The sequence below is a fragment of the Liolophura sinensis genome, chromosome 2 (genome assembly GCF_032854445.1).
Source record: "Liolophura sinensis isolate JHLJ2023 chromosome 2, CUHK_Ljap_v2, whole genome shotgun sequence".
Classification (NCBI taxonomy): domain Eukaryota; kingdom Metazoa; phylum Mollusca; class Polyplacophora; order Chitonida; family Chitonidae; genus Liolophura; species Liolophura sinensis.
This window is the reverse complement of record NC_088296.1, coordinates 8,577,432-8,698,462: the sequence shown is the minus strand read 5'-3', so window position 1 is coordinate 8,698,462 and position 121,031 is coordinate 8,577,432. Positions and strand designations below refer to the sequence as shown.

The 121,031-nt window shown below is 39.5% G+C and overlaps 8 protein-coding genes and 1 long non-coding RNA gene across 9 annotated transcripts; 6 read left to right on the top strand and 3 right to left on the bottom strand.

Annotated features, from left to right (window-relative positions):
* Window positions 1-4,285: 4,285 nt before the first annotated feature.
* LOC135462449 (procathepsin L-like) lies at window positions 4,286-11,593 on the top strand. The gene is made up of 7 exons (XM_064739677.1): window positions 4,286-4,431; window positions 5,502-5,607; window positions 7,182-7,374; window positions 8,152-8,252; window positions 8,793-8,958; window positions 10,748-10,853; window positions 11,482-11,593. Exons 1-7 carry the CDS (start codon window positions 4,286-4,288, stop codon window positions 11,591-11,593), a joined length of 930 nt encoding a protein of 309 aa, XP_064595747.1.
* A 14,243-nt stretch (window positions 11,594-25,836) lies between these two features.
* On the top strand, window positions 25,837-35,460 carry LOC135462872 (procathepsin L-like). Its single transcript, XM_064740165.1, has 7 exons — window positions 25,837-25,973; window positions 26,515-26,620; window positions 29,077-29,229; window positions 29,662-29,782; window positions 31,110-31,210; window positions 32,176-32,459; window positions 35,146-35,460. The coding sequence occupies exons 1-7, from the start codon at window positions 25,837-25,839 to the stop codon at window positions 35,243-35,245; spliced, it is 1,002 nt and encodes a 333-aa protein (XP_064596235.1). The 3' UTR covers window positions 35,246-35,460.
* A 3,849-nt stretch (window positions 35,461-39,309) lies between these two features.
* Window positions 39,310-47,143, top strand: LOC135463206 (procathepsin L-like). Its single transcript, XM_064740517.1, has 8 exons — window positions 39,310-39,414; window positions 41,738-41,880; window positions 42,445-42,550; window positions 43,123-43,275; window positions 44,149-44,272; window positions 44,741-44,841; window positions 45,324-45,595; window positions 46,692-47,143. Exons 2-8 carry the CDS (start codon window positions 41,738-41,740, stop codon window positions 46,789-46,791), a joined length of 999 nt encoding a protein of 332 aa, XP_064596587.1. The 5' UTR covers window positions 39,310-39,414; the 3' UTR covers window positions 46,792-47,143.
* Window positions 47,144-49,041: 1,898 nt separating this feature from the next.
* LOC135463194 (procathepsin L-like) lies at window positions 49,042-55,570 on the bottom strand. Its single transcript, XM_064740508.1, has 8 exons — window positions 55,468-55,570; window positions 54,031-54,167; window positions 53,186-53,291; window positions 52,076-52,225; window positions 51,350-51,473; window positions 50,687-50,787; window positions 50,002-50,273; window positions 49,042-49,382 (listed from the first exon to the last, which is right to left on the bottom strand). The coding sequence occupies exons 2-8, from the start codon at window positions 54,165-54,167 to the stop codon at window positions 49,283-49,285; spliced, it is 990 nt and encodes a 329-aa protein (XP_064596578.1). The 5' UTR covers window positions 55,468-55,570; the 3' UTR covers window positions 49,042-49,282.
* Window positions 55,571-60,958: 5,388 nt separating this feature from the next.
* On the bottom strand, window positions 60,959-65,553 carry LOC135462926 (procathepsin L-like). The gene is made up of 7 exons (XM_064740239.1): window positions 65,417-65,553; window positions 64,830-64,935; window positions 63,564-63,713; window positions 63,033-63,156; window positions 62,726-62,826; window positions 61,952-62,223; window positions 60,959-61,184 (listed from the first exon to the last, which is right to left on the bottom strand). Exons 1-7 carry the CDS (start codon window positions 65,551-65,553, stop codon window positions 61,085-61,087), a joined length of 990 nt encoding a protein of 329 aa, XP_064596309.1. The 3' UTR covers window positions 60,959-61,084.
* Window positions 65,554-70,948: 5,395 nt separating this feature from the next.
* Window positions 70,949-74,708, bottom strand: LOC135463165 (procathepsin L-like). Its single transcript, XM_064740482.1, has 5 exons — window positions 74,572-74,708; window positions 73,903-74,026; window positions 72,909-73,009; window positions 71,817-72,088; window positions 70,949-71,085 (listed from the first exon to the last, which is right to left on the bottom strand). The coding sequence occupies exons 1-5, from the start codon at window positions 74,692-74,694 to the stop codon at window positions 70,986-70,988; spliced, it is 720 nt and encodes a 239-aa protein (XP_064596552.1). The 5' UTR covers window positions 74,695-74,708; the 3' UTR covers window positions 70,949-70,985.
* A 9,784-nt stretch (window positions 74,709-84,492) lies between these two features.
* On the top strand, window positions 84,493-91,890 carry LOC135462448 (adhesion G protein-coupled receptor E1-like). Its single transcript, XM_064739676.1, has 5 exons — window positions 84,493-84,701; window positions 86,381-86,515; window positions 86,959-87,081; window positions 91,210-91,344; window positions 91,880-91,890. Exons 1-5 carry the CDS (start codon window positions 84,560-84,562, stop codon window positions 91,888-91,890), a joined length of 546 nt encoding a protein of 181 aa, XP_064595746.1. The 5' UTR covers window positions 84,493-84,559.
* A 737-nt stretch (window positions 91,891-92,627) lies between these two features.
* On the top strand, window positions 92,628-96,567 carry LOC135462815 (uncharacterized). Its single transcript, XR_010443496.1, has 3 exons — window positions 92,628-92,849; window positions 94,915-95,008; window positions 95,706-96,567. It is a non-coding gene; the product is annotated as an uncharacterized LOC135462815 (long non-coding RNA).
* Window positions 96,568-104,455: 7,888 nt separating this feature from the next.
* Window positions 104,456-112,501, top strand: LOC135463092 (uncharacterized). The gene is made up of 4 exons (XM_064740411.1): window positions 104,456-104,588; window positions 105,107-105,229; window positions 110,500-110,611; window positions 111,869-112,501. Exons 3-4 carry the CDS (start codon window positions 110,556-110,558, stop codon window positions 112,416-112,418), a joined length of 606 nt encoding a protein of 201 aa, XP_064596481.1. The 5' UTR covers window positions 104,456-104,588; window positions 105,107-105,229; window positions 110,500-110,555; the 3' UTR covers window positions 112,419-112,501.
* Window positions 112,502-121,031: the final 8,530 nt, after the last annotated feature.

The window sequence follows — 121,031 nt, the reverse complement described above, 5'->3', positions numbered from 1 at the left end:
CAGCACACCAGCTTTCTTCACGCATAAACGTGACTATCGTCCTCTAATTGAAATATTTTTGAGTACGGCGTTGAACACAAGCCAGCGAAAAAAATAAAACAAGAGAACTAAATGACACGCTTAAGAAAATATCTACAGGTTGTACAGGCAGAATAACTGACTGAATTTCAAAGTTATCCGGGAAGCAACTTATTAAAATATCACAAATTTTTGCTTTCTCTTTCAGCTGGGGAAAAGAATGGGGCATGAATGGCTACATTCTCGTGGCGCGTGACCATGGCAACCAGTGCGGGATTGCAAGTCTCGCGAGTTATCCCGAGATGTTGTGCGACTTTTAAACTAATAATGATCATGGACAATTTTGTATTCGCCTTTTTTCAAAAAAAAAATAGCATGCATATGCTTTTGTAGACCATTAAAGGTTGAATTTGTCTTATAACTGGTAATGAATGCTAGAGGTTTTTTTTTTTTTACAAAAATGAGCAACTATTAAATCTGAGCAATGATACAAACAACGTGGTTAAACACAAATAATATGTCTACATATGCCTTTATGATGTCGAATATACATTTTCAAGATATACATATGGGCAGGGTAAGACCGATATATTGTCAAACACAATGACTACCAAAAACTTTATCGGTCAGTTGACTCGAGATAGGAAACTTTTAATATCATGTATATTAGTCAAGCTATAGCAAGGCCTGGCACTTTTATTTATTTATTTATTTGATTTTACTTTAATGCCATCCTGATGAATTTTTCTCTTACACCACAGTGTTAGAATTTTTGTGTGGTAAGATAAACTGTAGTGATCGGCGTAAACCAGCAGGCCTTGGCAATTTACTGGCGAACTTCCCCACAAGTTTCTTCCCACCATAATGCTAGCCGCCGTCGCATACATGTAGGTGAAATATTCTTCAGTACGACGTAAAACAGCAAGCAAATAACTAACTAAATAAAAAATACACTTCTACTCTACAAATGCACAAGCCTCTTTTGTACAAGAAATTCAAATCTTGAGCACTTGGCCTTGAACGTATTAATAACAGTAAGATTTTAATTATCGGCCATTTATCTGAGTTCAGTACGTAAGATGAGATGTGGCCCAGGTATAGTAAGGTACGAACCTATTATCAGCTGGTGAAGACATTCTCATCTGAGGTAAGAGACCAGTCCTGACCCAGCAACACACTAGTGTTAATCTAAAATTTTCAAGTGGCTGTTAAAATTTTTTTATCTTTGGTCCATAGTAAAAAAGATAACCTAATTTTGAAACGGTCAAAGGACTGTAATTGAGCTCTTTCGCTGCATATTTTGTTACAAGTAACAGCTTAGAGGCAATCTGTGGTTTCAAGAACATCACCGATTTTACTAAACAAGATAGTAGACCATCCATTTGAACCAGATTTGAAGGTATTTACTGTAGCTGAGAAAACCAATAGCATAATAACATACAGTTTGACTAAAAACAAAACAAACACAAATCTGTTTTAGTCACTGTCGGTAAATACGCGTTACAGATATACCGTTAGGTATGTGCGGCACGCTGGCGTTACTGTTACGTGTTAATGTTTGCAATGATAATCACTGATTACAGTTACTATGTGCCGCAGTTGTGATGTCATCTTTGGCAGGGAAACCCCATTACTCCACTGTTAGCTGTTGTTCTGATTCTTGTTTTGCGCCGTAGTCAAGAATATTTCACTTATGCGACGGCGGCCAGCATTATGGTGGGAGGAAACCGTGCAGATCCCGAGGGGAACCCAAGACCATCTGCAGGTTGCTGACAGACCAGCTCAACAATCATTTCCGACAGGCACAGCTATCAGCTGCTTAAAAGCCTCACATGTGATGGCAGGATATATCATTGCAAAACATGCAGGTTGTAAATGCATTAAAACACCGCTATTGTAGACTATTACGTAGCTTTTACAATAATCCAGAAGTAGACCACATTTCACTTCATATCCGACATCAAATCACGCCCATACACATACCAGGAAGAAGAACAATGGAGTTTATACGCTATAGTACATAAAAGCATTAATTACAGTTCACGAGGGTTTTGGTCTTCACGTGTGTATTTCTATGGCATTATCAGTGGTTTGAGCTTAAAGTACACAGTTTCACAAATTTCTTGTTGAAGGCTGGATTTGAACCCGCGCCTGTATGTTCTAGCGGTTAAAAAGTAACCATCTTAAGACGACTTACCGAGACGACTTACCGAAGGCAGGTAAGCTGCACCGCCCGAGACATTATACTGATACGGGTCAACCAGTCGTTGCACTATCCCCTTCATGCTGAACGCCAAGCGAGGAAGTTACAACTTCCTCTTTTAAAGTTTTAGGTGTGACTCGATCAAGGATTGATCCTGGGTCTACCGGTCCCGAAGCGGACGCTCTACCAACTGTGCTATCCGGGCCGGTGGATGTACAAGAGACCTGGCCCCCGGATCACGAAGCAATCTTAGACTTAAGTTAAAATATTAAATCGCTTTAAAAAATTCTATATTCTGGGTAAGATTTTGTAGAACAAACTTCACCTAAAATAAGGTAAATGAATATACCAAAGTTAATGATTAAAATTTTGACTCAAGTCTAAGATCGCTTCGTGATCCCGCAACCAGAAGTGTTTACCTCGGAACATCTGTGTCTGGCATTAAAGTGCGAGTTTCACATCAAGTGCTTGCCAGATACAGAAATATTATAATGTCAAAAGGCTCTGATAGAAACGTAAAAGTATAATTTGTATGCCGTGTACATTTACATGGAACAGTGTAACGGAGCTATTTCACGGCAACATATGAACAATTTTTTTGTTTTTGTTTGTTTCTAAGGTTTTATGAGCGGATGGAGCTTGAATTATAGGGATAAAGAACGGTGCGACGAAAAATCGTTATAGTTACAAAATTACTTTTCTTTGTGAATAACTTTTTTAAACTACTAAATCGGTGTGTTGTGACGTAATCGAGAATATTTAACTTCATTCCCAGGGTAATGTAGAATTCCTGCCTCTGTACTTCATTAGGTAATTTCAGTTAAAAGCTTTTCCTCTAAAATAAACAATGGAGGACCATTTTAGAATCTGATGCAATGGCGTTATCATTCATTCGCGCATACGCTCTCTCTGACGTGATAATAAAAAGCACCTGCCTGCAGTCGCGTGCTTGACGTCTCGTGACAGAGGGTGTGTCCAGTGTGTCTCTATCTGTGTAACCATGTACGCAAAGGTGCGTAGAGATTGAACTAATCAGGGTTCACCTGCCCAGTATCATCGGACAGGTAAGGGGATCAGTTATGGTCAAAGTTTATAACTTCCTTGCATGATTTTATGTAGTGAAATTTAAAGTGAAAGACAACAAAATACAGAGTTTTGACATCAGCTGATATTGTGGGGAATTACTAATGGTCAGACTGTATAACTTTCTTGTATGATATAGCCTGGTGAAAGTTTATAGAAAATGCTGTTAAAAGACAAAATTGACAAGCTTACCTTTTTATTCTGTTTCGATAAATGCATAAACTCATTATTAAAAGTTTAATTTTGACAGAACGGCTGTGAAAAAATTAATTAAGACCCACTAAGTAATATTTTACTTTTCTGTATCGATGACGTTGTATCACTAAGTATGCTCTAAAGATTGACAATGCTCGTTATCGTCAGATAAATAGAGCACCAACTTGCTTACGAAATTGTACAATACATATATAAAGCCATTGTTTGCAAAATGTGTGGCCCCAAAGTGTTCCGAAGGCCAAAATTATTATTTATTTATCTGATTGATGTTTGATGACGAACTCAAGAATGTATTCTCTTGTACGACGGCCGCCAGCATTATGGTGAGAGTAAACCAGGCAGACCCCGGACAATTGTTGAACACAACAATTAAAGGAATGATAATAAATATCCGAACAAAATGTAACAGTCTTTCTCATGGTGTCAACTTTGTATATCTTTTAACTTTCGTAAAACAAAAGTAAAAGCGTATCCTTACTGGTATCAACTTTGATTTCAAAACCGTTTTATAGCATCTTTCTATTCAAATGAGAATTTAATACGGAATACAGAGTAGATATTCATGCAGAGCTTTTCTTTAAGTGAAGATGACAATTTTCTTTAACTGAAGATGAAAATTTTCTTTAACTGAAGATGGAATTTCCAATCTAGATCGTACTGAGTGGGTTGTGCATTGTAAAATGCTATGAAAGGTCGCAAAATTATTTGTTAATGTCACTTGTGTGTTTATCGACCTATCTTTTTTTTTTCGCCTGTTAAACGAAGATGAAGACGATAATCGACTTTACGTGTAGTGCCCTGCTGTTGGCCGAATACTTCGGTCACGTGACTGGACTACCCCCAACTGACGAATGGGAAAAATTTAAAGTCGACTACGGAAAAGTGTATGAAGGAACCGAGGACGTCAAGAGGTGATGTGTGATTGGCTGGAAAAAAATCGCTATATATTTTCTGGTCTGATCCGTTTACACAAAAATATGTATAGGTGTTAAGAAGAGTCCATGTGTAACTGAATTGTTGGTTTTACGCGTTAAAAAAAGAAATAAAATAATGTATATAAAAGATAAAATAATGAAAAATAGTGAAATACATCGTTTATTTTGTTTTTGACTGAGACCCGAATTAAATACTATTTTTGAGAGTATGTTTGATTTTTATTTAAAGCTGTATCCAAGAATTCAAACTGCGTAAAAAGGCGCATAGCACAGATAAAGTAATACCATAACTGGCCTCCTTTATGGATGACAATAAACTGAAAGGAATTACATTAAGCTAACAAGGCTTTTTGGTAATGAAAATTGGGTACATGTAGAGCCCAAAATTATGTACTTGTAGAGCCCAAAATTGGATGAATCTTAGCAGGATACCTCATTGGCCAGGGATTGGTTACATGGGTACTAATGTATTATTGGATTAATGCAAATAACGAACGAAGATTAAGCTTTATTAAAAGGGTGAAAATGAAGAAATGATATAAGCATCACTAGAAAGATCATTTTAGAATATAATATCACTGAAACAGATGCTGTGAAATATTTTGATGGAAATGACTTTACAGACCACTTTGATTTTGTATGTGGCCAGTGACGTCACACCCATTTTCCTCCTAAACTATAAATAAATCTCACTGAAATTGTATTTAGACGTGAATGTGAATAGAAATATATAGAACATATGTAGAAATTGATGACTTCACTGGCTGCATACAATATCAATATACATGTATGTCCTCTAACAATCAAAATGTTACTCTATCTAACTGACTGGAGACAAATATGTAAAATAAGCACAGGTTTGCAGTTACAGCTTTCAATGGCCTTTCTTCTGATGTTTTCTTCATTTGGACGTATAGTTTTGCCTTAAAGAGCAAATACCAAGGTTACACAGCAAAAAAAGCGTAGTCTCTAAGCCGAATCATCTTCTAGATGGTCTTGGGAGGTATAAATGCATTATTTTCAGATTTACTGTTTTATCAATATAGGCACCAGATCTGGAAAGCAAATGTGAAGTTCATTAATCAGCATAACAGAGAAGCAAACAAGGGACGTCACTCGTACCGCCTCGGTGTGAACGCGTTCGCAGATATGGTGAGACACAACGAGAATCATGCAAAGAGTACACCTCGGTACTGTTTTAAATTACCAATAAAAGAATCCTCATGTTCATAAACATCCTATAGTGCATATTAACATGCCATTTTCTGCTGGCTCTATCCAGTGGCCATATGCACAAATAGGCGGTGATGCAATGATCAAATGCAATGCGCGTGTATAATGCCACATCGGTAGTATATCAGCTATTTTGTGGCAACTACTCAAATTAACTGCTGCTAGCTTTAATTATTGGGATTTTTCCTACTGCGAAAATCATGCTGCGTTTAAAACCTGGAAGAAGGTAATGATTACTCTATAATGACACAATAATATGGAAATGTGTGTAAAACACAGCTGTTTCTATTAGATTGAAGATTATATCTATATTTATTCTGATTGTTTTTTTACGCCGTACTCAAGAATATTACGACGGCGGCCAGCATTATGGTGGGAGGAAACCGAGGAAAGCCCGGGGGAAACCCACCACAATCCGCAGGTTGTTGGCAAACCTTCCCACTTACAGCCGGAGAGGAAGCCAGCATGGGCTGGGCTTGAACTCACGGCGACCGAATTGGTGAGCGGCTTCTGGGTCATAACGCTGCGATAGGGCACTAACCAACTGAGCCACAATAACACGGAAATTTGTGTAAAACGGAAGGAGCCCCCCTCCCCTCATAACTACAGAAGTCTATAAATAAGTATACTGTGTACATTCTATGTATAGCACAGACCATACTCTTTACAGCCCATGTGTCGCTCTCTACGCTTAATTTACATCACTGACACCACTAGACAAACATGACCTTTGGAGCCCGCGCGACGCACGTTGTCTGGTCTAGACTTAGCCTAATCACAGATGTCCTTGCACGGGCCTGTACTCAGCGGTCATCAATAAAACTGTGCGAGATCGTCATTAGAATCAGGCTGAACATATTTTAGATAAAGCGAATGTATGTAAGCGGATATATTTTTTTATTTTCTTACTCCCTGCCTTATCATGGTGACATCAGTGACATCAGCGTTGTTCAAGATTTTTGTACAAAGTTTGAAATTTGTGGCGGTGATGTGAAGCGACCATAGGGAGCCACACATGCGTTGTAAGCGGTATGAGCTAAGATGTGAAGATAGTTGCTTCCCTTTGTCGTCATATCATGATTATCAAAAATCCAAAACTGAGACCCTTACAGAATCGAATAATGAACTCTTTGATAAATATATTGTTTTGGTTTCTAACTCATTCTTAGACGAAGAAAGAGCTGGACTCCCGATTTCAACGGGGAAGGCTATCAGATGACAAGGTTTACTGTAAAGGAAAGCCGGATTTCCGTCACGGACCACTTCCAGAGAGCATAGACTGGCGCAATTTGGGATTTATCACGTCTGTAAAAAAACAGGTATATATAGAAATATCTCTACATACTGAACAAAATATCTGCTCACCAAAATGCATAGGCTACAAAAGCATCTCTCTTTAGACACCTCTGAAAGTGGGAGTACTGGAAGCTGCCCATCACTTTGGCCTGCATGATTTATATTATGAAAAATACGGTGTGAGTTTGATCATGTAGGAAGTGACCAACTGGACAGTGACCGACGCAGATAACGGTAGCAGTCATTATGTTCTACTTCAGGGTATGTGTGCTTCTCCATGGGCTTTTGCAGTGACCGGTGCTACGGAAGCCCGGAATGCCATCTATTGTCCACCACATAAACTCGTATCGCTGTCAGAACAAAACCTGGTGGACTGTTCTAACAAATACGGTAGGAGATTGGTTCATCATCTATTTTAGAGACGTTATTTTGGACTAATGACTATGGTGGTGTTTTGCACCTTATCTAGACATATTTCTCGTGACGTATGTATTCAGGTATCACTGCACTAACATTTCTCAAAATTTATTTATTCATTTGATTGGATTTTAAACTCAAGAACATTTCACTTATACAAAAGCGATCAGCATTATGGTGGGAGGGAACCAGGTAGAGCCTGGGGGAAACCCACGACCATCTGCAAGTATCTTCGAGACTTTCCCACGTACGACCGGAGAGAAAGCCACCATGAGCTGGACTTGAACTCACAGCAACCACATTGGTGAGAGGCTCTTGAGTCACTCTGTAGTTTACAACTCACTCTATGCACATTGCATTCTTTTTTATTATTCGCTATTGTCTATCACCCAATGTTCATGGCACTCTTCGTTGTCTATCCCAAATTGTCTGCAATCCATTGCGATTGCATTGTTTGTAGTCTATTCTCTATTGTCTGTCACACAAGGGCCATCGTATCAACCCAGGCCAATTTCATTTTTGCCGTTCATTACCCACTCTTTGTCCCCAAATGCCCATTATATTATATATTGGTTGTTTACCCTTGTCAAACGCCCCATGTCCAATGGCTTCTTTGTTGTTTCTTTTCTTTCTTCTCTCAATCGTTGTCTATTGCATTCTTTCTTTATTCTTTGTTGGCTTTCGCATTCTGCCTTTTGCCTAGCTGACGCTGTAGTGTTTTGTTTGTAAATCGGTTTGTTTTGTGCGTAGGTAATTTCGGCTGTGAAGGAGGACTGGTGGACCAAGCATACGGGTACATCATTAATAATGGGGGCATAGACACAGAGGCATCTTATCCATATGAAGCAAGGGTAGGCAACTCTTTATACTGGAACAATTTTCAATTAAGATTTTCTTGTCAAGGAAATAGTTTTATTATGTAACCAAAAAGCAGTCAAAGAGTGCAAACCAAAGCGTCATAGTTAAATATACACATCTTTCACTACAGTCCAAGGCACAATACTTTGCATTTGTGTCCTGTCCCGATGACAATGAATTATTTTTAGAATTCCGTTATCCAGGGCCACTTTGGGATTTCCACCAGACATTAGTGGATTGATATTTGGTGCAGAACCATGCTCTACACAACATACATCCACAGCCCATTCCGTAAGCATTCGTAGACACGTAATGCCAGTAGGTTAACTACCCGAAGATTGCAGATAGGGAGATCTTAGTTCAGTTCCCTGCCTGACGCCTTTCTGGTCAGAGAGGGGGAAACCCACTGCCATTCGCAGGTTACCACCACACCTGATTCTTGGTCTCACAGGGAAGGGCCCGTGAGACAGTAATCTACGCTAGGCTCGGATGCGCCACGAGAAAATATATAAAATTGTTTTCCATCATTACAGAATGACAAATGTCGCTTTAACCCTGGCACAGTTGGTGCAGATATCCGTGGCTGTGTGGATTTGCCAAAAGGCAATGAGACTGCCATGCAGATTGTTGTCTTCACGAACGGCCCAGTGGCGGTGGGACTTCATGCTGATCTGAACTCTTTCACATTCTACAAATCGGGTAATTGTGGGCTATGTAATCTTTATCTGTTGTATGTAACCTGTTACTAAAAGCATGTAATCGTAACTGCTGAAGGCTTCGTTACGCCGTCAAATGATCCCCGTTACCTCTCTATCAAAGTTAGTATAGTTTCATAAAAGGGCATGCGTACCAAACCTCGTTTATTGACGATTGGTAAGCACGAGATTCAGATTCAGTGTAGGTTCATCGATGGTATAGGTTCAAATTGATGACTATAACACTTGTGCAACCGTTTATATACATTTCCAGCTTAACGTTCCCTGAAGAACACTTTTCTTCCACCGTTATGACATGTACAAATGTACGAAACACGTCAGAAAATTCACCATTATCTGGCTAACATCCTTAACGGTCGGATTAGAGCAATCTATTTCATTGGTTTATTGCTATGATATCAACCATGGCATTGTGTAAGAGTTACTTATTTATTTATTTGATTAGTGTTTTACGCCGGAATATTTCACTTATATGACGGCGGTCAGCATGGGAGGAAAGCGGGCGAAGCCGGGGGGGGGGGGGGGGGAATCCACGACCATCCACAGGTTGCTGCCCAGTGTTTAAGACAAGGTTTTTATGTTATTTTTCTTCCCTACAGTTATTAATTTCAAATTTATGAGCAATGCATATTTATAAGGAAGCATTAATACATCAGTATTTCCAGAACTGTTTGACAAATCGTAGATGCAGTAGATAACTGACCTCCTTTAATTCGTCCTTGACACTTATTTGCTCACCTCTGTAAAGTACAGGCGTAGCTTATGTCGTACCTTGAGCCTTGGCGTCGGCGTCCAATAATAAACTTAGTTCATTGGTGTTTTATTTATTTATTTGATTGGTGTTTTACGCAGTACTCAAGAATATTTCACTTATACGACGGCAGCCAGCATTGTGGTGGGCGGAAACCGGGCAGAGCCCGGGAGAAACCCACGACCATCCGCAGGCTGCGGCTAGACCTTCCCCTGTACAACCGGAGAGCAAGCCAGCATGAGCTGGACTTGAACTCACAGCGACTGCATTGGTGAGAGGCTTCTGGGTCATTACACCCCTTCCAATATCAGAGAAAACATTGTTAAACAAAATTTTACGAATGGTATATTCCATCGTGGATTGGATGTGTGCACATTAAGTGCCGTAAATATGCCGAATACCTGACTTAGTGTATTGACTTGGTTTACACACTCGTAGGACAGAATAGCACGAGGGGAATATTCCCTCGCTGATTTGGTGTGCACATATTCAGTAACATAAATTACTGAATTCCTGAATTAGTGTATTGTGTATTAGAATCACTGTTAAACAAAATATTAGACTTGGTATCTTATAAAGTATTGTATGTATTGACGTGAAGTTTTACATGCATATACACCGCCATGCCGCAAGATGGGTGTTCCATCCCTGATGGTCTGTGAGCGTATCAATTACCGTAAATAACCCAATTTACGATTTTAGTTCTTTGTGCATGGGGCTTTTTGCACGAAGTTTTGCATTCATGTGTCTCATACAGGCGAGCTGTTTGGTAGCCTTGCTACCAATTCTAATTTAGCGAAATATTTTCCAGATCGTTCCACATTCTCTTTCAGGTATCAGTCGCTCCACTATGATCCCAAGAATTTTTCTTATTTGTCTCACGGGATTTACAGTTATATATTTGGTTGGCAGAATATGAGCACGTCGTCTGTCGAAGCAAGTGTCAATTTTCCCGTCGTAATGTTCATTTTCGTCGTCATAGATATTTTCGTGACGTCATCAATAAATAAATAAATTCCAGGTGTGTACGACGATCCATTGTGTACCCCAGACGAACTGGATCACGCTGCCCTAGTTGTTGGATATGGTATGATAGACGGAAAGAAATACTGGATCGTTAAAAACAGGTTACTATTGACTGCTTATTACTTCAGAACATAGTTTTTGATCTTGGTATTGAGGGGGTCATCTATGTTATTTGCACATATTCGTGCTCAATAATTGCTTACTAATTAATGGAACTGTGAGTTTTTGATATGACTACACTTTCTTGATTGCAAAAATGTGTAGCGGCGAGTAAGCAGTAAGAACAGAGATGGATTATCGCTTTCTCTCCCCCCCCCCCCATAAATGTGGTTTTGGTGTTATGACAGCGTTAAGATCCACCACAGTCTCTAAATAATTGTGAACTATATCGATCAGTTTAAAAACAATTACAGACAATTGCTTTTTTTAAGCGCAAAACTGCTAAATACACACATAATTTGTTTTATATCAAACAACATGGCGACTTTAGTTGATCTGGCTGCTGCATTCAATAAGGGAATCTGTCAAGTTCCTGAAGAAAGGTCGATCGATATGTAGATTTATTTATTTGGTTGATGGTTTACGCTCAAGTCAAGAATATTTTACTTATACGACGGTGGTTCAGAGTCTGTCAAGTAAGTGAATTTTAAAATGAAGAAAAATTAAAAAATAACTTAACTACTGTGAAACGGTCATAGATATGATTTTCATATTTTTATTTTGTTTCAGTTATGGCGAATCATGGGGAGAACGAGGCTACATTCTCATCGCGCGTGACCATGGCAACCGTTGTGGGATTTCAAATTACGCCAGCTATCCTGAGATGTTATGTCAATCCTAGACACCTTACAGATAGTGTTGTTTGAAGTTGATCAATGTCACATCTCAAGGACTACTCAGAACACTTCGGAGACGGGTTTTTTTTTTTAGCCGCCCGCTGGCTTAGGAAATGGTACATGGAGGTTGAAAACACCACGTATAACGGAATTTTGGGCCGAATAATAGTGCGTCTATAGTTGGTTATATTTTTCAGTCTTGCTGAAGCACAAGCAAATATTTTAAAGACTTATGGGAGTATTATCAAACTTATTTCGTACCGAGCATTAACAACCACTCGTGTGGTCATTTTGAAGGTAGGATACCGTGACATGTGATTCAGAACTCTCTCATCGCTAGTTTCAGGAGCAAAAAAAAAAAAAAAAACGTACTGAGAACGGACTGTTACTGTGTGTTTTATGTTGATTCCTGAATCCTGAATAAACTTCAATAAACAGAAACATAGAAACAACGCACAATATCTGTTGTTTATCACAGCTGTGACTTTGGTCTGCAGTGTTAAAGTCTACTGGTCTATTTTGTACGATGTATTGAATGCTCTATCATACAGCTAAAAAAAAGGGTGGCCATATTTATTTATTTCTGTACAAAAAAGCTGTTTAAATCTTTGACAGGTAAATTTTAAATGTAAAATTGCGAGGGACTTGGTGTAGTAGTAAAACATGCTTGTATTTCAATGACTGGGACATACCAGATTGAGGTTCAAAACCAGCCTCGGGCAGTGAGCTTGTATGACTATGACTCCAACAACAAGTGGTATAGACGACGCTCATGAGGCCGTTTGTTCAGTCTTACATTTGTTGAAGATCACTTGTCTTCCACTAATGCAGCGTAAATATCTGTACGTCACATATGTGGGGAAGTTCTCAGTAATTTGCCAAAGGTCGATGGTTTTGCTCGGGCAGCATGGTTTCCTCAATCTGCAATAGAAGTGATCGGTATCATATAAGTGTAAAATAAATGAGCCTGGCGTTAAAACAATAAATAAGAAAATAAATAAATAAATTACTTAAGAACTAAATCAAACGTTTTTCGATTAAACATTTTTGTTATGTGTAACCAATGTAGTGACGAGGGAAATGTAGCCGGTTTTCACATGGGACGTCCGTGATCGAGGAAGTTAGCGCACCGCAATAACTCAGGAGCATCTCACCAATGTGGGCTCTGTGAGTTAATTATAATCATATAATTAATTATAATTATCAACAGATAATTAAAATAAATAATAAGTACTAGTAAATCACAACGTAAAAATTATTGCAGCTGCAGGTTGGTATTAATTTCACATAAGGCCATCTGGCCGGGCCTCGATTTATTGTTGGGCTTTCTCGCTTGTCAAACATGATTAAACAGCTGGGTTTGAGAGTACGGGAAATCAACACCTAAAAATTTGCTCACATATAAAGTTCCACGACAAAATTAATTTCACACACGCACATTTTTTGTGCAGCTTGGTTATGAAATGACTGAATGCTTGATTATGGCTTGACCAGTGGCTTTCTTATTATTTAAAATGAAAGCTAAGCTGTGGGCTGTTAGAAATTCCAACGGTTTTGATCACAAAAAATTGTGAGTTGTATATGAATGTGTATCGTACATTTATATCTTCGAAAACACACGTTAAACATCGAAATTGAAGTTTAACTCTTATTTTTGTTAATATTTTGAACATGTGACGAGTATCTTAATGGAGACAAAAGTATTCCAAATTAAATTCAAGACACCAGACCCCCAATTCAGTCACAGTATACTGACACGGCGCTAAACTGTCCTGTTTCTTTCCTCTAAACTCGCCGATGAAATACGGCCTCATGTCAATTCACCTCGATTTTATTCTGACTGATAATGTAAATGCATAAATAGTGGCAACTTCCACGCCCATATCAGCATGGAAGGCATGGATTATGTGTAAAAAAAATGCAGTGATGTTAACTGCAATTTATTACACGTCACTGGACTAGAATTACTCAAAATCACATTCTACATACAATCACACAATATATTACACGTCACTGGACTAGAGTTACTCAAAATCACATTCTACATACAATTTATTACACGTCACTGGACTAGAATTACTCAAAATCACATTCTACATACAATTTATTACACGTCCCTGGACTAGAATTACTCAAAATCACATTCTACATACAATTTATTACACGTCACTGGACTAGAATTACTCAAAATCACATTCTACATACAATTTATTACACGTCACTGGACTAGAATTACTCAAAATCACATTCTACATACAATTTATTACACGTCACTGGACTAGAATTACTCAAAATCACATTCTACATACAATTTATTACACGTCCCTGGACTAGAATTACTCAAAATCACATTCTACATACAATTTATTACACGTCACTGGACTAGAATTACTCAAAATCACATTCTACATACAATTTATTACACGTCACTGGACTAGAATTACTCAAAATCATACTCAACATACAATAACATTTAAATTGAAATACTGCTTTAATACTTGTCAAGAGATCCAAATCTTCAGTTTTCTACTTAGCCTCAAAATAATTGTGTGACAGTATGTTAAATATGAACTAAATCTCCAGTGGTACCATTTGGTCTCTGTACAACTGTAATTGTTGCTGGGTTCTGTTTAAATTTAAAGTTGTAATATGACTTAATACCGTTATTAACTAATACACTGTTGAACAACGGGGTCCTGACGCCTACCGCCAAGGGATGTAATTCATAGAAAAGGGAAGTAACCTATGTAAAACCAAAACACGTAATAGACTACATCGCAATATAAATGGATATTATTTACCTTATTTCACTTATTGAATATGGTAACAAAAGTATAACTGGCATGTATAATAGTTCTGATAACAATGTTTATCCACTTTTATACAAGTCTATGATATTAGCGAATATTTTTAATAAGGCAAAATACAAACAGCCCAAAAACCCACACTAGCAATGCATCATTGTTTACAGATTGCTAGAAGTTCAGCATGGAGTCTCTTCATAAATCCTACCTCAAAAGCCATAATACTCTGGGGTTTCACTGGTATTTAAGGCACCAATTTGGAACATTTTATAAATGTTGATGACTCACTTGGGGGTACTGTCACAGTTTTCTCCCGCTTTAAGGCAGGGTTGTACTTGAATCCCAGGATGCTGTCCACAACATGAACCGCTCCCCCCCCCCCCCCATTGAGCACTGCTATGTTCCCAAACGTGCTCTCAGTCATCTGACATGACATAAACATTGGGACGCAACAGCATAGACCACAGAGACAGAATTAAAAGCAAGGGCTATAACAAGGACTGTAAAGATACTGGGACATAACATCAAGGTCTGTAAAGTCATTCGGACGTAATTACAAGGACTGTCACGTCACTGGGTCCTGATAACAAGGACTGTAACGTCATTCGGACGTAATAACAGGGATTGTAATGTACTTTGGACATAATAACAAGGACTGTAATTACACTGGGATGTAAAAAGAAGGACTGTAAGAACTTTGGGGCGTACTACCAAGGAATAAAAGGTTATTGGGACGTAATATCAAGGACTGTAAGGACATTGGGATGTGCATGTATGTATAGCATATCAATTTTGTTTGACCAATTATCATGCCCAGCAGTAATAATAAAAGATGGAAAGAGAGACAGTAGACAAGATCAGCGTATGAAGTCAATCAGACAGTGCGTCTCTCGCCTGTTACAACATGTATATGCATCTCCAGACACCGAAGAGCGGTACACTGGTCATCAAGTTCACCAATGTTACATATAAATTAACTTCCATATGTTTAAAGGCAAACGAACAACGCTCAAAAATTAATCTGCTAATTTTATCGGATTATCTGTTGCCTGAGTGATGCTAGAATATAGTATGCTATTACAACAGATTATTCTGTTAAATATCACACGCATATTCTATAAATTCATCATAAAGATTCCACTAGACTAGTAGGACATTATATTGAATATGATAGTATTATGTTATAATAACGGAATACATTATTGCATCAGCCAGACAACAGGCTTTCTATTAAAATTACCAGACTTTTGGAGTGAAGGTAAAAAAATAATCCATAATTATCTACAGTGGAGTAAAACCGTTTTTTTCCCCTTACCTGATTCAATAATTTTGGTTTCTCCCTCAGCTCTGTAAGTTTACTAGATAGAAGCTTTACTATGGCTTCGACCGATGTGACAAAGAGCTTTATTTTGTTGGGCTTCCTTGAACACTGAAAATGTGTCGTATTCAGTCTCGGGGAGGTGACACGGGGAGGTAACAGGTCACTGATAAACCACCTGAAAACATAGGTGTCAATGATTTATGAACACATCTTTTCTCTTTTTTTGTACCTAAATGCATTTGTGGCGGGTCAAAGACGTTAGTTTTAGCCTTCGATCTCCCTGTCATCTGCTGTTTATCAAGGGAGATACATCCTTTTTCATGTGTGAGTGTTTCGTCGCCCGCCGTTCATCATCGTCGTTTTGTGCTGTGGTGTACTTTCATCCCAATCCTATTGGATGTAGGTTTGCTCTGAAGCCCACTTCGTACCTCCCAAGAGTAGAGAGTTACTCACAGAGAGGATGGCTATAATCATTTGTCAGTCTAGGATTAACTGTCACATGGGTTTCAGTGTTATGTTTTACTTGATGAATTAACGAGGAACTGTGTATTTACCCATTTCTGTGAGGCTTTACTTTGAGTCTCCGTGTGTCTGGGTAGGATTTATGTCTGCAGTATTCTATATAGGAAGATCTGTTTTATTGTTGATATTGTTATACTATTTAGATTTGATTATTTAGTCATACATGCATGTATTTAAATTTATATAAGCGTGTTCGTGTTTCATTGTTTGATATTGTGCGAGGGTTATCACTGTCAGGGAGTTGAACAAGTCATTTCTTTCAGCTTTTCCTCCCCAGTTGTGACACTTGTGATGTTTACACATACATGTATTAGAAGCTGTGACTGAAAGACAGAAACCTTAACTGACCGGCTGTGAACAAATCAACATAAAATGGTTGCTGACTGGTTCTGCTATGTAATGAATTATATGTAACATCCTGATGAAGCCTACGACTGATCGACCCCAGGCTGACACTGAATATATATATATATATATATATATATATATATATATATATATATATATATATATATATATATATATATATATATATATATATATATATATATATATATATATATATATATATATATATATATATATATATATATATATATATATATGTATATTAACAGTTTACAACTGACACATTTTGTCGGATTCACTCAGGAGTCTCTCACCAATGCGCTGTGAGTCCGGCTCATGCTGACTTCCTCTCGGGCCGTAAGTGGAAAGGTCTTCCTGCAACTTGCAGATTGCCGTGGGTTTCCCCCGGGCTCTGTCCGGTTTCCACCCACCATAATGCTGGTCTCTGTCGTATAAGACTAACTAAGATTTTGTTAGAAGTCTAATTAATTTCTTACGAGTTGACATCAAGTATCTTTCCAAGAACTATGTATGTCCCTCTTAAACTGAATTTTACGAACCAAATTTTAGGTGAAATTCGGTAGCACAAAACATTCTATACTTTCTTGGAGTATTTTGTAGTTGATTTAATCCAAGCTCCACAAATTTTGATAGAAATATAAGCTGGATACATATAGAGTACACAGAAGTCATGGTACCAACCAGGAGAAGACAAACAGTGTGCCGGGTGACTCAGTACACAGAAGTCATGCTACCAACCAGGAGAAGACAAACAGTATGCTGGGTGACTCAGTACACAGAAGTCATGCTACCAACCAGGAGAAGACAAACAGTATGCTGGGTGACTCAGTACACAGAAGTAATGGTACCAACCAGGAGAAGACAAACAGTGTGCTGGGTAACTCAGTACACAGAAGTCATGGTACCAACCAGGAGAAGACAACAGTATGCTGGGTGACTCAGTACAGAGAAGTCATGGTACAAACCAGGAGAAGACAAACAGTATGCTGGGTGACTCAGAACAAAGAAGTCATGGTACCAACCAGAGGTCAAACAGTTTCCAGTGTGACTCAGTACAGAGAAGTCATGGTACCAACCAGGAGAAGACAAACAGTTTCCAGTGTGACTCAGTACAGAGAAGTCATGGTACCAACCAGGAGAAGACAAACAGTATGCTGGGTAACTCAGTACAGAGAAGTCATGGTAACAACCAGGAGAAGACAAACAGTATGCTGGGTTACTCAGTACAGAGAAGTCATGGTACCAACCAGGAGAAGACAAACAGTATGCTGTGTGACTCAGTACAGAGAAATTATGGTACCAACCAGGAGAAGACAAACAGTGTGCTGGATGACTCAGTACACAGAAGTCATGCTACCAACCAGGAGAACACAAACAGTATGCTGGGTTACTCAGTACACAGACGTCATGGTTCCAACCAGGAGAAGACAAACAGTATGCTGTGTGACTCAGTACAAAGAAGTTATGGTACCAACCAGGAGAAGACAAACAGTATGCTGGATGACTCAGTACAGAGAAGTCATGGTACCAACCAGGAGAAGACAAACAGTATGCTGGGTTACTCAGTACACAGAAGTCATGGTACCAACCAGGAGAAGACAAACAGTATGCTGTGTGACTCAGTACAGAGAAGTTATGGTACCAACCAGGAGAAGACAAACAGTATGCTGGATGACTCAGTACAGAGAAGTCATGGTACCAACCAGGAGAGGACAAACAGTATGCTGGGTTACTCAGTACACAGAAGTCATGGTACCAACCAGGAGAAGACAAACAGTATGCTGTGTGACTCAGTACAGAGAAGTTATGGTACCAACCAGGAGAAGACAAACAGTATGCTGGATGACTCAGTACAGAGAAGTCATGGTACTAACCAGGAGAAGACAAACAGTATGCTGTGTGACTCAGTACAGGGAAATTATGGTACCAACCAGGAGAAGACAAACAGTATGCTGGATGACTCAGTACAGAGAAGTCATGGTACCAACCAGGAGAAAACAAACAGTATGCTGCGTGACTCAGTACACAGAAGTCATGGTACCAACCAGGAGAAGACAAACATTATGCTGGATGTTTATGTTCCTGCTATACATGAAGGTAGCAGACCTCTTACAAGTCGATGAGATAGGTAATATCGAAGGTGTAGCCTGAGGCCATTCTTTTTAAATCTTGTCCTTAGTTGCTAAATACCACACACAGTTGGCAATTTGTGTTTGGTTCATACGCTCAAATTGCAGTCTTTTCTCAGCACTTATCTGCTGAAACGCCGTCTTGTTGGGCGGAAAGACAATGTAACGATTGTTTGCTTGGAAGCTGGGCTCCATCTGGGCTCGTTCCAGCCGTGATCTGTACTGCGAATGGAAATTGGAAACAAAAACTCACAAACTGTTCTGTCATGCACCTGTACTGTAAAGAGAAAATGAAAAACAAACATGCAGAAATTATTCTGACATGCGTTTTAAATAGAAATCTAAGAACAAAATTGCAAAAATTGTTCTCACATGTGCTGTGAATAGGAATTAAAAATAAAAAATTCACAAATTATTTTTGTCTAAAAATTCAAATTCGTACTGTACACAGAAAATGGAAAAGTAAAATTCAGATGTTACTCTGACATGAACTGTAAACAGAAATTAAAAAAAAAATAGTCACAAATTATTCTTACATGTTCTGTGAACAGAAATTGAAAATTAAAAACAATAGTTCACAACCTATTCTCACATGTACTGTGAACAGAAAATGAAAAGTAAAAACAGTGTAGGAATTGTTTGTGAAGAAACTAGGCTTCAGCTGGGCTCGTGTCAGTCACGATCTGCACTGTGAACCGAAATTCAAAAACAAATACTCACAAATGATTCCGACATTTACCTTGAACAGATTGAAAGATGATTGAAATCATTCTAACATGCACTGTGAACAGCAAATGAAAAAGAAGTCATAAAAAAGGACATTTTCAGAACAGAGTAAAACACCAATAAAAACAATCAACACTAAAACAATTGCTGTGTTGATATTGTTGATCACTTTGAAAAGTTCAAATTCATAATCATAATCACTGATCATACATTTGTGGTACATGTAGGTACATATCATTGTACAGGAACCTGAATCATACATTTGTGGTACATGTAGGTATATACCATTGTACAGGAACCTAAATCATACATCTGTGGTACATGTGGGTACATATCATTGTACAGGAACCTGAATTATACATCTGTGGTACATGTGGGTATATACCATTGTACAGGAACCTGAATCATACATCTGTGGTACTTGTAAGTATATACCATTGTACAGGAACCTAAATCATACATCTGTGTTACTTGTAAGTATATACCATTGTACAGGAACCTAAATCATACATCTGTGGTACATGTAGGTACATATCATTGTACAGGAACCTGAATCATACATCTGTGGTACATGTAGGTACATATCATTGTACAGGAACCTGAATCATACATTTGTGGTACATGTAGGTACATATCATTGTACAGGAACCTGAATCATACATCTGTGGTACATGTAGGTATATACCATTGTACAGGAACCTAAATCATACATCTGTGGTACATGTGGGTACATATCATTGTACAGGAACCTGAATTATACATCTGTGGTACATGTGGGTATATACCATTGTACAGGAACCTGAATCATACATCTGTGGTACTTGTAAGTATATACCATTGTACAGGAACCTAAATCATACATCTGTGTTACTTGTAAGTATATACCATTGTACAGGAACCTAAATCATACATCTGTGGTACATGTAGGTACATATCATTGTACAGGAACCTGAATCATACATCTGTGGTACTTGTAAGTATATACCATTGTACAGGAACCTGAATCATACATCTGTGGTACATGTGGGTATATACCATTGTACAGGAACCTGAATCATACATCTGTGGGACATGTAGGTACATATCATTGTACAGGAACCTGAATCATACATCGGTGGTACATGTAGGTACATACCATTGTACAGGAACCTGAATCATACATCGGTGGTACATGTAGGTACATACCATTGTACAGTAACCTGAATCATACATCTGTGGTACATGTAGGTATACACCATTGTACAGGAACCTGAATCATACATCTGTGGTACATGTGGGTATACACCATTGTACAGGAACCTGAATCATACATCTGTGGTACATGTGGGTATATACCATTGTACAGGAACCTGAATCATACATCTGTGGTACATGTAGGTACATATCATTGTACAGGAACCTGAATCATACATCTGTGGTACATGTAGGTACATATCATTGTACAGGAACCTGAATCATACATCTGTGGTACATGTGGGTACATATCATTGTACAGGAACCTGAATCATACATCTGTGGTACATGTATGTACATACCATTGTACAGGAACCTGAATCATACATCTGTGGTACATGTAGGTACATATCATTGTACAGGAACCTGAATCATACATCTGTGGTACATGTAGGTACATATCATTGCACAGGAACCTGAATCATACATCTGTGGTACATGTAGGTATATACCATTGTACAGGAACCTGAATCATACATCTGTGGTACATGTAGGTACATATCATTGCACAGGAACCTGAATCATACATCCGTGGTACATGTAGGTACATATCATTGTACAGGAACCTGAATTATACATCTGTGGTACATGTGGGTATATACCATTGTACAGGAACCTGAATCATACATCTGTGGTACATGTAGGTACATATCATTGTACAGGAACCTGAATCATACATCTGTGGTACATGTAGGTACATATCATTGTACAGGAACCTGAATTATACATCTGAGGTACATGTGGGTACATATCATTGTACAGGAACCTGAATCATACATCTGTGGTACATGTAGGCATATACCATTGTACAGGAACCTGATCTGAAAAAAAAACAAAAAAAATACCCAGCAGCCTTTTGTAAGGTGAACTGCTGAAGTTTACCAAATGACACACAGAGTTTACTGAATTTGCTATGCTGACAAGACGTATTCGATGGGAGGCAAGAAAGGAAACATGAACAGGTACTATAAAACGAAGAAAATGAGAAAATAAAATGTGTCTTATTTTATATTTTTAATAACATCTCTTTTTGGCCCATATTTTCCATAAGTAGTCGTGAACATACCCAAATGACGTCATCGATGAACGTTGGATCAAGTTGCCCCCCTCCCCTCATCCATCGAAGCTGACAGCTGTCACAAATGATAAAAGTACATCAGGGTATGTCATTTTTTACATTTATATTTAGTATTGATCTTTTCCTGTAAATGTTGCATTTATGTATCGCTCTTAGTATTTGTATAGACAGGGGTTCGGTGCGGTCTCCTTCAGCTTAAACATAAGTGTAACCACAGATGATCGACCCCTGGCCAATAAGGTCACAGGTTCAAATCTAACTGTAGGAAATCAAACAAAGCCTTTTCAAGTATCAGAGCTGTGACTTTGCTTATCTTCATACCACAATGTTTGGAATATTTGGCCTATATATACATCTAACCAGTGTGTTGAACACCTATATGTTAATATTATTTCTCTATTTCTCTTATTCTTATCAAGCAACTTAGAGCCAAACTGAGAACAGAATAGAGCTCAAACTATTATTAGTATATTGCCCTACAGTAAAGAATCAGTACACAAATTTTAAACTTTCCAGAACAAGGCATTTTATTTGTAGCTGTGTTTGAATACTATTATTTTACTCACGACCTTTGATATATACGGATCCGGGTAAAGTTACAATGGCTGTAGAATTTCTCTCCTGAACTTCTCCGCAATCTAGGCTACATATACTATAGGTTTATAATAGAATCGTCCGTTCTAATTACGTCATCGGACGAGCGTTTTGCACGCGCACTTAAGGAAGTAAAACATTATATTTATAGTCTCTGATATTAAAAGAGGAAGTTGTAACTTCCTTGCTTGGCGTTCAGCATGAAATGGATACTACAACGACTGTGTATATGGCTCGGGCTGGGTAGCTTACTTGCCTTCGGTAAGGCGTCTCAGTGAAGCAGTACAAGATAGTACTAGATAGCGTTGGAAATTCGTCCTGCAACAAGGAGGCACATTACATGCACTCTAAAGATTCCGTGGTCGTCATACGACAGTAAAATAAAAATTGTTAAGTATGATGTCAAACCCAAGCACTCACTCACTCACTCGAACTCTGGGGGCCCTGTGGTGAAACCCTGGTCGGGTTATATCAGCGACTTTAAAACAGGGATTGGTTGGCCCTGTGTCAGTATAATGTGACTAGGTGGAGTGAGCTGTCATGACTGGTGTGTTCGGAATAATACTTCGGCGGAGGCAGCACTCAACTTGCAACAAGAAGACACAGCATACGTATATATGTACACAAACGCAGTGACTCGATGTCGTCATATCAGTCGCCACGATATGGCTGAAATATTGCCGATGTGGCGTTAAGCCATAATCATTTATTCGTCATGTGAGTAAAAAATTGTCAAGTGCGCCTTTAAACCATCAGCATACATACAAACTCGTGCAACGGTAGCTGTCGTCAATTAGGCATCGCTGTGAGTTCATGTCCAGCTCATGCTGGCTTCCTCTCCGGCCGTACGTGGGAAGGTCTTGCAGCAACCACCGGATGGTCGTGGGTTTCCCTCGGGCTATGCCTGGTTTCCACCCACCATAATGCTGGCCGCCGTCGTATAAGTGAAACATTCTTGAGTACGACGTAAAACACCAATCAGATAAATAAATAAATAAATAAATAAATAAAGTTAGGCATCGAGAACAATGCGGTGGAGTTTCGAAATGTTTAAGCGACGTCTTCTGTGGCACAACAGCTGAAAGCCACACAGCTTAAGTTCTTGCCACGGATGGCCACCTATCCCGCTGGTGTATATGTACTTTGTTCACCTTTACAAATGAATATAGGCCACCTGTAAATTTCGTACTCATGCAGTGCCTACATGTTTTTGTGTATCTCCAAGTATCACAGTATTGGGTTTCACTGTGTGTTGTTCCAATCCGGCTATCTGGAATACCATGTGACGTGATTAAAATTGTAATTGCCTGTTCTGCTTGTAAAGCCGCTTGTTTCCTGTTTTTGAGCCCAGTTGGTCTCTACCTTGTGTGAGGTAAACGGCCATTATTACAGTGAAGTTTGAATAGATATCAAAGGTAAGTGTGAATAGTACTTGTAAGTGTACGTAATTACCATATATTCTGGTCGGAGTAGATGTAGGCATACATCATTTTTGACTGATTGATTGGTGTTTTACATCGTGCAAGAATATTTCACGTATACAACGGCGGCCAGCATTATGGTGAAAGCAAACCGAGCAGAGCCCAGGGGAAGCTCACAACCATTCGCAGGTTACTGACAGGTTTCCCACTTACGGCAAAGAATACTGGATACCGAAAAAAGCCCTCGGTGGCCGCCTGGGGACACTGTTTTTAAGCATATATACGGGTATACACACCCTTCTGTGTATGTCACCGCAGTGTTTAAGACTGCAACTGAAGACGAGTTACATGTATGTTCTTTTTCTTAAAATTTGATACTTGATTAACGCCATACTAAAGACCTTTTTTATTTAAACCATGGGGATACCGTTATGCTCGTTAGAAATCACACCTCTGTGACTAGCTGATGGCGAATTTTTCCCACCTGTGGTGCATGGCTATACACGCCATACTGGTAGGAGGCAAGTTGATATCAATACACATTGTCTTGTGTGTAATGGTAAAACGAGCGTCGTGGACGGCTTTTTTTTAACACCGAGTGAGCGAGTGAGTGAGTGAGTGATTGGGGTTAAACGATTAACAATTTTTCAGTCATATGACGACGAAGGAATTTTTAGAGTGCATGTAATGTGCCTCCCTGTTTCAGTACGGATTTCCACCGCTCTTTTATCTATCGCTTCTTCGCTGTGACGCCTTACCGAAGGCAAGTAAGCCGCCCCACCCGAGCTATAATACTGATAAGGGGCAACCAGTCGTTGCACTACCACCTTCATGCTGATCGGCAAACGAGGAAGTTACAACTTCCTCTTTTAAGGTCTGAGGTGTGACTCATCCCAGGATTAACTCAGAATCTACCGCTCCCGCAGCGGGTGCTCTACCAACTGTGCTATCTGGACGGGTCTTTTTTACTCCGAAGTGTCAAGAACTGGGAGCAGGGGTATTCATAAATTGCCTGTATATTTCCGAAAATTCCATTATGCAAAGGCATTGATTGTTTACGGGAGAAGGAGAAATGCCTAAAAAAAACGATTTTTTTTCTTTATGCATATCGAAACAGATAAGCAGAATCTATGGATAATCATGCCTGCACCTCTATAGCCCAAATGGTATGGAGACCAGATTGCTGGATGGAAATATCGCCATAATATGACACAACTGCAATCCTAATTTTAAAAAAAATATCAAAACCCAAGGAAAAACAGAAGATGATACGACACGAATTTCTACTTAACGACTAGATAAATTTCTACATAATCTGTGAGAATCGCCCTTATGTCTGAATTCTCTAAACGCAAAAGAAAACAAAAAAAAACAAACTACACATTTGTATAGCTTTTAAAAAAAGGTTTAAAAACACATTTATTCTGGAATGATTACTGGCGAGGCCATCAGGTGGTAGGCGTTCCAGGGAGACGCAATGACCAAGGAGCCTCTCATCAAGGAGGTGGCTGTGAGTCCAGCTCATGCTGGCTTCCTCTCGTGGGTTTCACCCGAGCTCTGCTGTGTTTTGCTTGTCGTATAAGTGAAACATTCGGAGAAAAACACCATTGAAATAAATAAACTGAAGTATTAGCGAATTTTTTGGCTGCCATGTATTGTGACCCAAAATTGTGCGTGTAAATCGGGTTATTTAGTGTTTTGTCACACGTTTTACCTTTAATGCCACCCGAGAGAGATAAAAGTGTTTTTCGGGAACCCTCTCTATGCTAAGGACCACAGCAAAGAGATAAAAACCAAAAAACACGACGATAATGTGACAGTTGCCAGTGGTCACGTTTTAGGGGTGAACTGCAGCCTCTTTTCTCCTTAAATATACTTAAGTTCGCACTCACGCCTGCTAGCACCACATAGCTCTCGTCCTATACAGTTTTTTTTTTTTATTCTCAGAAGGTAAATGAACAAAGTAAAGACCTAATACACTGAAAGATAAAAAAGCGATGTTTTAATGTCCTTCAGTAACATTGAAATTTACATCTCATGGTATATTCCAGATGGAACGTCTTGTTCTTGTTGTGCTGGTCACCATGGCCACCATAGCTCATGTACAGTCATTTGACATCAACACAGAGTGGCTGTTTTTTAAAAGAAACTACAGCAAGAAATATGTCGGAGATGAAGACATGAAAAGGTAAAAGAAAAGAAAGGAACCCGCGAAAATGAACTAATTTAATATTTTCTTTTGATCAAAATTTATTTATTTGTTGATTTATTTGATTAGTGTTTTACGCCGTACTCAGGAATATTTCACCTATACGACGGCGGCCAGCATTATGGTGGGTGGAAACCGGGCAGAGCCCGGGAAAACCCACGACCATCCGCAGGTTGCTGGGAGACCTTCCCACGTACTGGTCAACATTTTTTGTCAGGCTTACAGGTGTGTGTACTTATATGTAATTATCAGTTTGACATGTTGCTGTATAGTAATTGGCGATAACCATGTTAACATCTTACCACACAAAAGCAATATAGTTTGTTTCATTCAGTTGGTATATGACACAATGGTTAGGAGAAACGTGTATTTCTTTCTATATATTTTGTACTGTGTTTTGTTTGCGAAATTTTAAAATTGTGCCCACCCATATACAAATTGCATGAACAAGAGGTTATCTCGAAAAAATAGTTTACGCAAAGACAACTCTTTTTCAATTGTGGTTTAATTCTTTCGGTAGGCGGTTGATTTGGGAGAGCAACATGAAGGTGATTGAGAGACACAACTTGGAGGCAGATAGGGGAGAGCACTCGTACTGGCTAGGGATGAACGAGTACGGCGATATGGTTTGTATTACACACTATAAATGTATAGCTCAGTTGGTTAGCGCCCTAGCGCAGCCTAGTGACCTAGGAGTCTCTCAACAGCACATGCTGGCTTCCTCTCTGGCCGTAGGCCTACGTGGGAAGGCCTGACAGCACCCTGCGGATGGTCGTGGATTTCCCGCGGGCTCTGCCCGGTTCCCACCCACCATAATGCTGGCCGCCGTCGTATAATGGAAATATTCTTGAGTACGACGTAAAACACCAATTAAATAAATACAAGTGGATATATCCTCACATCGGTACCCGAGAAATGTACACACAGCACTGTCTTATCATCCTTAAAAGATGTCTATACCAAGACGACGAAGTTAGGCATAGCGCCTTTCAGTGGAACCGTCAGTTGAAAAGGACCGTCCAATCAAATATCACGATGCATGTGTTGCAAAACGGCATCTGTTTCTGTTCAAAAATTTCACTCATTTTTAACACAGCAGTTTACACAATGTGAATGCACTGATTTGTTGCCACCAAAGAGTTGGCGATTGATATTTTCGGAACGTCACGTTTTATCCAGTGACTCAATGGCATTTAGAAAGAAAAGCCACACACTGACGATGGTACTTCTAGGTAGGAAAAAATATGCACAACATATCAAAACAAAACGTCAAAATAATGCTAAAACAAGATAAAAGAATGTGGAAAGTTTTTTGCAAATGTGGACTTATATATATATATTTTTTCGATTTATTTCTCTCAGGAGAGAGGGCATTCGAAAACATTTTGGGTAATTGGGAACAGCTCTCGGTATATTTCATCTTTGCATTATAATATCCGTAATAAGGACGATATGCATGTGTAATAAATTTATCCCAATTTAAATTTGTTGTTTATATTCAAAGACGTGCACTTGATCTTAAATTTATGAAAATATTTATGAATATATTACAAATAAAAATATGACTATAATTTAGGTGAAAAGATCAAATTCTTACTAAACATGCATTACATGCTCATTTAGAACATCGTTATGCAGAGACAGTATAAACCAAGTGTTGGTCCCAAAGATCAACCATACAAAAATTATTTTCGATTGTGTTTTCGTGTTAAACAAAAACTGAAAAATACCCATTTAAGACCATATTTTAACAAACTCATCATCTGAACTTTATGTTAGTTTTACGTTTTCTCCACCTTCACAAACCGAGAATAAACTTGGGCTGCTGGCTTTGAGGGGAACGCTTTTACCTCTCGGCCACCGTAATGATTTCCGCCGAAAAATTCACCGCCATAGGAAATTGAGAGGTGACCCGTGATCACAGAAAGCTCTCGTTATAAAGCCACATGACAAACTTCCTGATAGAGAACAGATCACATTGATATCAGCTGATCAACGTTACATCACGTGGCAAATGATGTGATAACACATTTGTTAATCTTACTTGATAATTGAACCTACTAATATTAACTTATCCGTAGTATCACATGTCATATGTCATACATTTATTTCATGTACAATAAATGATATTCCTGATTACGGCGTAAAGTCGAAATCAATTAAAAAAATAATGAATAAAATATTTACACATGCATGTGGTTAGAGAGACTTTTGGTAATATTATTTTTAATTCGAATAAAGCGACGTTCTCATTTCACCTATAATGCGACCCGCTTTATAAATTCGATTTTAAACGGTAAAACGTGTCGAGACGAGGCTGATATTTTGTCCAGAGGTAATACATATTTGGAACTGGCGCTGATATTTTTTTTGGCCACAAATGTCTGGTATAGCCTTTTTAATGCTAGAAAGTTTGTACATGTAATATACTCGGCTAATGACGTGCCTTTAGCCCAATCACTCCAGTTCCCTCCACACAACAAGGCGAACTTTTTTCGCGTCAGTTAAGCGTATTGAGAACAGCGTATTAATCTTCTGCAATAATAAAAATTCTTATACATGAAGCAGAGTTTTGATTTTGATGATATAAGTGCTAAATATTTAAAAGTTGTGTGATCAAATTATCCATCACTTCTCTATCATAACAAAACCAGGTCAAGTGTTTTAATATTCACGTTCATTTTACAAAGGGAAGATAATGTAATATTGAAGCATCACATAAACGTTAAGATTTGTTTAAATCTGATTTGACCCAAGGATGATCTGTGTTTTAATTGTTAATGTCGGGTTCATATGATGTGGTATGTAATGTCGACCTATCGAACGTGACTAACTGAACAAAAAATAATACAAACTCTATTTCATGTACCTTTTCCATCACAATAGCGTGACAGTTCAGATATTTCCAGGTCGATGCGACAAAGCGCGTGGTAAAAATGGACTTAAATAGTACATAATATATTTTTATATGTATATAGGACTATAACCCACGGGCTTAGTGAATCTTTGCAGGACAATGAACATGTTTTCGAATTTGGTTCTTATATCTGGATTATAACAATGTAAAGAATTTATTTTGTAGACTTCTGAAGAGTTTGTGAGCCAGATGAATGGTTTTCGAATAACCAACGAAACCAAGGTAACACCGTCTGAAGTGTTCACGCCCCCTGGTGGCCCACTGCCAGAACATGTCGATTGGAGAGAAAAGGGTTATGTAACTCGGGTCAAAAGCCAGGTTGGTTTTAAATGTTTAAAATGCATGATATGTATATGTATTCACAACGTTTTTCAGTAAACACAATTCAATATAGATCTTCCAGCAACCGACAGATGATCTAGGGTTTCCCAAGGGCTTTGTCCGGTTTCCTCTCAGAATATGTTGGGAAGAAAAATTTTCTTGAGTACGACGTGGAGCTCCAATCAGATAAATAAATAAACAAATAAATTATATGAATCAAATGGAAAAAAGAAAACAAACAACAACAAAAAAGCAAATAACTTGAGCGCATTGTTTGAGGTAGTTGCATGGTATTAATAATAATTATAACCATGCTTCAAATCCAGTAATTTGGTATCACAAAGGATTAGTGTCATAAGTACATTAACTACATGCCTCTTGCGTTGCACTGATGTCATTCGTTTATTTTCTTTTTTTTTTTACTTGCAGGGACAATGCGGGTCGTGTTGGGCTTTCTCCGCAACTGGTTCTCTGGAAGGCCAACATTTTAAGAAAACCGGGAACCTGGTGTCCCTTTCCGAACAAAACTTGGTTGATTGTTCCACGGAAGGTTTGTAACCCAAAATATGCTTGTAAGGAAAATGTTTTGGAGAAATTTTGCAGTTTCAATATTTTGAGGTTTAATTGGATAGAACTATTATTTACTCTTGACTTGTAGGCAAACGGTATTGTAGTACTCACAATAAGCTGGATAGCTATTTCCAGTGCGCATGATCGACATTTCATCGCCACTGGATAAACAAATAAATCCAGGCGACCATGTTTAAGCATTATGACCAATCGGCAGTTACATTCAGCTCAGCGCTATCCGCGTATTTCATTTGTCTCCTTGTGACATCTGTGAATTTTCATGGGTTCGAGAACACATTCAAATCGAAAATTTAGAAAAATACATTTTACGAAATTGGACTGGAGCTGAATTATGGGCTGTCAACTGTAATATTGTACCATAAGCATAAATGATCATGCTTTTTGGTTTATCCCACCTAGGACAGGTTACGCACATGTTCATTTAGGCAGCACTCGAAAAAAGTTATCTGCTTTTTAGAACAATATTCCATTCGGCTTGGAACGGAATGGCCATTAAGCGAGAAAGTTTACCCCATTTGCCTGCATGTGATGTAATAAAACTCGCAATTAACCTTGCATGACCTCAGGCCGTAATGGTCTAAGCGTTCATTTCCTATTTGCACCAAGATATGTCACAACAGTTGAAAGAATTCTGCACAAAAATAAATGAGCCTAAGTATAGAACGGACCATTTCGGTCTTAAATTTTGTGGTCAGATAATACTCTTAAAACTTAAGCTTGTCTTGTACAATGTGAGCTATGATGGCAACAAGATCTAGTCTGCGCATGTCGAGTCGTGTGCAAATTTAACTTTCCACCACTGTAGCGAGCAATTCTAAACACCAAACGCTGGAAACTGCGTCAATAACTTCCTAAAAGCATCTGGTTTAATATGATCATTCCGTATTCCTACACAAAATAAAGAGGGGGCCTCCGTGGCTCAGTCGGTTAGCGCGCTAGCGCAGCGTAATGACCCAGGAGCCTCTCACCAATGCGGTCGCTGTGAGTTCAAGTCCAGCTCATGCTGGCTTCCTCTCCGGCCGTTAATGGGAAGATCTGACAGCAACCTGCGGATGGTCGTGGTTTTCCCCCGGGCTGTGCCCGGGTTCCACCCACCATAATGCTGGCCGCCGTCGTATAAGAGAAATATTCTTGAGTACGGCGTAAAACACCAATCAAATAAATAAATAAATAAATACACAAAATAAAACTGATCGGCATCAAAAGATTCTCGAATAGGACTATGATATAGAGAGAATTATCAGACAATCTTGTAGGCCTGCCCTAATGACGTCTCTTCATTACAGGCAATGAGGGTTGCGAAGGTGGTGCATTTATTCTAGCATTTGAATACATTGCGAAAAACAATGGAATTGACAAGGAGGCATCATACCCATATGAGGCTAAAGTGAGTATATTTCGGCTTTATTCGCATATCCACATTCACACTTTTACTGCCCGTTGGTAGAAAAAATGTTTTAAGAGAACGAGAACACTAAAAAGAAGTATTTTCAGAGGAATGTCTATTAAACAGTGTCCAGGAATACAGTTTGATTTGCTTTTTTTTATAAAACATTCTACGGTGGTCTTTTGTGACCAAGGGTGTATCAGTGACAGCTATTCCATATTTTTGGTTTGAAATAGTTCGTTTCAATGTCCACTGCGTTCATAGATCTATCTACATGTGTATGTATTTTGAATGATGTAACTTAACAGGCCAAGCGTCTCAAGTGACAAAAACCTCACGTGATGTCAGGGTCAGGGTCATGTCTCAATATGGCCAGAAAAGGCTAGTGTAGAATTCAAAGTTTCAAATGCATTTTACTGCGTTAAAAAAATAATCAAGCAATTTTTAAGTAATATAAATTAATAACTCAAAGAAATGACCCATTTTTTTCTTTGATTTATTTCTTCATACTTGTGCAATAACTGTTAGATTTATAGATCGATGGCGCCGAAGTGCCCGGGGAAAACATCATACTTTTGGCAAATGACTGTCACGCATTCCCACTTGTGACATAATCCTACAGATACGCACATCATAATGGCGTAAGTCACGTCATATGTATTGACTGATTGGGCAAGTGGGGGCATTTTTCAGATGTATGAGAATTTCAGGCTGACGATTGGAGAAAATCACGATCGACCTTCGCCAGGTAGCCTTTTACCAGGCATATTTCTTGCATTATAGTAGTGGTCGACACAGCGAATGTCGGTTTCGAACACGCGACCTTATTGGTCGGCGTGACCCAGATTAAACCATCTAAATGAGCGATCCTTCCCCGCCACACACACGCAAACGTCGGCGGCCTTCACTGGTGGCAATCTAGGACAACAGCTGACAAAAAATAAAGGGGATGCCTTCTTTTTCAGCAGGCAAAGTGTCGCTTCAGCCGTGCCAATGTTGGCGCCACCACCAAAGGACCTGTCCTCCTTAAATCATACGAATATGCGCTTCAAGGGGCTGTCGCCACTGTGGGTCCAGTTTCCGTGGGCATCGACTCAAGTCACCTTTCCTTCCGGCTGTACAAGAGAGGGGTGTATGACGAGAAGCAATGTAGTGAGACAATGATAAACCACGCAGTGCTGGCTGTGGGATATGGAATTGAAAAGGGGTTGTTGGGTAAAGGAAAAGAGTACTGGCTGGTGAAAAACAGGTAGCCTATTCATCGACAGAACAAAGTGTTGGTTTAAACAATATTCATTTTCCCTACGTGTATTGAACAGGTGCAATGCCTATTTTAACACCTCTCTGTGGAGAACAAAGTGTTTTACTTGTATTCTCTTTTCCTACTCTTTCTTATCTGAGAAACAATTTTCTAGCTACAGAACATCAGGTGTGAAATTATTTTTAACCATTAATGTCATGTGCTTTGTCATAAAACTGGGTTTCTCCTAAACACAAATGTAAAATATTACATAGTTTTAACCCTAGGTAAATTAACAAATTCTTACATGTCTACCATCGATTATGACTTTGGAAATGTTTTCTTTTTTGTTTATTATGAGATCTTGATCTACACTAGCCTGGCCTTCTACGTAATCTTATTTTCGGTAAAGGACACTTCTTTTCCAAGCAGTAGGGTTTGGCAGTCTGTAAGTCACATGTGGAAAAGTTCGTCAAACCTTGCCCTGGTTCTGAGTTCATCCCGTATACGGATTTGTTTCTTCCAACTAGATAACCCAACGCCATTACATAGATTATTAACAAAGATTATTTAGGTAAAGGTCAATATATAATAAGTCAATAGACATTGCCCTCATGTGTTACAACCCATTGCCCGTATGTTGTGGAAGGCGTTCCCTTCCAGAAAAGAGGATATGACTCAAAAATACTTAGGCAGATTTGGACCATACAAAAGGACATGTATTATAATACCCTTCTGGAAGCCGTTAAGAAAACAGGACAACAATGATAAAACAATTGGAAAAACGACAGGATTTAAAGTAACATATACCCAGAAAATCTTGAACTCTAGATAGCTGGAATCAAGTATAGCCTGAGGCAGAATGGGAAATACACGTAAACACACTGTTTGAAACACTTCTATATTTTTTTAAATTCAGAATTTACACGTTGGGCCTCGTGTAGTTTGTGGATTTAGTTTCGTGATACAAAGTAATGATTAATGTCTTTGTTGAAATGAAAGAAAGCTGTAAAAATTAATGTAGAGTGTATTAGGTGAGAAACTGGAAAATATGCGTTTAATACTATCTTTGGTGATTTCATTTTTTTCAGATGCATTGAAAAGTTTAATCTGTAAGATGGTATTTATTTGTCGTACTGCACGTGGCACTTTTTGTCTGCATAGTCACCTACAGGCGAACCATGTGTGATCTCTATTTAAGTAATGCTCTACACGTGGGGAGTAAGAGCCATTCCCAACATTAAAATGGAGCTATTTTTGCATAGTTTGTTCATGTTCGTCTAACTGTCATCGCTTCATTTTGAACTTTTCTTTAAATGTGAATCTTAAGACTTACTTACCGCGAGTTTAGATTGACACATTTTTCTCAATACCTGTACACTCTTGTAAGGGAAGTATAATCCGTGCCAACTTTTACAAAGCCGTTAAGAAAACAGTAAGAGAAAGATGATACCCCGTGGTGTTCAGTAGGATGAAGCAAATAATGAGTTGTAATTTTATGTGAACTCTACCGTTTTAAGCTAGGATGAGAATATTTACCTGGAATTTAGCCTTAAGAGAAAGTTTACCAGTTGACACAAGTCTTATCTTTCAGGGATTATCTACCTGATAAAATCCTTCGTGCTATCGGTATCCTTGTAGGCTTGTGTCACTCCGCACTCACTGAACTGTATAACTTCAGATCATTTCTGTCAACTTTCGTGCAGTACAAAGTTTTACCAATGTATGGAGGTGTACATATGTATACTTTTATGGTATATGTACCTCCATGATAAATGTAAAGCCGTCACTATTGAAGTTTTGATTCAAAATATTTAACAGAAATATAAAATTCTGATACAGATAATTAGGCCAATTGACCGACGAGCACACTGTCATCTCCAATGTTTCCCTATCAAAGAAAATTTGTAAACACCACTTCACCTGGTTTCTTGTGAAATTATATAACAAGTTATTTACCATTTTAACTGGTTTCATGAGAAATTATTTACCACTTTATTTACCATTTTATCTGTTTTTATGTGAAATTATGTAACAACTTAGTTACCATTTTACCCGGTTTCTTGTGAAATTATTGAACACCTTATTTCCCACTTCACCTGGTTTCTTGGGCCAAACAAAAAAAAAACAGGAGACAGTCTGAATTAACAATGGATATGTATTAAGTTACAGAGTTCTAGCCATTAAAGCAAGTACCATAACAATTTTTCCCAGGGACACTGCAAACTTCCTTGTAAACGCTGTCCCACCCTACTGCTGACCACTGTCGTATAAGTGAAATAGTCTTGAGTACGACGAATACAATAACTGAATACATAAGAAAGATAATACAGCCATAAGTCACAATCATTCATTATGTCATTAAAGGAAACTAAAAATTTTTAACGATTAACTTAAATAATGGTCAGGATACCTGGAAAGATATTTATGTTAAAGGGTAGTAAGAAAACATAGGCAAAATGTTATATATGCTAACCATCCCAAAGACAGCTTCAATTGTGCCACGATTCTCGGGTTAACTGCTACAGGAAATCTAAGTATATATATACCGCCGCCCTTTTACAACGTCTCCGACAAACTTCGTGACGTAAAGCCAAGGTCATGTCAGTGAGAGCTGTGTTTGAATATGGGACATCAATAGCCGGTTGTCGATGAGCCCTTGTAAAATTTGAAAAAATGGTGTGTTTTGTTTCAGTTGGGGAGAAAGATGGGGTATGAAGGGATACATCAAGATGTCACGTAATCGGAACAACCAGTGTGGAATCGCCACACAAGCCAGCTTTCCAAAGGTTTGAAATGACAGGACGCCAGGACTCAAACAGGATGACAGCCAATGGAAAACTGGAACGTCATAACGAAAGGGATCATGGGCTGAAAAGTGCTCAAAATTGTTAAGGTTGACTATTCCTTGTTAGAAACATAAGTATCCTTCATATGAATATGTAAATTGAACTGATTTAATGTAATGCTTACTCTAGATCAACTGTCTGTAAAATTTTACTGACGTAGACTAATAAAGTACAATCTTTGCCAATATTTAAATTCTGCGAGATTTTGGATTTGTTCGGCGTAATTACAGTAAAACTTAGATATCACCTCCTGTTTTTTTTTTCAAATATTTAAAAGAATAGGAACTTACATTCCCCACAGCATATAGTTCTGTTATGGATTATTTATGTATTTGTTTGATTGGTGTTTTACGCCGTACTCAAGAGTATTTCACTTATACGACGGCGGCCAGCATTATGGTGGGTGAAAACTTGGCACAGCCCGGAGGAAACCCACGACCATCCGCAGGTTGCTGCAAGACCTTCCCACGTACGGCCGGAGAGGAAGCCAACACGAGCTTCCCGCATTGGGGAGAGACTGCTGGGTCATCACGCTGCGCTAGCGCGCTAACCAACTGATCCACGGATGCCCCTGTTATGGATTAAGATTGTCTCTATAGGCAACGGTCTTTATCCTTAGTTTTATTATACTTTGGATCATCCTACCATACGCAACTTTGAATGTCCACGAGTCAAAAATCAGAGACGCAAGTTTTGGAAACATACTCACGTCACAACACCCGACGTTGGACGACACGATTTCAAAGTGTGTGTGTGTCTAAGAGGGGTGGGGGGGTATCACAAGTGTTCATCCCACTTGTCAAATAAATCAATGGACGCATACAACCATACAACAACAAACTGGCGCTAGTTAATAAACAAAACTTAACGCCGCACACTGTTTTAAGACAGGGAAATTTAAAAATATTTATTGTTTACGGATCGCTGAGCACATGCAACTGCTGTAGAGTAGGAAATCCATTTGGCAGACGGGAAAGTGCTTCTTGGATATAAAATGTCTTCTGTAGCTGATATCCAAAATTGAATGGGTAATGTCTCCGTGGTTAGAAATATTCTCAACTCTGTCTGTCGAATTCTATAACACACAAATATAAAATCTGGAAGGAAATTTTCGTCCACATCCACCCAGAACTGTGCCCGTAAATTTGCTGATAGACAGAAAGGCAAACAGATTCACAGACAGACACCGGCCGAAACATAACCTCTTTCGCTCAGAACATTAATTTCCTATTTTTGACAGAAAGTGTGATGTCTGATTGATGTTAGAATGTATTCTGTTATTATAACATATTTTTTTTGTCATATTTAACATAACATCCTGTTATTCTAATAGAATCTTCATGTTGAATTAACAGAACTTGTGCGTTATATTTAACAGAATAAATTGTCGCAATAGCAGAATACATTCTAGCATCACACACACAAGAGACTTTCTGTTAAAATTAACACAATGAATTTTTGGAGTGTTGGCAGAGGTAACAATGGTTCGTATTTATTGTATCCCGAGTGATTAGGCTTAGGCAATGCACATGTGTGTGCGACGTGGTTGTTCAAATGCAGGCCTGTATGGCAGATATAGTTTGGGTGGGATTGAACCCGCTATACTGAGTGCGAGTATGTGCTTGTCTGTAGATAGTGCGTGTATTACGACATATCTTAACCCACTCCCACAAGGGTGTACTTTAGACTACATAACTTATCAGTCTGTACTTTCGTCTCTAGTACACTTACAGATCTGCAATTTTTACTTCAACAAGCAATTTTGTTTTGAGCCGCTACTTGGCACAGTCCTATTACCTGTTGTTTGGTTGGTCGGGCGGTAGTTCAAAATTTAGACATCCTGTCATTTAACACAAATCACTTATCCGGAGGTTTGAGAACATGACGACAGCTATATTTAGCGGGATATCGCAGCTGTCGATAATCTGCGCTTCTTCTTCTCAGATATTTTAGGTCGACGTCTTAAGTGAAGAGGTGCGTGCCGAAGGTCGGTGGTTTACTCCGAACACATAAGTATTGCTCCTTCCATAGAAATTGCCAGAGCAAATGCATAAATCACCAGTGTGACAATCGGTCTGTGAATTACTCACCATGGGGCGAATAAAAGTTTCTCTTTTATATTGTTACAGGAGTTCACAAGTGGTTAATATATGTATGAACGCATAGCATGTAAAGCAATTAAAAGGCACACATTTTATATCTTCACTGAACAAAATTGCCACGGAAGCGTTTCTGATATATCTGTCTGGGGATTGAGACTGCGCCTGCGCTGAGATTTAGCTTAATATGACTGCGTATGGCGTCATTTATTTTACTGTAAATGCGTCTAGTTGTCGAAAACTGTGTCACACATCTCGTGAAATCCGGCCTCTTGACAATTTTACTCAGCTGAGTAATTCTAGACTAGTGAGAAAAGTCCATCTGTGGCTAGCTAGAGGGCAATAATCATTGAATCATTTCATCAGTCAACCATATATCATATTTCACAACTGGTTCAAGTGTCTCTGGTAATGTAGGGTTGATGCATACATAGCCTTGGCTTTAAACAACATACTGTCAAAAAAAATCTGACTTACATGTTACCTTGACAACAGACTGATACTCCATCTCACATTTGTCGAACACTTTTTCTTCCAGCAACATAGTTTGCATATCCGTAAGTCACACGTGGGAGAGTTCATTAATTTGCCAAAAATTATTGTTTTACCCCACAGATGCTCCCTTTTCATCATCGCATAAAACTCACCACCATCGTGTAGATGAACAAACAGATAACAGGCTTGGGCTACCAGTTTGATGATGAGCTCTTTATTTAAAGTTAATTTTTCTGGTTTGGTGGCTTCTGAACAGGGAATTTGTAGATTTTGTCGACCATTGGTAAGAATAAGCGGTCATCGACTCTGGTGGGAGTCCCTTTACACCATGTAACATCTTTGAAATCTGTCCCAAGTGTTCTTTCAACACTTATTAACCAGCTTATAATACATGTAGGAATATTAGCCCCCTTGAAGAGTGTTGGAACATTAACACTTAATAAAACTGGCCAGATACATGTAACCCTTGTAAAACCAATAAGACTGGGAATATTTTGGTATGTAGCCAAACAACATTCAAATAAATAAATAAATAAATGAATAAATAAATAAATAAATAAATAAATAAATAAATAAATAAATAAATAAATAAATAAATAAATAAATAAATAAATAAATAAATAAATAAATAAATCAGTTGCCAATGTTAATATCTTTAAAGGCATCACTGGCTCGCTGGTATAAGACGTCCCTCACCTTTCGTGTTACAGCCTCAAACATGAGTGTCAAGGATAAATCTTTAGGCACCGATATGATCCAACTCTAACCTGAGCTCAGGTGCTTTGTTCCAGGTCATTGACCTCCATATCAACTGTTCTTGTTAGGAAGCATTTAAAAGTTGGGAATGTTACATGGCAAAATAGCCACGTTTCGGCGAAGATACTTATACACAAGACTGCGACATAGCGATTCAACTTCAGTGTGTACAACACAGAAATCAGCCTTTCGATTTCAGCGGTTATAGGTTTCAATTAGTCAACATTATTAAGCAAAAAATAATAAGAAGTCTTAAAGTAACCATTTTTTTTCATCATTAACATTATGCACTTACCGTACATAAGACCGTGGGTCAAAAAGGACCCACAAGTGTTAGACCAGGTGACATTTGCGTGCACTCAAGACGGGCCAAGGTCCCCGTCATAAATATAGCACATGATTCAATTCCTTCTTCTGGTCATCAAAAAGTTTATTTTAATAAAAGGAAAATATTCCCCATATTCTATTGTAATGTCTCTAAATTAAATCACAGCAAAATGTTGCTTTTTAAAACAGTACTCCGTGTTTTTTTCCGCTTTGATTCTTAGTGTTAAAGGTTCGAGTCCCCCACATGAGACCCTCGTCTTAAGATATCTAGACCAGTTTTACTATCTATCTTGTGGTTTTCTCGTGTGCTGTCTTGGATGTCACGCGGAGAAACTCTAAATGTATATATAACGCCTAATCAGTTTGTGTTCAGCCTCTTCGATTTTCACCGAGCCAAAGAGTTAACACGACTTGAAAAAGAGCTGAAGTGAACTCAAGGTAAGGCAAACGGCCTTAGACTGTTAATAATTTTACATTATACGTTATTTTTCTGATATTTTGGCAGAACAAAAAATATTTCATATTGCACATGGGATTTTCTGTTGTCCATGCAGAAAGTATTCAAATTTTCTCTAGCATTACTTTGCGTCAATGTATTTATGGATTTTATCCTATTTTATACGGATTCAGTTCATTCAGCCTACATGTCTCATTGATTACTGGTTGGTAGTTTTAAACGTTTTCCCACACGCTTAAGGTGTAACTTTATAACTTCAATAAACCAAGTAACTAAATTAAACGTTTTCCCCAAATCTTTTAATCCTCTAAAGCCTGTCTTTAATGTTTGGATATTTGAGTTGATACACTTATACGGCGTCGGCCATCATTATGGTGAGAGGAAATCGGGCACAGCGAGAAAGAAACCCACCACCATCTGTAGGTTGATGGAAACCGACGTATATTTGATTGATGCCAGAACTTATTACGGAGAGGACTCGGTCTGGACTCGAACTCAGAGCGACGGCATGGCTCAGGGAGTCCAGAGTCATTTCATCGTGGTGGCACGCTAACCACCCAGGCCTCCATATAGATAACTGTATCCTCTTCTAGAGTCTATTGAGCGATATCAGACCTTCTTCCCACAAACCCCTATCACAGTCAAGAAATCTTAGTGTATAACTAGGTCTCTTCAACGGCGTGATGATCGTGTTTAAGTGCTGCCATCCTTCAATTCAGTGCTTGCTTATCTCTCGCTTTATAAGAGCGATATCACAGTACGATCTCTGCAAACATTTTTCGGACTACTTCTGGATAGTGTTACTACCCCATTATTTACCTAGCCCTCCGCGATGTTTGGGAAGGAATTAACCCAGATCGCGATGACCTGATTTTGTATGATTTTCAAGATGCCACTTGATATCAAATTTCAAATTTTGATCATGGTTTTCTGTTTTCAAAATGAGGTTACTGTTTGAACTTCTGTTGTGTTCTTTGTATGCAGTGCGATTTGACCTTTTTACAAGCTCAATCTGACATTTGAATGCCTGGTTTAATCAGACTCCCTGACCTTTATTTATTTTATTTATTTGATTGGTGTTTTACCCCGTACTCAAGAATATTTCACTTATACGACGGCGGCCAGCATTATAGTGGGAGGAAACCGGGCAGAACCAGGGGGAAGCCCACAGCCATCCGTAGCTTGCTGTCAGACCTTCCGACTTACGGCTGGAGAGGAAGCCAGCATGAGCTGGACTTGAGCTCAGAACGACAGCATTGGTGAGAAGCTCCTGGGCCATTACACTGCGCTAGCGAGCTAACCAACTGAGCCACGGGCCTTTACATGACCTTTAAATACACAGTATTAACACACCACCCGTTAAATTTGCAGTAAAACTATTTACTGAAATCTGTTCTTATATGATACGGAGAAGACCCTTTTATGTTAAAGAGCACTACTTAATTACATCATTTTCCACATTTTAAGTTACGTGAGATAGAGGTATTAATTTATTTACAATTGAGCAATTTAAATCTTTCCAATAAAAACAACCTATATCATTGTACTATACTTTCAAATATGCTTTACGTCATATATGTAAATGTACAACTGAAGTAATTATGGATATATCATTATCGCGCATGCTGGGTTATGCTTACATTAATGTGTATCTGCTCAGATTATAGAAAAATAGGCCTGTTTGTCTGAGTGTGCAGGCAGTTATGTTACGATGAGGCAGCACGGTACAGATATCACCGCAAGGATCATCCTGTAACATGTACATACACACCGTGGTGAAGAAGTGATTGAAATAATGCTGAATGCACTCAATACATTTAACGAATGCTTTAACGCTCATCCACTTCCAAAATCACCCATACATGTAAGTTAAGAATTACAAAGAACGGTTGAAACAGGCCATAAATAGCTTCGGTGGTCTAATTATTAGAACGCCTGCCTCGTAGTCGGTAAACCTCGGTTGGGTCATCCCTAAGACTGTTAAGAATGGTACGTGTTACTGCCTCGTTTGTCACTCCGCGCTGAGGAATTAGAGCCTAGAAACCGGATTGGTTTCGCAGGTGTCAATATAATGTGACTGGGTCTGGTATCATGTCTGGTGTCTTCAGCATGATACTTCGGTGGCGGCAACATTTGGCTCCTCGTACACGTCTTGCCACAAGAGGACACAGTAGCCTATATGTGCACACAGGTAATGATTCATATCACTGAAAAATTAAGAAGGACTCAAAATCCTAAGCAAACACAACACACATAAAAATAGCATGACTCTAGTTAGAAAACACGTTGCTTTGTGTTCAACAGATGCTGCGACTCGCCATTTGCAGTCTCCTCGCTGTGGGAGTTTTCTCCCTGCCTTCGAAAATCAACCCTCTCCGTGATTCGGAATGGGGCGTATTCAAAAAGACATACAACAAGGTGTACGAACCATTTGAAGAGCTGACCAGGTAATAAAAATAGAAACACAGATACATCGATATTTGAATGTTGTTATAGGCAGCTATATATAAACGTACCAGTTTGTGTCAATGAACTTTTAAAAGGAATGCATGGACATTTTTAATTGGCATTATTAACAAATTATGTCAACTTTTGAAATGTGTCTCCTTTCATCTGGCACAGGTACCTTGGAGTTTGTCCCCATACTGTGGACAAACATGTGCAACCGTAATTTTCAGATAAATATTCCATCGGTGCAACAAGGTCACTTCGTTTGTCAAATTGTTAGACCTCTAAGCCGGGAGACCCGGGATCAAATCCGGGTCGGGTCAAAGACTTTAAAAATGGAACGTGTTTGCAGCATAGTTTGGCGCACAGCGAAGAGACAGGACTGGTTGGAGCGGTGTCAGTCTAATGTAACTGGGTAATACGCCATGTCTTATTCATCGGGAAGATACTTCAATGGCGGCAGCACTTTGGCGGCATGGACTCGCCCTGTCACAAGCAGACACAGTGTATGTACACACACCTAATGACTTCTCTCAGGCCGTGTTTTGATACATCTTTTACAGACGTGCAATCTGGGAGAACCACCTGGAACTGATCGAAGAGCACAATGCTGAATACAAGGATGGAAAGCACACCTACACACTGGGCGTCAACAAATATGCTGACATGGTACGTAAATATTTGTGGGTGTATGATGCTTACATTTCTGTGTGTATGCGATGCCTACATATATGTGTGTAAACAAGCAAAGCAAGGGCTCGGATCTAACTTAAAACCAAACAGTCGGGAAGACCGTCACATATGTATATTGCATCTGGACAAGGGTCTAAGTATTCCTGTTTTCCTCACTAAAATCAATCTGTATGGATCTTGTTTAAAGCCATACAAAAAAGCCTTACTTACAACATGGGTGTCAGTTTTATGGGTGCAGAGAACTACAGTACACGTGATAAACCACCGACGTTTGGCAAGTTTCGTACGAACCGGATGCCATGCACATTGGTGAGAAACAAGTGGTGATTAAGCGATTCAAAGTTAAACTGCGCAAACGGACACACAGGTGTCGTTGATCGTTTGTTTTTGTCACATACACCCCGAAACTGTTAGTCCGGAGAATCTACACATCTTCAATCCAAGCTTGAAACAGAATGAAATGTTGTCAATCTTAATTAGTTTCTTCCGGTTTTGCTTGTCATTTTGATCTGCTGTAGATAGCTTTATATTATAATCTTTGATTTCAGACCAACCAAGAGTTCGTAAAGCTAATGAACGGTTACAGGATGGAAATGAAAAAGCCCGCCGAGGAGATCTTCATGCCACCCAGCCACGTGACCGATCTTCCCACCACCGTTGATTGGCGCAACGAAGGATACGTGACAGGCGTCAAAGATCAGGTAATGTGGGGAGTACGTCACCGTTTCTGTGTAGCATACGTCATTCTGAAGGTTTCACGATTAAATATCGGAGTATGACGGAATATGGAGATATGTCGAAACACTTCATTATCGGAAGAAAACTAAACGCCAGAGAAAGACTACAATGAAATAAGATTTAAAACGGGGAAATTTCGAAGGGCGAATGTAAAAGTGTGTCGAAGCATTCGAGCAGGACTAATTATTGGCGACTGGTTAAGTATAGGAAATTTATAATACATGAACATCCATTACTCAGAACCTGAACGAAAATAATTATTAAAATAATTACCGAATTGCCATTAAACATGAACATCCATAAGTTCAGGTGATAGGCAAGAGGTAGGGTAAGTTTAATTACAATCGGCACCTAATTAATTGTAACAAAATTTAATTACAATCGGCACATTCGTTTGGTATGAGATGCAAGAACAAAATCGAACCTGCAGACAAAACGGCCAACAAACAGACAGACAGACAGATATATGTCCAGTATATACCCTTTCCAGTTCGTTGAGGGGGATATAATAAGGGTATACATTTATTCGAGTTTATGTATATGATGAGGTACATGTATAAGTGCAATTGTATGTAGTATGAGAACAATTTTAAATATGAATATCTATCAGATGATGGGGTAATTAAGACCAGGGCGGCTGGTGTCAGGATGAATTTCGGATTACGAGGAACTATAAGATTAGTTCGATTATCAGGGAAACTAGAGCAACTCTTGTGAGATGAATAAATATGTGATTGAGAGAAAAATGTAGTATGACATGCAGTATTGACAGTGAAACATTACATTTTAGTGCAGCAGTAAAATACTTACATAACCCTTTGTTCCCTTTCACTCAGAAACAATGCGGTTCCTGTTGGGCTTTCTCTACCACCGGATCTCTGGAAGGTCAGCATTTTAAGAGAAATGGCACCCTCGTCTCTTTGTCAGAACAAAACCTGGTGGACTGCTCCAGAAAGGAAGGTAAGATAACGGCACAATCATTTTGACTAAAGGAATCTAGGAAAACATCTTACAATTTCTCCGGACATTTTTAGGTAAAGCTACATTAAGAATTTCAAAAGATGATATCCTGTTTTCGCCGAATCGTAACAGTGAGAAAAAAAAATAATTAATGAATAATGTAATGGAAGTTATTGATTTTTAAATTGTTTTTCTATCAAACATACATGTAACAGCGAAATCAAGAGACCTAAATACGACATTCCTAAAGTTAAACAAAATGACATGTACACCTCAATATACTTTAAGCTATTTTGGATTATACTGTTTTACATATATGGATTGGGCTGCCTTGAAAGTGACATCAGCTATAAATGTTTTAGCTGTGGCCTCGAGCTAACTAACTTTAGCGGCCTTGTTGTTGTTTTTATATTGGATATTCTTTCTTGTTCAAACACAGCCATGATTGCCACAGCTTGTTTGTTTTAGGTAACATGGGTTGTGACGGAGGTTTGATGGACCAAGCCTTTGAGTACATCAAGAAGAACAAAGGAATTGACACCGAGATATCTTACCCATACAAGGCTAAGGTAAGTAGACATTATATCTCTCATTCGAATGTTTAGCATGAACCAACTATTCCCACGGGGACGATTTATTTGTTGACATTGAACCTGTTCATCGCCATATTTAACAATATTTCCTTCAACCAAGCTGGTCAATTTTAGGCGTACAAGAAAACAGACACAGCTTGCAAGAAACAACTGGAAATCTTATGGTACAACCCTCCCCCACTCTTCCCTCAGAAGCCCTTTGACTATAGGCTGCATTGAAAATCACCGAGGATGGGATTCGAATATTTTGGGAGAATAAGGCCTTCGGTTAAATGTGCTATGGCTTGTGTTAGCCAACATGGTTTTATAATTACTTTCAAACACATGGAAATACATGGTTTAACGTTACATTGGCAATATTTCACCCCACTGGGGAGAGAAGTTGTCTTACTGGAGTCTGTAGTGGCTTTCTTATAATGTTTCAAAATGTCAAAGTTAACTTCTTTCTATCTGGGCAGGATGGCAAATGCAAGTTCAACAGAATGAACGTTGGGGCCACCGACATCGGCTTCGTTGATATCCAGAGAGACAGCGAGAAAGATTTGCAGATGGCTGTTGCTACTGTGGGTCCAATCTCCGTGGCCATTGACGCCAGCCACACCTCGTTCCAGCTGTACAAGGACGGCGTGTACAATGAGCAGGAATGCAGCTCTGTTGCGCTGGACCACGGTGTCTTGGCTGTTGGGTATGGGATTCACGAGGACATGGATTACTGGCTTGTCAAGAACAGGTGGGTACACGTCTTCTTTTTCAAAGGTCGGCCCCTGTTCAGATGGTTATAGCTCTGGATGGCCTGGATTGTCAGAGGCATGTCCAGTGAGGGCGCGTGTTCGAACCCAGCTTCCGACTTATGTCAGGGGTTTCTTCTGAAACTTTGGCATAGGCACTTCGATGTTTTTGAATTACTAGGACCCTCAATATATTATATATATATAAGGTGCTAGAGAAAATTTCAGAAACAAAGCAACACTTGGATTCGAACTTTAAGCGCCTTAAGCCGCAGAGTGCCCCAACAATTGCTTAGTCCATGCATTTAAATGTCCACAGTATTTCGTATGCGCTATATAAAGTATTTCCCTTTCTGGACAAGCTCACAATTTAATGCTTTGTACAGTCAGTTAACACAGACTAAGTATGATGACAACCTCATGGGGCTGTTTTCGGTTTAATCTTTCTTTAAAATCAAATAATTTATTCTAAGGCACAGACAACAGAGTTGTTTTGGAGGAGTCATGGCCTAACTTGAAGTTGCTCAAAGGTGTAAATTTGGGATCAATGACTGACGCAAGCATGCTCTAGAGCGCTATCTGCGTGTTACTGGACAGGCTCGCGTTTACTATTTAATCCGAACATTTGAAAGGATATTCCCATTAAGCAGGATTTAGCATTAAAACACTGTATACGTATGTCACCAGCAGTCCCAAGTGGTTTGTCAACATAAGGTTAGTAACCTGGAAGTAAAAGGGGGGGGGGGGGGTGATGATGGTGACGTTGCACCGGCGTAATAACCATGACGTAGCATACTGACAATAAAAGCAGCAATGTACTAGACACAAGGGCGAGCATTTATCAAGTCTTAAGTCTATGGTCAAAAATTCAAACACAGCTCCGATTCAAGTGTTTCGCACTAGAAACTTTAAAATTTATATATTCATTCTTTGCTGTAGAACAATGTACTAAGCATAATTCCACTTCTTCCCTGTTCTGAGTTCGACTTTTTAAGGACTTACAATGTACGAGTCTAGAGTTGCTTAATAAATATGGGCCCTGGGTCTCAAAGTGATCAACAAAGTTATTAGTCTGAGTTTTGTCTTTTTACTTTCCAGCTGGGGTACAACATGGGGAATGGATGGATACATCATGATGTCACGTAACAAGGACAACCAATGCGGTATTGCCACCCAGGCCAGCTACCCAAGAGTTTAGGCCCTTTCACAGGGAAAAGGACGCCCCGTAGAAGATGCATTAGAAAACAGCTACATGTATGTCCTTGGGTGTTTTTTTTTCTTCTTCACATCGACTTCCACCGGAAATTTCTCAACAGAAGCTGCCCTGAACGTGTAGTTAGGTGCTGGATTGAAGAATGTAGCCAAGAGACTATTCGCCCAGTTTTAGAACAAACGCAAGATACCAGTGTTTCCCCCTGCTAAACTGCTGCAAAAGGCCACAGATTTTTTAGAGATCCAGATTAAATGGAATGCCTATACGTGATCTGGTTCGATGCAATTTGATGATTTAACAAATCAACGTCTGATTTTTGATATATTAAATGTTTTAAAAAATCTAAATCATTGTGTTTTGTGTTTCTGTCTACTTTTATTTTTCTTCCCTTTTTTGTGATTTTACAATTTTTTAGTCGAAATATGCCAAACATTGCATATTTTGCGCCAATTTGTTTAAACTTATTAAAGGTTTAGTGCTAATTTTTCCACCCACCATAATGTTGACCGCCACCGTATCTTGAGCAAGGTGTAAAACACCAATCAAATAAATAAATAAATAAATACAATAACTGCAGTTAATATCACTGCATCTCACCATCTATGCATTTACGCGATCAGTTAGGATAAAACCCAGACTGAGGTAAACTGAGAAGTGGTCATATTTCAATTTCAATAGTTATTTTCAATAACTGCAGTTAATATCACTGCATCTCACCATCTATGCATTTACACGATCAGTTAGGATAAAACCCAGACTGAGGTAAACTGAGAAGTGGTCATATTTCAGTGATCATTTGCCATCTATCACATTGGCGTTGCTGCTTTCGTCTTACTCTCTATGTTGTACGTCTTTAATTATACATGTTAAAGAAACCGGAAACTGGACCACACGTCTTCCCTACTCCAGGCTCATAATATGGATAAAATGCAAAACAGGGTTCGACCAAAGTGCGTTTAAAATTAATAAACATGGCTGTGGGTCCAAATTTTCTCACCGTTCGCTAGATGCTAACTTTGAGCTGCGATATCTAGGTTATACTAATTTACATAACAAAAATAAACAGGTTTACTTTTAAACTTTGTGTGGGACGCAATATCGATGCACACGTAGGCCTACATCTTGTCTAGCGTTGTGTTTTCTTTCAATGGTGGAGGAAATCTCAACCTGTACCATAGGTCAGTCTTCTCCATGTGATACAACTGCCAATGTGGATGGAAAACATATCGTGAGTAGATCAGGAATCCTGATTAGCTTTCGAAAGCATGACCTTTATAAAGTGTGAAACTTTGATTTATTTATTTAACTGGTGTTTTACGCTTTACTCAAGAATATTTCACTTATACGATGGCGGCCAGCACTATGGTGGAAGGAAACCGGGCAGAGTCCTGGGGGAAACAACGACCATCCGCAGGTTGCTGTCAGACCTTCCCACGTACGGCCGGAAAGGGAGCCAGCATGAGCTGGACTTGAACTCACAGCGACCGCATTGGTGAGAGACTCATGGGTCATTACGCTGCGCTGGCGCGCTAACCGACTGAGTCACGGAGGCCCTGCTATTAGGACAGGCGTTCACCGTGCTGATAATGATTGTAATAATTATAATGGTCCTCATTCTGGGCCACACTATAACTTGAACTCTGAGGTCCAGACCCGAAACCAAGCGCTTAACTAGCTGAGTGAAAGAGAATTTCTAACTACGTCCATCTCCATTAAATGTTCTCGAAATCTGCTCCCGTTATGCTCCTGCCACTCAAACCCTTCTGTAAGACACACCGACGTTCAGAGGCCCAGAACTCCGAGGTTCCTAGAATCTGTTTGGTTACTGCGCTTGTGTAATGATCGATGGATTTACTGAGGGCTACACCAGATTTTGAACTCGGATCTTTACACCCGAATTCCAGCGATCTACCGAATGGTTCCAGTGTATGTACTAGACAGTTACACTGGTCACAATAGCGAATCACGGCAGAATAACCAAACATTGATAGGTTGTTTATGTTTTGGATTGCAATTTAAACGAGCAGGAAACTAAACTCCCATTAGTCTATTAGCACAATATATTTGTGTTTGAGAGCCCAAATCTATTTTGATCGTCTGACTGACGATGCAAGTTAATTGTCCATCAAAAGCATCCACAGAAGGGACAGTGTAAGACTTAAATACGTTGTTGCACACAGTTGAAATGACCACATAGGTATATGATAGGAAAAAGTGACAAAGAAAAACCAGAAGTAGTTTTAATCCCTTTACTTTATTAAAACGCAACGAATTAAATTCGCCTATTTGCGTATTCTTATCGATGCATTCCAGATCATGACTTATCAGACATAATTAGCTCATGCACGAGTTGTCTGCCAGTTATTCTCGACGTCACCATATGGTGGAGCTTGTGAGGCTCCGTCAGGTTGGTAAGGCTTGCTGCAGGATGAATAGATGTAAACAACGCCGAGTTTTTGGTTGTGTTTCGGTGGACTTAAACAAGCGGGAAGCTTGCCTGCGTGGCGATCCCGCAGTTGTTCTTACGGTTTCTTGACATCATGACGTATCCTTGCTGGCCCCATTGTTCACCCCAGCTGAAACATGTACAAACAGTTGGAACGAATGTGAAAGGAAAGCGACGATTGGTTGATTGACAGATTTATTGTTGAATACCACACTGGAAATGTTTCAATTGCACCGATATTGGTTGAGGAGAAGTGGACTTCACAAACGACAGACTGCACAGACGACCCTACGATCACCACTCCTAAGGGTCACTAAAAGTGGTAACATGCACAAATGCTCTCACACAGACCGGAAAACAACCTGTTCCTATGATTTGCAAACCTTACAAAAATGATAATTTTAGATGGAAACTAGCATTCAGATTGATATATATGAGTTATCAATTGAAGGATAATATACCTGTCGGCAACCTCATGGCTATGTCTAACCAGTACGACATAAAAACCCAAGCAAACACACTGATAAGTAAATGGCAGTCCCATTGCAAAAGAAAATGCAGATTTATAAAGACAAGTGTAAGAGACATACGTCTAAGAATGTGGAATGAATTTTTTTTCAAAAATCAGCCGTAGGTGTGTAGTTTTTACCATCCTTTGTAAATGTGTCATGACATTTTAACGGGATAGTGCATTTATTGCTGTCACTGGTTTCAAAGTAATCAAAACTTAAAAATGAAACCCAACTAACCTGTTCTTTACCAGCCAGTAATCTGAACCGCTCTCACTCCCGTAGCCAACAGCCAAGACACCGTGGTCAAGACGTGAAGAGCTACACTTTCTCTCGTAGTACACTCCGCTACGGTAGAGCTGGAAGGACTGGTGCCCGGCATCAATGGCCACGGAAATTGGACCCTCGCTAGCCACGGCGGCTTGCAATTCGCTTTCACTGCCTCTTTTGATATCAGAGAAACCAGTGTCCGTCGCGCCAACATCAGCTGCCTTGAAACGGCAGCGCTCATTCTGGAAACACCAGAGAGTTCATAAAAGGGAGGTAAAGCTTATGTACATGGCGTTTAAAGTAATATACAAAGCTTCAAATTTACCTAGCGTTTTTACTTATAGCATTGGGGCCTATAGCCGTTAGGAAAGGATTTAAAAAAAATTACCAAACTTATTATCATCAAGGAATGGTAAAAAGGAAAAAGGAATGGTTTTTATCCTGGTTAGCAATCTGTCACGTGTTTTCAAATTGTATAGAGTTTTCATGTATGTGAAACGTATACCCTAAAGTGCCTTAGCAAATTTGTCACCATTATTTGTATGTTCAAATTAAAAGAGAACATTTATAGACAAGGATGAAATGCGAATGAAACTATATCTGTATTATATATCGAGTCAAGAATAGAGTTGATTCCTTGGGATGTATGCAATACCTTAGCTTTGTATGGATAGGACGCCTCGGTGTCAACCCCACCATTTTTCTTGATGTATTCAAAAGCCTGGTCCATTAATCCCCCATTACATCCCATGTTACCTGAAAATAATATATACATGTATGTATCAGATTAGACATGTGGCCTACAATAGTCCATGAATCGCACTGTCAAAATTTAAACCAGTGAAATGGCGTGATTGAATCCACCTTTTGCCGCTTAGACTGTGTTTTTAATTCAGGATGTTCCTCTCCGGTCGTACGTAGGGAAGGTCTGTTTCTGCAACCTGCGGATGGTTGTGCGTTTCCCCCGGGCTCTGCCCGGTTTCCACCCACCATAATTCTGACCGCCGTTGTATAAGTGAAATATTCTTGAGTACGGCAAATCAAATCAATAAATAAATAAATAATTTAGGGTGCTTGCCATTTTCCTTGCCACGTGCGGTAGCGTACACTAGTGCAAAACTTTAAACACCAAAAAAGTTTGGTGTTTAAAAGGGCAGAATTCCCTTGTCTCAAATGAGAATGTATTTCCACTGCATAACAGTACATTTCGTTTAAACAGCATACGTTTTTTTTTTTGTTTTTCAAATGTTCAGATTTACCGATCCAATACGTAGCGGTAAACACAGTATGAATACAGAATTTTTTGCATTGTTATTACCTTCTTTTTTGGAACAATCCATTAAGTTTTGCTCCGAGAGTGAGACTAGACTTCCGGTTTTCTTAAAATGTTGACCTTCCAGGGATCCGGTCGTGGAGAACGCCCAACAGGAGCCGCATTGCCGCTAGAATAGAATAAGCCGTTTTATTAATTTATATGTATCACAATTATTATCGCGGTAATTATAATGGATTTGGTAATAAACCCCACATCTTTCTTCATCGTTAAATAAATTCATTTTTTACAGCCCAAACTTAGTTCTGAACGCCTTTGCCGGGGGTAATGAAAAACTGACAATGGTATTGTCGCCATTTTCCAGATTAATACTCCATTGAAAAGCCTAACTGTAAATGTCATAAACACAATTCCTATGTTATCAAAAGTTTATTCCATTTTATGTCTGAAATATTTGCGAATATTTTGACGTGTACACAATTGCTATAAACCAACAGCGCATGCGTCTGTTTTTGGGTGAGTGGTATATCCGTGAACACACAAAAAAAAACTAAAATCAAGAAAACCCCTAAACAGTCGGAATTTAGTGCACAAGGCTAAATCGTCGACTTGTCCAAGCAAATCGGCTCTCTGTGTAAAACGTTTTAATTGAGTGAATGAATAAATGATTTGATGAATGAGTTATTATAGTTTAACGGCGGCCACCTTTTGACGTTAAAGAAAACCCCCTTACTAAAACACGATTAGTGTCGTATTTTTTTATTGGCTGACCTGGTTCTTCACTGGTGTAACGTAACCCTGTGTCCTCCAGTCAACGCTGGTGGGGAGTGCAATGTTGCTGGGAGGGATAAAGGCACTACCGGTCCTGGTAGTGTTTGTCATCTTGTAACCGTTCATAACTTGCACGAATTCCTCCACGGACTGTTGAAAATAGAAATGAATGAAGAATGTGTACGTTCTTGCTCAGGCAATGCTTTTACAACTGCAATAAGAACTTAAATGTTTTTTTTTTATACTTGTGTTATTATTTTTTTATTTGATTGGTGTTTTACGCCGTGCTCAAGAATATTTCACTTATACGACGGCGGCCAGAATTATGGTGGGAGGAAACCGGGCGGAGGCCAGGGGCAAACCCACGACCATCCGCAGGTTGCTGGTAGAGCTTTCCACTTACGGCCGGAGAGGAAGCCAACATGAGCTGGACTTGAACTCACAGCGACCGCATTGGTGAGAGACTCCTAGGTCATCACGCTGTGCTAGCGCTCTAACCAACCAAGCCACGTTTTATATGTGTGATGGTATAAACAACTTAAACCTATGGTATACAACACAAACATAAACCCTCTCTGTATCATAACCATCAACTCTCCAGTGTTGTTTTGTGACAAAGGTGTAGGTTTAATCGAAGACATACTTTCGTTAATATCAATTAAAGCATTGATCCAGTTGTGGGTAGCATTTTACTATGCAAGTCCAGATAAGAACTTTTTTGAAATGTATTTTTAAAAAAAGCAGCATTTACTTTAACGTTAAAGTTTTAATGGACGTATTTTTTGATTAAAAATGGTTTGTTTTTGGCCTACTTGTACACCTACTTGTATTATATTATCTCAACTATAATCAAGTAATCATGCATTTAGATTATTCTTTACATCTGATGTCTAATTCACTTTAGAATGTCTGATACAAAACAGATAAACGTGGAAGAACGTATAGTGTCTCTTCTAAAGGCAGTGATTTGCTTTACAATAAGCGCTGACACCGAGATCTAATCGTTCGCATTCACATTAAAATACAAATTCTAATCATATAAAGCAACCAAACTAAAAAAAAAACGAGTGCAACAAAATGTCAAAAGGTGGACTTGAACTTTCAACTGACCATGTCCCCGTACTCGTTCATCCCCACTGTAAAGGTGTGTACCCCACGATCAGCCTGGAGGTTGTGAACCTGGATGAATTTCACATTATCCTCCCAGATCGCTCTCCTGCAAGACAGCGTCATTTGTTTATTTAAATATTTAAATCGTATCTCACTGTTGGTGACCCTGCGATATAATGAGTTTTAACCGGAAGTCGCACTACCTATGACATCGGGTGTTTACTTGATACTGCCTCTGGCGGTTTTTTCAATTGAGAATGTCTATAGAATACAACAACAGCGAAGGTTGTCAAGGGATCTTGTCGGCTTCTACCACTCATACATTATCTGGCAGCAGATAAGTAAAATAAGGGAATGTGCCAGCCAGTGATATCAGTAAGTGTTGAATGATACCATCGCAGACAGAGAAATGACATTTAAAAATAATTTTGTTTAGTGGGTATTTGGAACCACCGTATAATGTTATAAATGAGGAGGTAACGCACGTGTAGTAATGTATTTGCACAAGATTTTGATCAACAAATGTGTTCAACCTGGATGTCGGTCATGTTTATGGTTCAATATACTTTTAAATATGATCACATATGCGATAAAATTCATGTGTTGACATTTACGTTGACATAAATTTATTAGACATGCATCACGCCCTTATTCAGAACATTATTATGCAGACAAGATATTCTAAAACGTGGTCCCAAATACCCACCGTGCAAACGTATTTACAAATACCCTTTTCTCCTGAAAAAAAGAGTGCAAAAGCTGTATATCCATTTATACAAATACGTTCTCTCGTTCTTTCGTTTGAGTTGGGCATAATTTTCATGTCTTTGCCCCTTTAACATTACCTCTTTGCCTCCTCCTCTGGTTTGTAGACCTTCTTGTAGGTTGCCTTGAACATCTGCCATTCTCCATCCAGTTCCGTGGCAAACGGAGCGGCGGTGGCCAGAGCGAGGAGGGCAACAACAACGGCAACACGCAACATCTGAGGAAGGAAGAAGAATTTGTATGAGCTGAAGGATTGTGCGTACGTCAGCAACAACGCCAAGGTACAACATGTGAGAAAGAGAGAACAGTTTGTATAAATTCTGTGTATAAATTCTCTCAGTATCTGAGGAACAAATTTATGTATATAAAAATGAAAGCATGCTTTCTTACTGTGCTCATGTCCTTGAGGGATTATGTCTGATCTCCATTTTCCGCATTCTTGAACCCTGTATACTGCTGTACATTTATTCATTTAGCAGCGTTTATTTTAACAATGAACTCAAAACCTGTATTACAGAGATACGCTTTAGGGAAATCAGCGCCCGTAGATAAGGTTCACCAAAATAACTGAAAACCTAATAACTATAAGCCACAGTGGAACCGGTGAGTGCTGGTCTCATTGCTAATTGACCAATCAAGTGTAGTGAGAACAACACCTTACTTCTCAAAGCCAGTGTGCGTCAAGAGTTACAAATGATTTGATTGGCCCTTTTTACTTATGCTTTTCACAAATGAAATGCATTGAAAAAGATGAAGGTTTTCAAGTCGCATAATAGTAAAACCTTCTGGAGCAAAACCTGTGATTTTTGGATTCTAACTCACGAGTTCAGAGGTAAAGAAATTTATAAGTTACAAAGGTTCATAGAAAACTAGGCCAATAATTATCGCTGTGTTATGTCAGTCAGTGATGCAGTGGTTTACAATATCGGTTAAGATGACGTACATGTAAACGATAGCCCAGTTTGAGAGTCTTCATTGGCAGCCTATTTCTACAGTACACAAAAATCTAGGGTGGGAAGTAAAAGAGCAGCGAAGACCGTTATCTGACCAAAGGGGCCGGGGTTTGAATCTAGAGATTCTGGCTTGGCTGCTGTTGACGTTTTTCAGCTATTTTTCGCAGTTGTCTAACCTCAACTTTAAACAGCATTTTTGACTTTAATAAAAAGGAATATATAGGAATGTACATATAGCTGGCCATTGTTCAGCTATTAGTATCTACTGTGACACAATAGTCGTGTCCAAGACCGGGTTCGAACCCGTATATCTTGTGTCTTATTGATTTTAAGAGAAGCAACTTTAACCAATAGACAACGTCAGATAAATAACATTCTTATACAAATAACGTAGTAAATAAAACGCAAACAATAACGTGAGTAAAATATCATTCTAACTATTACACGACAACAATCCCAGTTACAATCCGCATGTAGACGTGCGAAAAGTAGTACATACATTTTTGCATTACAACGTGTCTACGTGTAAAACTAAACAGTAAATCAGTTCACAGTTGAACTTACCTTGACAGAGATGGAGATCTAGTCGAGGAAGATGACTGGACTGGATACACTTATATAGAGACAATAACCCGTTATCGCTTGTCGCGTGACGTCCGAATCGCTATTGTCCTATGATTGTATCACGTTAAACAATCGAGCGATAACCTCTGCTTTCTGTTCCGAACTGCATTTCAGGTGCATACATATCTTAACTATTTTCCTTGATTGCATTCACACAATGGCTGACCAGTTGGCAGAGGTTTAATCTCATAAAACGATAATATCCCCTAATCTCACAGCTTAAGCCGCACACGTGAGCGACATAACGTCAAGTCAAGTATTGGTTATGGCGTAACACCCGTGAGTATCACACAATACAAAACATTGCACCTTATCTGTGCTATTAGACAAAAGCGGACCAATCACGAGCAAAATATAATGTTTTTCATACGATTATCACATGGTACGCGCAACTGGCGCGCGCACTGCATGCTCAAGGCAGCAATAACCTTGAACAGGGACTTTGTAGATTTTAACAATGTTTTCTGCTTGTCCGACCTTGGTGAGGATAGGTGTTTTAAAAAAAAAACTATATCACTTTTATGACGGGGGCCAGCATTTTTGTGGGAGGAAACCGGACAGAGCCCAGGCCAAATCCATGAGCATCTGATACCCTATTAATCAACTTTTAATCAGGAATTCTTATAAGACTACGCCATATTAGAGAAACATGAAATAGGATTTCGCGATACCCGTGTTACTCCACGCTCATATAATAGGGTTCGGTTAGCACCAGCTGTAACAGCCACATTATAGGGTTATAGGAGTAACATTCGAATTGATAGGACACAGACTCCCATTACAACTTCCGTTTTTCGGGAAAAGAAACCAATGTAATTCTGTGTATTTTAGGGTGTAAGGTCTTTTTTTCGCTACCAGCCTGCCGTTTTCGGAGCACAAGAGCATGTTTAGTATCAAAATGATGGATACTATCATGCTTTGGGCAGGTATGAGATTTAATGTTGAAAGTTTGAAAGTCTGGGCGAGAGGACACAAGGAGACAGGTGGTGATGTGGCTGCAAGTGACGTACCCTTGATGTTGCTAGGCAAACATGCCGTCTTAGAAAGGTTTAGATTTTGACGGTCAACCTGCGTCAAGATTTTTATGGCTTCTTTTTCACAGGCTGGGCCAGGTATGTACCAAAGCTTATTGGCCAAGAAATGTTTGGGACTGAGCTACAGCACTAGACGTTAACAATGTTGCTTATAGAAAATTAAATGGGGTTGTGTGGCCTTATGCGCATTTTGTGCTTAAATCCAACTTTTAATCTTGGTTTTGCAACATAATATATATTAAAGGCGTGCTTTTAAAACTTTGTGTGGGAAACTTCCGCATGTTTATGGTATAAACATTTTTCTCTTATGCTGGCTATTCTTTTCAACGCTTGGTAGTTTTTCTTGGGCGCTCCGGCCTTCGCTATCCATACAACTAACCTCCAAAGTACAAGGCACTTTAAAACACCATAAAAGAGCAATCATCTAATATAAAAAAAAAAACCACAATGACCAAATATTAACTGAGTTGTACCACACATGTTCTCTATTTTTCAGTGTCGGCAATGAGACTCATATGTCGTATAGCTTCCCTCCGTGTAACTTACCACCATTGACAAAAGGAATGCAATATTGGTAATTAACAATTAAACTATTGGGAGAATGCACGCTTAAGGGTACGTCATAAGCGCGATTCACTCCCCAGTCAAACATAAAACTTCAAAACTTTGACGACCTTTGTGTTTTCTTACTTGGGATTATGTGTGTTTTCGTATGCAATAATAGAGCTCAATATCTATTAACGAATAAACTCTTGGAAAAAAGAAAGCTCATAGGTACATCGCAACAGTCCAAAATAAAACTTCGAACTTTGACCAGGTCTATTTTATCGCTTGAGTCTTTGTGCGTTTTTGTATATACTGGTACCGACATTAGAGGGTAAGATACTCTATACCCCTGTGCCACCGGATGTTGTATGGTGTCCCTCATTATCATTTGTGCTCCAGAGGCTAATTCAGCATACTAATTATCTGTGCTGCATTTCTGTAATATTGTTTTGTCCTATCAATATATTCGCTCTGTTACATCACTGTAAGGCTGTTTCATAAGAATTTTGAGTAATCCTAGACCAGTGGCGTCTAATAAATTGAACTTAACATCACTGCATGTTTTGACCTAATTCAGCTGAAGTCGTGCTGTTAGGAGGAGTGTGATTTGCTGCTGTGTAAGCATTTACATCAGCCATAAAACCCTAAATGTGGACACCGTACTTTATTTATTGATTTGATTGGTGTTTTACGCCGTACTCAAAAATATTTCACTTATTAGACAGTGGCCAGCATTATGGTGGGAGGGAAGCGGGCAGAGCCAGTGGGGAACCCACGACCATCCCTAGGTTGCTGGAAGACCTTCCCACGTACGACCGGAGAGGAAGCCAGCATGGGCTGGATATGAATTAAAAGCCACCGCATTATGGAGAGGCTCCTTGGTCAATACGCTGAGCTAGGGCGCTAATCAACTGAGCCATGGGAACCGCAGACCGTATTTCAGCAGTTGCGTGTATAACAATTTCAATATTATAAACACTACTTCCGGTGTCCTGGTTCTACTGTCTATTTCATAAGCGTTTTATTATACCCTGCTTATTGCCACCTTATAAGTTACTGGTGCGAAAAGGTAGCCAGTCTCTGATACTCAATTAAACGCATACAACCTTAGATTCTTGACTTACGCAGTCAGTACAATATTCTTGTTGGGAAAGGGTCTGTGATAATCTCTGTAATACAGTTGTATTAAGTTTTGTTTAAACGACTCATGTTTAGTACATCAACATTATTGTTTTGTGTACACCTGCAGTCAAAGAGGGACCTATTTTCTGGAGGAACTATTTAAAAAAAAAAACATCCTTCCTTTTTTAAACAGAGGAGTATATCGGTATCTTCCCGTCACATCGATATACCACAACGGTTCGAAAAACTGCATACAGAGCTCGCTTTTTTGCGTTAAAAAGGTGTACCACCAAAACTGTATCAACTCTCTTAACAAAAACACTAAGAAAGTACAGTTATTTTAGAAAAAAGTATTGTTCTGCAATTGCTACAAAAAATTCAGTATGTGTATGTGGGTACTTAAAAACCCTCAATGTCTCACTGAAGAACCAAATGCTCTAACACACATATCTACTTGGGATTTCTCCACTCTCCACACTACGATTTCTCACACGGATTTAATACATATATTTACTCACTAATTGTTTCGGTGTTCATTGACTATATTAACATTCACTATATTAACGTCAGAGGCAACAAGGCCTTCTTCAGTTCCACTGCATGCAAGGGTTACCAGTCTTGGGCTGTTTAAATGTTAATTGTATTGCTTGAATTCCTCATCAGAAAACATCAAGGTCAAGGTTATACTATCGAACATCTTCACTTTCCTCAGCTTTACAATGAGTATATTTCTCTTGTAAGTAAATATGGACAGAGCGTCCAGAATCTCTTGCGCTCCGTTGTATGATTGTATTTATTTCTGCTTATAACGGAACTGGGGTAGAGGCTAGGGCCTGTATATTTATCGTGCTGAGTTAGGTCGCCACTTTGGTTATATGAGCACTCAAAGCCCAACTGAAACACATATTTTATATTTTATAACTGATATTCTAGCATGGTACATCGTTTGAATACTGATTTCACTCAGTCAACTAGATCATACCTCGCGTCTTTTCAACATCACTGGAAACTGTTCAGACCTCTTCTCTTTGTGTGAATCCATCCAATTATCGTACTTTAGATACTTTCTTAGCTCTTTGGTAGTTTGTGTTCAATGTCGTTTTAAGAATTGGTCCTGAGATTATTGACTCGCAACACCCTTATTGGTACACGACGGCTTCAATATCTGTTGCGATGTTTGAGCGCTTTTTAAAACTCTTTTCAGAATGTTCATATCAGATATGGAAAATTATCCACGGAGTAATTGTAGGAAATTTGAATTGGGTATAATGCCTGGAATATCATCTTCATTGCAATATTGACACTAATGACTGCTTATCCTTTACATGTTTCCAGATTCATTTACTATTCATATATGTCCTTTTATTTTTGTGTTTATTTTTTTTGATAGGTGTTTTACCACGTACTCAAGAATATTTCACTTATACAACAGCGGCCAGCATTATGGTGGGAGGAAACCTGGCCGAGCCCGGCAGAAACCCACGACCCTCCGCAGGTTGCTGTCAGACCTTCCTACGTACAGCCGGAGAGGAAGCCAACATGAACTGGGCTTGAACTCACAGCGACTGCATATATGTCCTTTTAAGCTGGTATTGTAAGTTGTTTAGGAATCTTGCGATTATCCACTTAGAATGCCTCTCCGTTGTCTAGTAGTGGCATATGCATGTCGAATTTGACGATTATATTACTGTGCTGTGCTGTTTGGGGTATAAACAAAGATACGGCCCGTGACAAATTTGACGACATGTATGTCAAACATAAAAGGAATGAGGAACTAATGTGATGTTCTGCATAGTGAAAGAAAGCTAAAATACAATGTAAGGTTCACCATACAGGCAAATGAAAAGTATGGGCCAAAATACTTTCTCTTTTTTTTTTTTAGATTTTTTTAGGAGTGTCGAAAGACATTCAAATACATGGATACTACGGTGGGCTTTATGAGCCATACTGACAGTATCTAGGAAATCTGACGTCACATAACATTTTTTTCTTGATGTTCACCGGAAGGAAGAATTTTTGGGAACATTATTTGAGTAATTTTTTATGATGGATATGAGCAAAATCTTGACATTCTGGCAGATAAAAGCGTTATTTCTACGATTTTAAACGCATATTTAACGATCTTCACCAACGTCATATGAATACGTACAGGCTTGGAGTTAAACCTTGATCTTAAAATTTTTTCAGCACGAGTCAGCAGCAAGTACCATTTTAAGTATTTGGTAGGACCCGTCCTTGGTTTGATTCTGGGTTCATGGGCTTCGGTGCGGATGCCCTAAACATCAGGCCACCGAAATGGTCAAACACAGCAGGTAGCTGACCGGCAGACTTAACGACAAACGTGCCTTGCTAAACGGAAACGACATAGCTTAGTCCAGCGGTTCTATACCCAGAGATATCTCAGCGAGTATTAAGGACAAAGATCTGTGGTGTATGCGTATACAGAAAGTGTAAATTGTGAAGAAGGCTAGTGCGCCAATAGAGATAGACCACTTTCTAAATGTCATTCACAAGTCTGGTCGAAGCATTGGTCACATCAACTGCGCAATCGTTATAAAAGGAGCGAAATAATGCCAATCACTGTCAGCATCTCAACAGCAAAAGACACCACGAAACAACTGATCACCTCACTATATATACGATTAAAGAAAACAGTATGTATTTAAGTTCATTTAATTAAAACCCAAAAAATTAATTACAAAGTAAAAAAAAAATAATCACATGTTCAATGTCCAGATCGTAGTTTGTAATTTTGTGTCTAGAGCAAATATCCACCCGTAATGCTTGAGAGCACCTGCAGGATTTACGTTAATATCATGTGGAGTTTTGGAGTTTCTTTCAGTCTGTCATTTAAATTAAACCAAGGGGTAGCTGGCCTGAGTGGCGATCCCGCAGTTGTTGTCACGGTTACGTGACATCATGATGTATCCCTGCTGGCCCCACTGTTCACCCCAACTGAAAAATATGCAAGAAAATCAAATAAATATACAACGAAATACATGTACAACGTGTGAAGTTGCAAAGCAGGCACTACTTTCGAGTGCACAGAGTCGGTCTGATGCGAGAAAAAGACAGAATATTTATGCCTATGCCGCTTTAAAGACTCTGGCCAAAACCGAAGATTTATCTCGGAGACCGGTGTCACAGTATTTCGCATTAAAAGTCCACAACGTGACGTGAGTCAAACATTTATGTTACACTTGCGCAATTCAGGCAGTTGGGTCCAACATTTACCTCCGAACTGAAAAGTGTTTTTCCGACTTCCCTCCTGGAGGTTACCAAGGTAAGAAAATGCTATGACTTTACTTCCAACACCCACAGCACAAACAATGGCGGACATGCAACGTTGATTTTTTGATGTGTTGTAGAGAAAAGTGCAAACTACATGCTGAAGTATGGCATTGACTACATAAATAGTAAGAAAAATCTATGCGCTCGTGTAACATTTAACACTTTAACATGTCGGGTAGCTTTACTGGCCCTAACCATTGACCACAAAACAACACCATCATTAGGCATTGTTTTGGATGGAATATGTGAAAAACTATTAATGACTTAAATTTGGGTCAAACTTTTTCAAGGAAGCTAGCATGAGCCTGGTGTTTAAACAGTGAATTCTAAACAAAAATAATATCACACCGATGGCTTCTTTCTAACATACATGTAACACGTGTGGTGAGTTTTAGCTCTTGGTTGAATGTAATATTCAAAGTGTCGCCTACCTGTTCTTCACTAGCCAGTAATCTGAGCCGCTCTCACTTCCGTAGCCGACTGCCAAGACACCATGATCAAGACGTGAAGAACTACACTCTCTCTCGTAGTACACTCCGCTACGGTAGAGCTGGAAGGACCGGTGCCCGGCATCAATGGCCACAGAAACTGGACCCACACTGGCCACGGCCGATTGTAAATCGCTTTCACTGCCTCTTTGCACATCGGTGAACCCAGTGTCTGTTGCACCAACATCAGCCGCCTTGAAACGGCAGCGCTCGTTCTGAAAAGACAAAAGAGCTCTTATAAAGGGAGGTAATGAAAAGGAAAGGAAACACTGATGGAAATGAAGCGTATTTTTGAGGTTGATATAGTAAACGACTATCTGATTTGAATTCATATGTTTACATTATTGTTTAATTGTTTAAAACTAATGATCGTTAATTTGTGCCGTAGTTATTAGGTTAATAGTTTAAAATTTCGAAAATACAAGAATATTTGATCTTTAAGAGCTCAAACTGTGGCCCTTGCAGTGAATATTTAGGTTAAAGTAGGCTAACAGCTTGACTCTAAATCTACTTTCTATGTGTTGGGTGTTGTTTGGGTGACTAATTCAATAGTTGGCATGGTTACAAGCAATTTGTGAAACTGGGTATCGTGTCAACGTAGCTCAGGTCGAGTTTTGTTATATTTGTTCTATGTGCACACTTAAATAGTAACAAACTGTATGCCCTCACACCCAAAAATCATGGAGCAAACTAGACTTCGTTATTATTTGTTTCTACCTTAGCTTGGTAAGGATAGGAAGCCTCCGTGTCAATTCCATTGTTAAGTTTAATGTATTTGAAAGCCTGGTCCATCAACCCGCCGTTGCAACCAAAATTTCCTGAAAAAGTGAAATCAATAGTGCGTACTGGCAAAATGCATCGTTTTTATGCATTTGAACATGTGTGTGTGTGTCATCAAACGACAATAAACCAATAAATAAGTAATACATTTTATAATACATTAAAACATATCGGCTTTTAAATACTCATGTAAGAACTATTTTTAGCTGCACGTTGTTTGATAAGTCGTTTTTTTTGTTCCTACCTTCCTTCCTGGAACAGTCCACCAAGTTTTGCTCGGAAAGAGACACCAAATTTCCGGTTTTCTTAAAATGTTGACCTTCCAGAGATCCAGTTGTGGAAAAGGCCCAGCAGGAACCGCATTGCATCTGAGAAAAAGTTGTTATTATTTATTTATTTATTTATTTATTTATTCATCATCATCATCATCATCATCATCATCATCATCATCATCATCATCATCATCATCATCATCATCATCGTTTTGATATTTAATTATTGACGATTTGAATATACGTATCTATTCTTGCAGAAGACAAAATTAACGGGTCTGATATTTTTACAAATTCAGGAATTCAAACCCCCCGCCTAACAACCAAATATACACTCGACTTGTGTTGTTGGTGTTACTGTCAATTGTTTTAGTGTCAAACGAGCCATACTTTGCATTACATTGTGTGATATTTTATCAAATGCCAATTGCACAGGCATGTCCATCCTACCGTCTATCCTACAGTCTACAAAGCCTATACAACGTCAGTTTTCATTGGCTGACCTGGTTCTTGACGGGTGTGACGTAACCCTGGGTCCTCCAATCGACAGTCGTCGGGAGTTCCAGGTTGCTAGGAGCAATGAAGGTGGCGCCGGTCCTAGTGGCGTTTGTCATCTTGTATCCATTCATTATTTTGACGAATTCCTCCAGGGACTGTTAGACACAGTAAAGAGAATCGAAATGTTTTTTTTTTTCTCAGTAACAACAATTTAAAGGGGTAGAAAACTTAAAAACATGATACTATTGGCTGAAAAGAGGACATCGCACCCTCCATCTTTAACACCCTGTAATTTATGCTGGGGATGTGTTGCCTCTCAGCCAATGAGATCCGTTAAAACCGCCGGCTTGTACGTGTAAACTAAGAACCTACGTCCAACATCCCGGGTTTCCGATCGTCAAGCGGAGAATGAACTGCACTGTTCGCTACATTCTGGGAAGAAAAGTTCTACCGGAAATGTAAGAACTGCAATTCGGCGGTTTCGGACGGCAATTCTCCTCCACAAAAGACTACAGGACTAGTTGTTAGGCAAAATGGAGTAGCCAACAGCGGATGTTGGCGCTGACTTTATTCATAATTTGTCAACTTGAGGTACATATTAGAATTTTGTTTATGGTATGCACCTGCAAGGAAATGCATACTCTTTTCAACAGTATTTAACTGATATTTAAATTTTCTTCTCCTTTAAGTGTTTAGTGAAGTGGGATTCAGGGCAAGCGATATATTTTTTTTATTTGCCATCTCTTTGAATTAAAAGTATTCTAAGATTTCTTACCCTGCTAATATTGGGATGAATTTCACATAGATAACAAATCTGTATTTTGTGTATTTATTCCAATGGATATGCATCTATCTGTGAATAACCCTTTGCAAACGTCTTGTATTTTAGCATTTAGAATTATTCTTCACTAAGAGAAATAGAGTTAATTATTTTTATTTTATGGTGGGCACTATGAACCATATTAATATTGTGTCTCGTGAGTGACGTCACAGTGATATTTCACTGTCTTTAAAAAAAGTACATTTTACAAGGATTCCATTCAAGACTTAAAATATATGTGTAGACTCCAAACACTGTCGATATGATCCATAAAGCTCACCATAAAAACAAACCATTTTACTGGATTTAATTCGGTGAAGAAAAAAAAGCATAAAACAAATAATATGTACATGTATATTCAGATACAGTTTGCAATGGTCTTTCTACTCATGCCTATTGGAGAATTTACAGTTTCTTTTGTCTTAAACTCGAAAAATATGAGCTGACTCACCATGTCCCCGTACTCGTTCATACCCACGGTAAAGGTGTGCACTCCACGGTCAGCCTGGAGGTTGTGAACCTGAATAAATTTTACGTTATCCTCCCAGATCGCTCGCCTTCAAAGATATTGCACATGCGCATTTATTTAAATTGTTTATTTTTAATCGGCGATGTTTCGCTCTGCTATGAATAACAATGTATGCTGGTCACCGTCGGAAAAGTTAAATATTATTTTCTTAGTGGCTCCAGTTATGACGTCAGTGTGTCCGGTAGGCGCTTCAAGTCGTAAGTCGTACTATACTATTTGACGAGGGCCCTTAAAAAAAAATACCCCTATACAGAGGACGTCATGCGCGAAGCCACTGTAACAGAAATCCCTGTGACACGTTGGAGCTTGAGAAATGGGTTGAGCTTAAAATATTGTTACGTGTCTCAATCTTTCTACTTCTTTTCATTTGTACACACATGTACTTGAACAAAAAATGCTTACCCATGTACTCTCTTTTCCTGCATCCATGCAACAAAGTTGACATATATTTGAAATACATTTGGTCATGGTGTTAAACACTAAAAATAAATAAATAAATAATATTATACCTCTTAATTTCCTCATCGGCGCTGTAGACCTTTTTGTAGGTCATCTTGAACATCTGCCATTCTCCATCTAGCTCTGTGGTGAACGGAGCGGCGGTGGCCAGAGCGAGGAGGGCAACAACAATGGCAACACGCAACATCTGAGGAAGAAAGAAGAATCTATAGGGGCTCTGTGGCGGTGGAGAGGGCGAGAAAAGCAGCAGCCCTGGCAACACACAGTAGCATCTGTAAACATCATATTTTAGGAAAGCTATTATACAGTCTCTGTTTCACTTTGTTTTATTCCATAACAGTGATTAGAACACGAAAGTAAACAGTACATGAGCTTGAATTCACGTCCAAAGTTGTAATAAGGTGAAAATCAAGAATAACATTTTGTCAAGTCAAAGAACATCAGTAAATTGCCAAATGTCGGGGCTTTAGTCTTGGTACTGACCGCCTTTATACTTGTGATATGAGTGAAGACTGATGGGCTCAAAAAAACAAACACTTCGATTAATAAATCAAAACTACCGCTTAATACCAGACAATGGTTGTTTTTTATAGTTTTTCTGTGATGAAGGATAGTTAGATGGGGGTGAGGGGTCGGGGAGGGGACTCCGTGACCGAGGGGACTAGCACGCCAGCGCAGCGCAATGACCCAGGGGCATCTCACTTGTACAATAATGCCACACATATGCCACACACCCGTCGCATAAGTGAAATATTCTTGAATATTATAAAAATATAAAAAAAAAAAAATAATGAATATTATATTAAAATAGAATTTTAATATAATTTAGTAGGCTACATCTGCACTGTGACTCGGCTTTTTGAAACAAAAAAACTCGATGTGCAAATCATTTATCAGAGGTTAAAAGCCCATATAGATAACCCAGTTTTATAACAATAGCGGGAGGTTTCTGAGTGCAAAGGCACAGGGGAGGGTAAGAACGTGACAATGTTAAAGTGCAGGTTCATCCAGTTGAACTTTATTCTTATCTATGAAATCGATATGGCTGTGATGGTATATGTGAAATTATTATAAAGATGTTTAACTATACTAAACGTAGTCGTCGAAACACACATTCGTATATTAATAGTAAATCTGGGTACATGTACAATTGTTAAGTGCGTGGCGGAAGTAGAGAATAATGGAACCAGTATTGAAACAAAAAGAAAATGTCTAAATTCTAGCATTGTGTTAGCATGAGATAAATGCAATACATTACTTTAGTTGAGATTAAACCCATTACCGAACTTAACTCAGTGCACGTTTGAATATCAACTGATCTTTGAAGAATTCATGCAAGCACCCATAAAACTGAACACCATTGTTTAAGCGCAAATGTATTGGGATTGGCGTTAAACAACAGTTAGTTAAGGGTTGGGGGTTTCCCCCGTGTTCGGCCCGGTTTCCTCCCACCATAATGCTGGGTACCCTCGTGTAAAAAAAATATTCTTCTGTACGGCGTAAAACACCAATAAAATAAATAAATAAGTAGACAACCATTTAATTTGAAGTGTAATCTTCAAAATCAGAGTAGGAACAGACATCAAACAATATTGTTATTAATGAATTGAATAAACAATTTGCGTTCTGCCCGGTTTCCTCCCACAATAATGCTGGCCGCCGTCGTATAAGTGAAATATTCTTGAGTACGGCGTAAAACACCAATCAAATATATAAGTAAATAAATAAATAAATAAATAAACTATTTGCAAACTATTGCTGTTACTACACTTAGAAGACAATGGATTACACGATACCATACGGGAAGAAAAAGGATAACAACACAGTTTGATGCTCTGGACATCAGTCTAAGCGAATCTTAAACTCCTAATAAAAGAAAAAAGTTTCAAGACAACTCACCTTTGTTGTGCTGTTTGCTGAGATGAAATAAATTCAAGGATGAATATTGAACTTGAATAGTTTATATAGAAACAATGACACCTTATCTCTGATCCCGTGATAGGCACCTGGGTCATGTCCTGTGACTTCATTATCTCCGATTTTCTTCTTGCCCTCGGTTTTCTTAGCCGGACTACTTTTGTACTGCATTTATATAGTTCATTTCCTAGATTACCAGCGTCTTGTTTACCCGTTTCTCATGCTGTTTTGTCTGTTAACACATTGGTAACTTACTGAATCAAAAAAAAATTGCTACGTGTCAATGTGTTAGATGTACTATTCAAGTGGTTTCCTTGTAGAACAGAGGCTATTTTTCGCACGGCTCCAGTGTCGCCGGAATATTACGCGCATGTTTGGCACGTGGTAAACATAACGTTCAGGTAAACTGTCAATTGTTTTGAACCGACAGATTTTTTTCTCGTGATGGTCATGCTTAGCTTGCACTATATGCGTCCTTAGAAACCTAACACACCGACCACGTGACATTATGCTATTTTGGTTGCTACGTGAAGTTTAAGGTCAAAAATAAATGTTACTGTTGCTGTTCTTTTCCTGAGGATGGTGTTCTGTATAAACTGAACTCCAACTAACATAACTGAAATTTTGCATTTAATTCTGCTTAAGCCATTGTGCTAGGGGGTGTGTAAATTGCTACTATTTATGCATTTACACGTACATCAACAATTAGATTAAAAACCTGAGTGAAATAAACTGAGCTGAACTTTAGCATTGCAGTGGCTTACATAAGATGGCAACATGCTCTTGTCAACATTATAGTGAAACATTTCTTTTATGCTCTAAAAATTCACGATCACAGTCTTCACAATTGTTGTGACTTATTTAACACTCAAGAAGCGCGTTTACCCGCATAACTCAGTTACACACGGTTCAGTACTTAAGAAAACCTTGTTGTTTCATAACATAAATTACCTCAAAAATTCAGCACATTCTTAGGTGTTAGTCTAGCCGACATTTCAATCAAAACTATGCAAAACGAATGCTGAAAGTTTGACGGCTTTGGTTAGCCGGTAAAGATGGAGATAGGGGGAAAGGTAGTTGTGCCCTTTCCTGACCGCGCTAGGAAAGAATGATTTACTTATTTGATACTCAAGAATATTTCACTTATACGACGTCGGTCAGCCTTATGGTGGGAGGGACCTAAGTCTTTTTTACCTAAATCTCCAAAAGCTATGGTGCCATAGGGTGTGTGCATGACTGCGAATAGAGGATGTCAACACTTGGTGTAAACCCTTCCATTTGACAACTATACCTACTGCTCTGATTTAGCTCTGCCTGCTGGAATCTTTTTTTTGGCATACGTTGTTCCACAAAGTGTTCAAAAAGATGTATAAATTCATTTATTTATTTATTTATTTGATTGGTGTTTTACACCGTACTCAAGAATATTTCACTTATACGACGGCGGCCAGCATTATGGTGGGTGGAAACTGGGCAGAGCCCGGGGGAAACCCACAACCATCCGCAGGTTGCTATCAGACCTTGCCACTTACGGCCGGAGAAAGATGTATAAACGCCGTATGCCTATACAACAGCACAATTAGGTGTACACTGACTTACACATTGACATTTAACACGTGTCTTAAATACAGCAGTAAAGAACATTGATACCTACAATATCAGTGAGTAAATTTCTTCACGGGCCTACACGTGGCTGTCTCAGAAAGTTAACTTGCTTTCTTGCTACGATCACGAGGACAACGGCCAATGGGGTATGGGTGTGAGTCCTGCATTGGCTATTCCACTGCTGTTTTAGGACAAGAGGTTTGTCAGGTACCTAGTTTTACTCTATGCACTTCGATTCCATTCATACATATATAATAAAGTAACCTGACAACGGCTGTCAGTTATATGGGTAGCTCGCCAGTAACTCCTCTAAAGCTGGTGGTTAAGTTTTGGCCCCCGGTTACTTCCACAAAAAAACCCCGGTGGCCATCGTGCAGGTAAAAACGTCTTGAGTTGGGCATTAAACAACTGTTAGTTAAACAAATTGAATTTGTTGCTCCGATGGTTTACGTCAGTAGGTTTATTTAGATTCCCGCAGAATTGCAACGGTGTTTCTGGAGCTCTCGAAACAATTATTTCTCTCCCCAATCAACTTTACCATCACCACAAAAGCGAAGTACGTTCGTAAAATAAAAGGGCATCCACATGAAAAAAAAACAAAAAAAAAAAACAAACAAACAAAAAACAAAACAAAAAAAAAACAACAGCGATACTGTGTAGTAAAGCGATCACCTCATTAAAAAGGGGACTTTATCATGTTAAATTTAATGTGAACTGCTTCTTAACAGCATAATTAACCTGGTTGTAATCTTGGAGAATTCCACCATATTATCAGGCAAAGAAAACACCAACGTATACTACATGTCAAATGAAAGACCATTTTTTTTTTGATTGGTGTTTTACTCCGTACTCAAGAAAATTTCACTTATACGACGGCGGCCAGCAATATGGTGGGTGGAAATAGGGCAGAGCACGGGGGAAACCCATGACCATCCGCAGGTTGCTGGAAGACCTTCCCACGTACGGCCGGAGAGGAAGCCAGCATAAGCTGGTTGAAAGACCATAAAAATTGGATTTACTTTTTGAGAATATTTTTTTAGATTGTCACTTATCACACATTTATTTTATTGTTTTATTGATTGTTTTATTTTATAGCTCTAAATGCTTATACGTATAGATCTATGTGTGCATTTACCGACTTTGAAATGAGTTACTTCCGGTAAAAAGTTGGGACGTGATGTCAATGATGCCCTTTCGGTCACTACAGATCAACCTAGAATTCTGTTATTTTACTCGGTTGAAAAAAAACAACTATTTTCTTGACGGCGTGTTGTCTTTCATCTGATATATACATCATTTTAGTGTTTCCTTTGCCTTTAAAAAGAACTGCATCACTCAGTTTTCATAGATAATTCACTCTTTCACAACCCTGGCTGGTGCGCGGAGTGTCTGGAACGGGACAAATCATCAAGAAGCTATGGTTGTATTCTTTATTCTATGGTATCACTTGGATTTCTGTTTTTTTCTATAATCCCATGCCTGTCGCATTTGCGCGTGGCAAGACTATCAACTGTAACAGCACTAACTGTAGGCAAGAATGGAAGCCCAGAATAGCCCGAATGTGTTTATTATATAGCCGCTTCGCTGGCATAGTGGTTAGAGCGTGCGCCTCGGAAGAACCAGAGGTTTTAATGGTTGTACTTGTTGTACTTGTTGGCACTCAGCACTGAGGGGTGAGAGGAAAACATGACTAGTTAACCAGGGTGCGTATAATGTGACTGGGTGGGTGTCATGTATGATGTCTCCGGCATGACACTTCAGTGGCGCCAGCACTTTGGCGGCATGGACTTGCCCTGTTCCAAGAAGACACAGTATATCTACACACACTGGTCGACGTCATATGGGGTCTATAGAACTAGTTAAATTATATGAAGGGTATAGGAAATAAAACACATGTACATAAACACATTTCAGATTTTTTTTCACACTGTACACATTGTTAAAGTATTTGTCCAAGTGCCAGCTGAATTGCACCGCATAGTTATTGAATCTTCGGGGTATAACAAATAAATGTTTTTTTTTTTGTCCTTTAAGGGACAAGTGAAAACAAGACGTAGTCTTCCCCGTTTAATCCTCGTTTCTCTTTCATTTTTATGCTTAAACTAGGGGATAGCTGGCCTGTGTGGCTATCCCGCAGTTGTTGTCACGGTTGCGGGACATCTTGATGTATCCCTGTTGGCCCCATTGCGTACCCCAGCTAAAAGAAAACAGAATTGTAGATTCATTGAATTTATTGGTTGATAAGTGTTTAACCTCTTTATAGAGAAATAATCTTTTTTTAAATAATGAAGTAATGCCACCCTGTAGCACACGTACGTCAACATTAAACCTGGCCATTAGACAACCGGGCAGTTCACGTACATCAGCATTGCGCTTGGCCATTAGACCACCGGATAGGACACGTACGTCAACATTAGACCTGGCCGTTAGACCACTAGGGAGCACACGTACGTCAGTATTACAACTGGTCGTTAGACCACCAGGCAGCACACGTATGTCAACATTAGATCTGGCCATTAGACCACTGGGTAGGATATGTACGTCAACAGTAGTCCTGGCCATTAGACCACCAGGCAGCACACGTACGTCAACATTAGGCCTGGCCGTTAGACCACCAGGCAGCACACGTACGTCAACATTATATCTTGCCATTGGACCACCAGGTTGGATATGTACGTCACCATTAAGCCTCTCAATTAGATGATAAGAGTGTATACCATAAGCTATTAAGTATACGTATACGTCACAGGCACACGCCATACTTTGACACCATCATAAGACGTCTTTATTTGACAACAGCATTAACATCAACGTCAGCCGTCAACATCAGACGCTGTAATTAGACGTCACCAATGGACGCCACCATTCGCTAACACCATCATCCACTGTAGTTAAGCACCACCGCCAGATGCTGTTGTTGTACCGTACCTGTTTTTGACCAACCAGTAATCGGAACCATTCTCACTGCCGTATCCGACAACAAGAACGGCGTGATTAAGGTTGGAAGAATTGCATCTGCTTTCGTAATACACGCCGCTCTGATACAAATGAATAGACAAGTGTGCGGCGTCGATGGACACGGATACTGGACCGACGCTGGCCACCGCGGCTTGTAGGTCGCTTTCACTTCCGCTTTTGATATCAGAGAATCCTGTATCTGTTGCCCCGACGTTAGAAGAATTGAAGTGGCACTGTCCGTCCTGAAAAAAAATAGATGAAGGTACTAAATTAAATTTTTGACCTGCATCCGATTGTCAAAAATACTTCGTCGCACATTGCGTTATTCAAGATCGCGTACCTTTGTACGTGCTCCTACGGCACCGAGACAAGACTCGTGTGTAGATGGGCGCCATCCGCGCTGTGATTTTCCCCCAAATTTGGGGACAATTGTTGAAAGAGGAGATTTAGATATTTAATAAGTATTTTCAGATTAATTGACCCTAAATCTGTACCAGCGGTATAAGAATCAAGCACCTACCTGGGTCAGAATTAATCAAAAAGATCCAAAATAAAAGTGAGCTATTCACTCACGCAGTAGTTAATGAATATTAAGTTATTTAACATGGCGGCAAGATAGCATGAAAAGAGAGTTTGAAGAAGTAATCGCGCATGCCAAGGCAAGCTGTGTCGTTTCTGTAGAGCTGAAAGGATGGGTAACCACTCTTCGTGCGACATATGAGAAAAAAGATGTCACTGCATTCTAATCGACTGCATATGGTAAAAGTCGTGTATATCAGCTTATGCCTTGGACCATCCAGTGTCGAGAACACAGCGAGGAACCCACCATAACAATTGCTGTATCCCTCCTGAATTCTGATGTGCAAAAACGAATGACAAGTGTGTAAATATACATTTGAATTGCCACAGATCATCTTGAGCACGGACGCAGATGCCTTTTAATCAAAATTTTCAAAATTATCTAAATGCTTACCGATACTCGTGACCCAAATTAAGAATTGCTTGAATGAGAAGTTTTGGCACACATTGAGTTTCTGAATTTTTGGAATTTTGATACTCGACCTTTCCTTGGTAGGGATAAGACGCCTCTGTGTCTAAGCCGCTGTTAAGTTTGATGTATTTGAATGCCGAGTCCATGTTACCCCCTCTACATCCCAGATTTCCTGAGAGCAAGAAGAAGTTGAGGAAAAAAGAAACAAAAGACAAAAGTAAGGTTTCTAGTATAATCTTCAAAAGACTTTAAATATTATCTCATAGTATACGTACGTTGTAAAGCATTTAACAAGTTTGTGTTTTTGTCATAGCACTTGTTTCTCTGCTCTTGTAGAAACGTTTACTTTTCTAGCCAAGTTCATGTGTATTTAGCCTCAAATGCTGTACATTTTTCGATCTACAGCCAGTTGTTATACATATAAAACATTATGATTGTTAGTATTTGTTTGTTTCGCCGTCATTTACCTGAGCGCCGTCATATTTGTGAAAGTCTTTGGGCAATAAACACCAAATCGAAGAAAATTCATTTAAAGTGAAATAAAATGTAAAAAGTTAAATTTAATTAATCAATAAATAAATGACATCGATAATAAATCTGATGTAATTATGCAATGAATCGATCTAATCAATAAATAATTAATGAACACATTTACTCAATAAATAGTTATTAATTTAATAAATATTTTCACCATCCACAAGACTATTCCATCTGTGTGTGGGCAATCAGGTTATTGCTTGAAGAACTCACCTTACTTAAGGTTGAGCATGCGCCCTCACTGGAAATAGGCAAGTCGGCCACAGAGCTCCTTTGCGAGCAATGAACTGTCAATCACATACATACCCTTGACCTATAACCGCCAAATACCACATGATCCATGGGGGCATTCATTACACGCATTTGACCTACAATCGCTAATACCGCATGTCATGGAGAGGCGTTCAATACACGCATCTGACCTACAAATGCCATTAACGCATGTCCCAGACAGGCATTCATTACTCACTTCCCCTTCTGTGACGTCATGGCGCACGTATGGCAATGACAATGGAACAAGAGACGTACCGTCTGCCCTGGAACAATCAACCAAATTTTGCACAGACAACGGTACCAAGTTTCCGGTTTTCTTAAAATGTTGACCTTCCAGAGATCCGGTGGCGGAGAAGGCCCAGCAGGAGCCACATTCGCCCTAAAGTGACAATTTAAAACCGTGTTGTTTAGCATTCTATGGGAGGAAAAGTAAGTAAAGTCTGATTAAAACTTCGTGTATATCCGACAAGAAAGATAAAGGGAATAATACATGTGATAATCAATTCCCATGCATGTCCTTTAAGAGGTTTGAAAAACAAACCGTCCCTATGTGTGTTACCGAGAATAGAGTGATGCATTAGCATCTATACTGGCAATTTATCAGACAATCGAGTTCATTAACTGCCAATCACGTGCGTGTTCAAAATTACAATAGCTGCTAGTTAGTTTGAGCGTAAATATTCTTGTTAATGACCAATGAGGTCTTCTTGTTTAAAACTCCGGACGAAAAGTTTTGTGCATTATTGTAAAAGTTTTCTAGCTATACATTGACAGCAAACTTCATCTATTCTATGTATTCGAAAGAAATTTGTTCAGCTAAAGAGAAGAAGCCAAGAAATAAGCTATATTTGGGATACATACGAATAAACTAATGGGATTCAGTTTGCCATTTAAAGACTAAAATCAGTATTTCAGTTGACAAACCTGGTCTTGCACTGGTGTGACGTAACCTTGGGTCCTCCAATCAACGCTAGTCGGGAGTTTCAGTTTGCTAGGGGGAACGAATGTACTTCCCATAGCGTCTGACATCTTGTAACCGTTCATCATTTTGGCGAATTCCTCTTGAGTCTGTTATAGTAAATGGATCGATTGGTTAGTCGTTGTTTAACGCCAAACTCAAGACATTTCCACTATGCGGATAAACCACCAACCTTTTTGAAGTTATTGTTACAACATTCCACACGTGAAATTACAGACCTTAACGTCATATTGGTGGAAGACAAGTTGTGTTTAACTTATATAAGGCTGCAAACAACACCACGGTACGATTAGTGAGAGCTACGTAATCTACAAATCACCTGCCCAAAGTCAACTGAACATTATATAAATCAACTAATCTAAAGGTTTCCTAAGTACGAGGCGGGGTCCCAATAGCAAGATCCATTTTCAAAACAAACTGTACTACACATTATACCTCGAACTGATAACATTGATAGCTACGTCAGTTATATTTTAGGCACATTCTGGTGACACATCACATTTTGATGGGCTAAAGGTTTAAACTGACTCACAATGTCCCCGTACTGGTTCATCCCAACGGTAAACGTGTGCTCTCCACGGTTAGCCTGCAGGTTGTGGATCTGGATGAATTTCACATTATCCTCCCAGATAACCCTCCTGTAGGAAAGTAATAAAGTGAATTTGCAATTCATAAAAAAAAAATTGTTGCCATGACAATGTTTTAAAGATATTCGTAGTTTACATCTGTGACTAGTTAAATTAATTACTCTATCATTAATTAGATTACTTCATCAGATTTTACGCTATTCTTCATTAAGTTTCAGTATGGTGAAGATTGTTATCACTAAAACCAAGTTTTATCAGCAACGTGTATCGATTTTAATTTAAAAAAAAAACGCAATTCAGACAGGTTGCTCTTGAGCCTACATTTTATGAAATTCATATTAAGGTTAGAAACATAGAAAGTATTGTTTATACACAAAAGGAAAACTTTCCAGAAGACGACCCAAGGACTGTTTTACCCTTTGTTTCATCCAGTTCATTTTTAAATCACATGTATTCCATGACTTGGATGGTTGTGGGTTTCCCCCCAGGCTCTGCCCGGTTTCTGCCCGTCATCGTATAAGTTAAATACTCTTGAGTAAAGCACTAATCAAATAAATAGATAAATACTTCATTACTAGAAAGGTGTCTTTCTTCATGATAGTTTATTTGGCCAAATTGGTGACAAGGTATGATACAGATTCGGTTACCGCTTTGCCTCTTCCTGTGTACTGTACACTTTCTTATGGGTTTCTTTAAACTTCTGCCATTCTCCGTCCAGATCTGTGGCGAACGGGTCGGCGGTGGCAAGGGCAAGGAAGGAGGCGCCAACAACGGCAACAAGCAACATCTGAGGAGAAAAGAAAATTATGTAAAAATCTGCATCTTACAGTACTGGCATGGTTTGCATCTTACTGATATGGCATGCATCTTACTGGTCTGGCATGCATCTCACTCACTTGGTATGCATCTTACTGGCCTGGCGTGCATCATTTTGACAGGGTATGCATGTTACTGGCATAGTATACATGTTACTGGCATGGTATGCATCTTACTGGCATGATGTGCGTCTTACCGGCATGATATGCATCTTACTGGGATGGTATGCATCTTAATGGCATGGTGTGCACCTTACCGGCATGATATGCATCTTACTGGGATGGTGTGCATCTTAATGGCATGGTGTACATATTACCTGCACGGCAAGCATCTTATTGACATGGTATGAATCTTTCTGGTATGGTACGCATCTTACTGTCATAGTATGCATCTCACTGACTTGGTGTGCATCTCACTGACTTGGTGTGCATCTCACTGACTTGGTATGCATCTTACTGATGTAGTATATATTTTATTGGCATGGTGTGCATCTTACTAGCATTGTGTACATATTACTGGCATGGTATGCATCTTAATGGCATGGTGTGCATCTTACTGGCACGGTATACATCTGCTGGTATGGTATGCATCTTACTGATGTAGTATATATTTTATTGGCATGGTGTGCATCTTACTGATATGGTATGCATCTTACCGACAGGGTTTGCATCTTACTCATATAGTATATACTATATTGACAAGGTGTGCATGTTCCTGGCATGGTGTTCATCTTACTGACATAGTATGAATGTTACTGGCATGTTGTGCATATTACTCGCATGGCATGCACATTACTATCTTGGTGTGCATATTGCTGGCACGGTATGCATCTTTTTGACATGGTATACATCTTTCTGGTATGGAATGCATCTTACTGGTATGGTATACACTTCCCTGACTTAGTGTGCGTCTTACTGGCATGGTATTCATATTTCTGGCGTGGCATGCATCTTACCGACAGGGTATGCATCTTACTGATGTAGTATATATTTTATTGACAAAGTGTGGATGTTACTGGCATGATGTTCATGCTACTGCCATGGTGTGCGTCTTACTGGCATAATATTCATGTTACTGGCATGATGTGGGTGTTACTGGCATGGTGTGCGTCTTACTGGCATACTATTCATGTTACTGGCATGATGTGGGTGTTACTGGCATGGTGTGCGTCTTACTGGCATAATATTCATGTTACTGGCATGATGTGGGTGTTACTGGCATGGTGTGCGTCTTACTGGCATAATATGCATGTTACTGGCATGGTGTGGGTGTTACTGGCATGGTGTAGACATAACTGACATGGCATACATCTTACTGACATGGTATGCATCCTACTGGCATGTTGTGCATCTTATTGACATGTTATGCTTTTTCTTGACATTATGTGCATCTTACTGGCATGGTATGTATGTTACTGATATGGCATGCCTTTTACTGGCATGGTATGTGCCTTTCTAGCACATGCATTTCTGGCATGCATCTTACTGGGCATGCATCTTACTGGCATTGTGTGTATCTTACTGGCATGGTGTATCTCAATGGCATGGCGTGCATCTCACTGGTATCGCGTCCATCTTACTGAAAAGGTTTTCATCTTACTGGCATGGCATGCATCTTACCGACAGGGTTTGCATCTTACTGATGTAGTATGCATTTCATTGACAAGGTGTGGATGCTACTGGCATGGCGTGCATGATACTGCCATGGTATGCATGTTACTGACATGGTATGCATCCTACTAGCATGATGTGCATTCTACTGGCATGTTGTGCATCTTATTGACATGGTATGCTTTTTACTGCCATTGTGTGCATCTTACTAGCATGGTGTGCATCCTGCTTGCATGTTGTGCATTTTATTGACATGATATCCTTTTTACTGACATTGTGTGCATGTTACTGGCATGGTATGGATGGTACTGGCATGGTATGCATCTTACTGGCATGGTATGTACCTTTCTAGGCTGGCATGCATCTTACTTGTCCGACATGCATCTTACTGGCAGGCATTGTGTGTATCTTACTGGCATGGTGTGCATCCTAATGGCAAGGTTTGCATCTCACTGACATGCCGTGCATCCTACTAGACTGGTATACATCTTACTGGCATGATATGCGTCTTGCTGGTTTGGCATTCATGTTATTGGCATGATGTACATATTACTAGCATGGCATGCATCTTACTGACATGGTATGCATCCTACTGGCATGGTATACATCCTAATGGCCTGGCATGAGTAATACTGGTATGATATTTTTCATGCCTTCTTACCTTTGTGTGTATCTCATTTAAATGGGTTTTTTTTATTACCATGGCAAATGCACGTGCTGATGTATGTAAATAACTTTATCTAAATCTGCGTCCGTAAGATAGCAAACAGAATTTTAAGCACAGATATACTCTCAAAGAAATATAAAAAACACGAGCAATTTTATATTGATTTCCTCAGTATTGAATATTTCAACAATTATTTTAAGTATTCATTATCAATTCTGGTTTCAAATCCCACCAGATTTTCACATTTTAGGGCTGCAATATTTCCAGCTACTAAGACAGCGTGAAAACAGAGTGGTCGATGAACATAGTTCACCATCCGTGAAGTTAACAGTGGACACACTCTGTACTGGGGGCTGTGAACTGTGATTACCGACCATTCTGTATTCACGCTGCCATAGCTTCTGGGTTATTGCCCCAAAATGCGAAAATCCTGTGGAAACGAAAGCCACAAATGATAATGAAAAGTTACCGTACCTGTTGAGTTAACACGTTATTTAACACTGAGAGAAAACTGCATAAAATTGTTAGCGCGTTTTTATTTTTGCTGGGTATATGTATGTCAGTGTGGGACTATGCAGGGAGCTATCAGTGTGTATTGTGCACTAGCAGACCGGGAATTAGAGCATTGTTAAGTGCTTTATCAAAAAGGTCATGAAGCAACGAGAGACGACAAATGTGGAACAAAATACAACTTAACGCCGGAGATCACAGCCAGTATAAAACAATCCGTCCGTCCGTCCGTTTTAATTAGCAATGCAAAAACATATAACTAATTAAAATATGAATCTTACAACGAAAATAAGGCGATGAATACAACCATGAATATCATTTTTATTTTTACCGGTCACATCAGCTTTGAAGTGAAGGAAAAGCGAGGCCAATGATACTATCAGCATACACCATTTAGAAAGTGCATGTTTACCCATGGTTATATTAAGTGATCAGCAAAAAGTAACATTCTATACCAGCATATTGACGCTTTCATGTGTTTGATCAACTCACCTTAATCGCTCGTTGACCGATTTATTGGGGGTTGTGACCGTGCACAGGTATATCCCACTTATTTGAAGCTGGTCAGTGACTCGCTGATTACACAGGGTTTTGAGTGTTGCTCCATACTTCTTACAGCGCTTGCGCCGCTCTGTCGCTGTTCATCAATCCCCGTAGCGTAGAGTCCACAATTAATGCTCCCTGATCGGGAAGGAATACAAGTCTCTGACTGTTTTTAGCAGCCCCTATAAGGAATTTGACAGGAGTTGTGTCAGCGGATGAGTATTATCAGACCCGGAAATTTCTGGGCTCGCAGATGTAGAGAAAATCGTTGGCAAGATAAATTGGAAACTAATTTTGGATTGTCGCTATTTCTCCACTGGCCTATTTGTGTACTCCAATCGTGAACAACACCGGAATCACATAGTCGTTAGGGTCACGATGATGAGACAGGAAGTGGTGTTAGGAACACAAAAACGCATGATTTATCTCTAATATACTTTATTTTATTGTTTCTTACGCCATAGCCCAAAAATATTCTCTTATACAACAGTGGCCAGTGGGAGGAAACCGGGCAGAACCCTGGAAAAAAACCCACCGCAGTCCGCAGGTTGCTATGAGACCTTCCCACTTAGGACCCGAAAAGTTCCAACAAGACTTAGCATCTGCATTCTCTTGGGTCAAAACTATTCAGAACATAAGTCTTACGAACATCGGGGAGCGTGAAATTAAAGCCACACATCCCCTGAAAGGAATTTTTAGAATGATGCCACTGTTATTTTTGTATTCCACAAAAAACATGGGTCTAACGCTTAGCCTGTTTACATGTACCATAGCCGGGTGCTCTGCTGGAATCTGATTGGTTGAAAAAAACATTCAAATTTGCTTCATAACTTAAATAGGAAAATAAAATCACTATGTATAATGAACAGAAAAAAACGAACATTTCTCCTTCATTTTTAATTCTCTTTGTAAATAAAAACTTTCACATGCTACAGGAAGCATATCCTTTTCATCATCAATTCAATGAGTAGATGTAACTGAGCAATGTTAATCAGTAGATGGTGGGCTTTATGTAACATACTATCAGAGGTTAGGAATTCTGATGTCACAGGTAGTTATTCTTAACTCTTACCAAGCCACTGAATGTTGGGATAACTCTTTTCAGCCATGAGTAATTGATTACAGAAGTAATGTTATCAAAAATTCCTTTCTTCTGGTGAACATCATGAAAAAATATTACGTGACCATGTCACACTTCTTAGATACCATCAGTGTGGCTCATAGGGCCCACCATAGTTCAAATATTTAAATGCCTTTCAACGCTGTTAAAAAAATCTGAAAACATAAATAATGGTATTTTACGTATAGTTTTCAGCTGTCTGTAAGATAAACCTTTCTTCATATTTTAGCTTTCTTTTACTTTGAAGAATACTGGACTGTGCTGTAGTCTCAAGAGGGGAGATAACTCGTCTCAACCGTTTTAGGGTGCGGTGAGTCAGTTTTAACCCTAAAGTCTGTGGTAAGATTTTTTAAATGAAGGCTTTATTTCCATCAAGTCTGCTGATGTTCATAACACAAATACCAGAAATGTATAACCGATACACTTTTTGTTGAGTGTTGATGATAACACTAAAGTCCTTCGATGTCAAGTCCTACATACAATCTATCCGTGCAATATTTTTCTAAAGACTCAGTACTCTGCCGTTTTCAAGTTGTTCCACGTGTGACCTTTTAGATACATCGTTGCACAATTTGGTAACCTGTTGGAGAAACAGAAGGTTTTGGACCTTATTTAGCAAACTGGTTTCAGAAACTGCAGATAGAAAGCTAAGCCTGTTTCCACAGAGACCATGTGTGGTTACTTCATTGACTTATTTGATTAGTGTTTCACGCCGTGCTCAAGAATATTTCACTTATACGACGGCTGCCAGCATTATGGTGGGTGGAAACCGGGCAGAGAAGGGGGGAAACCCACGACCATCACGCAGGTTGCTGGAGGTCCTTCCACTTATGGTCGGAGAGGAAGCCAGCATGAGTTGGACTTGAACTCATGGCGACAGCATTGGTGAGACGCTCCAGGGTCATTACGCTGTGCTAGCGAGCTAATGGTTACTTCAAGAACGATTTTTCTAAAACTGATGGGAGGACACGAGAGGCTAAGCATAAACAAGTCTAAACAGTCGCACAGGATCCAAAGAGCAAGCGTGCCTGACAGTGGCAGAGATGAAAAGCGAGTGTAGAGAACGACAAATGCACTGTGAGGAGTATCGTACTGTCCATAACATGTCACAGACGAACGCATCAAAATAGGTTTCTTATAATTCGGAAGAAACTCTGATTCCATACAGTCGAGTTTCTTGTTGAAGACTAAATACGAAAACGTGAGAGTTAATACGAACGTGACTGGAAAATCGACAGCCAACTGAACTTCGATAACCACCATATTTGAATGTAGTCCGCCGCATTGGGCATGATCTGGAAAAACGTAAAATCAAGAAGCGCGTGGATTACAACCAAGGCGATTTGCACTAATAAAGTATCGATGGAAAATGCATTTTGGCGTCTCAACTTTAAAGGAGGAGAAAACATACATTTTACATGAAGTTCAGATGGAAAAGCGCAAAAAGCTACTTGTAGATATGGTTCTCAATATGTTTAAAGAGAAAGAGACACTTAACAATAGTTTTTGTATGGTGGGTAATTGGGACCACCTCTTTGTATATATTGTCTTTATTAGTAATGTTATATATGAGGATGTAACACAAATTTAATAAATATACTTGCAGTATAATTTGCTTGTTTTTTTTTTCATTTAAGAAGAGTGTTCAGACTGGATATAAAGGAACAGGTGTACACTGAAATAAATTTATTATACATATCAACATGCTTCACATCCTCACTGAGGGCATTATAATGCAAAAAGAGTCTACACCAAAAGTGGTTCCAAGTATCCATCATAAAAACATATTTTCAAATACCATTTTCTTCTTAACAAAAACAAATATTAAAGACATTACGTGTTTTTTTTTCTTTCGGTTTTGGCATTACTAGTTTGATGCCAAACAAGAGCAAATTAAAACAACTAATGTCAAAATAAGAAAATTTCACGAACAGCTTCCGAGCCCAACACTTTCAGGGAGTCACGTGACGAGAAAAATGACGCGTTACGAAGTTCGGATACTTTCGGAGCAGGTGAGTTGGTTACATCTGAGTTACATGTAATTACGACGGGCTGATCTTTATATTAACTCATAATGAAATTCCAGTTATCTTAGGCGACAGGAGACAGCAGGCGACATGACCAATCTCCGGGTCAGTTTAACGGTATTTTAATGCTGAGCTGGGATTTGCCTTTACGCCTTACTTAAGAATGTTTCACTTATACGACTGCTGTCAACATTTTGGTGGAAAAAAATCGGGCAGAGCTTGGGGAAAAATCTGCTACCATCCAGAGGTTGTTGGCAGACCTTTCCACTTACGGGCGGAAAGTAAGCCAGCATGAGCTGGACTTGAACTCACAGGAACTGCATTGATGAGAGACTCCTGGGCCATAGCGCCGTGCTGGCGTGCTGACCCGTTCGGCCACGGATGGCCACTGCTGAGCTGGGAAGATGGCCAGGTCATCTCTGAGCAAAACCTGCATGATGACTACGTTGTTATATGGCCGAAACTCTGTTGAAAGTGATTTTCATTTTCTGTGAAGCAAGTTCTGGGAAATACCGCAATTTATCATAACAGCTCGCTCTCCGGAACCACTCTAGGAGGTATAGAGTGTAATGGAAACTTTACTCAACTCAGTACATACAAGTGCTTACGTCCGGTTAAAACCACTTATACATCTGTGTGTGCAATATACTTCTTAGTTAATGCGATTCAGCACTCTGTGTTCTAGCGTTGTAAGGATATATCTGACAAACCCATGTTAATATTTCCATATCTTAGAATTACAATTCATTTAAGGTTTTTTATGTAACGTTCGTTGTAAGAATGTTTAACGTGTACTTTATAAGAAAGTGTAACTGTAGTTGATATGAAACTGGTTAATGTCGCATACAAGCGAATATACGCATGTAGTAAGTCGGTGAAGTAAGTCGGTGAAGTGGGTAAATAAAATAGATGAATATCATTTTAAAATGAGGAGTGGAAAATCAATTTATTACTGTAAAAATAAAATCTAATCTATCATCGAATAGAAACTTAAACTCTATATAATAGATGTAAGTTGTTATTAAACGCCAAACTCAGATTTTTTCATTATACACCTAAGATAGCTTTTAGCTTTATGGGTGGAACAAACCGGTGCGCTTGACTTCTAACAAATCATAGTGTGATAGGGAATTCTGTTTCCATGTGGTTAGCGTGCTAGCGATGCACAATGAGTCAAAAGCCTTTTACCAGTGCGACTGATGCGAAATCATGACCATTGCATGGTGACTCCGTCTCTGGTCATACGTGTGATGGTCCAACTGCAACCTGCGAGTGATAGCGGGTTTGGCTGAGCCCAGTTTCTTCCTACCACAAGGTTAGCTGCCGCCGTGTAAGTGAAATCGTCTTCAGTAAAACACCCATCAAAGAGAAAATAGAAAAATTCCAACGTGTGAGGTATAGATATACGCTGCTGGTCTTCACATGAAGTTGGTCTGCGCTATCGGCTCCAGTGGAGCGCGGATAAAGGTTAAAAATTCTCAACTCTAGACCAGGTTCGAACTAAAGCCCTCTGGATTCTTGTAAAGGACATCATCTTTACCCATTGCACCAAAGCAACTGCCACGGTGTTATTCACTTCACTATTTTTGTGTGAGGGTTATTATCAGGTCAGCACATGTATAGACAAGAGGAAACTCTCAGTCATTGTAGTAGCAATATAGCTATTGTCGAATTTTCGGCATTTCTTGGTTAGCCAGGAGATCTGATCTCAAATCCCGGTGTGACTAACATAAAAATACTTCAATCTTGCTCTACTTCAGGGTAACGGTGGTTTCGATGTCGTCATCATGACGATTTGGCTAATCTCTCCAATCAGAGCCACAGATGTATATCAGGAAATGTTGCCGTTAAAGCACCATCGCAGTTTCGTCAAGAAGTCGAAGGCATCACGCATGGTAAGGTTAAGTGTGCTACTTCCGTTCACTTTGCTGTTAGAACGAAGTCGTTTGCTGGCTGCATGAGGAGGAGTTTTAAAGTTAGATGTGTGTAAGCATGTATGTGAGCGGGGTGTTCTATATAAACAAACCAGGATGAGTTGTGTGTTAGTGGTAACATGGTGATGCACTGGTCAACAGCTTTACTTTATAAAACAGCACGTGCATTACATTTATCTTCAACTGGTCTACAGATCGCTATGCATACGTGGGGGGAGTTGGTGGTGCTATGCACAATCCTTACAACAACTTTTGTCACAGGTATGTGTAAAGCTATGTTGGGCAGCCTTTGTCTCATTTTCTTGTATCTTTTCACTCAGACGATGGCGACAAGCGTGTTGTCTGTTTCTTTGTATTGTTGTTCACTCAGTCGATGATGACAAGCGTGTTGTCTGTTTTTTTGTATTGTTGTTCACCCAGACAATGGCGACAAGCGTGTTTTCGGTTTCACTGTATTGTTGTTTACCTACGCGATGGCGCCAGGCTTGTTGTCTGTTTTCTTTGTAACGTTGTTCACTCAGACGATGGCGACAAGCGTGTTGTCTGTTTCTTTGTATTGTTGTTCTCTCAGATTATGGTGACAAGCGTGTCGTCTGTTTTCATTATATTGTTGTTCCCTCAGACGATGGTGACCGGCTTGTTGCCTGTTTTCTTTGTATCGTTGTTCACTCAGACGATGGTGACAAGCGTGTTTTCGGTTTCCATTGTATTGTTGTTCACGTAGATGGTGGTGACAAGCGTGTTTTCGGTTCTCATCGTATTGTTGTTCACTTAGATGATGGTCACAAGCGTGTTTTTGGTTTTGTTTGTATTGCTGTTCACTCTAATAGTGCTGACAAGCGCGTTGTCTGTTTTCTTCGTATTGCTGTTCACTCGGACGATGGCGACAAGCGTGTTTTATTGTTATTGACTCAGTTGTAAGTTGTAAGTTGTAACTCCCTCGTTTGGCGCTCAGTGGTAAGGGTAAGCCCAACGACTGGTTGACGCGTATCAGTATAATGGCTCGGGTTGGGCGCCTTACGTGCTTTCAGTAAGACGTCACTGTGAAGCAGCACTAGATAAAAGAGCGGTGGAAATCCGTTCTGTGAATAATTATTCTCTTATATTTTCTACTAAATGCTAATCATGAAGGATCATGACACTCTCCCATTTATTAATTCTTTGTTCATTTATAGTATCGTAATATGGCTGAAAAATTGCGAAGTACGACGTTAAACCCCAATCACTCACTCATTTACAATATGTTGGTAATGATCATGTTCAAGGACTAAACCAGAAACTTTTGGCAAGTTCTACTGGCTGACTAGTCAACGTGGGAAATCTCGCATAGTAGCCTCTAAATAATTCCCTGTCAGACCAGAGGACGCGAGCAAAGAATACCGCCCGCCTAGAGAAAACTGTAAGAGGGACAATCTTAAAAAATCTCTGTTCGAGAATGACACTGAGCCGGTGCTTCACACGGCCTAACGACAGGGAGATAAGGGCATTTACAGTAGAGCTGGGACCTCTGTGACTTTGTGGCTAGAGTGCAAGCCCAGTACAATAACGCGGGAGTTTCTTACAAATGCAATGGCGGTGAGGTCAAATTCAGCTCACGCTGGACTCCTCTCCTGTCATACCTGGAAAGGTCTGCTAACCGAGATATCCGGCTAGACTAGGAAAGGCGCGCAAGGCGTGAGTTCGAGTCACAATCACGTCAGTACTTTCGCTCTTCTTGATCCATCAGTGTTAGAAAATATATCTACGCATTGCAGGTTTGATTTGTTGTAATCGACAGCGCAATGCTAGTGACGCTCTGATGTTGTCAGTAGCCATAGTCTGAGCAGCCCCAAAAAAAAAAGAAAAAAAAAAAGAAAAAACAAAAACATCTGAAAAAACAAACATTGCTACATCGCATTTTACAAGTCTTGTACACATTTTCATCTCTGTATTTCATCTAGATGGGACAAAACCAGTTCTGTGTGGGACGTCAATTTGTGGGCATGAAGCGTCTTGCAATGGGATTTGCGTGTGTAAAAAGGGCTACACAGGGAAAATAATCCCGCGTTATCCTACTCCTGTGGTCTGGTGCCAAAGTAAGTATTAAATGTAAAACGAACACCCTAACATTTTTTTGGTTGGTGCTTAACACCATGCACTCAAGATTTGTTTTCACCTATGTGAAGACGGGTGGTGGAAACCGGAGTGCCCTTTATGCGGCAGCGGATACAGCGAGTTATGGATTCAAAGTCGCCTAATCATTGGTCCAGGGCCTGGTAGCAGCAGGCATTCAACAAAATTCACGTATATTTATTATTTTCATATTTCCACATACACTGGTCACAATCATCTTCATCTCGTCTACCTATACTAAAGACTGTTATTTTTGTCTCGGCTTTTCTACACTTTTAAAACAGAGCCAGCACAATTTAAGCCTATTTGCAGCAATTTATAACATACTATGTGTGCCATTTGTAAATGTGTGCGCAGCTGGAATAGCGAAAAATATGCTAAAAATACAATTCTGACTTTCTTTCAGAAAAATGTGCTGGCAATGAGCAGATATGTCCCCTTAATACCACGTGCCTAACGCACACAAGTGGACCAGCCTCGTGTGAATGTTCACAGGGGTTTCTGATGGATACATTTGGTCAATGTTTAGGTAAGTCTGGCGTAATGCAGTAAAATCAGTCGGCCTCATGTGAATGTTCACACGGATTTTTAATGAATACATTTGGTTAATGCCTAGGTAGGTCTGGAGATATCACTTGCCTAATACAGTGAAAACTGTCTGACTCGTGTGAATGTCCACATGCATTTCTGATGAATACATACGATTAATACCTAGGTAGGTGTGAAGATATCACCTGCCTGATACAGTGAAACCTGTCTGCCCCGTGTGAATATTCACATGGATTTCTGATGAACACATATGGTTAATACCTAGGTAGGTCTGGATATATCAGCTGCCTTATACAGTTAAATCTGTCTGACTCCTGTGAATGCTCACATGGATTTCTAATGGGTACATTTGGTTAATACCTAGGTAGATCTGGAGATATCACCTGCCTTATACAGTTAAATCTGTCTGACCCGTGTGAATGTTCACATGGATTTCTGATGAATACATATGGTTAATACCTAGGTAGGTCTGGATATATCACCTGCCTTATACAGTTAAATCTGTCTGACCCGTGTGAATGTTCACATGGATTTCTGATGAATACATATGGATAATACCTAGGTAGGTCTGGATATATCACCTGCCTTATACAGTTAAATCTGTCTGACCCGTGTGAATGTTCACATGGATTTCTGATGAACACATATGGTTTATACCTAGGTAGGTCTGGATATATCACCTGCCTTATACAGTTAAATCTGTCTGACTCGTGTGAATACTCACATGGATTTCTGATGAATACATATGGTTAATACCTAGGTAGGTCTGGATATACCAGTTGCCTTATACAGTTAAATCTGTCTGACCCGTGTGAATGTTCACATGGATTTCTGATGAACACATATGGTTTATACCTAGGTAGGTCTGGATATATCACCTGCCTTATACAGTTAAATCTGCCTGACTCGTGTGAATGCTCACATGGATTTCTGATGAATACATATGGTTAATACCTAGGTAGGTCTGGATATACCAGTTGCCTTATACAGTTAAATCTGTCTGACCCGTGTGAATGTTCACTTGGATTTCTGATGAACACATATGGTTAATACCTAGGTAGGTCTGGATATATCAGCTGCCTTATATAGTTAAATCTGTCTGACCCATATGAATGTTCACATGGATTTCTGATGAATACATATGGTTAATACCTAGGTAGGTCTGGATGTATCACCTGCCTTATACAGTTAAATCTGTCTGACTCGTGTGAATGTTCACTTGGATTTCTGATGAACACATATGGTTAATACCTAGGTAGGTCTGGATATATCAACTGCCTTATACAGTGAAATCTGTCTTACTCGTGTGAATGTTCACATGGATATGTAACCAGTGTTAACATATTTCTGGAGATATTAAACAAAGTCAGGTTATTATTTTATTTCAGTTTTGAGTTTTTAAAACTATTTATCTGTACAGTTTTAAAAGGTCATGGACACATAAGTCGTTTCAGTCTTTTCTTTGCCTATGGAAGAGTTGATGGGGGGTTCCGTGACCTAGTGGTTATCGTGTTGGCGCAGCGTTCTGACACAAGAACCTCTCACTTATGCGATCGCCCTGAATTTATATGACTTTTCACTTGGCTCTCTCCGATTTAACCACACCATAATGCTGGCCGCCGCCTTATAAGTGAAATATTGCTAAGCATGGCGTAAAAGCCCTGTCGAATAAATCAAACCAGATGAAAGATGTTCACTGCCAGTAAGTGAAGAATGAACCCCCTGGTCCGAGATCTGAGTTTGTGATCTGGATAAGAACATGTCATATACTGCCAAGTATCAAAGCCCTTCTGTATCACTAAAACTAATACATTACTCACGTTTCAGCTAAAGACAAGCACTCACTGTACTAAAAATGTGAAGTGGAAGTCTGTTGAACTTGCTGAGGAAGGTCAGTTGTGTTCAGGCTCATTTAGAGTTACAGAGCAAAAAGCATGTAGGAAACCAACACTGAATCGACTTTATGTCTGAGTAAGACTTCACAACTGGATGCATTCATGCATATGTTTTCATGCTTGTAATTTAAAAATCGCCTAACGGGGCCTCCGTGGCTTAGTTGGTTAGCGCGCTAGCGCAGCGTAATGACCCAGGGGTCTCTCACCGATGCGGTCGCTGTGAGTTTAAGTCCAGCTCATGCTGGCTTCAGCTCTGGCCGTGCGTTGGATGGTCTTCATTAACCTGCGGGTGGTCGTTGGTTTCCCCTGGATCTGTCCGGTTTCCACCCACCATAATGCTGGCAGCCGTCGTATAAGTGAAATATTCTTGAGTACGGCGTAAAACACCAATCAACTAAAGTAAATAAAAATTGCTAAAATAAAGTACGGTGATTGTTTATCCCCACATTGCTTGACATCACGTTCAAGAATTCTTTCAGGACACAGTTACTAACAGATTTTAGTCAACGTTGATGTATTAGACTTTGAACTCCTTCTAGGTCTGTTCTTGTACGCGACTGCTGGGCATACTTTCTGTATTTTGACAGGATTGTTAAGTACAGGGCTCACCCTGTGTTAGACAGAAGTATGTTCTATAGTTTTCTATCCCTATTGCATCTGGAACAATCTAGACCACAGGGTACTGAGAAAATTAACATACGTTTAACACTTCGCAGTATATTAAAATGTATAAAGTACATAGCATGGTCCTATGCATTAACTTGTATTAAACAGAAAATACTACATGTCCGAAGTAGATTTTTTGCGCATGTCTAAAGTGATGACTTAACACATTATAACAATTTCTCAAAACAACATATTGTGTGAATAACATAATAATGATTTATGTGTAAGAACAAAACGACACTTACACGACACTTACTCCCATAATGCTGGTTGACCAATACACTGTGTCTAAAGTTTGATTTTTTTGTGTAGAAACTGGGAGTCTAGTTCCTGAGAATGCAATTAACATAACATTCGCATCGTCATTTGAATAGTAACGTGAATGTCCGTATATTAATGACATTCTTGAGTTTTGACAAATCCTGAACTACACGGCAAAAACTGAGAAGCATACACATGTTAAAATAAAAACGGCTATTTGACGTTTCTTTAGACTAGTAGACATGCCACATGTTTCCATAAAACAACAATGTTTTTGAGGAAAGGTAGGAACTGATTTATTGAAAACGTTAGAGTTATAAAAGGATGCCAGCCTATGATTTAATAAAAACGCATGCGTGTATAGACGTACCCCATACATGCAACGCGTTTATTGATAAGACTTTTGCGTTCAAATAAAAACAGCAAGGCGTTTGTCCATTAATGCGTGTATTTTTTTATGAATACATGTCATGGGTTGTTAATATTTGTAGTGTACACAGCAAAAACTGATAGACATTTACATCTTAGAATAAAAACGGTACTCCACCACTCCAGTAGAAATGTCACATGTTTCTATAAAACACTAATGTTTTGGAGTGAACGTTGGTATTAGTTACTGAAAATGCTAGTGCTATAAAAAGGGTGCCAGAAAATGTTTTAACAAGAACGTTTGCGTGTATAGTCCTACCATATACATGTAGGGCGCTCATGGATAAAACGTCTGCGTTAAACTAATGTGTTTTTATAAATACATGTCATGCGTCGTTCATATCTGCAGTGTGGTGACCACAAATGAATAGTTTCATTGTTTCAATGGCTCTGCACAAACCAATGCGGTAAGGGGCATGTACTTTTTCATTTTAGGATTTACGTTAACACTTAGAATAAAACTTACAAATTGCCGTAATTCACCGATTTTGTGTTCGGGCGTTAGCTGACTATCACACTGTCGTCCCCGATCTGGTCTTGCTCTCTGTACGTTAGTGTCTTGTATTATATTACTGCATGTAGTTCACACAGTGTATAAACGCATCTCTTGTACATTCTACAATATTGCTTTCCCCTTTTATAGACATTTGCTTTCATCCTTGGGAGACTTTAATAACACGGACTTTGTAGGTTACTCGATTGAAGAAATAACAAGCAAAGCAGTTTTAATTTTACACGTAGAATCAGGAGCACATCAGAGCAAAATCTCTATAAGATGCTGGGGTGAAATTTAAGATGCAAGTGGCATGATTCCAAATACATGGCGTAGTTATCACCTTCTCGTGTTTATACTTCAGACGCCGACGAATGTTCAGACAACCCGGGTATCTGTGGTAACCACTCCACGTGCACTAACACAGTGGGCAACTACACGTGTCGGTGTCATGAAGGATACGTTGATGTTGATGGAACCGGACGTTTCTGTGAGAAAGGTAACTTTGTCGATACTAAATGCGTGAAGTCGGAGACAATAAATGCCTTTTTCTGTTTTTCTTTTTTTTTCAGTATGGGAAATTCCAAAAAAATCAATCAACTCCTATCCCCACCCCACCAAAAAAGGGTTTGATAACAGCATTTTCGAAATTAGCGTCGAAACAGTCATGCCTATACCGGTGCTCAACCAAAGTAGACGTGCCAGTTCAATGCTCGCATGGCGAATTCCCTGAAGGTTTTTGACGCTTTAGAATCCAATAGATCTTACAAGAATGACCCTTAGTTTGTTTCACGGAAAAAAAATCTTCCTAAGGTTCCATAGGCAAGTGGGAAAGACTCCTGCCATTATCTTACTTTAAACGCATACTCCTCACAGCTCATGTGCCGCTTTTACGCTCGCTTTACATCACTGCAACCAACAGATAATCTTGACCTTTGTTTAGGACAAGCCTTACCACCGGCGTCCTTGCACGTAAATAATCAACATTCACGAATAAAATCGTTTGAGGTGTTGCTTTTGATTGTATTGCGCAGATTTTAGATAAAGAGAATGCTTGTGTATAAAGTATAATTAGAAAAAAAATGTTTAGGCAGAATTTTTGTGCTTTCTGGCATCACTTTCTGCTTTCTGCATTATCACCATGACCCAAGTGATCTTGGCGTTGCTTAAGATTTTGGTGCAAAGTTTACTAGTCGTGGCAGTGATGTAAAGCGAGCGTAGAGAGTGGCAAATACGCTGTAAAAGAGTACTTTTTAAATGTTGTTATGGCAGTGTAAAATTAAAACAAATAATTTAAAGTCTGGAAAAAGAAAATAATAAATAAACGAGCGGAAATGGTTCTGAGGACAGTTTAGGCTGGGGTCTGGAATGACACTGACTTCTTCACATTGTGTTCATTATATGAAATAAATGCTTGATTTTAGCAGCAAATTGCCTTGAAAATGTTCCGAAAAAAAAAACTGTTTGATAATAAAACCACAGGCCCTTTGCCGTAACCTTTATTTTTTTAATTTTAGCAAAATGTCATTATGCGTTGCAATGTTAATAAATTTCTATTCAAAACGATCATTTAATTAATTAAAGCCTTTATAAAGCGACCTATTAATGAATTAATTAATTCCTTTTCAGAACGACCAAGCTGAGCTGCAATCTCTACACACGAAAGCATCCCCCTCCCCCCCCCCCCCCCCCCCTCCACACACACACAAATCCAAAACGTGGAATCGGTTGATTAAAGTAATTTTACATATTGTTTCTCTGAAGTCTTACATATCTTGAGATATCCATACACGTAGCTTACACACTAATGATATAGTGCTCTCCCTTACATGATATAAGTGATTATTTTTTTTTTTTATATATTTATAGATGTGAACGAATGCACCTTAAACCCAGGCATATGTGGTAACAACTCCGTTTGTATCGACACCAAGGGTACCCACACCTGTCATTGTGAAGATGGGTACACGAGAACAGACCATGACGAACCTGGATGTAATAAAGGTATTATTTACATGTATTCATTTTTCATCCATTTATCTATTTGTTGTTTAACACCACAGGCAAGATTTTACTGCGCAAAAAGGCAACGCGAGAACCTACGATACCTTATTGTCACCAGGACCCTGCTAAAACTGAGGGCTGGAGTGAGGGGGAATTAACCAGTCCATTGTCCCAGGTCGGGATTGAACTCGCGCTTAGTGCACCACCTTGGATATATTAGAGTAATAAGTAATATTTCGTACACTGGTGAGCGAGAATATTGTCGATTACTTCTGTAACTGCACCCAACAAGAACTGGAGCCTACCTTTTCAACCCGCACGTGACATATAATGTGAGACAATCAAATAATCAGACAATCATAAAATCGAATCATATGAATGCACCTGCACCACTATCCACAAGTTTCTTCATTCTGATGACAAATAAAAGGCGAAACATGGGCAGAGTCCAGCGGCCTAAACTAGATGAGGCTATGCAATGTACTACAAGGGAGGTAACTCCATGATTGTGCGTGTTGACTGGGCGATATATGGTATGGGTAATGTCCATCGTTTTATGAATGAAAATGTCAGCGAGCACCTACGTGTATAGATTTACACTCTCGATGAAAAGGGGCGACAATTCACATATGTTATAGACGCTTCAATATTATATATTAAATCCCTGGAGCATAAATTGTGCCTGTTATCAAAGAATAAGCTGCTGAGGAATTGATCTGAGGAAACGACTTTTAAAGTAAATGTCCAGTTTGAAATAAATTTTTGAAACGAAATGCTGACTACTGTTGAAGTAAATAACATTAGTGAAACACAAATGTAACATTTTTCGAATAGAGCTGCTGGCTATTTTTGAAATAAAAGTCGAACATTTTTAAATACGTTTTCAACAAAAGAATATTGACCAGCTGCCAAAAAAAATTGCATTTCTTTCAACTTCAAAAGTGGTAAAATTTTCCTTTAAAAGTTGTCAGCATTGCTTTATTAAATGTGACCAATTTTTCTTTTCAAAATTGGTGATTTATTATTTCAGAATTGTTATTTCACAATTACAAACAAATATACTGTACATACTGAGGAAGTTTTAGTAGATGTTAGAAACACTACATTAAAACAATAGATGCTACCCGTTTGTGCACGAAACTGTTCATAACTTGAGTAGATTTATATGCAGAGCGGCCACGTTACTCACTAAACCAAGCCTGAGTTTTGGTCTATGCATATAGTGCAGAACACTCTTCCTATCTGCAATGCGGTCGCTGTGAGTTAAAGTCCAGCTCATGCTGGCTTCCCCTCCTCTGGGAAGGTCTATCAGCAACCTGCGGGTGGTCGTGAGTTTCTCCCGGGCTCTGCCCGCTTTCCTCCCACCATAATGCTGACCGCCGTCGTATATGTGAAATATTCTTGTGTACGGCGTAAAACACCAATCAATAAATAAATAAATCTTCCAATCCGCTTCCAGTCTGACTTACCTGTTTGTAGTCTGATTCTGATGGTGGACTAAGCCTCACCGAGACATGCATTGTTTTGATGTGATTGTATATTAAATGCGATGACAACACAGAATAATTGAGCAATTCTAGACCAGTGACGCCTAATAAATTGCAGTTAACATCACTGCATTTTTTTAACCTAATTCTGCCTACCTAACGGTGCTTGGAGACGTGCAAATTGCTACTTCTTATGTATTTACATGAACAGTTAGAACAAAACCCTGACTGAGGTAAATGGACAAGAATCCGTACTTTACCGGCTACATGTGACCAATCTTCAATTGTCACACTGTCGTCGCTGCTCTGATTTTACTCCCTATACTGTGCGTCTTTAAATAATATCAAAACTCCGTACGTCACACGTTAGACAATTCATTAGTAACTCGCCAGAAGCCTGTGGTATATAAGTCCTACCGTGCACTCCCGTTTTCTACCACATAAAACTTATCGCTGTGAAAAAGTCTAGTGTATGGCGTTTTAAGGCCAAGTAAATAAATAACAAAAATATGTCTTGTCTTCGGCGTTAAACATAAAAAGTGAATAAAAATATGTTCAAGTCATTTGTTTATTTCCAGAAAAAGATTTTGACGAACTAGTCATATGGATTACAGCTGGATTTGGAGCAGCTCTGATCTTTGCTACTGTTGTTGTTTTCGTTGGTCTCATCTGGTAAGTGGAGTGTCATCATGCATTATTTCATACTTATATCTTTTTATCTGGGTGAAAAAAAATACGCTGTTAGACTAGTTAAAAATGTACCCTGAGGTGGCCACCTTTATGGTGCGAGGAAAACAGACAAAGCCAGGGGCAAACCTAGGACTAATCCACAGGTTGCAGGGATATCTTCCTATGTACGACGGAAAAGGAAGAAAACATAACCTGGCTTTGAGTTCACAAACGCCGCGCGGACAAACATTGACTAACACACTGTGGTCTGAGACAAAAATGCATTAGACTTTATTTTCTTCTAGCCGATCCCCTCTACCTAGTCTGAAATAATGAAATAATGAAGAATGAGAACACATATATTATTGAATGAACGATTCTGCTTGAAATCCACAGTGGCGGTATCTCAACCAGATCGTGGCGATAAATTGCTGGGTCAAAAAAAAAGAAAAAGAAAAAAAAGCAAGATACGACATGCCAAATTAGGACAAACGAAGAACAAGGCTTTTTAAATCACCTATTACAAAACAATCTTTAAAAATTTGAAATTCTCATGACCTGTAGTCATATCTTTTATAATATTATCAGAAATATTTTAACTATTTCTAAATATTTAACTATCTCATGCCTAGGGACACTGAAAAGTCAGGGTAAAAGACTGAAAATGAGTCACTTTATATACTGCAGTGATTGGTTTTAGGAGATCCCGGCGTTCACGGAGAAGGAAGCAAGATAAATCTAATCGACAAAATGCACACACCAACGGGAATAATGCGGCCATTGAGTTGGGCATGTCTTCTCTGAACCGGACGAATTCGTTACCATTGCAACGGGCGGAAGGAAGTAGGTACGCAGGCTTGACAGGAGACGTCGGAGAAAGAGACGAGTCTAGCTTGGAACCTGGAACAAAAGCAGATGTTCCCTTGAGTTGAAACCGACCATTAACCCCTTGAACAATGAGGTCGCGTGTTCGAACCTAGCGCTCGGCTTTCCATAGGTCCTAGAGATCAACAGAGTACCCGGAGTAAACCACCGACCTTCACAAAAAACTTGAAAAACTTTCCAAGTGTAAGTCGCAGTCGAAACAAACTGGGCTGAATCGGAACACCGCCGTCATATAAATGAAACATTCTGGTGCATGATGTTCAACACTATACTCTGAATACTCAATGCTGATTGGCTGACAGTGGAGATAAGGTTTCCTGGGTTAATCCCTACAGGCTTGGTCACGCTTGAATAAATGTGCTATACCTAAAATTCAGCTTAAGCTAGGCATAGCCAGGAATTGCCTGTCTCCCACATCAGCCAATCAGTATCGATTCTGTATACCTTTAAGTGGCGTCCAGAGACAAATTCATACTACACTGTAACAGAAGAAGTCGTTTCAGAACAAAAAATTACGATACTCCCAGTGTGATTCAGGATAGCATGTCCCCGACTCTAAACACCACTGGTCGCAGTGAGTTCCATGTCCAGCTCATGCTGGCTTCCTCTTCGGCCGTATGTGGGAAGGTCTTCCAGCAACCAGCGGATGATCGTGGGTTTCCCCCCCCCCCCCCCCCCCCGCCTTCCTCCCCGGACTCTGCCCGGTTTCCTCCTACCACAATTCTTGTCGCTGTCGTATAAATCAAATAAATAAATAAAGCAAAACACCATTGGTTGAGGTACGGTTTTAAAGCTCCACTCCAACATTTTCACAACAAAATGTTTTTAATCATATTGCCTCTGTTATTGCTTCAGACTGCGGAAGTGGAAGTATTATTTGTGAAAATTATCTATTATGTATTTGAAAAATAGTTCTTTACATATGTAATAATGTATGTCCATCGCTTATCTCCCTTTGTGAACGTCACCACCTCATTGGAGGTGCTCTTCGCTCATGATTAAACATGAAACCGTGTTTGTGACTTGATCGACGAGCATGCAAAAGAATCAGCAAGATAATTTCTGGCAATTACATACTTTATTTTACCCACACTTACTCTTCCTCGCACTAGATCCCCTAATGTGGCCAATACGGACATAAGGCCCCATTCCGTCACCCAGTGCAGACAAAAAGCCCTACTCTGTAAGTCAATGTGGACATAAGACCCCCTTTTGATCACCCTATACGGGCGTAAAGATTCATTCAGTCACATGATACGGACATAACGGCTCAGTCGGAGACACAGAACAGAATACGGACACATGGCCACTTTTCGTCACCTAATACGGACATAAAGCCCGACTTGATCACCTAATAAAGACTCACTCTCACACACAATACGAACGCAACGCCTCAGTCGGTCATAAAAAAAGATATGCTCACAGCCTATCGTGCTATACTGATCTCACCTAGTCGCATAATATAGACATGACGCCCCTTATACTTGCTCATTACAGACATGAGGCTCCATCTTTTCTGTCCATAGAAATATGAGACCCCATCTGATCACTAAATACAAACATGAGGCCCCTTCTGGTCACTCCATGCAGACATGAAGCCCCTTCTGGTCACTCCATGCAGACATGAAGCCCCTTCTGGTCACTCCATGCAGACATGAAGCCCAATTTGGTCGCTACACACCTTAAACTCCACTCGCTCACCTAATTAAATCTTGATTTCACCAAACCCTATAATATAGGCATGAAATCCCATTACATAGGCAATCCCATAGGCACTGCATCAACAGGTGGCAGTTCCGCTAAAATGATCCTCTAGATTGTTCCCTATTAGATCTCACCTCCTTCCCAAGACTCACTTTATTACACTGCAGACCACTAATAAACAAAGGACTGAAGTCGTGAAGAGCTCCAGGAATAAGGTGTCGTGATTTCTAAAAAATGTACACGTTTCGTAACTTTTTTCCTTTTTGTACTGGGACAGAACAGGTTTCTTTCTTCATGTTTATGTACCTACTATATGTTAACGCTGATTACGGTGTGACTGAAAGTATTTTGTATCAACGGATCTTGACTTTCTTACGTGGCTTTACTCTAGTGTTAGACCCTAACACTAGAGTAAAGCCACGTAGGAATGTCAGGGCAAACGGAAATAGAAAGACATGCGGCCAAAGAAGAGAGAGAAGGTAGAGAACATCATGTGGGGAAAGTAATGCAAAACAAGCGCTTGTATGGAGCATGAACTGAGAACAAATGAACCGATATATTTAGGGACGACTTGGCTTTTAGAAGATAGCTCAGAGAAGAGCACCTTGTCTTACTTCTCCAGTAAGGTGTTTTCTTTCACCCAAAACTTTTTGAAACCGGCTAGATTTTATAACAAATGGAATTTAAATTTAAGTTAAATGAAACTATATGTTACACTTTTTAGTACATTTACAGCATAGCTTTTGCGTTTTTACCAGAAACACTTTCTTAGAAATTGTGAAAATAAATTTAACAATAAACAATGGTAATTTCAGCTGTTAAATTTGTTCTTACACTGTATACATGGACAAAATGACTATTTTTAGTCACGTAATCAAAATATATGAAGTCCCATTTATTTCTCATATCATTATCATTTTATTTTATCATGCGATATTGTTCTGGGTAAGCCATCAAGCTTTGGTAAGGTATTAGCAAGCTTTCCCAAGCAATATATAGATATACTCACCAATTTGGTGGTTAGTCCTGACGACTTCACGGACCTTGACGACTGGTTGTTGTCAGTAAGGCCCACACAGGAACTAAGAACGGGTCAATCTGTATGTACATAATCTCTATTCACGGAAGATGACTTTGACAAATTCTCTGGGTATTTAATATAAAAGTCAACCACTTGAAATAAATCAACTCAGATAGATATGCCCCTTAAAGTCCAAAACAAATTTAAATTTAAATAAAATAATTGTTCGTTCCGTTTGCGAAACAGCTTCAGTAATGGCAGGGACTCGTCTTGACAGCACAGCTGGTAGAGCGACCGATTCGGGAGCGGAAGCTCCAGGGTCAATCCTGGGTCGCGTCACACCTCAGGCTTTAAAAGAGAAAGGTGTAGCTTCCTCACTCGGCGTTTAGCATTACGGGGACAGTGCAACGACTTGTTGACCCGTATCAATATAATGTCGCGTGTGGGGCGGGTCACTTGCCTTCGTTAAGTCGTCTCAGGGAGGCAGCACTTTGTGCAAAAACATTCAGTACTGTGCAGTGAAACGGGTATGGAACAGACGAGTTTATTCATAAAAAAGAGACATCATTCTCTAAAATTATTGGGTGGGTACTATGCCACAGGCCAGGTACTAAACAACAACTTCTCGCAATAAACTTCATCTGATTAGTCATTGTGAAGCTTTCCGTTCTCTGAATCGAGAGGGCGTCATGACGTCACAGAAAGAAGGAACATATTTAGAGGGTCATGGCGTCACAGAAAGGACGAACATATGTACTAACCAAGGTGTGGCAGACGAGATGCAAACACCATCTGATAACAGCGTTCATTTCACGGCGAGAAATGTGTTATTGGCAGAGTTTATTGTAGATTTTTGCTTGCCATTATGACACCGTTTATACCAGTTAGCTGAGTGACTTTTAACAGCAGCATTTACGAAAAATGTTGTACCTGTTTGAACCGAATCAATGACCACGTTAGGCTGGTAACCCACCTGTTTGAAACAATGATTTCGTTTGGTGTTTGTTACGTTATTGGTCAATCGTAATAAATATTGAAAAAATAGTGCTTTTTTAGTGTTTTAAGCCCTATAGTGAAGAGTATTTCATTTATTACAATGGGAGTAGGGTCCGGGGACAGCGAACCCGCAGGTTGCTGTCAAACCTTCTTACGCATGACAGGAGAGGAAGCCGGCATAAGCTGGACTTGATTTTACAAGGACAGCATTGGTGAGATGCCCTGTTTCATTGCATTGCAATGGTGGGATACTCACCTCAGACCCTTCCCCCAATACTTCCCTAGTTATTTAGATTAACTATGCTGGGGTATACCAACGCTACAGCGTGTGGGTGTAAAAGTGTTGACATTAGTCTTTTCTTATTTGATGACTTTTTTACCCACATGAAGCTTTTAAAAAAGCATTATAGAACAGAAATAATGTTCCTGCTGTAGGTATCTAGCGACCATTTTACAGTCAGTAAGACGGGCATAGTTACAACATTAATTTAAAAAAAAAAAAAAACTTCGTTCCCTTTAACAAATATAAAACTGCCGCTAGACACCCAAAAAAGAACGTTATTTCTTACTTTATAACCCGCTGATGTGATTTATACACGTATACACCCATGTGGGCGTGGTTTGCGTCTCTTGAGTGTATATATCGATATTTTAACCCGTCTAATCAGCCAAAGGCAGTGGAGAATCACGTTAATGTAAGCACAGCCGTTTTATTCATAGACTCATCGCCTTAATTTTGTTGCTCGATTGACAAAAGAAAGAAGAAAAAGTAACAGTATTTATTTTAATTAACCTGTCAACTGAAAGGAGTATCAAAATTAGGTATAAGCTTTCTACAATTTCAATTGTACAATTATTATCTTGAATTTCCTGAATCTCATAAAAAATCATAGTACGGCGTTACACAATACTTGCGTTGTATGAGCACAGGCTTGTGTTGTATGAGCACGGCCCTGTGTTGTATGAGCACAGCCCTGGGTTGTATGAGCACGACCCTGTGTTGTATGATCACGGCCCTGTGTTGTATGAGCACAGCCCTGTGTTGTATGAGCACGGCCCTGTGTTGTATGAGCACAGGCTTGTGTTGTATGAGCACAGCCCTGTGTTGTATGAGCACAGCCCTGGGTTGTATGAGCACGGCCCTGTGTTGTATGATCACGGCCCTGGTTGTATGAGCACAGCCCTGTGTTGTATGAGCACAGGGCTTGTGTTGTATGAGCACGGCCCTGTGTTGTATGATCACGGCCCTGTGTTGTATGATCACGGCCCTGTGTTGTATGATCACGGCCCTGTGTTGTATGAGCACAGCCCTGTGTTGTATGAGCACAGGCTTGTGTTGTATGAGCACAGCCCTGTGTTGTATGAGCACGGGCCCTGTGTTGTATGAGCACAGCCCTGTGTTGTATGAGCACAGGCTTGTGTTGTATGAGCACAGGCTTGTGTTGTATGAGCACGGCCCTGTGTTGTATGAGCACAATGTTGCAATGTTACACTGTTTATCATGTGCCTGAAGTAATATGAAGTAATATTAAGTAACTTCCTGCTTCATCGCCCTGGTACATGACATGCGTTTGACCTAGCCGTGTGTACTTGTATATGTAATCCGTTTAGTAGAAATTGCATAAGTCCAACATTGAAAGGCCTTGGTGCCCTCGGTGATTTCACTTGTATATGTATTACAGAAGGCCATGGTGGTGGCTCACACCTTGCCGGGTGGCTGGGCAGAGTTGCTGAGCTTATGTCTTCTCCTGGCAACAACCTTTCTAACAGGTACGTGTTTTTGTACGTACGTGTTCGTCTGTGCGTATTTCTGCGGGTAATTGTGTCTTTTGTAGCAAGCAACTAAGTACGCATAGAAAGATGTCAAATGATATGTGCGTACATGTGTGACGACAGTTAGCCTAGTTTATGTCTATACACCGTTTATATAGAGAGACACTAGGTGACATGGGGGTAGCTTGCGCATATTTTTGCATTCCACCAGTTAAGTCTATTTTATGCTGTTCGTACGGAGACATATTAAATAACACACACGAAGTGTATACACGTACTTCTATTTCGCCAGCTAGGCTATTTTATGTCTATAATCTGTACAGACACATACTAAATAACACCGTATACACACACTTGCATTATACGTCCTGGCTCATAATGGTTCGAATCAAGCTCTCGATGACTCGAAATTGATATTGAGTAAGGGAATTTCCCAGGTGCTGGCAAACGCACACTTACTTAAACAGTGACGCCCCACCCCCCACCCCCCACAAAAACAAAAATAAGACCACAATCGTATCAGTAATATTCCTACCAAATCTGAGCATAGGTTAACTCATTCACTCCGACGCGCGGCTCAGGCCGCATGCAGAGTGCTCTGTCTCAACCCGACCAGCGGGTATATCCGCGCGGCCGAGAGGACTTCATTTCCCGAGGAGCGGGTATATCCGCGCGGCCGAGAGGACCTCATTTCCCGAGGAGCGGCTAAACCCGCATATGACACCACTTCTCACTGGGTGCATATTTTGCTTTCAAATGTTTTGCTTAAGTATAAATTAGTCAAAACACACCTGTCTTGATCTCTTAGGCTTGTATTTACTGGTATTTTGGCGGTTTTTTATTGGCTTGAATGCCTAACAACAACAAAATTAGGACCTTTTTTTCGAGTCACACACGCTTGAGTGTAAACATGTCTTCGTTGGCCGAATCCAGCGAAGAAGAGGATTGTTTAGGTTTCACAACCGATGATAGACCGTCTGCTAGCAGGGAATGTGACACTGAATCAGATATTAGTGTATCGGAAAGTGAATCTGATGATGACGACATTATTTTGTTTTATGTTTATTATTCATTGTGAAATGAGTGTGTAGGTCTGACCTGAATATAACTGACCAATGATTCTGTCCCGCTTTGTCACGTGATAAAATCTAGGGCAACTGCTGACCAATGAACGACGAATGCATTCGGCGGCAAAATGTTTTGGTATTTTTGCGTAGCTGAAGTGAGAAAACGTCTGACTATAGTACGGCTCTATTCACCACTTCAACAAACCCACGATAAATAACTGGTTTCTCTGTATTTCCTCATAGTTTGATGACTTAGAAACAAGTACTTTTATTCAGAAAAGCGGGGGTTATGTACAGGAATTCCGCTATCACCACCTCCAAAAATACGATACCTTTCGCTGGTGTCGCATTTTCTGTGAATGTTCAGTTCGATAATCCCATTTTATAGATGTCTTTATGAATGTACGTCCACAACCACACTAATATTTTACAAGATTACGTAGAATAAACATAAATGACAAAAATCAACAATCTGTAGAATGCTAAGATAGAAAAATGCTCTGGGTCACTCGCCGTTACAACGTAATCTCACACAGAAGCGAGTAAGGCCGTTGAGGCTGATCGCTGACGCCTGCTCGGGCGGAAGGCAGACACGGCTGAAGCCCGCCGCTGTAGCCTACTGGCGGCTGCAGGGAGCTGTCGGAGTCAATGAGTTAAAGATATTTAAATAGTTTTCTACAGAGAGCTAGGTTGTTGCAGACCTGCCCACGTATGGCCAGAGAGATTTGATTATTGTATGTGGATGAAACATCTTTGTTTGTGAGAACTTTACTTTAAGACTGATATTGGTACAATGGAATGGGTTGATAATCCGTGAATGGTCGTGGATTACACCCAGGCTGTGCCTGGTTTCCTCCCACGACAATGCTGGTCGTATGAGTCAGATTTTCTTAAGTACGGTGTAAAACACCAATCAAGCAAAATAAATAGATCTAAAGTTTGCCATAAAGTTATAATGCGACATTATTATCTATTTTAAACTGAAACACGCACACATTCATGTACGAGGTTGGCACTTTTCGATATTTGGGATAATCGTTTAAGTGCTTTGCCAAAAAACTTCTAGAATAGATTTCTTTAAAATAACAAAGTGTAAACAATTATAAAACAGATAATTGTATTACTTGAACATAGTCTATTTCATTTAGCGAGTCGCCTTTATCCAGCTCCGTGTAAAGTCTGTCGTACTCATTATCGAAATTGCCTTACATATTCAACAAAACGTAACTACACAGAGTCTACACATGGATATGTTGGAAGTCTATATTATTACAGAGAAAATGCAGTTAGGACACATTTTTCAAATTCATAATGTTAAAGTCCATGAGCAAGAATCCATCGCCTTGGGTGACCTCATAGTTATTCAAAAACCAGTGGCATGCTGGACATTGGGGAAGTTCAATTTGTTTATATGTTTTTAGTATAATATAACATAAATAAATGCAATTCGTTTTACCTCCTTTAGTTTATGGTCTCATGGCGGTGTGGATTTAAAGATGGGTATTAGGAAATTAAAGCCATGTTGTTTATTCGCAGAAACAGTAGTGTAGACTGTGTTACTGCGTGGAGTTTGTTCTAACCGCATGTTGGTGCAGCCATTGTAAAACAAATTACTCTCCACGCCCGTTCTCCAGCATGCAACTTGCCTTTGAATAAGTATGACGTCACCCGACATGCCATGGCAACGTTCGACATGGCAATGTGTAAGAGCTTGGGTTGTTACATTACACTGGCTAAACGCAATTTTGGTAGCGAATATGATTGATTTTACAACAGCTGAATATAGGCGAATCTCTACAATATTTTTCCCGTAACTAATTACGGGTAGTTTGTGTCCCATGATATCGCAGTTAACATCAGTCCATGTGTGTATGTTTACCGGTTTCCTCCCTCCATATGCTGCCCGCGTTCGTAAACGTGAAATATTCTGTACTGGGGGAAAACGCCAATCAAATAAATAAATAATTAAATGAATAAATAAATGTGTGTATATTTGATACAGACGAGACTTTAGCTACCACGTGTGGTCCGTTCATTTGTGGATATGCGGCGTCTTGTGAAGGGGTTTGTGTTTGTGAAAATGGCCACGCCCGCCATATAAAGCTAGGGCTAACAGCCGTTCTGGTATGGTGTAAAAGTGAGTAAAAATTCTTTCTCCGTTGTACTGTTCATAGGGGATAAATATAATGTTTTCGATTGATACATTTTGTGATTTGCCTTGCCGATTGGCTGGTTAACAGTTACTCGATTTTATTGGAAATTAACAGATTGCACGATTATAGTTTAACCAGTTTTTGTTTCACTGGTAAGCTATGACCATTCCAAAGAGCAGACGACACTGCATGAATTGTAACCAAAGTCAAAGCGAAAATGTATATATTCATTTGGGTTGAGTTTTCTAATCAAACCGAGGACAAACGCGCATGTATAAAGAATTTATGAGATTCCTTTATCTGTTCCGCGTATACTGTGAATGGGTTTATTATTTGTACCTATTGTCATCTACATAATTATTTCTTCCTTTTTATTACTACTTTGATTTAGTTTTCCATATTTGATAACAAGCGCATATCTGATAGCCTGGAAGAATCAGCCTGTATATGTGTATACATGTGTGTTGTGCGTGTGAAAATTTTACAAGCTTTTTCTTTGCAGAATTATGTGGAGTAAGTGACCCAACTTGTCCAGCTAATACCACGTGTGTAACAACCTCTGCTGAATCTGCATCTTGCGAGTGCTCTCGCGGATTCGTCAGAAGTCCATTCGGTCATTGCCTTGGTGAGTTGGGTTATGGAAGCATATAGCATTCCTTACTGATGGATATTGTCTTTTTCCAGCCAGGGAGAGGGATAGAGAGGTAGCTAGCAAAAAGGTAGCGAATTAGCGCGGTGTCCAAACAGCGACGTAGCCGGTCAGACAGATAGATAGACCGCGAGGTAGAGACACGGCGAGGTGACAAAACAGAGAGTTAACGGGATTGAGAGACAGAAAGCAAGACAGAGGTGTGGCCAGACGTAGAGTTAGACAGGTACCTAGCCTGAAGGTAGCGAGACAGCGACAAAGAGAGACAGCGTGATGGACAAACAGCGACGTAGCTAGTGGCAAGGTAGCGCCACCGAGAATTAGGGGGAGAGCGACGTAGCTAGCAGCAATGTGGCGAAGCAAGGATGTAGAGATTGCGAAGTAGCGAGACATCGATGTTGCTAAGAGAGCTATAGAAAGTCCCTTATCGGCTTCCATATATGAATTTTAATCACATATTACTGGGTCATACCCCTTGTCTATTTATACTGGTCTAGTCATATGATGGCATCGCAAGGTCACAGTGCAAAACTATGTGTAAAACACGATGTATTGTTATGCTTTATGCATAGATTATCCCATGTCTGTCGAGGAGTATGCAACATTACGTTTAGCAAACATTTAGCACATACCGTCGTTGTCGAGCAACAAAGTATCAAAATGAACAAGTGCCATTACAGAAAATGAAACTGTCATAGGGTACTATCTACCATGGGTACTGTGGGAGAATCCTGTCGATTGATAGGTTGAGCGCGGTGAGAAAAGAGAAAAAAAAAGGACGATGTGTGCTAAATGTCTGTAAAGGGTACTAATAAACGCGATTGATGTAATTACGCCATTGTCACGTGATTCTTGTTCCAAGAGAAACATGATAGACTTTGTGACATTGTATGAAATTTTCTAATGGAGCAATGCAGTAGGCAAAGTTAAAAAAAAAATGTTTCGATTTTCCATACATGTTTATCTGGTCAATGTATACATGTAATAAAAGTGTTCTCAAAGACAGTGGCTTCTGTATATGCAGTTTGTGTGGAAATAGCCACGCGATGATAACCCTATCGTAACGGTAAAGTCTACCTGAGGCAAAAAGGGATGTGTGCTTCAAATAAAAAGCAACAAAAAGCTCAGTCCAGGAACGTTTTATTCACTTCCTTTTTCTAACCCAGAAGTTCCATGTAAGTAAAGTAAAAACTGCTCGTGATTAGGGATATCTTCAGTGGTGCATTCACAAGAAATAACTGAGTGTTTTGTAGACAAACAAATTTTTATGGATAAACAATGTGTCGTCATATAACTTGTACAAGCAAGTGATCTGGAAAAAACAATCATGCTATTTTATCTTAGTATATAAGTTTTATGAACTCTTCACACAATATCAAAAGTAGCTATAATGTACAAATTCTTACGCCGCGACTTATGACATTGGCATCGGCAAAGTGTTTATCTTCTATATCAGGGCTGTTTGAATTAAGAGAGGTGCAATGAGATAACGCCAAAGGGTTCTGAAAGCGTGTACTATAGAGCATCATTTTTGGCTAAAATCAGAATTAGACAACACATTTGTAATGAGGCAAACCCATAGGAGGTAACAAACTTTATTTAATATAACAGCCTGAATTCTGGGATTCAGAACTGTAATATGATCAAGAATAAAATACTGACTGACGTAAATTTTCTTTAGTTTTCACCCATTGTGTACAATCACTGGCCAACTGTCACACTGTCGTCACTGCCCTAGTTTTACTGGTTACGTGTGACAATTTGCCAACTATAACACTGTCGTCACTGCTCTGGTTTTACTCTCTATGCCGTGCAACTATCACACTGTCGTCACTGCTCTTGTTTTACTATCGATGTTGTGTGTCTACCACATTATCGTCACTGCTCTGGTTTTACTACCGATGCTGTGTGTCTATCACATTGTCGTCACTGCTCTGGATTTACTACCGATGTTGTATGTCTATCACACTGTCGTCACTGCTCTGATTTTACTCTCTATGCTGTGTGTCTATCACAATGTCGTTACTGCTCTGGTTTTACTACCGATGCTGTGTGTCTATCACATTTTCGTCACTGCTCTCATTTTACTCTCTATGCTGTATGTCTATCACACTGTCGTCACTGCTCTCATTTTACTCTCTATGCTGTATGTCTATCACACTGTCGTCACTGCTCTGGTTTTACCCTCTATGCTGTGTGTCTATCACATTGTCGTCACTGCTCTGATTTTGCTCTCTATGCTGTGTGTCTATCACATTGTCGTCACTGCTCTGGTTTTACTACCGATGCTGTGTGTCTATCACATTGTCGTCACTGCTCTGGTTCTACTACCGATGCTGTGTGACTATCACATTGTCGTCACTGCTCTGGTTCTACTATCGATATTGTAGTCTTCACATGCATATTTAAATGGTCAGATATGGACGAATGCAGTGCAAGATCAGCCATATGTGGTAACAATTCTGGGTGTATCAACACCCAGGGTACCTAAACATGCCATTGTGAACATGTGCATACGAGAACAGATTGTGACCAATTCGGATGCGTTGAAGATAAATACCGTAATTAGAGTACCGATATTACCAAATTAAATACATCTTTAATGTAGGCCACACAGCTTAACATTCCAATCTGCACAGGGGCACATATTAAAAGTGATTGACAACAAAACGACTTGACATCAGAATAACCGCATAATGAATGATCTACCTTAACGCGTCAGTGGAAATATTTCAGCCACATTGTGGCTACTGTGACTTAATATACGGCAATTGCATATACATATACAAGTAACCTGCACATAGGCTGTTGCATACAATGATGATACCCCAGAGCCCTATATGGTGTATTTCTCCTAGTTTCTTTCCCTCTTTTACGCACAACGTTTTGAATATATGCTACCATTTCAGAATTTACATTGACTAAATAAAACCTTAACCGAGCTTAATTGACATCATGTGGGATTTCACAGATTATGTGTACTCATTCGCCGGCTTTCACTGTTATACTTTTATTTTCAGGTATTTTATACCTTTATATTGAGATAACCTCTTGGTCTCAGAATGTAGTTAAAAGCCCCTCGGTGTAGTCGGTGGATGTATTTTTTCTCTATTAAGAATGATCATGTTTTGTTTATTTCAGTGGTGATTTATGGTGTACTCGGGAAAATTTCACTTATACAACGGCGGCTTGATTTATGGTGTACTCGGGAAAATTTCACTTATACAACGGCGGCTTGATTTATGGTGTACTCGGGAAAATTTCACTTATACAACACCGGCTAAAAACACCAATCAAATGACCATTCTGGCCATTCTGTCAACAGAAATACACATAATACGTAGGGTAACTAAGACAAGAAATTCACTATATAGCCTTATTGCAAGCCCTTAAAGATACTTATTTGTTTAAGTGTGTTACGCCTTATTTTACTTATACGACGGTGGATAGCATTACCGTTGGAGTAGTAGAGCTTCTTGTGACAATTATCATCCAATGTTAAAATAAAAAATAAAAAAATTGCTAAATTGTACACCTTACGTGAAACAGTATCGCGCGTACCACCTTACACTACCGAGGCGAAATTATAAGTTTGATATGTATACAAATTTGTTACCTCGCATGGCTTTGAAATTTCCAAAAAAATATATTCATTCCAAGGCATATGGCTGAAAGAAATGTCCTAGTTCATATTTTTGTGCACCTTATTTACAAAATGATAAATGGGAGATAATTTCCCTACACTCGCCACAAAAAAAAAATCACCGTTACGATTTCGGATGGAAACGTGTTGTTGTGAGATGTTTTTTTTATTTATTATTTTTTATTTTTTTTTTAACTCTGGCAGAGTGTTGTTATTCCTTCCCATGCTTGGACTGAGGTCTCGCTTATTAGTAGCCGGGATTGCAGTTACGGATTCTTTTCAGATATGTTTAGGCTCTGAATATAGTGGGTCTGAGCACCGACAAGTATAATGGCGGACCTATGCCGTAAACCGACAGACGAAGAGGTACGGAACATAAGTGTCTGTGAATTATAGTCCCTGTAAAGGTATTTGATGAATACATTTGTCTCAAACGCCGTGATAAACTGCCACGGCAAGTGAATCATCTTTTTAAGTGGAGTGCGCACTGATGTTGATTGGGGGCCATCCTTGGTCGAGCGAAATTTAGCAAACCCTGCATGTAACATCAGAGCAATCTCATAGCTGATCGTTCTGTCTGTCCGACGGTGGAACATAGCATTGGTATTCTATCCTTTAACACGGAGTTTCTCCCGGATATGTAGTGGCCGGCTTGAGGACAAAATAACCCTAGTTTAACAACGTTATACACATTAGCGTGGCTGGGTAGAAGGTCAAGTGCCTGAATATTTACTGTTTGGATTATCAGGCACATGATTGAACAATATGATAAATGACATCATGCTTATATTATTTTTAGTAGTCGATCCCACATCCTCCCGGAACAATATCAGATAAATTACAATTCCGCTGTTTATTTCTAAAAGAATTTAAGTTTGTTTAAATGTACTTGTTAGGTTTATTTTCATGCTTTAATTAATGCAGAACTGTCGACATTTCGTTTAGTGATAAAAGTGTTACATGGCACAGTTTACAGACCTCGCTTTTTTGTTGTTGACATTTTTGATATTTCACACCCAGATGCCATGGCGTTGAAGAGAAACATTTGTTTCATGACGTTCCACTCTAAGCTCAGCTGAATGACGTCATAATATAAGTATTGTAAACTTTTACATTGCAACATCACGCAAGAGTAAAACACGCCGTCATAGATTCGCAGCTGTGAAGTATCCTGCAATGGCCAAAGCTTGCCGTTGATTGGTCCAAAATGCATGACCTCTGCTGAGGGAGTAAAGGAGAACGGCGGCAAAAACTAGCATGGAATTGTGACTTATTTTCTTCATTTTAGGGGGTAGAACAAACTTTAACACCTCGTCAAATTCCTCGAATTCTGTGCATTCTTGGTATTTGACTCGGCACGAAACACAGTTCAGCGGAATCGGCTTACACGACAAACACAAAGACGAAGTCTATTCTACCCCCAAAATTGAAGAAAATTTTGCTGCTGTTCTCCTTTAAGTAGCCATCAACTTAAGAAAACAAAAAGCAACACAGCAATGACCCAGAAATAGGTTATTAAAGCAAACCGTTTAAAAATCATGCATCACATTTAATTCTAACTAACTTGCTGCATATTAATCCTTCCAATGTTTGCCCTCGACAGCTTCCGTGCCCCTGGCGACAGCTTCCGAACCTCTGACGACAACTTTGCCCTTGGGAATGACTGGGGGTGTCATTCTGGTGGTGCTTGTTTTTGTTGGTATATTTTGTGCAAGGTAAGCACTATTCACTCAGTAAATAAATCACTAGTGAACAAATGGTTAACTTGTTTGAACCAGTTACAAAGTTTCTTTCAAGAGCACTTTGGGAATTTTAGATTGTGTCATACCTGTCCGAATGCTAATTTATTTAAAGTGCCCCTTTACATAGATTTTATAGAATTTCTGGCATTAACCTATTTGATCGTGAACATGACTCTGGAGATGACGGTTCACGTGATACACGAATGTAAACAACGTCGTCCTTTTTTGCTGAGCTGTCATCGTTGAACTCCATGCGATGACTAATAAGTAAATTTTAACATAGCTAGTGTATACAATATTGAAAAGTTTTCACAGTGGATCACAAGGGATTCACCACCTCAAATGCTCCACTAAACTAAATGTGAATACTCAATTTTGAATATAAACTATCAAATATACCCGCCCGTTAATAAACGCCCCTTAACGTCAAGGGATGGTCACAAAGGAACGTCACCACGATGTCACAGCCTCAAGTGTCAAAACTTCCGGATTGAAACAGAGTTACACACTGTAATAAGAAAAGGGACCTTGAATAAGTGAATGAAAGAGAAAATGCGGGTCTCCGAAATACACCACGTACCATTTAAAATAACTCCATATTTTACTTTTTCCTCAAAGATGCTATATACAATTGCACTACATTATCACTGTGATATATGTAAACATTTTCACTACATTTTTAACACTCAGATCTTTGTTAAAGTTGGAACATTTATTTGAAATCATCATGACGAACATTAGGTAGAAAAAAAGGGGTTATCGGACTACCTGTTTGTCCAATCTGAGTGCAAAATGCATTCGTATGGGCGCAATATTATGTCTGCAGAAGTTCAAAGTGGAACACATTAGGTACTTTAAATAACGCCAAGTACCACTGCGCCGTCAGCGGGGCGGCGTCAGTGTGAGAAGAATATATGTGTTAAAGATACCACGGGAAATTAGAGATTTGCACTGTAGCGGGCTACAATAAGAATAGTTAACATGAAACGGCGGACAGTTTTATGAATAGAGGAAACTGGGGTGCGAGCAATAAACCACAACGTTCTTCATGTACCTCGAAAACCTCTTGACTTAAGGCTGCATCCAAACTAGCAACAGTTCTAATGGAGGCCGCGACCGGTCGAAGCGAAGAGCTTTGACTTGCACAATTGCTGAGAGATCAATGAATAGAGAAGCAATTGTCGATTTCACTTCAAAACACAATTTTACCGTCTGTTTTTCTTGAAATAGGAAGCGAAAACGGCGGCGGAAAACAGATGGAGCAACATTCGGGAAGGATTTACGAACTGACACTGGTAGAGTTGATGCCGTTAATCTTTCATTGCCGGAAGACGAAGGGGATGACTCAGCAATCACACAGTCCGGAAGTCAGCGCCTCTCATCAGACGTTGTGCGACCCACTGGAACCACATACGAGAACGGCGAAGTTACGGCGCATGCGCTTTTGAACTCAGACGCGGATATTAGTGTTATCTACACTAACACGACTGAGGAAGCCTTGCCACGATTCCCTCAGCCAGATGTCCACAGGGAGCTGTATTCAAACCATCACATACCCGCAAACAAGGAAAAGCAAAAAGGGAAAACATTAGCTCAGTCATGTGAGAATCAGGGTGGAAGTTCTACGTACGACATATTGTGTAGACCAAACGTGAATGCTGCGACTGATTACTCGGTTCAGCCTGACGATTATAAAACTTTGTCCACACAAAATGTGAAGCTGTCAACGAATGAACTCGTTCAACCTGACGATTATAACACTCTGTATGAGGTGAACTAAAATTTGGATGGTTTAGGGTAGTGTGTAGGGTACAAAAATGAGTACGATAATCGATTGTAAGCCAAGAAAAAAGTCTAAATTCATTTTTTTTTGTGACGCTGTGTTACTGTTGCGGTCTGTCAGTCTGTTTGTAAGGTTTCTCCGTCATTATTGAAAACTGCTGACTGCTTCTCTCCACATAAATGCTGAGTGTATACGATGCCTATGTTCCTCGGTAGATTATGCCGACAGTTGTTTTGAAAAAATGGTCCTGACCATTACTGATACAGTTAATTATCCCCAATTTTGGTTGAGGCCAGGCAGACGAATGTTTGACTGCTCTGTTGGCCTAATAGATCGATCGGCCACCTAAAATTCGGGACATCTTGGATCATACCTGTGTCGTGTTATACCAAATGCTTTGAACATGATACCTTTTGTTACCTCGCTTGACGCTCGGCAGTGAGAAGTTACAGCAAGGAAACAGGACTGGTTATTTCTCAGGCAGTATGATATGGCTAGGTGGAGTGTGATATTCTGTTTGGCATGGCACTTCATTGGCGACAGCAGTGTGACGGCATGGACTCGCCCAGCCACAAGGAGACACGGTGTATGTACACACACCCACTGATTTGTCCTCACATGACTGAAAAACGACTACGTGCAACGTTAAACAGAAGTATACATACATGGGAATGCCTCTTTTGATGACAGTGTTATACTATTTTGTGTATACTTTTGTCCCTGATTTCACATGAACAATTGGTAACGTAGTAATTCAACGTTTAATGTATTAATGGGAGTGAAAGCTCTCATTTCGGTAAACTCTCCCTTTTTGACAAATCTATATTTTGACATACATAAATATACACGTGCGATTTACCAAAATGAAAGCCTCGATCCTCTTTGTAGTCTTTCATTCTTATACTGTACTGATTTGTGGGTGGACGTGGGTGCAGGGTCAAACCTGCATGAGAAAGGAAGTTTGTACATTTCTCAGTTTTACTGTTCCCGTGACGTTGGTGACGATAAACAGTGAACGACGCTCACATGACAGGATGCTCGGTCTAGTGCTTGCGGAAGATTAATTTTCTTCCAGAAATATGGCGAACAAGCGTACATATACATCATTCGTGAGAAAGTTTGTCAGTAGCTGGGCAAAGGTCAGTGGTTTTCCTGGAGCACTCCGGTTTCCTCGCCACGATATGGCGGAAATACTGCCAATTTGGCGCAAAACCACAATAATTTATTGATTCTTTTATTGTTAACATTGCCCGCTAGCGTAAAAAAATCACGAGTGTGTCGTCAAAGCCAACATAAGAGTTGTGACAAAGTCAGAGCCTTGCAAAACTGTACTAAAAATTGTTTCGATATATCGTTGTTTTTGTTTTTTTACGTTTTTGTTTGTTTGATTTTTTGACTTGCCTTAACATGGCATTTAACTTTTATGTACGGTGGCATCTTCGATCCAATCTGGTGTGACATCACATTTTTATCGTACATTTGTCGTACGATATTTTGTACGTCACCATTGCCATACCATTGTCATATATATGCCATTATCGTACTTTCAAAGTGGGCCCTGTTTCCTTGCTCTAACCCCTCAGTGCTGAGCGTCAAGCATCACAAAGTACAGTTTTTTTTTTCATTGTTTGGTATTAGCCGACCGGGTTTTTAATCCCGCGTGTCTTGACTTCGATTTATTTATTTACTACGCCATACTCAAGAATATTTCACTTATACGACAGCGGTCACCATTATGACAGGAGGAAACCGGACAAAGCTCCGGGGAAACCCACGACTATTCGCAGGCTGCTGGAAAGTTCTTCCCACTTACGGCCCGAGAGGAAGCAAACATAAGCTTTGAACTCACCACTACCGAACTGGTGAGAGGCACCTGGGTCATTGGGCCCTCCTGGCGTGCTAACCCCCTCTTTCAACTTCGAGGCAGACGCGCGAACTATTATGCCGCGTTCAAACTTAAAATGAAGATTTGGGCCCAAAGAGTGACGAATTCCAATACGTGTAAAGAGGGTTTAACAATAAATTTTTTTTGGTTGTCCGAAATAATACATAAAATGAAATGAAATGAAATGAAATGGTAAATAAAAACAAAGAAATATTTTCTTTTCTCTTAGTATATTGTTTTAACTGCGTCTGTGTGGACATGTATAGTATACAAAGTCACCCAATGACATCGACACGACGTCATCTATGTATATCTGTGTTACCATCTATTGCTGACAACCAGCGTGTCAGGGCCCATATGTGTCAAACGTCCTGACACTTAAGTCTAAAATGTAAACAGAGCTACAATCAAAATTTTTTGCTCTAAAAAGTTTAAAATGTGCTCAGTCACTTCTTGTTGCAGAGTAAAGTACACACCACTATTTGAGTAAGACCTAATTAATTTGATAATCTTAAAATAACCATGACTGGCATATTGTAATTGAAACAATGAGCAATCACCGCTGCACCCCCCCCCCCCCCCCCCCCACTCCCAAACTCATTTCCTCTCCATTTTTCACTAAGACATTTACTCCTCTACATTTACTCCCAACACTCAACACTACGCTCATGCACTGGAAAGCCAACGTCGAAAGGCGTACTTAGGAATCAGTTATAAACAAAACAGCATACATTGTTCCAGATGAGCCGAAAATTTAACAAAGAAACGAGGAATTTGTAGCCAAAAAAATATTACAGATTGTCACAGCTAACAAAAGAATAACCATCTGAAAAGCGAGATGAAGCAAGAACACTTCGCCTCGACTGGCATATGATATAAAATAACATACAATTTACGGTAAGTTTATGTATTACCTCCGTCCAATAGAGTTAGGCTCAAATAACTACAAAAGGCATACCCTTTACAACAAGGGCTTCGTCGACATTAAGTAAAGTTTAACAGCGTGGATAAAATATACATGTAGCAAGTAACTTTACAACATGAAACAAACAAAACATAATAAAAGGAAGAAGAGACATCAGCTACTCAAGAAATCTAGGCTGCAAACCTTCTTATCCAGTCACATGTTGGGATATCTTGTATTGCCGAGAAGTTATACCTTCGGCAGTTGGAGCTTATCGTAAGGATAATCAACACGATTCTTTCGTTGCCCTAAAAAGGAAAAATCTTCTGGCGCTCTGTCTGTTGTTCTAATTGAATCATAGGTTGTGTTCTCCCGGACGTCATCGGTCCAAAAAATTCTTCCGGTTCCGGTGGATCCGGGCTGAATATTTCTTTCTCTGTCATTGACCAGTCTGCAATTCGTGTCATACAAGGTGTTGTTTACTGTGGGATGCGCAGAGGCGGCGGATGGAACCACGCTCTGTTTACTCAACATGTCGTACATCGAGCCGTTGGAAAAAACGGGTGACTTCGCTGCAGTATCTGCGACACACATGTTGGGGGTCGAATACACTCCGTTTGTTTCGAGACTCCCGGTGTCTTCGAGTTGACCTGCCAAGCTATAAACACCACGCGTATCGTTGGTTAGGGTTGAATCCAAGTTTCCGGCGTGGAACACCACGTGACTGTTCCCATTTATACTACGCCGGAAATGAGCACGTTCGTTCACTATATCTGGCAGACCTGCCGAAGGTGGATAGATTGTGTCAGTTACTCCTGAACATTTCCGGGATGTTGGTACCCCAGCGTTGCCATCGTGACACCTGCAATTTCCACACCTGTGAGAAAACATTTCGAACGCTACATTTGTAATGCAACGTTTGGAGCAATTCTGGGCAAATGACGTGCAATGAGTTTTAGTTAACATGGTTGCATTTTCGTTAAACTTTTTCATCTATTTCTGCCTAAATCAAGGTGCTAAGTTCTGCCTGAGTTGCTTCTACCTAGACCTTAAGAGGAAGAGTTGGATTACAGCTCTGACGGAAGTAAACTGACAGGAAATCAGATTTCACTGGTTAAGCCAGGAAAACACTAGGCGGGTTTTTTTTTTTTTTTTTTGCGCCGGTAGGAAACTTAATCGCCCTCGAAATATGCTGACGATATTAAAACATCAGCAACTAACAAAATGTCACAGTTCAACACAGTTCCGTGGTGTTTGATTTGTCAGCTCGACCATCTCGATCGCTGAAAACAGCTGGAGCTGACACTCTACGCGGACACAGTAAATTCGCCGGGGTATTTCTTTGCGAGTATCTGACATGCTTGATACAGACGGGACAAACAGGATCGTCTACGAAATACGCCTTCCCCGGCATGGGACACTGAGCGGTTATATAGAAATTCACAAAATACGCATGTACGAGCGAAAAAGTCCGCTTAGTGTGTCCCCGGCTTTGCGTAGGCCAATTTTCCAACTATCACACAGTCGTTTCTGTGTTGTTTTTTTTTTTTGTTTTTTTTTTTGGCTTGGTTTGCTCCCCATGCTATATTCTTTTGTAATTATCTTACATTCATAACCTTTTAGGAGTGCTTTAGGTTTGGGTATGCATTCAATTACTTACCGTACAACTACAACAGTCAGTACAATGCATACCAGAAGAACGGCCCCGCCAATACCTACAGCCAGGCCGATTACAAGTCCATCACTATCTGCAGCAAAACGACATTTACTACAAGTGAAGTTAGATTTTTCAAGAGAAAAAACGTCTTAAAGTCCGCCTTGCAGCCCACGTCAGATCTTGTTGGCCTCGTTGACTTATCAACAAATGCCAAGATACATTGTAATGCTCGCGGATGACAAGCAAACGCAACAACATAAAGAAGACTTTGAAAAGGCGACAACTGACCTCACGAGTTCTGACTGGTTCGACCATTTATTGTCACCCTAGCTCCACGAGGCTGCTGTTGAGCCCGCACATTGTGTATCTCAGCGATAAATACACGAACAAACGAGGTAACCCTAAATGGACATACGCAGTGGCAGGTCTTGTTTCAACATGATAGTCAGGCTGGCCATACGTGAGAAGGTCTTGCAGCAACCTGCAGATGGTCGTGGGTTTTCCCTGGGCCGCCGTCGCATAAGCTCTAGCAGCCCAGGCTGCGGCTAAACGCCAGGAGGTCTGCTAGTTACAAGTACATGTAACTGATATTGTCTGTGGCTTCCTCTGGGCACTCAGGGTTCCTCTGGGCATTCAGGCTTCCTCGGGGCACTCAGAGTACCCCTGTGCGCTCTGAGTTCCTCTGGGCACGCAGGTTTTCCTCCACTCATAAACCCGTATGCCCTCATACAAGTGAACTGTTCTGGAGAACAGCGCTAATGATAACCAATTAGTCATTCCCAATCTTCTCTAACGGTTACAACACTATTCTCCACATGTACAAAAATAATTGCTATCAACTCTCACTTTCTCTTGAGTTGTTATGCTCATCTGATGGTTGAATCGAAGTTACATCCGGGGCGTCTGTTCCTGGTATAGTTGCAGGAGAATCACTCACTGAAAGAAATGACGTGTAGGTTTCACTACTTTGTCTACCACTGGCATAGGGCACATGCAAATTCACTATAAATCTGGGACGAAACATGCGGTGTTAAGGAAAATGGAGAAAGATATTCCAAAAGAAATGATGAAAAATAATTTCATTTCTGAGGCAAACATTTTATTTCTTAGCACTCCTCCATTTTATGCAAATGTTCTCAATGCTCGGAAGTGACGTCATGGATTAATAAACTGGGAACGCGGTGTTAGCTTAGCGGACCCAATTCGCTAAGTTATTTTGAGAACCATCGCTGTTAAGCTCACCACATCTGGGCCCAGTTGTTCAGAAGTGTATTTCCTAACTCACATATTAGGTCATATTTGGTATTTATGAGTTTGGGCAAATTAAGCAGCCAATGCAGTTGTCCAAACAGATTATAACAGTAGCAGATTTCATCCATGTTTAGTATACTGCTACGCAATTTTTGCGGGCTAAGTGCAAAATTAAAGACTTAGCTGAAAGTTAAATCTGGTATTAAATCTTAAAACAGTTTTGAAACAGTGGGCCCTGGCCATGTAACTTTCGGAATAACCGTTGGAGCCGTTGGAGACCTGCAGTCTAAATCCATTTTTACATCTTAGAAAAAATCGATAAGATTTTAGTACCAAATCTGTCCTTCTAAATACCTGGCAGATAAATGGCTAGATAAATAAAGAATTTTCTTTTTGTATTTAACGCCACGTTAAAACACTCAAAACAAGGAGAGTGCATGTTACAAGCAGAAAAGTGAGTGGAAGCATTAATAATCAGAAACCCAAAAGGACGATTTTTTTAAAGCCAGCTAAAAGCAAACAACTTATAAAAAAAAAATAAAAAAAACACTGAATGAGTGACAAGGAGATAATACAAAAATCACGTATTACGACATGGATCACTATACTGCAAATATTTAGCTACACATTTGCCAATGCTAAATGTCACACCAGGCACCGCCTGGAATCCACTCCAGAGCAATACCCATCAATGACAGAGTTGGGAATCATTTGTGTTCAACTGAAATACTCATCAATGAAAGAGTTTGGATCCACATGTGTTCAACTAAAATACTCATCAAGGCACTTCGGCAGAGCTTCCTGGTTCCTTTGAGGCATGTCATTAGTATCTGTAGTATACATAAGTTCCTTTCCATTTGTATAATTTAGCTCCCTTGAACACGACAATTCCAGTGCAGAGTTAATAACCATGTCACATTTACATGCACGTCTAAGGAGTGTGGAAATATATTTTTTAAGTGTGCATCTGTTGAAACGAAGAGCATCCCAGGTATGTTTCAGTCGTCTTGTCAATCGGTTTTTCTTTTGAAATGCACTCACCTAGTGCTGAACTGTTACGCTCTCGTGACGGTCGGGTAGAGACTTCTTCCGGTGCTTCAGTCACGGGAATCGGCGTGCCAGATTTGTGTGCTAAAGACAACAGTATAGGGAGTAACATTAAAGTTACGACGACATGAATAGCGAAATCCAACTTGTTGAAAATTTGAGTCGCAAAATTTAATTAAGGACTATAGCGTAGAGAATAAAACCAGATCAGAGACGTCGATACTGTTGTTGTTTTTAAAATGATCACACGTAACCGGTGAAATTTGGCCTCATGTCAATTTATATGCCGTGTATAAAGTACCTCAGTTAGGATTTTATCCTAGCTGTTTATCTAAATGCTTAAGTAGTAGCAAATTACATACCCCCATGGGACCATGGCTTAGGCAGAATCAAGAAGAGAAAAAACAAATAGGCCTACGGCGATGTTGTTTACAATTTATTATAGGCCATGGGTCTATTATAATTCAAAATGCTGTGGTATTATCACACTTAGGAAAAAAAATTGTTCACTGTTCTGTAATCATACATTTAAGTAAATACACCTGTTGGAGTTTTTTCGTCACCTGTCTCCTGGGTGATGGTTACAGCCTGTACTTTAGTCTGAGTTATCCGTGTGGTAGAGTCATGGGCTAAAATGAAACACGAATGAAACATGAGTTCATCAGATCGAATCTTACTGCAGGTAGCTCCTTTACCTTTTATAATAAAATTGTTTGTTAAGTACCAGGCGATGGATTGTAGCTTACTCTGTGGACTCAGGTCTCTTGCGCGATGTCAAAATAAGCTCACAAAAAATGCCACATGAAAATGTAATGTTGATAATATTTGAATCTCAGCCGACAATATATGTATCAGAAAGTCACACGTAATAGAGGTGTAGGTATTAACTGTCTTTGTCGTGCAACCACCCAGCACCAGTCTACGCATTACTAGTCTTTGTTTGAAACCATAGCTCACGTTTACCAATTGACTTGATATTTAATTCATTAATTAAAACACAGATACAGTTATAATGTTTTTAATTTACTTTTTGTGTATTTGATTGATGCTTTTACGCCGTACTCAAGACTATTTTACTAATACGACAGCGGCCAGCAATACGGCGGGAAGAAAACGTGCGAAGGTCGGGAAAGACAGTCGGCCATCTACAAATTGCTAGCAGATTTTCCCAACTGCAGCCTAGTTGAAACCATTATGAGCTGTACTTGAACACACAGCGACCATATTAGCGACAGGCTCCCGGGTCATTGTGTCGCGCTGCCATACTAACCACCTGGGCTGACATGTTTTTAAACGGTTGAGTTCAAAATCTGTACGTTTATCCTTTGCCGCAAACCGATGTACCAACAACCACAGTTGTTTCTTGCTCTGGAGTCCAGCTTTAAGAGTAGTTGCCATTGACGACTTTACTCTTAAGCTGTTTGGTAAATATGATCATGTAACTAGATACAACAAACACACTTGATTGTGTTGGCTCTAGTATCAGAGGCGCCACGCCACTTACACATCTGCTGAACATAAAACCAATAGGGAGCTTTGAACTGAAACTCTCTTTGTCTTCAAAGGTAAAAATAGTCCTATGTTGTCATGTAAATGATGCAAAATGTTAGGCGACGTTTGCTGAAATTGATTTACTGATGACCTCTCTCACTCTTTCCAGAGGCGCAATTGACACATTTTTCCCATATTAGCTTCTCAAGTTTAAAAACGTCGACATTGTCACTTTTCTCTATGATTCTTCCATTCCAAATTGCGTTTTATGACACTTCTCCCAGACGCCCATGTTATAATGATTGTGATAAAGACAGAACTACAAAATTCTAGAAATGCCACAGGACACAGCTGGACTTTTTCTACATTCAAAGA

Bases quoted from the DNA above. Each gene is read 5' to 3' on its own strand.
- LOC135463165 (XM_064740482.1), bottom strand. From the start codon at position 74,694: ATGATGAACGGTTACAAGATGTCAGACGCTATGGGAAGTACATTCGTT. The intron at 73,010-73,902 runs GTACGTCTCTTG...TCTTGCTCTCAG, and splicing joins TGATTGTTCCAGGGCAGACG to GAAATCTGGGATGTAGAGGG. The intron at 72,089-72,908 runs GTCGAGTATCAA...ATTTTTTTTCAG, and splicing joins CTTATCCCTACCAAGGAAAG to GACGGACAGTGCCACTTCAA.
- LOC135462449 (XM_064739677.1), top strand. From the start codon at position 4,286: ATGAAGACGATAATCGACTTTACGTGTAGTGCCCTGCTGTTGGCCGAA. The intron at 7,375-8,151 runs GTAGGAGATTGG...TTTTGTGCGTAG, and splicing joins GGACTGTTCTAACAAATACG to GTAATTTCGGCTGTGAAGGA. The intron at 10,854-11,481 runs GTTACTATTGAC...ATTTTGTTTCAG, and splicing joins TACTGGATCGTTAAAAACAG to TTATGGCGAATCATGGGGAG.
- LOC135463092 (XM_064740411.1), top strand. From the start codon at position 110,556: ATGACTGGGGGTGTCATTCTGGTGGTGCTTGTTTTTGTTGGTATATTT. The intron at 110,612-111,868 runs GTAAGCACTATT...TTCTTGAAATAG, and splicing joins GTTGGTATATTTTGTGCAAG to GAAGCGAAAACGGCGGCGGA.
- LOC135462926 (XM_064740239.1), bottom strand. From the start codon at position 65,553: ATGTTGCGTGTTGCCATTGTTGTTGCCCTCCTCGCTCTGGCCACCGCC. The intron at 64,936-65,416 runs GTATAATATTAT...ATATCTTTGAAG, and splicing joins GCCGATGAGGAAATTAAGAG to GCGAGCGATCTGGGAGGATA. The intron at 62,827-63,032 runs GTAGGAACAAAA...TCACTTTTTCAG, and splicing joins GGACTGTTCCAGGAAGGAAG to GAAATTTTGGTTGCAACGGC.
- LOC135462448 (XM_064739676.1), top strand. From the start codon at position 84,560: ATGGTGATGCACTGGTCAACAGCTTTACTTTATAAAACAGCACGTGCA. The intron at 84,702-86,380 runs GTATGTGTAAAG...TATTTCATCTAG, and splicing joins TACAACAACTTTTGTCACAG to ATGGGACAAAACCAGTTCTG. The intron at 87,082-91,209 runs GTAAGTCTGGCG...TTTATACTTCAG, and splicing joins TACATTTGGTCAATGTTTAG to ACGCCGACGAATGTTCAGAC.
- LOC135463194 (XM_064740508.1), bottom strand. From the start codon at position 54,167: ATGTTGCGTGTTGCCGTTGTTGTTGCCCTCCTCGCTCTGGCCACCGCC. The intron at 52,226-53,185 runs GTCAGTTGAAAG...TATTTTCAACAG, and splicing joins TGAACGAGTACGGGGACATG to TCCGTGGAGGAATTCGTGCA. The intron at 49,383-50,001 runs GTTAGTTGGGTT...TACATGTTTCAG, and splicing joins TACTGGCTGGTAAAGAACAG to CTGGGGTGAACAATGGGGCC.
- LOC135462872 (XM_064740165.1), top strand. From the start codon at position 25,837: ATGGAACGTCTTGTTCTTGTTGTGCTGGTCACCATGGCCACCATAGCT. The intron at 26,621-29,076 runs GTTTGTATTACA...TTTATTTTGTAG, and splicing joins TGAACGAGTACGGCGATATG to ACTTCTGAAGAGTTTGTGAG. The intron at 29,783-31,109 runs GTTTGTAACCCA...TCTTCATTACAG, and splicing joins GGTTGATTGTTCCACGGAAG to GCAATGAGGGTTGCGAAGGT.
- LOC135463206 (XM_064740517.1), top strand. From the start codon at position 41,738: ATGCTGCGACTCGCCATTTGCAGTCTCCTCGCTGTGGGAGTTTTCTCC. The intron at 42,551-43,122 runs GTACGTAAATAT...CTTTGATTTCAG, and splicing joins TCAACAAATATGCTGACATG to ACCAACCAAGAGTTCGTAAA. The intron at 43,276-44,148 runs GTAATGTGGGGA...CCTTTCACTCAG, and splicing joins TGACAGGCGTCAAAGATCAG to AAACAATGCGGTTCCTGTTG.